The sequence below is a fragment of the Spea bombifrons genome, chromosome 1 (genome assembly GCF_027358695.1).
Source record: "Spea bombifrons isolate aSpeBom1 chromosome 1, aSpeBom1.2.pri, whole genome shotgun sequence".
NCBI classification, from domain to species: domain Eukaryota; kingdom Metazoa; phylum Chordata; class Amphibia; order Anura; family Pelobatidae; genus Spea; species Spea bombifrons.
The window spans coordinates 121,218,004-121,342,552 of record NC_071087.1 but is presented as its reverse complement, the minus strand read 5'-3'; the positions used below and the strand labels follow the sequence as shown (position 1 = coordinate 121,342,552).

General features: G+C 39.5%; 4 protein-coding genes and 1 non-coding gene across 6 annotated transcripts in view; 4 read left to right on the top strand and 1 right to left on the bottom strand.

Annotated features, from left to right (window-relative positions):
• Nucleotides 1-15,171: 15,171 nt before the first annotated feature.
• On the bottom strand, nucleotides 15,172-20,394 carry LOC128474967 (pseudouridylate synthase 1 homolog). The gene is made up of 6 exons (XM_053457415.1): nucleotides 20,288-20,394; nucleotides 19,840-20,075; nucleotides 18,202-18,339; nucleotides 16,944-17,046; nucleotides 15,787-16,478; nucleotides 15,172-15,240 (listed from the first exon to the last, which is right to left on the bottom strand). The coding sequence occupies exons 2-6, from the start codon at nucleotides 20,056-20,058 to the stop codon at nucleotides 15,190-15,192; spliced, it is 1,203 nt and encodes a 400-aa protein (XP_053313390.1). The 5' UTR covers nucleotides 20,059-20,075; nucleotides 20,288-20,394; the 3' UTR covers nucleotides 15,172-15,189.
• Nucleotides 20,395-20,732: 338 nt separating this feature from the next.
• On the top strand, nucleotides 20,733-55,330 carry LOC128501892 (E1A-binding protein p400-like). Of its 2 annotated transcripts, none has more exons than XM_053471545.1 (53): nucleotides 20,733-20,804; nucleotides 23,591-23,714; nucleotides 24,292-25,602; nucleotides 25,963-26,050; nucleotides 26,765-26,866; nucleotides 27,324-27,631; nucleotides 29,117-29,332; nucleotides 29,958-30,143; nucleotides 31,336-31,476; nucleotides 31,651-31,729; nucleotides 32,401-32,444; nucleotides 32,670-32,727; nucleotides 33,282-33,436; nucleotides 33,664-33,841; nucleotides 33,927-34,063; nucleotides 34,240-34,409; nucleotides 35,116-35,290; nucleotides 35,721-35,857; nucleotides 35,987-36,173; nucleotides 36,396-36,562; nucleotides 36,668-36,834; nucleotides 37,239-37,409; nucleotides 37,524-37,688; nucleotides 37,942-38,091; nucleotides 38,438-38,526; nucleotides 39,257-39,546; nucleotides 39,745-39,947; nucleotides 40,820-40,989; nucleotides 41,517-41,713; nucleotides 42,066-42,177; nucleotides 42,399-42,542; nucleotides 42,662-42,820; nucleotides 43,096-43,179; nucleotides 43,610-43,747; nucleotides 44,230-44,274; nucleotides 44,366-44,519; nucleotides 44,676-44,917; nucleotides 45,060-45,233; nucleotides 45,958-46,005; nucleotides 46,208-46,335; nucleotides 46,513-46,569; nucleotides 46,918-46,996; nucleotides 47,120-47,338; nucleotides 47,738-47,783; nucleotides 48,281-48,390; nucleotides 48,712-48,907; nucleotides 49,087-49,238; nucleotides 49,475-49,648; nucleotides 49,738-49,903; nucleotides 50,126-50,253; nucleotides 50,562-50,726; nucleotides 52,520-52,597; nucleotides 53,355-55,330. In XM_053471545.1, the coding sequence occupies exons 3-53, from the start codon at nucleotides 24,331-24,333 to the stop codon at nucleotides 53,631-53,633; spliced, it is 8,679 nt and encodes a 2,892-aa protein (XP_053327520.1). In that variant the 5' UTR covers nucleotides 20,733-20,804; nucleotides 23,591-23,714; nucleotides 24,292-24,330; the 3' UTR covers nucleotides 53,634-55,330. The 2 variants fall into 2 exon arrangements, with proteins under 2 accessions (XP_053327520.1, XP_053327514.1); XM_053471539.1 differs by having other exon boundaries at nucleotides 47,735-47,783.
• On the top strand, nucleotides 41,302-41,431 carry LOC128468508 (small nucleolar RNA SNORA49). The gene has a single exon (XR_008345851.1). It is a non-coding gene; the product is annotated as a small nucleolar RNA SNORA49 (small nucleolar RNA).
• Nucleotides 55,331-62,991: 7,661 nt separating the features above from the next.
• Nucleotides 62,992-116,758, top strand: EP400 (E1A binding protein p400). The gene is made up of 54 exons (XM_053471529.1): nucleotides 62,992-63,209; nucleotides 66,011-67,353; nucleotides 68,783-68,893; nucleotides 73,581-73,665; nucleotides 74,705-74,812; nucleotides 75,802-76,202; nucleotides 76,613-76,891; nucleotides 79,797-79,982; nucleotides 80,132-80,272; nucleotides 80,786-80,864; nucleotides 81,194-81,249; nucleotides 81,415-81,469; nucleotides 82,112-82,195; nucleotides 82,639-82,749; nucleotides 82,850-83,055; nucleotides 83,465-83,642; nucleotides 84,365-84,501; nucleotides 84,689-84,858; nucleotides 85,019-85,193; nucleotides 85,606-85,742; nucleotides 86,543-86,729; nucleotides 88,169-88,335; nucleotides 88,617-88,777; nucleotides 91,098-91,262; nucleotides 91,560-91,727; nucleotides 94,294-94,385; nucleotides 94,575-94,861; nucleotides 95,045-95,247; nucleotides 95,961-96,130; nucleotides 98,062-98,258; nucleotides 98,353-98,464; nucleotides 98,961-99,104; nucleotides 99,422-99,577; nucleotides 99,754-99,837; nucleotides 100,010-100,138; nucleotides 100,723-100,767; nucleotides 100,907-101,060; nucleotides 101,321-101,562; nucleotides 102,431-102,604; nucleotides 102,721-102,768; nucleotides 104,454-104,590; nucleotides 105,492-105,548; nucleotides 105,914-105,992; nucleotides 106,537-106,743; nucleotides 107,398-107,443; nucleotides 108,135-108,244; nucleotides 108,406-108,604; nucleotides 108,931-109,085; nucleotides 109,173-109,412; nucleotides 109,663-109,828; nucleotides 110,253-110,389; nucleotides 110,950-111,111; nucleotides 115,807-115,884; nucleotides 116,067-116,758. The coding sequence occupies exons 2-54, from the start codon at nucleotides 66,028-66,030 to the stop codon at nucleotides 116,340-116,342; spliced, it is 9,159 nt and encodes a 3,052-aa protein (XP_053327504.1). The 5' UTR covers nucleotides 62,992-63,209; nucleotides 66,011-66,027; the 3' UTR covers nucleotides 116,343-116,758.
• A 3,623-nt stretch (nucleotides 116,759-120,381) lies between these two features.
• NOC4L (nucleolar complex associated 4 homolog) overlaps nucleotides 120,382-124,549 on the top strand; it is a 7,766-nt gene continuing 3,598 nt past the window's right edge. Inside the window, exons 1-9 of the mRNA XM_053457403.1 lie at nucleotides 120,382-120,549; nucleotides 121,057-121,177; nucleotides 121,663-121,769; nucleotides 122,093-122,200; nucleotides 122,278-122,427; nucleotides 123,011-123,113; nucleotides 124,174-124,208; nucleotides 124,301-124,351; nucleotides 124,499-124,549. The exon at nucleotides 124,499-124,549 is cut by the window's right edge and continues 61 nt beyond it. Coding sequence (XP_053313378.1) covers nucleotides 120,403-120,549; nucleotides 121,057-121,177; nucleotides 121,663-121,769; nucleotides 122,093-122,200; nucleotides 122,278-122,427; nucleotides 123,011-123,113; nucleotides 124,174-124,208; nucleotides 124,301-124,351; nucleotides 124,499-124,549 — 873 coding nt within the window. The 5' untranslated portion in view covers nucleotides 120,382-120,402. The remainder of the gene's footprint in view (nucleotides 120,550-121,056; nucleotides 121,178-121,662; nucleotides 121,770-122,092; nucleotides 122,201-122,277; nucleotides 122,428-123,010; nucleotides 123,114-124,173; nucleotides 124,209-124,300; nucleotides 124,352-124,498) is intronic.

Below are 124,549 nucleotides of genomic sequence, written 5' to 3'. Positions count from 1 at the left end.
CATTAAACATGGAGATTGCATTAAACATGGATATGGCTTTAAACATGAAGATAGCATTAAACATGGACATAGCATTACACATAGAGATAGCATTAATTATGGACATAACATTACACATGGATATAGGATTCCTGTCACATTACCAAAACTTCATATGACATTTCCATGTTTTTATTCTAATACATGTATTCTATATATTTAAGAGACCTCACTTTGTCTAAAGATATACCTATGAGTTTTTTTAAAAAACATTTTCATTATTATCCTCACACCATCACTCCATCTACCCCTGCAAATTCTGCTCACACTGGCCAAAGTAACTTTCAACTGCCTCCAACTGCTGCGACCTGTACCTTATCAGTCTCCATCGCTGTCCTTAACTGTCATGGAGTATAATGTTAAGCAGTGTTTGTATGTTTTAAGCGGTGTGTATATGTTGGGCTCCCGGCGTGTCTGTGTGCAGGAAATTATTTCAGAGACACTCTAACAGAAAGTCAGTACTATGACATAATAAGACATTGCTGTTTCATCATCATAATAAAGACATTGCTGAAGATAATGCTGCTGCTGTCGCTTATAACTGGTTTCTTTTTTTAACTTTACATTGTATTTGTGTTAAAGAGTCAGAACCCAAATTTTAAGGACAATTTGGAGATGAGGAATAGTTAATACTATACTGGCGAGCCGGTCCCTATATATAATACAAAGCTGCAGATGCTAGTTGTGAACTACAATTCCTATGATTCTCAGCCAGGCAGGTGTCTACCATAATGCTGACTGAGTATCATTGGAGGAGTAGTCAACAACAGCAGAGATGTTTTTTTAATAAAAAAAGGCTAATGTTAGCCTCCCTCCCAGGACCCTTACACACAGCCTTTAGACACACCTGTCCATACACACGCCTCTCCATACACTTGGTAACGCCATATTGTTAGAGGCATTAGTTGGCAGTTTGAAATGCTCCTAGGAGCAATCTAACGGGGCCCCTGACTTTTTATAAAGGCACATTATTAACCGCCTCCTAAGTACTTTTGTTTCACCCGCCAGACACCGCCATAATTGAAAGGCATATAGCCTTTCATTATGGTGACTACAACCGCTCCTAGGAGCGATCATATGGGCCCCTACATTTTTAAAAGAAATTTGGGTGTTGCTAGATGCCTCAATGTCGACATTGCAGCAACACCAGGGTGCGTTTTCGTTGTTCAGCCCGAATGCCAAACATACCAACATGGCGGGATCAATACAAAGACGAAGACACACAACACGAAAAATCTTCGTGTTCGTCTTCGTTTACTTATCTCCCTGGTCCCTTTCCCATCTAGCCTACCTTATCCACGCAGGATTGCAGAGGTTAACTGGAGCAGAAATCCGTAGAAATCCGTTAAATTGGTTGATGCCAGAGAAGGCCCCTCCAGGCGACCAATAGAGTCGCCCGCACAGCTCTTTAACTCTTGACAGCGAACCTATGGATTTCCGCTCCCATTAACCCCTGTGAAGCTGCGTAGATAATGGGAGCGGAAAGACCTTTAACTCTTGGAGTGGGGAGACAGGCCAAGTTCCCCGTCAGGAGTTAAAGGGCCGTGCAAGCGACTCTGTTGGTCGCTTGCAGGGGCCTCCTCTGGCATTAACCAGTTTAACTCCTGGCGGCGAACCTACGGATTTCTGCTCCCGTTAACTCCTGGCGGGGGATCTTGGCCTGAGTCTCCCCACTCCAAGAGTTAAAGTTCCTTATGAGCGACTCTGTTGGTCAGTCGTACGGACATTTAACTCTAGGAGCGGGGAGACCAGTGAAGAGGAACTCTGCAGTCATGGTTTGTGAGAATGCAAAGGTAGGAAGACGAAGTTTCTAAAAGCAAAAACAAGGTGCTGAGCTGTATAGCTATATAGGCAGATAGAAGGAGGCGGTTCTGTCATTTCATTGATCTCTTATCGGTTCATTTTCGTGGGAAACATTTTCTTAGGATTCCAAGAAATTTGTCCGTATTCAACAAAATTCGGCCGACATTTTCGTTTGTCTGCTTACCATGGAAACAAGAAGTTCAATAGGGAATTTGAGACCAATTGATGGAAGAAAGAGGGTCAAAATTAGCTTAGAGTTATAGGATTAAGACTAAGAATAATAGCTCAATAACACTGCTCAAATGGTTAAACTTCAATCTCCTATATGGAAGCTTTATATAAATTTTGGTAAATTAAAAGAGCTCTTAGGTAACTAAAACTAGGCCATATAGATCCAGAGGGACTGATCTCTACCAGAAAAATCGCAAGGAATAAAATTTGCTACTTTTGTATCCTTAAGATCAAATAAGCTTCAAGAAGAACTGTGATAGTCTTTGAAATCCAGCACCTTTCCATAGAATTAACATTAAACTTCACAATGCTTCTGAAGGATCTTGAGTAAAGTAGCCCAGTAGAGTTGGTGTAGACTTCACTGAACAATATTAGAGTTTCGTTCAACTTCTATGATCTCGGAGAAACTCAATGGTTTATCCACTAAAGAGAGAGAGAGAGGCAGGTTTAATCCACAGATTTACTATGCACTTTAAAGGTTCAATCCAAGCAAACTACACTTATAGAGCTTGGGTGGATAAATGAATCAGTTTTCTGGAAAAGAAAAGAAAAAAAGCTCTTTCAACATTTTGTGCAAGAGAAGCTTGTCAGGGCTGACCCATCATCATAGTCAGTGAAGTTGGGGAGTTCAAGCAGCAACATGCCTGCAGTCCATAAAATCCTCCAGCATTAGCGAAGTAACCCTGTAAAGTGCAGTGAATATAGCTGATTTATGTGGCATTCTAGAGCCACAAAAGTCTAATTAATCTGGATCAGAGATTCAATCACAATTTAGAGAATTTACATTCAAGGATACTTGATTTATCTGGTCCTCGGAAAAAAACATGGAAGAGTGGTGAACCTTCCCAGGAGTGGCCATCCAGGAGGTCACAAAAGAAGCCAAACTAACATGTAAAGAACTGCAGGCTTCACTTGCCTCAGTAAAAGTCGGTGTTCACAATTCCACAAAAAGAAGGAGACTGCAAAAATGGCGTCTATCGGAGAATACCAAGGCAAAAACCACTGCTGACCAAAATGAACACAAAGGCTCGTCTTATGTTTGCCAAAGACATCTTGATGACCCCCAAGACTTTTGGAATACTATACTGTGGACTGATTAGTCAAAAGTGACAATTGTTGGGAAGACATGGGTCCTGTTACATCTGACATAAAACTAACACATCATGTCGCAATAAGAACATCGCACCAAGAGTAAAGCACTGTGGTGGTAGTCTGATGGTCTGGGGCTGTTTCAGGATCTGGGTGATTTGTCATAGCTGATGGAACAATACATTTTGCTCCCTAGAAGAAAATCCTGAAGAAGAATGTCTGGCCAACAGGTGAATGGTCTGATCATATTACTAAAGTGTTCCCTCTTATACCTTGTTTTAGGAAGTCTACTGAGTACAGTGGGTTGAGATTTGGGGACATCCAGTGGTCACAGTGCAAAATGCAGGTCATTTTTTATTTAATTCATGTTAAATTGGTACATATTTTTGTCTAAACAAGGAAAAATACACGTGTTTTTACACGTTATGTGTAAAAATGTGTAAAAAACCAAAATATAATTATATTCCGTATATATGGTTAATTTATTTAGTAGAATATTCATATACATAAAAAATATAACAATGCATATACTGTAACTTGTTAAAAATATAGTGGCAATATAAGTGCTCACTACATTGTGTAGAGCTCACTTTCAAGTGAGCATACCGTCTGTTCACCAACACGAATGCCGAGAGATACTGCAAGGTACCAGGATTGCAAGTGAAGTCTTGTAAGCTGGAAAAGGCAGTTATCATACGCAAGAAGGAAGGTCTTAGCCCACGGAAATAATCTGTCAGGGTTCCCCCGTCAGCCCGGACTCTGTATTTATTTAATAGATGTCTTGTCCGTTGCAGCCTCAAGAAGTCACCTGTAAGATCGCAGTACTGTGTTTGCTAACGGCCTTGACCAGCTGCATCTGCTCACCTGCAGCCCTCCCCTTAAATACCTGCTTATTCCTCCATTCTGGGCCTTTGCATTACAGTTTATCTGGCCCTGTTCTACTGCTAGCAGTATTTGGATTAGCCCATTGTGACCTGGCTTCCTTCCGACTTTGTTCTGTGGTTCCTGGTTTAGCTCTTCCAGTGACCGTGTTGACCCAGCTTGCTCTGACTCTCCTCCTGGATTGCGATTTGGCATTAATACCGTCCTTCTGGTTCTGACCCGGCCTGCCAGACTACGTCTGCTCTGCCTGAGGGCTCCATGCCGTGTTTCCAGTACTCTGCCTGAGGACTTCCAGCCATGTTTCAGAGAGCGAGTCCCACCAGTCCAGCTACAGCGTACTATCTTGTGCCCGACTAGGGGCTATCGCGCTGTACATCTGCCTTTGTGCCTGTGACTTGTTTGGTATCTCTGATTGCTCAGCTTAGTAATTGTGGTGTAAATTTTGGTGAACCCTGTTAGTTGTATGAACACTATTATTTCTGCACTTGCATGTGTGTGTGGGGGTCTTCTTAGACCACCTTGAGCTCTCACATGAGACTGTAAATGAGGCAGCCCTACCTAATAATCATATATTTGTCTCCAGTATCATTTTGCTATGCTACTGATGGCCCGTGTAAGTAGATTCATTACATTTGGGTATGCATTTTACCAGACGTTAGCAAGAAACATAGAGGCATCGAAAGGGTCGGCAGATAAGAAGCATTTGGCCCATCTAGTCTGCTCAACCTCTGAATAATTTCCTTAGTCCCTGGCCTTATCTTATACCCATACCTGGGAACTCTCCAACACCTGAATCCTCGGGGTAATGGGACTGGTGTCCTAGTACGCCCCACTTGGGAACGCCCAGTGACATCAGCAGGAACGCCCATTGCTAGTGGGCAGTCCTGGCCGCATCCTGCAAGGGTAGGCTCTAGCTTAGCCTTAGTCAAGACGTGTGAAGGAGACATGCTTGCTAGTTGATTACACCAGTGTAATTATCGTAACCACAGGCCGAGAATAACAGAAACAAAGGGTGTTTATTTAACATGTTTCCCTTTATGCTGCACCCAGTACAATTACAAAACTGCAGCACCACACCCTCTAGTGTCTCACTACTAGAAACACTGTAATGCAATTCACCAATAACGCTCACACTGTAATGCAATTCATTTCACCAGTAAGGCTCCCACTGCTCACAATTCATTTTGCCAATTAAGCTTGCACTCTAGTGTAATACAGATCATCAATAAAGCTTGCACTGTAATGCAACTTAGTTCAACAATAAAGCACATACAACCTAACATCCAAAATATTGCATGACTACCTGCTCTCTTGTATGAAAGACAGGTTTCTTTATTGTCACATGATTTTTTGTAGCCAGGAAATTGCTACATATGTTCATATACACAAATATGCATCAGAGCAAGTAAATCAAACAGTAGATGACAGATCTACAGTATCCTCGCCATAAAATACACACAAACTCTTATTTTATATATAAAAAATTAAAAGTAAATAATGTTTCCTTTAATAATGTTTACTTTTAATTATAGTAAATTACGTTCTATGAGGGTATATCTTCAATTGATTTACTCTGCAGGACATTGAGGATCACATCCTATAAGTGGCAGGAAAGGTCTCACTAATGCAGAATTTAAACATCTTTTATTGAATCTACCTTTAAAATATAACTTGTATTGAATATATTTAACATAGAGTAATCAGGCATGCTCTGTGTGAAGTTTAATTAATACTTTCAATTTGTATTACCTATTATGAATATATTCAATAAAAGTTTGTTTTTTTGTATTTTACAATAGTGTGCTTTTCCCTCCATTTACAGGATTCTCAATGTCCTAATGCTCTGCAGGGTAAACAATGAATAGTCCTTATTGCTTTCTCCTTCAAAATTAGTTTGATAAAAACTGTACTGGAAATTAGTCATCTCTTCACATCAGTGGCACTAGTACACAGGAACCAGGCTATTGCCTCCTTGCTGGGAGAGTTGTTGGCTTTCTTATATTCTTTGGCATCAGCACAGGCATACAAACTCTTACACCACCAACCACTGACTTTATGTCCTCCTTCTTGCGTCCCCAGGTTACTCTCCCAAGAGATGAAAATGGAATGATTTGAGGAATGTGAAGGGTATTTCTAATCCTGTAAGAACAACTATGACAACACTGTTGAAGACAACACTTAGGGTCATTTGGGGCTCCAAGAGATTTGGTCAGATTCGGGCAACATAGTAAACTTCAAAGGGTGTGAGTGCAGAAGGTAGTGGGAATATCGAGCCCAAATAGGGGTAGGGGTGTGTTTATCCTGTTCCACTGTCATCTTGACCTTTCTATATCTAAATCTTGGCTTTTGTAAGATGTGTACGTTCTTACCCAAAAAAAAACAACCATTTTACAGGCACAACAACAGGTCAAACATATACCATAAAGCATTTTATAAATTGTCTAACAAAAAATATAGTCTACCTGTTGGAATGTGGATGCGGCCTTCAGTATGTGGGCAGGACAATAAGACCTATGAAGGAAAGGGTATTGGAGCATCTTGGGAATATAAGGAAGAAAGACGTCAAACACAGTGTCCCCAGACACTGCAATATGTGTCCAAAATACTCAATAGAGTCTTTAAAAATTATAGGGATAGACTGGGTACCTCCAAATTGGAGAGGAGGCAGCACTGTAGAAAATTTGTCCAAACGGGAGACCGAATGGATTTTCAAATTGAAAACCTTAAAAAAAGGTGGTCTCAATATGGAATTAGACATATTCACGTATATGTGAGATTAATAACTTTTTTTTTTTCTTATATACACCATTCTATCCATACTGCCAAACATAATGTACATCTCTGGACGTCTCTTTACTACAGATATACTTACATATTGAACACATTGAACAACAGGACACAGTTTTTAAATATATATGTTTTATTTTATCTTTTCATAAAAATATATACATAAAAGGGCTTTCTACATCCTTAACCCCTTCCGTACCGGGACGTACCTGGTACTTCCTGGTTAACAGTCACCGGTAGACCGGGACGTACCAGGTACGTCTCCTCCAAAAAACGCCCCCACATCACCACAATCGCGGTGATCGTGGAGGCGCTGCTGCTGCCGTCTGCCCAGGACTCCTGGGCAGACAGCACAGCCTGTCTAAGCCCGCCCCCAAGCCTACGATCACTCCCACGGAGTGATTTTGTAGGCAGAAACAGCGATTGCAGAAAAATCTGCAATCGCGGTTTCAGCTGCCACAGGCAGCTTCAGGGAAGAGGGGGGGGTGTTGAATGGGTCCCCACACAAGTGTGGGGACCTGATCCAACACCCCCCTGCTGCCTGATCGCTCCATGAGAGCGTCAGTGCAGCGTTAACCCCTTCAATGCCGCGATCGCGGCATTGAAGGGGTTAATTGCCGTTTTGTAGGGGGCTCTGCTGCTGGTGGTCTGCCTGGAAGCCCAGGCAGACCAGCAACAGCAAAAACGACCCCCCAGAAGTCCTCTGATCAGTCCTGTAGGACTGATCAGAGAGACTCCTCCCCTACAATCTCCAGTCTATTGGAGATTGTGTCCCAGCTGCCAGAGGCAGCTTCAGGGACAGGGAGACAGGGTTCTTTGGTCTCCACATGAGTGTGGAGACCAGCCCCCCCACCCCCCTCCCTTGCTCAGTTAACCCCTACCCCCCCTCTTCCTCAATTAACCCCTTCAATGCTGCGATTGTGTATGACCCCCCAATGCAGCATTGCAGGGGTTAATATTAGTCCCCACAAGCTTGTGGGGACTGAATATCAGTCAATGCTGTGCTTCAATGGAGCATCAGCATTGAAAGAGTTAAAAAAAAATTAAAAAATAATAATAATAAAGAAAAATAAAAAAAAATTAAAAAATAAATAAATAAATAATTAATAAAATAATAATAATAAAAAAAAATAACAGCACTGACCTGAAAGTCCAGGGTGCTTCCAGGTCAAATGCTGGGCTGGGCTGATCAGATCGCTCCTAGCCAATAGGAGTGATCGGATCATTATGGCAGCCCATGGATGACCCTGTTCTACAAAGAGAGAGGGGTCATCTAGGTTAATTATGAAAAAACACAAATTATTAATAAATAAAAAAATCAGAATTATTACCTGATCACTTGTCGGTGACATTTTAAGTCGCTGATTATTGATCGGCCTCCCTGATTGATGTCAGCGGCCTAAACCTGTCACTTACAAGTAATCTGATAAAAAAAATATTTAAAAAATGTAAATGCACATGTTCCAGTTTTGCCCTCATAGCTTCCTCAAAAAATGCATGAACCATGCATGTGAGGCCTTGTTGGAATCAGGGGATCTTGGTGAACAAAATGTGGTGTTTTCTTCCACTGTTGCACGTATGCTGTGCAAGAAATTCAGTGCAACATTGAAATGTATGCGTTAAAAATGCAATCAAATAATTTCCCTGTGAAGTTTGGCAGACATCAGTGAAGAAATGGCTGGCTGAAAACTGTCAAAACTACCCTAGTTGAACACCTTGACTTGTCTACTGTTCATAAATATATACTTTTATGGGGTAATTTACAGTGGGGGGCTTCCAAAATGTCCCAAATGGGATATGGGCCCAGTAAACCAATTTCTGAAAATTCCAAATTTGAAAAGGAAAATGCGCATGTTCCAGTTTTGCCCTCATAGCTTCCTCAAAAAATGCATGAACCATGCAGGTGAGGCCTTGTTGGAACCGGGGGATGTTGGTGAACACAATTTGGTGTTTTGTTCTGCAGTTGCACATATTCTATACAAAATATAATATAAAATCTAAAGCAACATTTCAACATATGCAAAAAAACCAAAAAAAATATAAAAATACCTCAAAATTTGGCAGCAATTGGCGATAAAATCCCTATTTGAAAAGTGTCAAAATGACCCTAGTTGTACACCTTGACTTATCTACTGTTCATAAACATATAATTTTGGGGGGATAATCAGTATCTGTGACAACTATTGCAGTTATTAGACTGCCATGCCAAATTTGAAAAAAATTAAATTTCAAAAACGTGATGCATGCCTTGCAATATTTGCCCTATACTGGTCAAAATAGATAAAAATCCTGGCCATGTTGGGTGGTTTCCAAATCAGGACAACTTAATGAATATATTTGGGATAATTTTTTCCCATTGGTTCAATGTGTGTACAATTTGTATGTATACAAAACTGTAAAAAAATGCTTTTTTTTCATTTTTTCCCCACTTTTTCCAGTTTATTTCAAACAAAACAATGTACTACCCAGCTTAATATGGTTTCAAATGAAAGCCCTACTTGTGCTGAAAAAAACAATATATGATTTGTGTGGGTGCACCAATTGATAAGAGAGAAATTACAGTTGAAGAAAGACATGGCAAAAACACAAAAACGGCTCTGGTCCTTTAGCGACACGTTAGTATCAAAATCCCGGTCCTGAAGGGGTTAATACATTCAGCACATGAAAAAAGGATTCTCTATATACTTAGGTTTTTCCCTATTGAAAAAACTCTTTTTATATTTCATAACTTTTAATATTGTTTTATCTAATAGTTATCTCTATCACTGGGGTATAATGGATCTACATTCTATAGTGGTACCGGGTTTTAGAAATGTTCCTTGAGGATGGAGGACATTCTGTATATTGTCTCTAGTCCTCTGTGTCTTGAGTATATTGCCCCTATAAATAAACAGAATATAATATCTGTATATACCACATATAAAACCACTTAAAACACAGTTCGGCTGTATGATCTTCCTTTACTTACCTCAGATATTATGTTTGTTCGCACGAGGTCTCCTTTATTTATTCGTTTATATCACGATCTAAGGGGGTGACACCCGATGGATATAATGAATGGCACGGTCTTTAAAACAATACTGGTTACCTCCCACTTCCTTCTCCACCATTGAAATGTCGTTTTTTTGATCACCAAAATAATATACAGTATGGGCGGCATCAATAGGCACCTATTACGGATATATTGGATGATCATTGAGTTAAGATATTGATCGGTATACCCGATCGTTTTTAACTAAGACATATAACATATAATTTTTACTTACCAATTGCTTTTGAACCCTATGGAACGTCTGGAGAGGAGGAGACAAACGGGAGGACAGCAAAACGGACGGAATGACGACAACGAACGTGTTGACGTCAGACGCCGGCGGAAAAAGATGGCGCCGCACACAATTTAAAAGGACCCCGCACCGATAATGAAGAAGACTCCTGATGAAGCCACGGAACTGGCGAAACGCGTCGAGGATTTTATAGAGCTCTTCTTACTTTTTTATCTGGACTTTTTACTTATTTTAAGCATCCCTTAGCGGATGATTGTGAATCTTTTATTATTTTGGCTTGTAAGCCTTGAATAAATAGGTTTTAAACTATACTATATAGTGGATGTAGTCTGATTCCAGCATTGGATACAGCTCCACACACACAGACCATCTGAAGCAGTCACAAAAGGAACAGAGAAAAGACATTTGCTGTGTAAGGGTTTCAAAAACCCCTCCCAAAGTGTAAGTGCATTTTGGTATTTTGCGTGGTACAAACGTTGCGTGATAATACACCATTGGGGTCCCTACCTGTCTCTCTGCTTTTTTGCATATTGGTCACACACCCATTTGGAAGACTGGATTGTCTCTTGAAACCTGAATACATGTAAACACTGTAAGTGCATCGCATAGACTTACAGCGATATCACCTGTGTCTAATAGTACACAATTATATTTTTTCTTTTTTTCTTTATTTCATTGTTCATTGAAACCGGTATACACGAGCGGCCCCTAGTGTTCTTAGTTCTTATTTGGAAACACCTGGAGAGTGTTTTGTATGGGCTGCAGCTGAGTATCCGGGAAGGTTACACTATAAAAAAGGGAAGTATTTTTTATTGAATTTTCTTCTCTACACACCCACTTCATACTGGTTTTCATCACTTTTCTTTTTACATATATCTAAAGTAAATCTAGATCTAGAGGGGCGATAAATAATAGTTTTATGCAGCATTCAGACCTTCTGGATGATGTCAGCAGTGACGTGATCCGGAAGGGAATACCTGATCGCGCGATCGGGCATTTAAAACTGTAACAGTTTCCCGGCATTCAGGCCGGAAGCTGTTACAGGAGATCAGACAGCAAAAAGCCAGCAATGCTGTCTTCTGCTGACAGGGGGGAGTCAAGACTGTGTCCCTGCTGCTGAAAGAAGGTACCAGTACGTCCATATGTGTTTCTTGAGATGCGGTTAATGGAAGTACCGGTACAGCTATAAGGGACTGAAGGGGTTAAGGTCCCCCCTTAAATCATAATGCACTTTACTTATAGATATGCCATTTGCCCCCCTGATATGCCACTCTGTATACTTACCAATGCAGCTGCAGCCGCAGCAGGGGCTGTGTGCATCGCGCAGAAGTCCATTGGCTGCCAGAGAGGAGGATCCAGTTCCCTAGCAGCGCTGGGGGACCTGGATCCTAACCCTACCTGCAGCAAGGCTAAATAATAAAAAAAATAAAAACCACCTGCCCGGGCTTTGCGTGATAGGAATTGCGAATCCCTGTGCTAAACCCCGAGTATGGGGGGGGGGTTAGTGCAGCCTATAATCGGACCAATATGGTATATTAAATATTACAGTGATTTAACTAAAAAATAGAAAACTGTTGTGTGCCATAAGTATCTGGTCTTCAGATGATGATCAGTGGGGTCCTAAACGGTATGATTAGAGATAGGGCTGCAACTAACGATTATTTTAATAATCGATTAATCGGCCGATTATTTTTTCGATTAATCGATTAATCGGATAAAAAAAAACAATATGCAAATTTTTCGTTTATTTAAAAGAATTTAATGAACTGGATGTTAAAAAACAACTTAAAATTTACATTAACATTCTTATTTTGTTATGATGTAATAAAAAACAATATTTTCAAAGTACAAGAACCCAAACACAATATTTATGAAACAAAATAACCCCAAACATTCTGAAAAGAGGTGGACTATTACTGTTCAAGAAACTTTGCCCCAGCACTTTGCACTTTGCACCCAGCACTTTGCACCCAGCACTTTGCACCCAGCACTTTGCACCCAGCACTTTGCACCCAGCCCTGGCACTTTGCACCCAGCACTTTGCACCCAGCACTTTGCCCCAGCCCTGGCACTTTGCATCCAGCACTTTGCACCCAGCATTCAGCACTTTGCACTTTGCACCCAGCCCTGGCACTTTGCACCCAGCACTTTGCACCCAGCCCTGGCACTTTGCACCCAGCACTGGCACTTTGCACCCAGCACTTTGCACTGTGCCCCTGCACCCAGTCTCTAACTCTGCCCTGCACCCAGCCCTGCCCCCACATTCTGCCCTGCCCCCACACTCACACTCTGCCCTGCACCCACACTCACACCCTGCCCTGCATCCCCACCCCCACTCTGCCCTGCACCCAGTCTCCCACTCTGCTCTGCACCCACACTCACACCCTGCATCCCCACCCCCACTCTGCCCTGCACCCAGTCTCCTGCCCTGCACCCCCCACCCCCACTCTGCCCTGCACCCCCACCCCCACTCTGCCCTGCACCCACACTCACGAACCGCTCTGTGCGAATGGAGCCACTCGCACAGAGCGAACCGCTCTGTGCGAATGGAGCCACTCGCACAGAGCGAACCGCTCTGTGCGAATGGAGCCACTCGCACAGAGCGAACCGCTCTGTGCGAATGGAGCCACTCGCACAGAGCGAACCGCTCTGTGCGAATGGAGCCACTCGCACAGAGCGAACCGCTCTGTGCGAATGGAGCCACTCGCACAGAGCGAACCGCTCTGTGCGAATGGAGCCACTCGCACAGAGCGAACCGCTCTGTGCGAGTGGAGCCACTCGCACAGAGCGAACCGCTCTGTGCGAGTGGCTCCATTCGCACAGAGCGATTCGCTCTGTGCGAGTGGCTCTGTGCGATCCGTGCACATAGACATGAAGAATACTTACCTCCGGAACGCGTCACATCCGTCACGTAGCTAAAAGAAGGCGGAGACTGCAGAGCGTGTAGCAGAAGCGGGGAACGCTCGCGGAGGTAAGTAAAAGGAGCCGAGTGCTCCAACAACGAATTGATCACTCGATTAATCGATAACGGAAATCGTTATCGATGATTTCCGTTATCGATGATTTCCGTTATCGATGATTTCCGTTATCGATTATTATCGATTTTATCGATTCGTTGTTTCAGCTCTAATTAGAGAACATCGAAGTCTTGTTAGAATTTCCTATTATGTACATTTTGCAAAAAAACAAGCTATCAAAAACACAAAAATTAAATATAAAATAGATAAGCATAAAAATTCTACAAAAAAAAAAATTACACCTTCTAGTATGTTCCCTATAAGTGCTGAGAAAGTATGGAAATTCTATATAAATTAGGTATTTCTGAAATCAGGACACCTGAATTGATAAACTTGGAGGGGATTTTCCATTACTTTACCTAATTTGGTGAGGATTCAGAGGGAAAATTTATAAAAAATTGTGTTTTTCAAATTTTTGCTAGTTTTTACTAAATTTCTCATTCAGCTAATCATCTAACTATGGTATCAAAAGAAAGCTCTATCTCTCCTTGAAAAAACAATATATAGGTTACATGGGTACACTATTCACAGGAAAAGTGAATAATCGCTGAACCGACGAAAATGGCAAAATTGCTCCAGGACTTGAGGTACCCAAAACCCCTGGGACTGAAGGGGTTAAAGCCTCCATTCTGTTATTCGAACTCAATCAGCATAACAGAGTGATCTCCAGCCTTGTCCACGTGAACACTCTCACTGATGTGATGTCAGCTGGTCCTTTTGGGGCAGGGGTGAAATGCAGTGGAAATGTTTTTTTGGGGGATTACCCATTTTCATGGCAAAGAGGAGATACTTTGCAATTGATCACTTTTCATATCACGAGTATATGCAAATTCTGGAGTATATGCAAATTGCCATCATTTAAACTCAGGCAGCCTTCTCAAAACCGTTGGCCACAACTGTACATAACATACATCCACCCCAAAAACAAAACTGCGTATAGTCTTGATATCTACACTCTATAAAGCCTATAGATTCTACCCACACAAAAAGGTTTTCAATTAGGACAGAATCCTCTCGAGACATTTTCCTGACCTCTAAATCTCTGCTACAAGCATATACACGGAGATTGAAGACCTTGGAAGCATCTTGGTTTGAAGACCCCCCCCCCCGCCTGGTGAAAACAAGTGTTCAGATGCATTGAGAATCATGGGTAGAACTAGAAAAGCTAGTGCTGCTTAGTTACTTGAAAGTAAAGTCTCATACTTAAGGGATACCTGCACCCTAATATTTATATAACATGAAGATACAACATAATAATAATAATAAAGTACTAAAGAACTTAAAACTGCTCACGTCTGCTAAAAAAAAAATCATGGAAATGGTAGGGGCATAATTTTATTGGTGAAAAAAAGAAATGCAAGTGTTAAAAGTTTTGATCTTTATTAAAACAACTTCTGTACAGAAAATATGTTCATTCTGGTTTCTATAGCCACTCACTGATGTACATTCTCTTCGCTGTTGAAAGAGGCACAGATTTCAGCTGGGGACGGAGAAAGCATTAGCATCTCCAATTATGTTCAGCATTTAAGTTATGCTACGGAGAAGGATTAAAGTATGCAATATTAGCATACAGACACAGAAAAAAGCCTATTCTCTCATGCACAGTGGTCCTTGTGAGGTATGCCATTTAGGGTCACCAAAATAAAATGAACCCCATAGGCAACAGTGTATGTTGTCTTCATACGGATTGTAATTTTCGCATTCAGTTATTAACATTGAATCCTGTGTGCTACTATTTTTATAGTCTGTCTTGAATTTATATTACAGATGGCTTCCCACACAAACCCTTTGGAAAGCTTTTCTTTCATATGTACATTATGATATTACCTAAAATCAAAAAACACCTTGTACCAAGTGGCTATACTAAATGGAAAAGATGTTTACGGCTTTTAGCAGTATGGTAACTGTTCACAAAAGTTTATCACAAAGGTATATCAGAACAGTACTACTCTGCATTGAGTAAAGTATTTTCATGCAGACCACAGGTTGTCCGGGTTAAAAAAAAAACAAAAAAAAAAACGCATATCTGTGTTTGAGAGCTTATAATGCTTACAGGATCAGTCAGAGCCTTCATCTTCATCACTGGCAACATGTGATACACCTTCAACCTGAAAGAAAACAACCAGTAAATAAAACAGAAGCTTCTTGCCATGTTTAAAAACAAAAAACACTGTCTTTTCTAATAAAGCATGACCAATACCAATTTTACTCTGTGATTCTAAACTAGCAAACGGCAGAAACATAGCAATTAAAGTGACAATACAGAATCAAGTAAACTAGACACTAACAATGTAAGAGGCTTAATGTATCTCCTGCTCCGCAGTGTGCATGCACGCTTACTCAACACCAGCCAGATCCAGCACTCGCACAAGAGCAGGAGGTCTAACAAGTTTACTTACAGAGAGGGTCGTACACAAACGCAACAGCTTCCCATCAGAAGTGAGATAATTTAAACATGCATGGGATAAAGCTATCCTGAATCAAAGACCACAAGGACTGAGTCTCTACATCAGGAAAAATGGGCAGACTAGATGGGCTGCGGTCAAATTATTTGTTTCTATGTTAAAAACGCCCCACAAGCCCACGTGCAGAACGGACTCACACTAATTTCAATGGGGTTGCTTTCTTCAAAAATTTCTGTCATTTAAGATTACCTTGTGGATGTCTGTGTTTTGTTGCGAGGAAGAGGCTTCATAGTCATGGATAGGAAGGGTAGCCATCCAAGTGGACATGGATTTTTCCTGTATTTCTGTCTGTATAATGGTGGGGTAAATGTGCTCTTTCTTAAACGACTCTATTTTATCGTCTTCTTCCACCCAGTCCAAAGATTCATGGAGACCATCGTTGCCAAAACGCCGGTTGTACTTCTCAAAATGAACCTTCTCAAGTACCAGACCAAGACCAGGAGCTTTAGGGATATCCACTTTTTCTTCGCCCCAGCTTCTCTCAATGATGGACACAGGCGCATAGCCCTTTACCACTGCAATAACTAACCCAATCATCTTACGGATCTGGTGCATCATAAAGCTCTGCCCTTTTACTTTGATCACAGCTAGCTCCAAGCCTCCTTGTTGAAAAGGAGGTTCACAGTGCATTTCCATAATGTAACGTTTTGCACTAGGGTCCCGTGGACCTTTTTGAGATGTAAAGTTGTGGAAGTTGTGGGTGCCCTTATAAAGAGCAAGGAGCTCATTCACCTTATCCAGAGTTTCCTGGCTCAGCCGAAAACTCTCCTCTTGTGTCTCATGGTCCTTGTGTGAGAAAGCAAAGGTGGGCAGAGTATAGGAATATGTACGAGCATCACATGTGTTCTTGGAGTTAAATCGTCCTGTTACCCTTTTCAAGCCTTTAAAATAATAAATACAATATATATATATTAGGATGACACAGTGTATTAAATACATGTAAAAAGAGATATACACATATTACTATAATACTATATAGGTTAACATCCTAAGAGATCTACCAATGTTTTCCAGGTGATGGATCAGAGATTGGGAGACTTTATAGGCTGTCTGCTTTTGATTTCTCTTATGTTCCTTTAGGTTGTTGGTGGCATCTAATGGGACATTTTATATAAAAATTTAAATTGGTTGCGCCTTTTCAATGGCTCCAATATTTATTAAGTCCTGAAATAATGCTAACATTATCATCATTCTCTCGTTAGAGCTCTGGGTTCTAATATTTTCCACCAGAGTATCAGATTGCATAGGACCACACAAATACATAGAGTGGCACTGTAAACAAACACAAATTAACTAGTAAGAAAGGGAAAAATTCCAGTGACATATCAGATGTATGATCTACTCACCCAGTATTCGAATATGGGGGGGTAGATTTTGATTAATCATTTCTACTGTGTTGTCTATCAACCAGATCTTCAATGATACGACTTGCCCTGCAGCTGAAACACCCTGGCAGACAAATCAAAATAATTAAGCTGCACTTCTTTATCTCTACGCTGGAATCCTCGGCCATGCAATGGATGCCTCATGTTTTCAATGCATCCATTGAACCAATCAGCAGCCACAGTAAACTTAAAATACATATATTATATATATACATACACACACACACTTATTTATATATAATGTACAAAAGAGCACCAACAGGTTGCAAGCTAATCTATAGTTAGATCAACTGACTAGCGCACTAAAAGAAAAAAAAAAACTGATCACTGCTGTCATGCAAGGGATGATTATTGCACAGCCAGCAGCCAGCAAAAAAAAAAAAAAGAAACTGGCTCATGCTCGCGTTTAGTTTTTCTAGCGCACCCACTTTTGGGGATTACAACTCTTATCAACCTCAGTCAAGCTGACAAGGGTGATGATAGTTGTGGCTTGTGGCCCACATAAGCGGGTGCAGGAAAAAAGCCAGGCATCCTTGTGGAAATATAGAATGTAATCTAAGATGCGTTTGTATAGTGTATTATCGTTAAACACTTTATTATCTGCGTGCCTACCTTGGCCTGTTCTGTGTGTTATTGCATAGTGACATACACACATACATACATACCTATATATACACACACACACAAACCTATGTAATCTAGAGAGGAAGCTGAATACATTTTGGTGAGTTTTTCTGCAGCTGCATGTAATCTTGACGAAAATTAACGTTATGGTTCCCTTTATCAGGAATTGGTCACCAACTGGTTGAATGATAAGTGTGCAAACACGCATTGTGAAATACCCTGGGTTGTTGCCTTTTCTGCCACATAACTTCCAAAAAACCTATGCATCTTGTTTTTTTTTTTTATCCCAAACGCAAGACACTTACATTAATATATTTTGTGGTTTTTTTTTTGTCAGGCATGGTTCACATCAACAGATGCGTCTTGAGAATTAAAACGTTTGAGTGCTTGTTTACGTTAAAGAAGCTCTAAAAACACACCTCTAATGTGGTTTCATTGATTGGACTTCAGGTTTGCCAACTCCTGACTCCAATTAGCTTTTGTTGAAGTGATTAGCCTAGGGGTTCACATACTTTTTCCAAATGCACACTGTGGGTGTTTGAATGATGTATTCAATATGGACAAGAACAATACAATAATGTGTGTGTTCATTTACCTTGTCTGTACGGGCACACCGCTGAAATGACATCTTTTTCATTTCTTCAGCATGGTTTTCAGGGATGCAGCCAGTCAAAACAAGCGCCTGGACAAGTTCGTCCTCAATCGTTTTGAATTGGGAAGATCCAACATTCCTCTGTGGGGCACAATTTAAAAGTCAGTACAGAGCTTCCCGTCAATATTGGTAGGCACGCCAGTCTATATGCTACCTAGCACCTGGTAGGTTTTAGTTTGAAGTTACAAATGAAAACTTTAGTTCCAATTGTAAAATTCTTAATTAATGGTAATTTTGTAACTTTGCGCACACGCACTCAGGTTGATCGTAATTAGCAAGGAACAGCAGTAATAACAAATTAAGCACGGGATTAAGGGGGTTTAGAACAAAATTGATGCCCAGCTACATTTGCCATCTCTTGTAAGAATTTTTTTGGCAATTTATGTGACACTACAGAACGCCTGTGAGCACAAACTGATGCATGACATTTACAGACATGGAAACTAAATCTCAAGTAAAGGCATTTTAAAGGAGCTTCTCACTGTTAACAGACTGCTATAGTTACAGCCAACCTTTAAATCTATAAAAAAAAGAAAAAAAAACTATAAATTATCATGTGCATGCCTTGGATATCCCTGGGCAGCTTCCTATGGAGAGCATTTTATAATGTACCTATGCAGGACTATGGGGGGATGTTTTGGTTTGCTGACAGGTGACCATTAATTATTCCCATTTAATCAGAAAAACTTCCCTGCAAAAGAAATAAAACTTCTGGGGATCTATTTTATTAATGATAATAATGTTCATGCACTGAGTTTGAACAGGAGAACCAAGGTATGAGTTGGTGGAGGTATTTATAGGTTTTGGAGTGTGGGTGTATCTCTGGAGATAGGACCTGGACCCCAGTCATAGAACTGCTCTTCAGACAGACAATGTTGCACCAGCTCCACAAATAAACATTTTTTTTTTTATTATTATTATGTAATACTTCTGGGACATTGTCAAATTAGTTAGGTCACTCAATGGGAAGATATGCCACTGGCATTAGATGTGTCTCTGGATTTGATGTATTGGGGTAGAAGAGTAGGGCATGGGAGTGTTAAGAAGAGTTTCTACAGTGGTTTCATCTTTTTCTATATTCAGCCATCAAACAGCGGCCAGCAAGAGTAATTTATCCAGTTCACCATAAAGGTTTTGCAAGGGAAGTCAGTGATAGAACCACATCACCGCAAAGAGGCTTACTTCGTATTCCTACCTGTTGCACTTGATTCCTTTATCAGGCTCAATGCATAGGGCAAATAACAGTAACAACATACACCCCAGGGTCATCTAATTACAGGAAAGGAGATTATTAAGTTTTATCGGCTACCTCCCTCCCTGCATTGAAGCCCATCTGCTCTCGGTGTCCAGAATCTTGGAGAACATCGTTATGTCCTTATTGACGAGGGAGACGGGTTGGTAGCTGAAGCGTCAGGGAAGGACAGGCTATAGACAGTTTTGATAAACTTAGTTATGCTAAAACACCGTGAAGATGACATAAGTCGTTATATATGCATTTATTAGCTACATTTATTAGCTACATGGGAACCAATGCATTTCTATTTGCAGAGTCTAACCACTTAAAATGGGGCAATTCCTTACCTGCATTCCATAGTAACCTTTTCCTGAATAGGCCAAAAGCAGGACTACCTTCCTTTTAGGAGGCTTTTTACTCTGTTCTTCATTATCAGGTTTAAATCTCTTGGCACTATGCCCATTTTCCTCCACAGCCTCAGGCTCCTCCTGAAGAGCACTTGCTTTCCTGGTTTCTCCAACACTAGGGGTTTGTATAAGTGGCTTATCTTTCTGAGAAGAAGCCATGGAAGCAGAAAGAGTATCTGCGACAGATTAGACAAGAAGGCAGATCAGACACGAATCACGCTGGAGATCAACTTGACAGATGCAAAGTCAACTTGATACAGCTTTCACACATAGAAGCCCTCTTTATGGAACATACATGAAGGATGATAAATAAGATCTTTCGTCAAAGTAAAGGAACGTTATGTTTAAGGAAAGCCCCGCGATATGAATGTCCCATTACTAATCTGACCTGTGCAGGCGCTGAATTGTCAGCGTGAGAACCACCAGCTAATGCTCAGCATCCGGCTTCAACACGTGTGGAAGACAAGAAGAGTCCAGCACTGAACTCTACGGGTCCTGAGCAGGGACAACAGACCTCGCTCAACGTGGGCGGAGCTTGCGTTGTATAGGCGTGTCGGTTTTCACACTGGTCGCTACTGTTTCATTACAGCAGCTGCTGGAAAATCCACAATGCTGAAGTTGTCTTCTTACTCAACCAGCTTCCTATTCGCTGAAGGTAGATTGTTATACGAAGAGCTTCTTATTCTAGCGTCATAAATTTGATGTATATGTATATATGCAAATGATAACATAGTTCAGTCTCCATGCAGCGCCTCTAGTGGTGACTTGTTTAATTGTCTAACCAATATACCGCCTTTCCAGATTGGCCCTCGTCGGCCACTGTAAGTGGGGATCTCCTACGGAACAACTCGCTGCCTTTTGTGAGTCCATAGGGTGGGGGGGACTTTGTCGGTAAAGAAACAGGGGTAAGTAGAAGGGTATCTCTTCGGCTGTCCATGGAAAAGGCGGGGGATTTGGGGAGAGGGATACTGGCCTAGTGCTAATGGACTCAAGAAAGAACTTCCTTGATAGAAAGTAGCAACGTGCCTGCAGCGCTTCCCTTGTGTGCCCGCATGAAGCAGGGGCTCGCAACTTTACAAGGAGCGAGCTGCCAAGTTCTGGGGTCTCGGGAGACGCGTAATCTCTTCCCGTTCCTATTCCGCACCGAATCTGACCATTTAACCCTTCGCCTCCGCAAAAGAAACAACCCCAAATTTATGTTGGGGCCTGTGGGCACTTGCTTCCTTTAAAGAGCGGCCTACCTAAGCTCCCTGGCAACGAATGTGTTAAACTGCGCTGGCTTGCTTAAGACACCAGGGTTAACCAGTGCGGCGCCGGCGGGCTAAAACTTACTTTTTCAGGAAGTTAGTTGTGCAGCGGTAAATATCTATGTCCCGTCCGCCTAATACTAAACATGGTGTAAAAACATGCAAGACGCCTAGGTTAATATGCAGTGATCAATGGCTAATAGATTGCTTTACGTTATAATCATTAGGATAGAATGCAGTTCTGTATTATTTTTTCTGTTTGCGCAGTCTAATTTGATGCTGAGTATATAGGGGCCGATGCTTGATTGATTCTGGAATCTCTTCTAAACTATACTGTTCAGTGTCTTCCAATCTACTGAAAGATCATTCCCTATTGATCTGACTTCCCAGAGGGGAAAAACAAAGCATCTACGTCTAGTTTTCTATTGCTATTTGCTATTGTTTGTCTAGAATGTAATTCAGCAAATCCATGTATTTATTATAATGAATATAAACCATTATTTGATCAGTGATATAAATGTGGCTTAAGTATGACCGTATCCATGCAGACTTTTCTTGTCTCGTAAGACATTTGGTTGTGTGATATATATATATATATATATATATATATATATATATATATATATATATATATATATATATATATATATATATATATATATATATATATATACAATATGCATGGAAGGTTGAAGATGATGTGCATGTTATGATTTTACTCTTCAAATGTCAAATATTGCACAATGTATTGCTTTCATTTGTCAACAAAATCAAGAAAAGAAGGAAATCCAAGATATTAACCTGCAATTGTGCGCAAGTTACTGCGGTACTTCTACCTAAATATCCTCAGCTCATCAGAATGTCTGATCTGATCTCTGGTATATCAGACTGAAAATGACATAGGATATATTTGACTTTAGGTTTGAGGAAGGTAAATGCACGGACCAACTTAGTATACTTTATTCTATGGTGCATCGTGGGATTCTTACTATACTAATGAATACATATGATTGATTGTGCATCTTCAGTAAGGTTAATGTAACAATTATTTAATATGTTTAAATATTAAGTAACTTATAATATGTTTAAATATTAAATAACTTATAACTTATAATTGCAGGTTAATATCTTGGATTTCCTTCTTTTCTTGATTTTGTTGACGTATTAAAGCAATACATTGTACAATATTTGGCAACTCAGATTTTCAAAACTTGTCTGGCTATTGTGGATTCTTTAAAGTTTAAACATTATGTTCCCATGACTTGGTACTTTCTCTTCCCGTTCCCTCTTGTTTTGGACTCGGCTGACAAACTGGTTGTTTTCCTTCCTTTTATTGATACTACGTATATTTAAAAAAAAAAAAAAAAAAAAAAAAGGGAGTTCCCCAACTTTGTTAATGTTGCTCGTATCACTCTTTAGCTGATGAAACTGTAAAAATATGCCATAATTTTATAGCATATTTTTGCTTACAATACTGAAACTGGAAGTATAGTCAAAGCAGAGCGGCGATACAATTAGTGATCTTTTTGTATCATTTTGTGTGTTCATATATAGGCCTTCTTGGTGTGTTTTTTTAAACTACTGTGATGCCAAGAAAAAAGCGCTTCAACACCGTTTCTTGCTTATTAATATTAATGCATTAATATTTCCTGCTTATGTTCTACGTACAGAAGAGTTGAATGAAATTGCATGGGATAACTATGTTAACACATGATTACATTGCGTCTGTGTTTAAGCATCAATAACGGGTCATTTTGCGTTGTGTCCGCATAGTAATACTCGAAATGATAAATTTATTGGAATATGTTTTCTTTGCATCTACTCACGGGTTACATAGCCTATCGTATATGAAAATATAATTAGTGAATACAATGAAATGTTCACTTGGTAAAGTAACTGCTTTGGTTCTCCTCAAGTATGGTTTATATGTAGAAAGAGATAAGCGATATCCCTGATCTGTCCTTTTTTGTTAACATTGGCATTACGGCATATCCCATATGCTTCCATTTCCATTATTATGTTTTACCAACCGTGTTCATATTGTGAACCTCACAAATAAATGTTCTACTATGTATACATTGGTACATATTGTGATCCTGTGATATTGCAAGGAAGCTAGGAGGTGCCTCAGAAATTAAATGGTTTTCTCTGGTTCCTTCGGCTCAGAGAATGAGGGTCTATTCTATAATGCTGTATACTTTCTTGGACCAATGCAACTCTTCGCGTTTTCCTTCTTACTCCATTAAAACCGATCAAGTGGGGAATTTATTAATTATGTGGGGGAAAAAATTATAAAATAATTATAATTAAAAAAAAAAAAAGGTATTTTGTGAAAACTGTGACTGAAAATGTATCCATTAGTTAAAAAAAAAAAGAGGACATCTAATTGATACTGCCATATGGTAAACTGCCACTACATCAAAAGTATTTTATTATTATTCTAGGTCTGGTCTTATACACAGTCTGTGGAATTGGAGCGTTCACACTCTTTGGGAGCAAAATTGGCACTTTCGATATGGGTGGTCTGTAATGGCCACTTACCACGTTGTGCCTACAGGAGGATTAGAGGTAAAAGAGGTCTTTGGCATTATTATAATAGTCCTGTATTTTATGAGTTTAGTAAGAATAATAAATGCCTGTTATAACAACTAAAGGAAGTTATCGTTATTAATTATCAGTCTGAAATGTGACAATACGGGTTTACAATGACGTTTTTCTTTCCTGTGTGGGATATGTTCAGCTCTCATGGTTGCTTTGTATTAGCATGGGCTCTGAAGAAACATTTTCAATGCATTTCGAACCCTTTGGCTCACATTGAGTTAGAATTTATGTTTTGTGTAACAAGCATAATGCTAAAGGGTACTACGGTATTTTTGCTACGGAAAATGCTTAATATGCCCGAATTCCAGTTTTTAATGTGCAAAACTTTTGGATCTGCCTACATATGACAGAGTAATTTAATTATATGGGACAAACATTTACATTATTTATAGAAAATCATTTTGATAATGGTTCAATCTCGTATAAACATTACGGTGTGGAGTGTTAATTTGTTTGTTTTTTTTACTTATTACTGACTGGTCAATTTCCTCTTTTTTTTTCTTTTCTCTTTTCTTTGGCTTTTTCTTAATTTCCTAAATTTTAGGATTGCGTATTGTGTTAATCGTGTTTTGGTGGGGTTATAATGCCCCATGGTAACAGTTCCCAAGATACACAACCCCAGCCCCCCAAGCCCACCTCAGGAAATGATGGGGATCAACAAAGAAGTCAAAAGGCTACTCCTCAATCGCCTGCTCCAACATTTGCACCAGCAGTCAGTTCACCCGGACCTCAGTCACCCGGTTACCAAATACAACAACTAATAATGAGCCGGAATCCAGTGCCTGGTCAGAATGTAAATATCACATTACAGAATGTGGGGCCGGTGGTGGCAGGAAATCAGCAGATAACTCTTACTCCACTGCCTCTCCCTAATCCTGCATCCCCAGGGTTCCAATTCAGCTCCCAAACAAGAAGGTTTGAGCATGGCTCTCCGTCCTATATCCAGGTTACCTCCCCTATATCTCAACAGGTCCAGACCCAAAGCCCTACTCAACCCACCGCTGTGCCAATTCAAGCATTACAAGGTGTTAGGGCAACAACTGCTGGAACCAGTTTGGGAATGTGCAGCCAAAGCCCCACACGTGGATTTGTAGATGCTGGTTTGATTGTTAGGCAGCTCAGTCTTGGTCCTTCCGCTTCCGGACACTTTGTATTTCAGGAGGGAACCGGAATTACCCAGATTGCACAGGGGGCACAAGTACATCTTCCTTCTGGAACTTCCACGCCTATCCAAGCACGTACTCTGTTACACTCCAATTCACAGACTGTTGGCTCTGTACAGTTTGGATCACAGAGCCCCGTGACAACTGGAGCAAGCCACATAACAACTACCAATCTACCCCCACAGATAAGCAGTATTATCCAAGGTCAGTTAATCCAGCAGCAGCAGGTGCTTCATAGCCAACAGCTAGGCAGGACTATCAGCTTTGATAGGACTTCTGGAGGCATGATAGCTGGAGTGGCTGGGACCTCAACATTTGGGATAGCCTCACAACCTGCTCCAACAAGTCCATCGCGAGCAGCTGGACCAGCGCCCTCTAGTCTTCCTCTTGCCTCAATTGTAAAAAAGCAAAGTAAAAAACTTGAGGAGATTCCTCCAGCAACCCAGGAAGATGCTCGAATGAGGAAGCAATGTTTGGATCATCACCATAAAACATTGAAGGCCCTGAAGGAGAACTTCAAAGACTATATGATTGAACTATTCTTTCTACAATACTTTCAAGGGAACATGATGGATTTTTTGGCTTTCAAAAAGAAACCTACTATACAGCTACAGAACTATCTCAGGCAAAATGACTTGGATGCAGAAGTAGAAGAGGAAGAAGGGGACAAGAGCTCTCTTCATCTTACTCAGGTAAGACTGATATTTCTTTGTACTGGAATACATTTCTGTGATGGGCTGGATTTGCACATTATTTGACTCCAGGCATTTGGGAAATATTTTACATCAACTTGAAAAATAATCACTCCATCCCCTTCCCTAAACATTTAAATTTCACTAAATTGTCATAAGTCGGTTTAAGGAAACTTTCAATTATATATACCAGTGCTGAACACTGGGCAAATGAGTTGTTGGGTCCAAAAAGTAAGATGTGACATTTGTGGGCATGCAATTGTTCTTCTTTGAGTTCCACTAACTGACTGCAGTTTTTTTCCTTTAGCATAGCATATCAAATATTTTCCAGCTGTCTAATGGCTGTGCCTTTATTTCTAGACTCAAGATCCTCCTGAAAGTCCAGTGTCAGAGAATACTATTTCCATGGAAACCCAAGCCTCCAGTATGCAAAGGGAAACTCCTATTGGTATTGCTTACTTATTTTTCTTACTTCGTTTATGATAAAACATTGATTAGTGATCCTGAAGGAAAAATATGAACATACAATACCTAGTTTGGTATTGGAGTATTAAACATTCACTTAAAATAATGTCGCATTTTATGTGAGTATGCTGTATTAAAGCAACAAATACCCCAATTATCTAACATTAAGTATAGCTTTGCAGAGCTGCTGATGCTTAAAAGTAAAAACATCCCATGCCTGTGTGGGATCTAAGGATTTGGTTGATGGCGTAGACTTTGTCAGTGAATTTGACTACCTGGAACTCCTTAAAAATGCATATGATGGCTGGAGTGTCCCTTTAAATGTATGATGTTGGACCTTATATATCTGTAAGCAGGTACCATGGTTATCTTGCTTTACATTGTATCTGCATTGGAAAAGGTAGATATATCTTAAATTGAAATATGATCAGTCTTCATCATGAGTGTCCCGATATTCTGATATTTTTAGCAATTGGCAGGTATTATGATTGATATATTGATTTCTGGGAAGCAACACAGAATTGTACTTTTTTTCTTTGTTGCAGTGGTACAAATATATTGATGAGAGATCTTAAAATGCTAACATTTAAAAAGAAAATGGCGCGTTACATATAAATTACCATGAATTTATTGTGATGGGGCATTTAATTACTAGTTTGTGGATGACTTTTTGTCATTTTATTTCTCACTTTCTCAGATGCAGCTCTAAAGCCATTGCAGGATTCAAGCGAATCTACTTCCCATCATCTAAAAGTGACACTTGGAATTCCTCAGACCCCACCAACACAGAGTAAAACTGGTAAGGTTGCTGCAGTTACACTCTGTTTTATAGCACACAATTTGTCAGTCCACAGCAGTTGTATTATAAAGTGAGTGATTCTTACAGAAGTCCCTTGGTATGGTTACGTCTGAGGGCTTCACAAAAGTGCAGTAATATTTACATATGACAAAATGTTCCATGCTGGAGTTTAGGAATGGTTATTAGCATGGCTTAGGTGTGCTTGTGCTGTCCTGGATTAACAATAACATCATTAACATTGATGAAAGGGACTGATGATGCACCCAAAATAGCAGAACTGTGTCAGATGAGTTATACATTTATATAGCTTTATTTACCATGAGGGGGGTGTGGGGGTTCTTCTGATATTCAGTAATGAAATCTTTACCTGTCACAGATGCCACAGTGCCTTCTGGTAGCGGCCTGTGTCACATGTCTTTCGGTGCATTTCTTACTTTGGGCTCCTTCTTTGTTGCAGTTGGCATGCCTTCCTCTGAGACAACAGTGGCTCCTCCAAATCACAGGCAAAGCGACCCCACCAAGGTTTCTACAATGCCTAATTCAACCAGCCTGCATTCTCCGAGCAGAACACAGTCCCAGAAAATGCCCATTACTTTTGTCCCCAACACTTTGCATCCTACGCAGCAGCAGCAGCCACCAGTCACGGACGCTCAAATCAAGGGAAAAACACAAACTTCCAGCATTCCTGTTGCACAATCTGCTCAAAACCAAATGTCTCAGCAGTCTCAGGTCATGATGCTTGACCAGCCTTTAAAACCCCAACAGGTATGTTTGAAATGGTGCAAGACCTTTGTTGTAATGACCCTGTTGACATTCCCATCAGTTCTTAAGGGGTCGACCGTATTTTATGGTCATTACATTATGGAAGGAAACTTAGACTTAACATAACACATATATACATCCACACAATTGTTGCATTAATCCCTTTTATCATAAGTGTACTTTTTTTGTATATATATATATATATATATATATATATATATACCCTTTCTTGATTTTGTCCAGCAATGGTGAAGTTATTGAGACCCCTCAGGGTTGTCATTCCTTCACATCTTATTTTAATAATGACACCTAGGTTAAGTGAACCGCTGTCCCCCTGCTAGAAACCATGCAGTGGGAAGGGGTGCAAAGCTGGCTGTCTAATAGCCATGTCGTAAATTAACCCGCTGGGCATTCATAAACCTCTATTCAAATACATTTCTTTTGAAAGTGAATATGCCCTGTGTTCATTAGACATGCAATAGTCATAATCTAGTGTTAAATGTAATCTAAAAAGATTTTACATAGTACAAGGGCTTTATAAGCACCTTTTTATCTTTATCTTCATATGTTTAGTTAAAGTGCACTATCAAATGGTCATAACTATGCAGCATCAGGGTGCTCTACTAGTTAATCTGCATCTGCAGTAGGTAGGTGGTGGCGTTTAGTTTCATTTACAGTAACAAACGGGAGGGTTGGGGCTGCATCACAGGGTTCTTTTGTTAAGCAGCACTAGTATCTCAATAACATCGTAGATACGGTTTTAAGTGGTAGGAAAAATGGAGGAAAAAAACATATCTGATGTCTGACTGTAAACCAAGTCCACGAGAAGCATTTTCACATCATAATGCTTCTGGGAACTCCATCCTTAAATCAATACATGCTAATTGTTCTAAATATAGCAGGTGATGTCACCAGCTAAGTGGTATAAATGACTGAAGAAGCAACAAGCCAGTGATAGGAAAAAATCTCGTTAAGCAACTGGGGAAATTTACATTTATTACCAAGTTTTATTTCCGAGCATTCCTAGTGGTTAAAAATAAGCAATTGCAATTAAGAACGCTGTCAACAATGCCTTTAACCTTGTACGTATTATAAAATAAAAGTAAATATACAATTTTATATTGGACAGTGTTTAAAATGTCACTTTTAATTGATAAACTGTATTGGCACCAATAGTGATTACACAGTACAACAAGTACTCAAAATCATAAATAAACATCGCTGAATAATTTTGTATCTATGCTATATCATCTATGGGATTAATATTCAGTGTACAGCAAGATAGCTGGTTATAGCAATGTTAAAGAACTCTTTCTCCAGTAATGTAATACATAGTTTATTCTTTACACAAATCAAGTATTTTTCTGTTACAAATATGATGAAATATGTTGAATAGTATTTTTGATTGTCTTGCCTAAAAGTTCAGTGATCACGGTCACATTGTATTGGCCTAGTAGGAAATAGATTGTTACTGTGATTTTGCCACAGGGTTCGGATCCTGCGTCTTTGTATGCTGCTCCTTCGTCACCTGCTACGCCAGCCAGCGCTTCAGACTCTATACCCCCTGCTGTCTCTCCTAAAAGGATATTATCCCCTGGTGCCAGCAGGTCACCTCGCTCTACAGAATCTCAACCTCAGGACAATATGGCACTGATTTCAGAGGATGTCCAACAAGAAGTCCCTGTGCCTAAACCACTAGAGCAGGTAAAACAAATGCAAGTTTTTTGGTTTTTTTTCTTCATGTACATCCATGTTTGTTGTATACATTTGTTTAATACGTTGAGACTGGAATCAGCTGAAACCTTCCCTTGTTATTGGATCATATGTATGTTTACCACATGCATGGAGTTTCTCATAATACTCACCTCCTACTATCTGATGTACTAAAAAAGGCTTAATCACAGAACAGCAATCATACACTGTTATCAATTGAAAGGACAATAGAAAATGCTCCTGTGGTGTACACCTAAAAGTATGTCTGTAACACATATACATTGTTTTAAATAAAAAATCATTTTATATAGGTGTATCTGACATGTAGAACAGGAATAAATAAAAAATGACAAATCTAGTGACCAGTGGCAGGAATTAGAAGTACTTGTTTTATGGAGACACATTACATATTTAATATTCTTGTGACCTTTTAATTATTAAGTGCCACCAAATCACAAAGAGCTGAAATCACGGTAACCCTTTAGTATTTAGCCTTGGGCATAGTTAGTAAGAACAATAAAGCATTAATTGGACTTGGGTTTTTCCAGCAACTGAATGATTTCTTTTCTATAATAAGCTTTTTCAAGGACACAATATACTCCTCTCTGTCCCGCAGGAGAGTCACATCCATCAACGCATCGCAGAGTTAAGGAAGGAAGGTTTATGGTCCCTGAGGAGGCTGCCCAAACTGCAGGAAGCCTCCAGACCAAAATCTCACTGGGATTACCTGCTGGAAGAGATGCAATGGATGGCTGCAGACTTTGCCCAGGAGAGGATGTGGAAAGTTGCCAGTGCTAAGAAGGTATCGTGAGTTAGAATTAGGAGTGCAATTTATATCGGTTTAACCTTCCTGTGCTTAATAAGTTGATGTGGGTGTGCATGTGCATTAGAGTAAGGAAAACAAAATGAACTATATGTTATCAGTACTGGTAACTTTGTTCTTTTGTAGGATGCTAAAGCATAAACTAAATAGTATGTATCACATTTTTACTACAGTTATGTAATGGCAAAGATGCACAAAAAAGATTTTCACTGCAAGTCCGCCATTGATATCTGATTCATTGAGAGGGTGATCCAGATTTAACCCACTGCATGTTGTGATCCACTAAAAGATATCCATAACAGCCGCAAAACACTGACCCACTTCATTCAATGCATCTCACAAGCCTTCTGGCAGCATCTTTGGGGCTAATTTTTGTTTTACAATACCTTACAGAGGCTTAACAGATGAGGGATAAAGCAACAAAATGGCCAGCTTCTTTCTGAAGGGACCAAATATTTGATTTTTTTTTTTAACCCTTTTCAGGCCTATCGACAGCTGGCTTCCTGCCAACTGAATGAGTGTAACGGTGCTCACATAGTCTCTCTTCCTTCCATGAAATGAAAAATAAATAAGGATAGATAATGAAATATAAATAAAATTGATTGGGAGCCCTGTGCTGACGCCATGACATCACTGGTATGAAAATGTATGACAGATCCCCAAAAGGATGTCGAGCCGTACTGCACTTGGAACCATACTAGAACAAAAACAAAAAACATATGCAAAATAGTATTTTTTTTTCTAAACCCCCGACCTGAAAGGGTTAAAGGACTACATCAAAACAGCTTATTTTTTGTATGATTGTACTACTTGTGCAATCATATTTTCCTTTTATTATTCTTGGAGAATTAGTAAACTTGGTGTTTAGGAAAATTTGTTGCGGGTAATATGGAAGAATATATATATTTTGGATTATGTATTAAAAGCAATTCTGATGCAAAGTGAAGCATTCTGTGGAAACATTCCTTTGGCTGCTAAAAAGATTGCATCGGTTGTGTTCTTTTTAATGTCAGAGGGACCTGCCTACCTGTCAGAGAAGGAGTTGACTAGAGGAGATACCTATTATGTGTTCGCATGTAAATGTGTATTACATTTACATGTATGTGTGTCTCCCGTTGTGAGAGATACCATGAGATTTATACCTCTCTAAGCTTTCATTTATTTATTAAAGCTGGTCAGGACCGCTGCACGATATTGGCAGGAGAAACAACAGAATGATGCTAGAGCCAAGAAGGAGAATGAAGAGCGACTGAGACGTATTGCATGGTTTGCAGCTCGAGAAATACAGCATTTTTGGTACAACATTGAACAAGTAAGAGCAACGTATGCAGTGCAATCTCTTTTCCAATAATCTGTCCATTGGTGCAAGAAATGGGAGAAAGTACTGAACTGTGTCCTGAACTGCTGGTTTAAACTGCTTGATTCTAGTAACGTATTTGCAAAGTTGCTTAGCTTGGATTTCAAGTATTCCCTATCTCAATTTTAGGTGGTGGAGATAAAGCTACAGGTGGACTTGCAGACAAAGAGGAAGAAAGTCTTCTGCACCCAGAGAGGAACACTGAAAGGTACCTGTATTCTTATATTTTTTTGTACTAAGCTTTGTGCCTGTCTGTGCCGGTGACCCTCCATCAGTTGTTCGACGTATAACCTGACATTACACAACAGGGGTTATGTACAAAAGTGATTCTAATCCAGTGCCCTATTTTAATTGTGTTTGAGTCAGCGCAGCACCCCAGCTGGCATCTCCCTCCACGCTTCTGTCTTTTGCTGAGTGCCAGGATACAATGTCTTATCCCAGCTCTCATCCTCCTTATGGTACTGATGCAGCCTTATGGAATGCTATGCCGGCTACAAGTGAGATCTCTGGTCTCCCGACTGGCCTTTTGAATAAGCCTTGCAATAGGGCTATCTCACCCTGGAGCCTCTGGCCTAGCACAATAAGAGCACTTTTCATGTATTTTCATTTTTAAATAACTGCCAACCATACCTGGAAACTCTCTGGGTGAAGTTCCGGGTCATCTTGGGGAAAGTCTGGGTTGAAGCACTCCTTGCCCACTTCCCTTCCAAAAATGACGCGTTCCACAAGATCAGCAGGACCTCCTACCCGCATCCGGGGGGGGGCTGCTCAGGGTAGCCGGAGCCAGAGAGCTCCTAGGTATACCCCAACATATCAACCAAAATAAGTTATTGGATAAAACCTCTACATTCCTAATAGTATTCTTTTTTTCTATTTTAGGTGAAGACAAGGCAGAAATATTGGTGAAAGGTGATGAAAGTTCGGTGAGTTGTGATATACTGCTCAAGGATTCAGTAGCATGTATTAACTCCTATATACCGGTATATATGAGAGAGAGTGAGAATTTGTATTTTGCTTCTGACTTATATAAATCAACCTGTCAGAAGAAAGCTGTTGATTAAGCTTTTAATTTTGATTGCCTCCACCTTTTATAGCCACTGTATATTGCATAATTTGTAATAAAATCTGTATTTCTTTTCCCATCATAGGGCCCTTCTAGTTCGCAAACCATCAAAAAAGCAGACACACCTAAAGCTGAAAATGATGGTATGAAAATGTCACTTGCTTAGTTAGATTGAATTTTTTTTTTTCCTGCAATACCTAAAATTAAACTCCACACGCATGTAAATGAGTATTTGTTATCCCTTTGATAAATTCTGTATTCCTGGGAGTAATACATAATGTATCAAAGATAAAAATGCTTAATATGTAAATTACACACTAATTAGAACGAAAATGCATTTTCTATGGCCCCATAGAAGAGGGTTTCAAGATGTTTGTGGTACCTTTTTTATAGTGAAGTTTGGTGAGCGTTTTTTAAATCTGAATTTTTAAAAAGGGAAAAATATTAAAAAGAAATAATCCCAAAATACTTGCTTGGAGCAAAATATATGTGAAGGCCATACAAATGGAGACAGTCATTGTGGAACGATTTTAGATGCGCGTAACCCTGCAAAGTTAACCCAAAACCCCTGAAGTATGATTGCCCTGTGGCTTTGCCTCGAAGTGTAATGTTTTGACAAAGGTGTTTGATTTAGAACTATGAATGTTTGTCTGTTTGTTTCCAGTACGTTTTTGTGATCCTTGTTTTTATATGTTAGATGGTGTACAGAAGCAACTGGTTTTGATTGATTCCCTACTCAACATCGAAGGTGGTGTTAATATGGAACAACGGAAGAACAGCCGAGACATTGCAGAGGTGGCAGCTGCTGCAGAACTCTTACTGCCCAGGGGCAGCTCGCGTATCACATGCACAGTAAGTCGGTCCCCACAGAACTCAAACTATTAACTGTTGATATTTCTTGTGTCCTGAAATAATATGGATTATAAAGATGATGTTTTGTTGTAACTTTAGTTGAAACTTGCTTATATTCTATAAAACGTGTCTGTGCCAATTACAGGTTTCTAAGAAGTAAATGAAAGTTATAAGTTAGTTCCCTAGCTAAAGAAAATATAGACTATTTACGAAAAAATTCTCCACAGGTGAAATCAAGCCCTCCACCCCTCCTTCATGGAAGCCTTCGAGAGTATCAGCAGATTGGGTTAGATTGGTTAGCAAAGCAATTCAAGAAGAACCTTAATGGGATTCTAGCTGATGAAACTGGGCTTGGGAAGAATGTACAGGTTATTGCTCTAATGGCTCATCTTGCCAGCAAAGAAGGTGAAGTATTTATGTATATATATATGTATATTTGCCAAAACATTGAGTTGTTTCAAGATCTAAGACTTCTCATGCTATTTTTCAGGAGTTTGGGGTCCACACTTGATTGTTGTGCGCAGCTGCAAGCTACTTAAGTGGGAGCTGGAGTTCAAACGTTGGTGTCCAGCTCTGAAGCTTCTCCTGTATTTTGGAAGCCAAAGAGAACTCAGGCGAAAGCGACAGGTAGAACAATGTGAAAGTTATTAGTTAAGACAACATGCCATCAAATGAGCTATTGTTGCTGATAAAGAGCCTGTAAGAACGTAATCTTGTGTTGCAACTAAATAGTATTGGGATAATAATTGGTTTTTAACCTGAATTTCACGTGGTGTTTTTCCATATGGTCATTTTACTTACAGAAATGGGATGAGCCAAATTACTTCAATGTCTGCATCACCTCCTACAAGCAGCTGTTCAAAGGCCACAAAGCATTCATGAAGATGAGGTGGAAGTACTTAGTCATGGATGAAGTCCACCAGATCAAAAACATGACCGAGAAACATTGGGAAGCCATCTTTAAGCTCCCAAGGTCTGAAATCAATTTCAGTTTTGAATTTCCACGTATGCAATGTAAAAAATATACATTTTTTGTAGTCACAGTAATTTGTCAGTTACCTGCAACTTTTGTAGGTTTTGTTTGTTTTTTTCTGGTTTTTTTTTAAATTTAATTACTTAAACCACAACTGGATATAAATACTGCATATAATGGGTAATGATTACAACTCATTTTTGTGTGTGTACATATATTATATTTCTGTAGCAGTATCTTATTGCATAAGGCAACTGTGCCAAAAGGTTAATTTTCACGAAAGAAACATCCACACTAAACATAAATGCATAATTAAGTGCTTTTATTTGAAGAAAAAAGCACGCGCTTAGGGGAAAAAAAACAATCCCATCGAAATAAACAGGAGTTCTTTCGGTGATTGCCCATGGGGGTTCGGAGAGTCAGTGCTGGAGCTGACTAGTGGTAAGCATATAGTATGTAAAGGGGCAAATGCATATGGGGGATGCTTGCATTTGCAAGGGAGACACCACAAACCTATCTTACCACATTGTGCATGCGATGGCCGGAGTGCCCCTTTAAGGGCATGCAATAGATTGTGAGTAACTAGAAAATTCACATATTGTATCACCACAATGTAAAATACATAGTAGAATTGACTGTCCATTTGTTTTTAAGCAATGTGCACAGATTTTGTTTACTTATAGAATTACTCATTTACTGTTCACAGCCAGCGGAGACTTCTTCTCAGGGACACCCCTTTGCCACACACATGGAAAGAGTTGTGGACCATGGTACACTTCCTTATTCCAGGCTTGTCCCGGCCATACCTGGATTTCCCCGTGAAAGAAAACCGCGACCAGGACCAAGAATACAAACATACTATTTCTATAAGACTACACAGGGTAAAAATGCTAACCCCACACCCCAGGGGGATACCTTTTTCTCACCGTTTTCCACCAAATTATACTATACATGGTTATACTATACATGGCTCTCCCATCAGCTATATTAGAAAGTGTGAGGCTGAGGATAAATATGAGAAAATTGTATTTTACAGAAAGGGTAGTAGCTACCTGGAATATACTTCCAGTGGAAGTAGTACAGATAAAACTGTAAAGGAATTCAAGGATGGTTGATATGTATAAAGCTGGTCTTAATAACCAATAAGTAACATGCTGAGTAGTTACTTTTTATTCTTTTCTACTGACGCTATGTAGCTGTTCATTATGCGGAGCCAGCTTAGCTCTTCTTGGCTTCATGCGCACATGGGTTGACTCTAGCTCATCACATAGTGTTGTCTTCATTTGCATCACACCCCCTTCCTTTTCGCAGACAGCACAGCCATTTATATTGCGGCGGTCCAAGAGAGATGTAGAAAGACAGCTGACTAAGAAATCTGAACATGTGTTGAAGTGTCAGCTTTCAAACCGTCAGAGGACCTTGTATGAGGATGTTATGATGCAACCCGGGTAAGGAATAATGCCGTTTGATTAGAGAGCGCACTTGAAGCGTCCTACGTAGACATACATAAAAAATAAGTTCACTGGAGTTGTGTGAATCCAAATCATTTAATTGTGGGTTTGTTTGTTTCCCCACAGGACTCAGGATGCTCTGAAAGGAGGTCATTTTGTTAGTGTATTACATGTCTTGATGCAATTGCAGAAAATTTGCAACCATCCTGAATTAGTGGATCCACGTCCTGAGCGTTCCTCATATGTGTGCGAAGCTCTAAAGTATCAGACTGCTTCTCTCATACTAAGAGCACTGGAGTATGATCCCTGGAAGGTGAATGGAAAAAAATGCATCCACTTTCCATTGTTTGTGGTTTTCAGTGTAATTACCACAGCTGAAATTAGTTGAGGTTATTTGTGGCACAACTGCCTTCCGTAATAAGCCCAGAAATGTATTTCTTTTACTTCTTGTTTATGTTCTGATTGTCTTTTTCCGAATGAATATGCATATTCCTTCTCAGATCATCATGGTTTTTCCCTTTTGTTTTTTATTCAGAATGCTGACCTATCTATGTTTGATTTTCTTGGGATGGAAAATAAAATGACACGTTATGAGGCCCAAGTCCTCCCTAAACAAAAAGTGTCCAGGAAACTGATTCAGGAAATCTACAGCTCACCTGATCCTGCTCCTAGGCCCAGCAAGGTCCAATTAAAACCCAGCAGGTAAAGGCTTTTTGGTATTCACAGGACCCTTCCATAAACCACACACCCATCAATTCCTATTCTAGCCTGTCCTGTTACTTATCAGTATTTCCCTTGTGGACTCAGGTTGTTTGAGCCTGTTTTATATGGCCAGAAACCAGAAGGGCGAATGGTCGCTTTCCCAAGTTCTCCAGCAACGCGCACTGTGACCACAACAACATCCACCGGAACACAGCAGGGACAAGTCAAGCGGTCACAAGCCACCACACCTGCTGCACCGCAAGGGACCAAAGGTTTTATTTATTTCTCTACTGGATTTGCATGTAGGATAATATCTCTTTTCAAGGGGAGTTCACCAAAGTGAATATTTTAACTCTCCAACTTCACTTTACACTCTGAAGGGCAAACCCTATAAATCTGCTGATTTTAGGAATAGCGAGCGATCCTGTATAAAGTTGGTGAGGTGACTTAGGAAATCTCCTAACGTTAACAATGCTTTTTTAAAAAAAAAAAACTGTACTTATCACTCTTTCAAACTCAAAGTTTCCAAAGTGGGTATTATCACCAGTGCAGCCAATGATATTTACGTAATAATTGGACCTTCTATGATTTTGATTCATCATTTTTTTTACGTTTATTTTTACAATTAACTCGCATTGTGTGAAGTATTTTGCCTAATTAACATTTCCTTTCACAGTGCCTTCCACCACACAAGTCCAAATAGGAGGTAGCAGACCTCCAGCCACCTTCACCACAGCTGCTCCAGTGAGACAAATGAATCAGCCACATTCCCAGACTCCTCTACATGCGGTCCAGCCGAATGTTCCATCTCAAAGGCTGGTGCTCAGCTCACAGGCTCGGCTTCCAAGTAAGTGCTTTCCCTCATCATTCTCTCTAAGTTCATACCAATAAGAAAGAAAGTTAGCATACCCCCTTGTATAGCTTATGTCATACTCAAGTAAATTGATTTTTCCTCTTACAGGTGGTGAGGTGGTAAAAATAGCCCAGCTGGCAGCTGGTGGTGGAACCCAGGGGCGTATAGCACAGCCTGAGACGCCGGTTACCCTGCAGTTCCAGGGGAACAAATTCACCTTGTCCCAGAGCCAGCTGCGTCAGCTCACGGCAGGACAGCCACTGCAGCTGCAAGGTAATCTCATGTAAAGTGCACCCTTCTGCAACAGCTGTATCTTTACATATATATACATGCGCATGGCTTATTATAAATATGTGATGACCCTGAACTTTGTAGTCAAAACCCACTAGGAAGGATATAGATATATAGATTGATATATATTATACATAAAATGTTAGGAAACCTATATGATTCTTCTTTTATTAGAGCATTGGTTGAGAAGTGATTGCACCTTTTTATTCAGGCATGTGTTTGTTTTCTGTCGCAGGTAACGTTTTGCAGATTGTTTCTGCTCCAGGACAGTACCTTCGCCCACAAGGCTCCATTGTTCTTCCGACCATGCCGCAGGGTACAGCTGCCAATGCAGTGAGAAGCCAACAAGTCGCAGCCCCTAACTCTAGTGCAGCGCCGCCAGCAGGTTTGCAAGTTTTTTTTTTTTGTTTTTGTTTTTTACAGCACCTCGGGTTTTGGTGGAAATTACTAATGTTTGGTGGTATGATTTCTGTGTCACGAGGCCAAAATTAACCTTCGCGCATTAGGGTCATGTCATACTGTCTGTACCAATACTGGAAAACAAAGGTCAGACAGAACAATTGCTTAAAATGCATGTAAATGCAATGTGTTTCCTTGGATCCTGTGTAATTTCATAAAAAAAAAAAAAAGCACAATTTGTTTTCCTATTATATTGCCTGCTTTGCTAATTTCGTGACCTTGTTGCTATGGCGACATAGCTCTTTAACTAGCAATGTGTTTTATTTACACAGCTGCTATGGCAGGGAAGAACACGCAAACTCCCACTGCAGCAGCAGATCAAGGGACAAAACCTGCTTCCAATATGACTGGCACTGCTCAGGTATGTCTAAAATCAAACTAAAATACATGAGCTCTGAAAATATTATTTATTTTCAGGAAACAAATGAGGCAACTTATTTTTGGAGAGAACAATCAGGGAAATTGATGCTGTGAAGTCCTAATCAAGAAAGCATAATTATTGCAGAACATGAGCAGACACCATGGATAGAGATTCTAAATCTACTATAAAGACAGTACATTACTCACATGTGACTGATCTGTATGAACTAGGCAAATTACTTTTTTTAAGCTTTCTTTTTGTGGCATTCCACATTCATAAAACTATCCTAAAATGTTTCTGATTATTAATCATAGATTTTTGTAGCACACTGCTGCAGATGCTCCTTATTATTAGCATAATGCCGCAGATGCTCCTTATCTTTCAGACAGGTTGTAGGTTTACTATTTTTATATAGCGCTGTCATATTCTGCAGAGCTGTACAATGGGTAGACAGGACATAACAAATAGTTCATAACTAAACGAATTGCCTTTCAGAGACAAGAGGTATGGAGGGCCCTGCTCTAACAAGCTTACAATCTAGCACAATGTTTCAAATCATAGGCCAAAGTACCTTGCAGTTTAACTGCTTATAAAATCTTATTTATTAGGTTGTCTTAAAACTAATATCATTTTTCTATATTTTTTATATTAGTAGTAGTATCTTTCATGTAATGTCATTGACCTTTCTTTGCATTTAAATCTTACTGTATTACTGCTTTTTAATATGAAGGAGTCAACAGAAGATAAGCTACGAATTGTGAAGGAACGCCTGGACAGTATTTTTGCCTATAACGAACTACGCTGTGCAAGGGCTCCGTTGTATGGAGCCGATTTGCTATCATTATGCACCCTGAATGCTACTGCTCCTCGAGTTCCAAATGGAAAGAGACACTGGAGCTGGTCTGGTTCTGTGAACTGTCGAGCGTCGTCCTGCTCTCCAGAGGGCTCCAGTGATCCACTGAGACACCTCATCTTATCTCCCAGCCAGCAGAAAGCTGCCTTGGAGTCTCTCGCTAAGAGGTAATTTCATGGGGAATTAATTCTCTATGCAGTATTCAGATCAATTATAAACATTGATTCTTGGCTTGGAATTGTTATTTGCCACAAGACACATTGTAAAAAAAAAAAAAAAAAAAAAAAAAAAAAAAAAATGAAAGGATTTCCCACTTATCACACTATATTCTGTTTGATGTGTAATTTTAATTGCTTTTTTTCCAGATCACTGTGTGTGGTTCCAGCTGCAGTCTCTGCTCCTCCAGCTATGATGGTCCCGCATCCTCCTCCTTCCTACACCCACAATATCAAGCTTTTGAGTCAGAGTCTCAAGGAGCAGGTGGCCCCATCTATCCGGGACCTGCGGGAGAGAACATCCCCTTACTGCGTGCAATTCCCTGATGTACGACTAGTGCAGCTAGATTCGGGTAGGTTCGAAATGGTTATACAGTTTATATGTAGATGATTACCAGAGATAATCCACCGTTTGTAGAAGGAAATAAGGATTCATAAAGGTATACTTAACTCCAGCATCAGAAGTGATTCAAGCTTTTTAAGGGCCCATCTGGAATTCAGTTTCATATATACACTATATGAACAAAAGTATTGGGACAACTGACCATTACATTAGCAGACTTTTATGAAATAGCATTCTAAATACATAGACATTAATATGTAGTTGGTCCCCACTTTGCAGCTATAACAGCTTCCACTCTTCTGGGAAGACTTTCCACAAGATTTTCAGGTGTTTTTGTAAGAAATTTTGCCCATTCATCCAGTAGCAGCATTTGTGAGGTCAGGTACTGATGTTGGACAAGAAGGCCTGGCTCGCAATCTCCGTTCCAGTTCATCTCAAAAGGTGTTGGATGGGGTTAAGGTCAGGGCTCTGCATGGGCCAGTCTAGTTCTTCCACACAAACTCATCTAACCATGTCTAACTATATATATATATATATATATATATATATATATATATATATATATATATATATATATATATATATATATATATATATATATATATATATATATATATATATATATATATATATCTCAGAAATACAGTTTTATGAGGATTCTGTGTTTTATACTTCATATATAATGTGGAAGAGCCAGTGGGGGCCCAGAGCAGCATTTATCTTAGAATCACATCTGTCCAGCACTAAAGTAATTTATACTAAATGTCCAAAGGTTCATTTACCATCTAACATTTAACAATATACCTTATGTTGGTATGTATATAAGACATCACATACTTCTGACTCATCTATATTAATGCTGTCCCTTTTTATGACACACAGGGAAGCTTGAAGCTTTGGTAATCCTCCTCAAGAAACTGAAGTCCGAGGGCCGACGCATTCTCCTTTTCTCCCAGATGCTGCACATGCTGGATATATTGGAGGTCTTCCTGGACTTTCACTCCATTACTTTCCTTCGAATGGATGAGAATGCCAACTCTGACCAATGCCAGGTGTGTACCAGTTTTCTCCCTACTCTAGTATAACTCATATGGTGATAAGTATACACCCCGATGGGCTTATATTGAGAGTGCTGCATTATTTAGGATTGTGTGCTTGCCTGTGGAAATTGGCACTTAAATATTATATTTATGTTATATTTCTGGACTGACCAGTAGCAGCTAGCTGGATAAGTTAGAGTTGTAATTCAAAAAGAACTAATGTAGTGATCTTGCCATGTTGTTAAATAAACCTAAGGTATAAAAATGCTTAATTAGTTGTTTTTTTTACACTGATTTTTACTCTCCCGCCATTTCTGGTGAGTGATTCCTCACACCTTACTCCAGGGTATTGTTTCTTGTACATTCCCTGGCATTACCTGAGGATAAAATAATTGCTCTTATTCTAACCTTGGGAAGCATGTTTTCCCATCAACAGTAATACAGAGCAGACATTTCACTTCTCTATTCACTAACAGCATTTCCTCACCTGTACTGACAAGGTTCATTAATAAGTTTCTTCCTGGTCTCTGTTGTTTCAGGACCTGATAAAGAGTTATAACAGAGACCCACGAATCTTCTGCATGGTGCTCTCCACTCATGTCTATGCTATGTCTGTACCTCACATAGAAGCAGATACAGTGATTTTCTATGACAGTGATTTAAACCCTGTGGTGGATGGAAAAACACAATCTTGGTGTGACCTCATAGGAAGGTCAAAAGATATTCATGTATACAGGTGAGTGTTTTCCCTGTAGCATAAATGTTTTTTTTAAAAAAATGTATTATTGTGTAATAAGCACATCTAAAGTGTTCATTAATATAGATGTCTTATCCATACATCAAGGTCTGCTGCTGGTGTGGAATAAATTTAAATCCTTTCTTCTAGCTAACCAGAATGCTAGCTAATGTATATTAAGGTTTTGTCATCTCAACCTGTTAATTACCTTGTTCATTTAATATGGAAAGTGCTAGATGAATAACGGCCAAGATATAGAAATAGCCTCCTAGTATTTAGTGATTATAGTTTGTAGCATAAATTTGTTGGCAGTACTTTTTCTGGATTGTACTTTTTTTTTTCTTCTATGCAGACTGGTGACTGCAAACTCGGTAGAAGAGAAACTTTTAAGGAACGGCACCAAGGACCTTATCAGAGAAGTAGCTGCTCAGGGTAGTGACTATACCTTGGCTTTCTTAACACAGGTATGTCTCTGCTTGTTCTAGCTGGACGTCCTATAATGTTTACTATGTCATGTATTGTGTGTTGTCTTGAATTTCCTTTCTTAATTCCATGGGAAATTGCCAAATTAAGATTAACTGTGAAAATAATTAAATTTGTAGTAACCATGCCTGAGATACAGCAGGTACAGAGTAACATCCTTTTAATTAATAAAACAATGCTTTACTTTCTTCCATCTTTGTAGCAAACTATCCAGGAATTATTTGAAGTATGTTCTCCTTTGGAAGATTCTGGGTTCCGGGTTAAAGCTGAAGAGTTTGTGCTGCTCTCCCAAGAACCATCCCCTTCTGATACAATAACGGCCAAGACTGCAAAACCATTTGTGGAAGTAAGAAAACAAAATATTTGTCTTTAAAGGACCAGTAATTCGTTGACTGTGTGGTTTAATGGTGATGCTTTTATTTTCTACTCATGTACTGTATACATAAATGTTTATTCTGTTCACAGGCCTTAGGTAGAATAGAGCGTGGGACAGAGGAAGCTGCAGAACATATCCAGGAAGATGGTCCCCAACCTAATGCTGGTATCTGCCCATCAGATGACTGTGAGCTGAATGATAACCTTGAGTCTTCCCATTTACAAGAGCTGGCTGACCTTATGAAGCAGGTAGGGAACATTCTACTATGTAGCAATTAAAGATGGTAAAATAATTAGAAACTATACTGAAATAGTTTCTGAATACTTTATATTCCCATCCAGAACAATTCCAAGATCTCTCTTTCAGAGTTCTTGCTAAATTTTAGCTTTAAAATTTCACCACCCTAAGAAAATAAAGTGAAGTCTGCATACTAATGCAGTGCGTTGGTTATCTGTTGCTTTTGGGCTGCAGATACTTCTGTATGGATCATATCTCAGATAACATTGTCTTTGTCTCTACCCAGCTAACTCCAATAGAGAAGTATGCTCTGCATTATCTGGAACTGTCCCATATCAGAAACAGTGATGTCCACCTGGGGTATATTGAGGTATTTATGACTCTGGATGTAAAATATTGGCGACAATATGTGTGTGTATATATAAAATATTGAGGGATTGTGTTTGTAGCCCTTATACCTTCTATTGAAGGAATTTGTGTAGCGTCTTCTGAAATCCCTAACTGGAAAGTTAAAATTATGCAATTTAATTATGTCAAACCAAACATGTTTCCTATGTATTGTGTTAGCAGAGTAAAAAATAGTGCCCAGTAAGATCAAATTGGTAAATTAGCTGAAAAAAGAAGGTTGCACCCACACGCAACAATAAGAAAGCTGATGGGAAATACATTATGTTTTTTCATTTAATTTGGTCTTATTTGTTTTAAACATTCAATTCCCTGTACTTTCAGACTGTGCAGAATGTTATACAGAGTACAATAGTTGCATTGGTGTGATAACGTTGTGTCTTTTCCTTTTGAAGGAGCAACTGAAGGCAGCTACGCAGCAATGGGACTCACAGCACCTTCGAGGACTTAAAGAACGAGAAAAAAAGATGGAATATGAGACAGAGGAAAATGAAGAGTTACTGACCTATACTCGCGAGGATGCATACAACATGGTAATAGGACTTTAATGATATGTGACTGTGCTGATCAGGAAGCTATCCATTTGTCTTTCATGGCCATCATTCTACAAGCGAAGTTTTCTGCACATTATGAGCTGTAGTGTCAATATGTATTTAGAATATGTCAACTATATGTATGACAGTGCTGCTTGAGGACAGACCTTGGCAAAGTGTGAATAGCGTGTGAGAACCATACTCTGTTCTTGGCTGCGATTTGATAGAAAAATGAATAGTTTGTGCAAGAAGGTGTGAATGTGTAAGCACCTGAGCAAATATGTAGAGCTAAATCTGTGTTAAGAAGTTGTAATAATGAGGTTATGTCTGTCCAACCAAAATGCCTGGGATAGCCCTATATAGTGTTAAGTGATTCACAAAATCTCATAACACTTTGTATTGTACGGTGCTGGTGCAGCCTTGTATAATCACATATTTCCTGAAAGCAACATGAGTTTCACATTCTCTCATTTACATTTTAGGACTTTATTTATGATGGGCCGGATGGGCAGACGGAAATAATGCCGGTGAGACCCATTAGCCTTTAAACGTTTTTATACCTGAATGTTTCACGGGTGATGAGTTGATTTGAGGGATTTTCTCTGTTCCTTTTCCCAGGTCTGGACCCCACCAACCCCACCACAAGATGAAAATGACATTTACATTGATTCTGTTATGTGTTTGATGTATGATACTAGCCCCATACCCGAGTCCAAACTTCCCCCAGTGTATGTCAGAAAGGAGCGAAAACGACACAGGACAGATCCGGCGGGTGAGTTTCGGTGAATTTAGATCATGAATTTGATGTCCGATAAGGATCGTTCAGCCCATTATAAATTCATTGACTGTATTGCAACGCACGCTGTTTTTTTTTTGTTGTTGTTGATCTTCTTGTAGTACTAATTGTGCATTGCTGTTTATATTTTAGCTGCAGGGCGGAAAAAGAAACTACGCCATGGAGAATCTGTGGCACCTCCCCGCTCCCTCTTTGACAGAGCCGCACCTAACCCACTTAAAGTGCGCAAAGAAGGCAAGGAGCAGAAAAAGAACATCCTTCTGAAGCAGCAAACTCAGTTTGCCAAACCTCTACCAACACTGATTAAGCCTGTTATGGAAACTGGTCCTGATAACCCGGAATGGCTGATAAGTGAGGACTGGGCTCTGTTGCAGGTAAACATATTTACCCACACAGTATGGCAGGTTAAGCATCTTTGAATAGCTGTAATTTTATGGTTCCCTTCATAGTTTTGAGTTATTGGTCATCGTTCTTGTCATCAGAATTTGCATAGTGGATGCCATATATTTTTAACAGGCTGTGAAGCAACTCCTGGAGCTACCGCTGAACCTTGCAGTCGTATCGCCGGCTCATACGCCTAACTGGGATCTGGTGAGCGACGTGGTGAACTCTTGTAGCCGGATCTACCGATCGTCCAAGCAGTGTAAAAGTCGTTATGAAAATGTCATTATTCCAAGAGAGGAAGGAAAGGTAAGGCTACCTTGAACATTGACAACCCACCGTACCAGTATCGGAAATGTCCAACAACACACCTCTCAGCTGTGGTGCTACCATCTCGTATCAAACTGTTCTATTTTATCCGAAGATACTTGGATTTAGACAGTAGATCAATGATTTCAGGTTGCTCTTAGAATGTGATTAGGGGCTACATCTATAAGCGCTTATGTGGCGGCAGAAGTAGACTGAATGTTTAAATCCAAATTATTTTTGATCAATGTGTTGCTGTCAGGGTGACCAGAAGCGCTTCAGTTGTGCATAGCAGTTTTGCTTCTATTAAAGTTAGAAATTAATGCAGGTTACCTATGTAAGCTATTGTTCTTTGTATCACTTTGCACCCGTTAGTCACAAACAAGCAGCAGAGTTCCTAAATGAGGCAAGTTAAGCCTTTAGGCAGTTGGGAAGTACGCAATCAGTCTTTTTAAGTGAAGTGCTTATTGTTTTTGCTGAAATAAAGGAAAGCAAAGCAAGCTCTGTTTGCTTCACTGGATCAAGGGGGCAATCACAGAAATAGCTAAATCTATTTTTTTTTTTTTTTAAAAAAAGGCCATATTGCCTCAGCTGCGTAGCAGCTTTACTGGTTGTGAATGGCTTATTAAATATACAGGGCAGTGTATGACACGGTTATATTGCTGCTTTTTATGTAGTTCACTGAAATAGAAACCACAAAATATTAAGCATCTTCTTTCTGTTACAGTTGCTGTATGACGCCAGCCCAAAGAAGAAATCTGAAAACCCTTTTAAGGTATGTGAAACATATGGCCGTTAAAATGAATGCAGATCATGTTTTCGTATAAATAAAGCCAACGTGTAGTATTTACTGTAGCATATGCCTGTTAATTAACGCTTTACTTGTGTGTGTTTGACTGAGACACCAATCAATCATATATAATGTACCAGAGACGCTTTATTCCATAGCGTGCCGCTGACTTGTATTCCCCTTACAGAATAAGCCTCTCCGGACTAGTCAGATTTATACACAAGATGAAGGAATGTCCCATAGCCAGTTATTCACCACCCGCTTCGAACTGATGAAAATGACGGCTGGAAAGCGAAGTCCACCCATCAAACCACTGTAAGTGTAGCTTCAGATCATGACACTCGTATACCAATGTTAACTGTATCCTTTTATCATAACTTAAACTTCCCTGCTTGGGTGTAATTACTCCTCTAGTTTTATTGTGTTCTTTATCTGTCATATGCTGTAAATGTTAGCAGCAAATAATCCATTTTTCGTGACTTTCTTTTACAGTCTTGGCATGAATCCATTCCAGAAGAACCCCAAGCATGCATCGGTTCTAGCTGAAAGGTAAGGAACGCCAGCAAATGTGCAGATTGGGTAATATGGGTTTTAAATGTTGTGGCTTAAAAACGACAGCTTAATTATATTACTGCACAATCAGTATGGATGCGAAAGCCTAATATTAAAATTGTTAATGTTCTGTATATATGAAATGCTTTTCAGTGTGGACTACTATTAGTCATTTTGCATGTTTATTGTGTTTTATACGTGTTTTTTTTTTTTTTTTAATTACGTAGTATTTGGGGTATTTTCAAATTTAATGTTTTGAATTATGATTCCTTTGAAGAAGAATTGTCTTTTTTTTTTTTATTTTTTTTTTTTTTAAACATCCTAACACATTTCCTTAAATTGTAGTGGCATCAACTATGACAAACCCCTGCCCCCTATCCAGGTGGCTTCCCTTCGAGCAGACCGAATCGCCAAGGAAAAGAAGGTGAGCGTAAGGTCCCTGCCTGAGAAACAAAATATGCAGATTCAGTATGACTTGTTTACTTGTTACTAGAATTAGGGAAGAGAGATCGATTGAAGGGGTTTTGTTGGTCTGTTATTCCCAAAGGCTTTGGTTGACCAGGTTCGTGCCCAGCAGCAATCTGGCCCAGTAACCCAGCAACCTCAGCAAAATGGACAACAACCAGCGCAATCAACATCTGTGCAGCCCGCACAAGTTCAGGCCCAGACCCCAGCGGGAACACAGCAGCAGGTCGTGGTACAGCAGCAACCAGCCACCAAGGGGCCCAACATAGTCACAACCACCATGCCCAACCCTCCACTCCTGGTAAGACCTTGTAACTTTGAGGGTGTCAAGGTGATCACAATCTTGTTATTTACAAATAGCTGCGGGGGGCAGCTTTCTCTTCAATCTGCTACTTATTTTATATTAATTTCAGGATTATAAATCAGGATGAGCCATTTACTTGTAGGCATGGCAAATAAATTATTATATTTAAATGTTGGCATTTGCAATACATTTTGAACACAAGGGATACATATAAAGTATTGATAGGGATTGGTGCAACTATTGGAATGTTCATATACGTTTGGGGAATCCACTGTCATCAGATATCTACCTTGGGGTCATAAACTTTGCAGCCTAGTAAGAACCGATATAGGTGCAGCAGACTGAAAACGATTGCAAACATATCCATGGAACTAATAGGAATACCCTTTTTAGCAGACTAACACTATCAAGACTGCAGTGCCTGGGACTAGCATATCTACAGGTAAGTCCATGCAAAAATGCACAGTTCATTACAAAGAAGGGCATTAAATATTTTAAGGGCTTTTTTTGTGTAAACACTTCCATTGTGATTATGTTTGATATAACATGTATTTGCTACCTGTTACTCCCCCCAGCCCCCCCCCCCATCTTTGGGTCAGTAAATGAATCGGCATGGTCAGGCAAGCAGACTGTTGCATGTGTGCATTGGAAGGCCCTCAATATTAGGACCAGGAACTGAAATGAGCTTACAGTCTAGAAGAGGATACTTCCATTCATTGTAATATCTATCTGTCACATGTAATGGCTATATGGCATCAACTATTTCAGTGACTGGATTTGTTTAATTAAAGGCACACTCCAGCCATGATATGCACTTTAATTCACATCATAGCTGCATGGTCCTTTTAATATCTGTAGTGTCCCCCTTGGAAATGCATGTTCCTGTACCACCTGCTTGTTTGTCATATAAAACCACATGCATTTCTTATTTCTTATTAGGGACTGTCAGCGGGAATATGATTGTAAACACGGTGTCCGGGGTGACTCCCGCAACCTTTCAGCCAATTAACAAGCGCCTGGTGTCTCCAGTTGTAACTGGTACAGTTTCAGTAAGTACGATTTAGTTCATCTGTATGGCACGTGGTCCTCTCACACCATGGAGAGGACACATCAAACAAGGCCTAATTATTTTCAGACTAGCATTTCTTGTATAACTTAGATGATGTGCTTTTGAGAGCGAGTCAGTCTGCAATATCATTTTATGGCATATAGTTAAATAGTGACAATAGCTTGTGAGCCAGTGATAAAGAACATAAACTTTCCTTGTCATGCTTTTCTGCATGTTCATTTTAACCAAATTATTGCAATTGGCTTGTAAATGAAGATCAATAGAATATCATCTTAATATTAGTCTTTGCTTTAAAACTCAGACTGCTGGAACAGCTACAACACAAATTGTGCAGCAGAGGACGGCGGGGCCACCAAGTGCACCCACTGAGATCGTCACCATAGCGACCAGTCAAGGGGTCCGTGCGGTTACACCGGTAACTGGAGGGACCGTCGTCTCAACCAATCTTGCTTCTGTCCCAAGCCAGGCCAGAGCAATAGTGACACAGGTGACGACAGGTAAGCTCACATGAACAGGGAGGGTTGCGTTCTGTATGTTGTATGTAATAAAACACATTATTGCAAAGGTAGTATTTGTATGATAACCAAACCAATTGTTAAAGGACACGTAACGTGTTTATTTTAATTTGATTTATTTATACTGTCTTACACGCTTCAATTTTCTCCTTCTCTTCTAGCATCCACTGGTGGGGTTCAGCTGGCGGGTAAAACCATAACCCCAGCCCAGTTCCAGCTGCTCAGGCAACAGACAGCCCAAGTACAGGTTCCTCAGATCCAGGCACAAACACAGTCTCCAGGGCAGTTAAAGGCAGTGACTAAGATCTCATCAGTAAGTGGGCAAGCAACAAATAGTTAAGCTCACTATTCTTGATCAAGGGTGCATTAAATATAATGCTTTAATCCATACTGTAGTAATAGTTGCCAATAGACCTTTCTGTAAATTGTAAGGCTTGTGTAGACAGCAATTCATATATTGGTGTTCTAATTATATATACATATGTATCCTTATGTGAGCATGCGATGACATTAAGGTGATCTTCTCTCACAATGTCATTTACTCTGCAGGAGCACTTACTGAAGTTACAGAAATCGAAGGTTCAAACAGGAGCTCTGACGGGCACCACAGCACAAGTACAGGTCCAGCCGCAGCAAGCTCAGCAACTTGCGACTGTTACAGCATCCCGCGCGGGAGCTGTCCTTGCTGGCACAACAATGACAAATCTTCAAGTGGCTCGGCTGGTAAGCACTTGGTAGAGGCATATGCTGGAGTGTATCCATGTGACAGTGTACTTATAGCATAAAAAAAACGTATTGATATTTCTCTACAGCTGCAAGCTCAAGGACAGATCCAAGCTCAGCCAGGGCAAACTGCACAAGTAGCCCTGGCAAAGCCGCCGGTGGTGTCAGCTGTGGTCTCTTCTGGAGGAGTTACCACTCTGCCAGTTACTGTAGCTGGGATCAGTGTTTCTATCAACCAGCCACAGAAAGTAGCAGGTATAATCTACTGTAATAGATATATAAACCCTTCGACAAAAATGGAAGAGTTTGCATCCATGCATTACAGCTGAAAGTGAATGCTCTTCATCGTTTCCTTGATGTTAAAGACTTTTGTCTTAAGCAGCCGTAAAAACCTAAATATAAACTCCATTTGTTTTCTGCAAACCAATAGCTAATGTAATCATGCTTAGATTTAAGAGTTACTATGTGACCTTTCAGGTGGACAGACGGTTATGGCACAGCCATTGCATGTACAGCCGCTGCTTAAACTGAAACAACATCATACTACCCAGTCTCAACAGCAGCAGAAAACTCTCCAAACCCAGGCTACTCTGGGGCAACAAAAGGTAAGCAGCCTCTGACCCATGGCAATGCCTACTCAAATCTGGAGGTATCATTTACTACTTGCCAACAAAACAGTTTAATTACTAAAGCATTTTTATTAAAAAAAATCTGTAATGTAGATAAGGCTACTTGCCACTTTGTTACCTTCAGTAATAATGTGTAGCCTTGTTATTTACTTTATTTGCTTGTTTATTTATGTGTTGTGAGTTGCTTAAATGAAAATATATGTAATGTTAAACATGTCCCTTGTTTGACTTGCGGCTAAGTTGATCTCTTCCTGCTTTTTCTTCCCTGGGCTTTTAATGCTCAGCCTTACCTTTCCCTTCAGATAACCACACCACAGGTTTCCTCTGCATCTCAGCAGCAAAAGGTCACCTATACCAACCAGCCAGCTATTAAAACACAGTTCTTAACAACATCCTTAAGCCAGGCACAGAAGGCAGCTGCGACTCAGCAAGTGCAAGCTCAGATACAGGTGGGTGTTTTGGAAATGAAGTCCGTAATGTCCTGTAGATTTGGCATCCCTGCCAAAATTATTTTCTGAATAATTCTACACCTGGAAGAGAGTCGATGTTCTTAATTTCTCACCTTCAGCATTTGTCCCTTGTTATGCTGCAAACAGCAATAAGTGGCAGATGTTTAAAAAAGTTTAGATTTCGTATGTGTTGGCCATGTGAGAACACTGGGTGACTAGGCCACGCAAGGTGTGAAGAAGCTGGGCCGACGCTGCAAATGCTAGTTTAGCCAGTCCTTGGGTGACGTCTGGGTCTGTAGCACAGGCTAACGTTGGCATAAGGTGGAAATCCTGTGTATAGTTTGTACAGAGCATGAAACCTTGTATCTGCAGGATAGGGAAGAGTGAAGGAGAAAAGGTAGCGTGATGAATAACCCGTATAAAGACACAATAGGACAGTTGGGAGTGAAAATACAAGGGAGTTATGTAGATTTTCCTCCAAAACATGAAGGAACAAATTTTGTAATAAAAAAAAAACACAAAAATACAGTCAAAAGTAAATACCGTATTGGCTCGAATATAGGCCGCACCCTAAAAGTTTGGTGCTTTTTTAAAGAAAAAGTTTTTTTAATAGACATGCTGCCACTCTGTCCCCCCCTGATATATGCTGCCACCCCCCCCCGAGATATGCTGCCACTCTGTCCTCCCCCCTGAGATATGCTGCCACTGTCCGACCCCCCCCCCCCCCCCCCGACTTACCAGAGCAGACTCCCGTGTGTCTTGCGGGGCCGGCGGGGGACATCTACGCAATACGCGGATACAACTTCCGGTGTTGGCACTTAGCGGATGTGCCGGCACCGGAAGTTGTATACGCGTATTGCATAGATGTCCCCCGCCGGCCCCGCAAGACACCCGGGAGTCTGCTCTGGTAAGTCTTGGGGGCAGAGGTAAAACGCATCGTGCGGACGGTCACCGGACATCTGCATGATGTGGTTTAACAATCTCCCTTGCCGGGACGCCTCCCGTGGGAATTCCCGGCACATCGTGCAGACGTGCCGGCAGCGGAGGCTGTTTACGTGCATCGCTGCTGCCGGTGAACGTCTGTACGATGCGCTTAGACAACCTCCCGTGCCGCCGCGCCCCCCCCCCCGTGGGAAGTGATGGCAGGGGAGGCTGTGTGAGCGTATCAGAGAGTAGGATGCAGGTCCCCTGTGCTTAGGTTATGTGCTTAGTGCTGGCAGCTTTTTCTATTTTTTGCACAAAGCACTAGATATAATTACTTGTTTGCAGGGTGTTTTTGTTTTGTACAAATCACAATTTATAGGTTTATTTGAAGCGCCTTAATTCACTTGTAATTTGGTTATATATACATACCGTGCATTATTGCAGTTGTCGGGTAATCTAAATAATACGGAAACTGTGGCCAGCCACACTGTTTACAGTACCGTGGATACGTTGTTGATTTGGCACTCTAAGATTGTAATTTTCCTTTTATTTTGAAACAAAGGCAATTTCCAGCACGTTTAAATTTTGCAATGAGCATTAAAAAAAAGTAAGGATGGAGCATATTTGTCCAACCTGTATTTAGTATGTCGGCGTTTTTCTAGAGCAACAGCTGAAAAGGCAGTCAGGATGAAAATTCTGTGTACTCACTCAGCATTGCTTGGTACCCTCAAGTAATACATTTATACCCCAAATGTTGTTTACAAAGAGATTTTTGATATGTAAGAATTATCACCCTGTCCAATGTGTCTACTGTACTGCTTTCTTTATTATCTAGTTTGTGTATTTTTATTTTTTTATTTTTTTTGAAGGTTGCAAAACTTCCTCAGGTGGTCCAGCAGCAAGCAACAATAGCAACACTCCAGCAAGTGGTGTCTGCCTCTCAGCAGGTAACAGAAGATATTTGTAAACAGTAATTTCCCCACCCAGTAGTGCTAGGAGTTTCATATATGCAATTTCAACATACTTATTAAGCCTACTCCATGATATCTATGTGATGTTTTAGTATTCCTTCAAGTTTTACTCTGATTTAATGTCTCCTGACAACCTGGGGTTTTTCTCATTGTTTTATGTGTTTTTAAATCATTGCTTTAATCCAAGATACTTTCTTCACTGGGAAGTTATGCATTTTTTTTTTTTAGGATTATTATTAGAAACATTTGGTTGTCATTGCCACAAACGATTTCAAAGTGATTACTAATGTTAGAACAGAAGATAATTTTGCAAACCTTTTTTTCCCCTCTTTCTTTCTTTCTTTCTTTCATTGGGCTATCTCCACTAAAGGGTGGGTTGATGGCAAAGTTGTGGTTTCAACACAATTTAATATTCATTATAGGCATACCCCAGGGAGCTTCTGCTGCATAGAGATTGGCCAGCCCTGTATAATGTATAGTAAATTAATGAGATTTCTTTAGATTCTCCTGACCCTTTGAATTATACATTATGCAGTGCCAGCTCAGCTTCTCTTGCTTGAAGAACCTGCCAATGTTGGTCCTTCATAGTAAATAGTGAGGTGAGAGAGCTAAAACCATAACTCAACTGCAGACTCATCTAGTGGCTCTTCCTTTAATGAATAAACCCCTTTGTTACGTGTTTAACAAACAATAAAAGCCCTTCATCTCCCACACTAATCTTTCTGTGACTTAGGTTCAGCCACAAACTGTCACCTTGACTCAAGCAACGGCTGCAGGACAACAGCAGGTTCAGGTGATACCGGCCGGTTCAGCAGCAGCCCAAGTTGTCCATCAGAAGCTGCTCCAGCAGCAAGTGTTGGCGGCGGCAGCAGCGGCTTCTCCACAGATCCAGGCCCCTGTCGGTCAGAGTCCAGCACAAGCATCGGGCACCCCAGATGCACAAAGTCAGCAGGCGAAGCTGCAAGTCCGACCTCCAACTGTCAGGATCAAAGCTCCCACTAAACCCAGCTGAGACATGTGGATTAAGTTGATAACTGAGACCAAACAATAGTAGTTACAAATGTAATGTCTAGTTCTGTTTCGCGTAACTCATTCTGTACTAGAGGGAACTTTCCACTCTTACATTACCATATTTCAATGATGCTATTACAGACAGTTTACTTCAGGGAATACTGGTTTTATCACCGGTTAGTAAAATATGGGCCCATGATTATCAGACCAGTAAGAAACTGCTTTCAGTAGTTCATGCGATCATGTTCCAGTCCCGTGAAAGTCTTCAAATTCTGACCATTCACCATTATTCCCATACTTACGGAATTGCATTGAATTTCTACAATCTTAAGATTCTTGGTTATAAGGATCATATATTTTCCTTGTCTTCTGTCTCTAGAAGCTGAAAGTTTAGTTAGTAATGGCAAAATATACCTTACAAATATACTCTTTATATATATATATATATATATGGACAAAGATTCACTGTAATTACATTAGCACAAATCAACATTGTATGCAAGAGGACTCTGTGATCATTTTTTTTTTATCTTTCTACATTAAATATATTGGGATTAAGTGTATGCTCATGTACACGTATAATTCACAAATGCAATGATTGAGTTCCATCCTTGGTGATCACAGAGAGGAAAAAGCCATAGTTGGAAAATCAAGTTTCACATCCGTGGCCTTTCTTGGGTGCAGATACTAATGTCAAAGAAACTGCTAGGCACCACCAATGAGGCGGAATTGCTTCAGAATCAGGTTGAAAAGGACAATACAGTGTATACATTGGACATGTTGACTATTTTTATACAGATATGGACATTTCTGCAATTAAACAACTTTTTTTTTTTTAAATAAGAGAAAGACGTAAGTCATTATTAAATATTTTATTGCTGGCATGGGGAAGTAACTCATTGCTCCTGGGAGGTGAAATTTGTGATATTTTCTTTATTTGGTTACCTTTTGCTGTTTTTATGTTTATTGCACAGTTTATTGGATAGTTAATTTTTTACTAAATGTAAATTATGATGTTTTTTATTATTACCAGTAGCAAATGTCACCCTTCTTAGTATTTTTCTTTTGTACAGATCAAATTCCAGTGTGACAATAACCTCTTTTTGACTTATACCTCTGCAGCAGGATTTTTTTCCCCCTTGTTGGACATGTGCATTTTTATCTTCAACCCCAATTGTCCACAGCAAGCTAAAGATAATTAAATGAAATCATAATTGTAGTCAAGTAACAGATGGAGGGTTGCCCAACCTTAATTTGAAAGAAGGCCGGGCAGGATAATTCAATGCAGGTGCTCAGTTTTATTTTAGGGCTTACTGCTTGCACAGTTGCTTCTTTTTGAAGTCACAATCAGGGTTACACAGGACTAATTACAGGGGTATAAGGCTTGACGTCCGATCCAGCTTGCACCCTTCCAAAGATGAGAGATGCAAAACTATAATGTGAACATCACTGTTTTGAAATTATTACTTCATTCTCCTGTCGTAGCTTTTACTTTCTAAGAACAACTTTTTTTCTAAAAATATGGTATGTGTTCATGTGAATTATTTTTGCAATAATGTATGCACATGTATACTGAACTGTAGACTGAACTTTGATGTACACAGAAATACAGTGAATATAGTGCTTTCGTTCTGTTCCATTTGAATTCAGATCAGGTGTCTTTGATCTGTTGATATAGCACATCTGTCTCAACTATAATTCTCAAAATGTTTCTAAAGATGTGCATGCTTACCTACATTAACCCCTTAATGACAGCCCGTACATGTACGGGCTCAAAATGCATTGTTTTCAATGGGTTTAGGGACCGCCCATTGTCCTTAAGGGGTTAATAGTGTCTTTATATTGCTGTAAAATACCTTGAGAAGAAGGAGCAGGTAATTGTTGGGATGATGTCTTTGTCAGAGTATGGCTCAGAATAATCAAAGTTAAAAAAAAAACAAACAAACAAAAAAACCCCACATAGTTTAATATTATTAACGTCCTATAGGATGGGATATCAAGAATAGGCATTCTGAAAAGGGAGCTTGTCGGTCAGGACTACTTGCCAAGCCGTGACAGTGTGGAGGGCGTGGGCATAAAGGGGTTAATAGCACCAGGCCTCTGGATTTACTAACTTCACCCCCTTAACACAGGCATAGGTTACACCAAGTTAACCCCCCAAACCTTGCCTGTATCCCCCCCCAGGTAGTCTGCCACCCTCACGATTTTGATACTGAGATATCCAAATAAAATATCTACGTATATATCTACATCGACCCGCTCTATATCTATATATCCTCTAGAAATTGGGAAATAGCAATTTTGTACCGTGTTATCCTCTTCTAGGTTTGTGGATACCAATACTAGAGCCCAGACAGATTTGGATTGATATTTTATTTTTTAAAAAAATGTTACGCAGTGCCACAATTACAAAAAACAAAACGGGCAAACGGTTATTAAAAACAGTGGGTCTTCAACACAGGACCCTCACTCACAAGTTTCATTAATAAGCAGGCCTGTGGAAACTCCTTAAGTCCAGATGGTTCCTTTCAATGTTGTTCAAATGAGAGTAAATCTTGGAGTTCTCTTTTGAGGTGGCTGCAATGCCACTAAATCTGAGTCTTTTCCAAAGAAAATATCCCCCTGGCCATATGACCAGTTTTATGACACCACCTTTTTTTTTTCTTCTTCTTTTTTTAAATTCACTGAGCTTGATTCCCGTCTTTGATCTAGGAATGGAATTCCTTTAGCTCAGAATCCTTTTCAGCTAGGCCATGAAGCACCAGAGGAGTCCTCTGGGAAGATGACGCTTCCTGCCAGAGCTGATACAGAGGGCATACAAAAAGAAACTGATTTAAATCAACATCAGATTAACCGATTGAATGCTAACACAAACTAACCACCTGTGCTGGATTATTCATCCACTATATCCCACGAGCACGACAGAGCTGTCGCATACGCTACTTTAACCCCTTAAAGACAATAACATACCAAGCACGTCACAGAAAAGCAGTTAAAATACAACCATTTGAAATAGGCATGGGATGTCTAGTTTTCAAAAATATATGGTTTGATGGGGGAAATTGAATTGGCCAGCTTCAAAGATGTCCCAACTAGGACATGTGGGCAGAATGACCAGGTGTTAAAATAAAGAATTGTGCATTACCCAAATGTGGCCTTTTAACCTCCAAATAACTTGACAAATCCATGCATGGGTGGTATCACTGTACCCAGGAGATCAGGTGTTGTTTTGAAGTGATATATACCATATGTCCGAAGTGCAATTAGTGTGAATAAAAAATTAAATTGCTACCACACAGGCTGGAAGAAGAATTAGTGCATGGAAAGTGTTAAAATACCGGTACTCTTTAAATACTCTGGGGTGTCTAGTATTGAAAAATATATGGTTTAATGAGGGTTTAAAGATGTCCCAAATAGGACATGGGGACAGGATTCACAGATTTTGTTTTGAAATAGTGTAATGATACTTGTACTTGCCCTATACCTTGTTTAAAAAAAAAAAAAATTCTAAACTTAGGACAAACATTAGAAACTATTACCTTTTGTAGATGAGTAAAAGATTTTTCAAATATAAGTGAGAAAATGTAACTTTTAGTATTTGTTTTTTTTATAGCAAATAGTAGTTTTTGAAGCAGCCAGTCATTAGCAAGAAAGCAATCACTTTGCAATCACAAGCATTGTTTTGTATGTATGGGTTCAGGGGTTTCTCATTAGACCGCTTTAACTCTCACAGAGTCAGCAGTGGGTATGATTTGTTTTGACGAACATGCACACTGCTGAGCAGGAGATGTTTGATGTAATATATCTCCTGCAAGCAAATAATCAGGTGTGTGTGGGGTGGGGGCGAGGCGTAAAGAGAGAAAATACAAATAGACAATTCTGATGAATCCTCTCTATACATTGGCATGAAAAGAATAAGCAATAGGTGATGACGGGAGTATACTTTTGAAAATACAGCACCTTCTAACCATATAAAACTTAATCCGTGCAACTTTTGTGTACTTGCGTTTTTGGGGGTTCTCTGGGTGGATGCTTTTCTATGTCGGTGCACTTTTCACGCAAGTACTCACAGGTTACAGAAATAAGTATGTATGTCACAAACTTGAACTATTGACAGATGCTGCTGGTTTGGTGGGTTTGTGGCCCTTTTCAATTGTCAGTGGTGTGATGAGTTGTGAGTTTATTTGAGCATTACAAAATGTTGGTGGCAATTGCAGTCTTGTGCAATATTTTGGGCATCACGGTACGTGATTAATAGGTTTCTGTATCCTTTCCCCTAGTTATCCGACTGGTGTTATGTTTTAGTTTTAATAAACAAAACAAAGCAAGAATTCAGTGCATGCCAAGTGAATACCATTCACAAAAAACCACCCCATATCAGGCATAAATATTGGGGATCTGTCACACTATACAGCCATATATTGCTTAGCCCACCACTACGTCAAAGTGCCGCTTTCTGTTTGCATTGTAACCCAAAAGGGACTCTCAAGCAATTTTAAAGCCTTTTTTGGACACAGTTGAAGAGGCACCTTTGTGGCAGGAGAGGGAGCTAAACCCTAAGGTTTGTGCAGCACAAAAAATATACAAACATAGAGTAGCGCACAACATAAAAGGCATAAAAGAACAAATTGCCGGGCTGCTGCTAGAATAATAATGACCAATAAGTACACAAAGCAAGCATGCGCAGAATTCTTGTTTTGTTTTGCGTACCTACCAGCTTTTTCTCAGTAATTTGCAGACATGGCAACAAGCATTTCACACCATTTAAATGTGTAATGGCTAGATATCAATGACTGATAGGTAGGAGTAGCCTAAACATGTGAGTGGTCTCATTGATGGTTATGGCTGTGATTGATGGGTCCAACAACCTGTGGGCGTTTTCCTTCCTTTTTTCACTCTGGCCAAACATGATTTACAAGGGGAAGGTTGAAACTGACAGCATTTTAACTTGTCAGTAGCAGCAGTCAGCCACTGATGAGAGTTGGAGTGTGAGACGGTAACAGCTTAACAGAGGCTGAGATTAATGCTCATTAATTACCTACCATACGGCAAGTTAATCACTAAATTAATATTTTTATTTTATTTTTCTATCATATATTATATATTTGATAAATAAATACTGGTGACAAAACCAGACATAATACCATTGAGAAATTCATTCATGCTCCACGGGTCTGGCTTCCCAGACCCAGTGCTCAACTACTACTGTTACTGCTGCATCTCCTTGACCGTCCTTACTCTGGGGCAACCTTTTATTAAATTTCTATAATATTGTGAAAATTCAATCCTGCTCCAAGGGGCTGCTGCATGTGTCTATTATCTGCCCATGACCTACTCAGGGCTGGTACAAGGATTTCTGTCACCCTAGGTAAAATCTTATTTGCCGCCTGTTTGGCTCTGCTCCTTGTATGCCGCCCATCAAACACATGGCCCATCCCCTGTGTTGACGGTGCCTACATTTTAGGTATAAATCACAGGTCACGCACCCCAAAGGCTAGCCCTGCCACTCACAGTGCAGCACCCAGATTGCACACTATCTTTCTTACTATAGCTACCCTTTCTCACTATTTAGCTCTCTACCCTTTCTCACATCACATACCTTGCTGAGATCCTGTGGTAGGAGTGCGAGGGCTCAGTCTCCCTGCTCTGGGGTGGTGCGCCAGGGGTGGATACAGAGCCTGACTTTGGGACGGGCACTCGCACTAACACACGCACATAGACAATAGCATCAGCGCAACTAGACACTCCGCACAAACACGCACATCCATACACCCACACAAACATACCCAGATATTCAAATTATCACAACCAGACACACACACACATACATACAAACATACCCAAAGACACATGTTCGGACACTAACATACACAGACACATGCATACTAAGATAGCCAAAGACACATATTCACATACTAAAATACCCAGACACACACTAACGTACTTAGAGATACACATGAACATACATAGACAAAAGACACAAGTTCTCACACTAAAATGCTCACATACACTAACATACCCACACACACACATCTACACAAACATACCAGACAAAGACACATGTTCACACACTAACATGCCCTGTTTAGGAGTGAGTCTTCTGAATTAAATTGTATGTTTGGGTTTTGTTATGCGTCATCTACTTTTACATATACCTGACAGTACAAAGTAACATAGATATGAAATACAGACATATACAAATGCATTTGTTTCCTCCAGGCATTTGGGTCTCTTTCTCCCTTTGTCTGAGACTGAGGGCCATTCAGAGCCATCACTTTCAAAAGTCCACTCATCCACATTAAAAGAAATGGAATCCACTATCCACAGTCGGCATCCTGGGAGTGAAGTCTTTCACAGCGATGTAGTGTATCAGCGACACTTCCTCGTTCGGCTTGCTAACTCCTTCGTGACGTGGCGTAGGAACATGATGATGTCACGGCACAACGTGTTTCGCTACAATAGCTTCTTCAAGGTGCAAAAATATTACTCCTTGGATAGAGGTGCCTATTATGGAAAGATCTCCTGAGCAATTATCCTCTGAGCAAGGATTGCTCAAAGACGCCTATGAATTTCCTTTTAAAGTGGGAAGTATATCTTATATTCTCCACGTAGATGCGCGCCACTTTGTTTTGTATTTTCACTATGTTTTTGTGAGACTGTCTCTTTTGTGTGCTGCACTCACCAAATATTTATTGTGTGGTTATACTCATAAACCATTTAAAATAGTGCACTTATCAGCACCCACTGTTATTTGTCAACATCTGCAGCTTTCTCTACTGTTAACTGCACTTCCCATGATGCTCAGCCAGCATCATGGATGTAGTATGTCTGGCTGAGCTTCATGGGAATTCAATTCAATTTGTTGGTATAGATGCAGCAATACCAGGTGCGGTTTTGGAATTACCTTCCGCCTTGTTCCAAAAAAATATAAGCTAATGCAGTCTTCACACAATTTAATATTTCTTTGAAAAATCCTGCAGAACTAGAAAACATTGCCCCCAAGGAAAAGGTTATTGCATCCATTATGTAAAAAATATATAGTATGCCCAAATTGCTATTCCTTCTCACTTATCTCCTGTTTCAATTATCAGTAATCATATGTATTTTCACTCTTGTGGTTCTGCCCTCCGAATGGGAAAGGAGCATCGGTGACCCACAGGCAATATGGATATCAAGAATTTTGTCGCAGGAGGTTTGTTTCGGGAACAAAAACCCCTAGAACAGTCAGGTATTGCTGTGTTACTTACCTATGGCCCAAAGCCCCTGGACCAGCATATCAATGTTAACTTACCTACCTCTCAAGGAAAGTCTGTAATTTTGGCAGATTTTCTAAACAAGCACACTTTACTGCCATTTTTCATTACAAGAATTGTCCCAGATTTTCTTTGATATTATGTGTTACATTTTTTGATCATATCTTGACAAACTCAAAGAACAAATCAATCTTTAGGGAAAGATTATTTGTCACATTTTAATGTTTCAGATCATACAGCTCATTTTAATATAAGACAAAGACAATGTGAGTACATATAAAATGCAGCTTTTAAATGATCATTTCTATCGTTCAAAACCTGTATCACCCATGTGAAAAAGTAATTGCTCCCCTAAATATAATAACCGGTTGTGACACCCTTTGGCTTCATCAAATGTTTAGGATACCTGGCGATGACTCTTTTACATCACCGTGGAGGAACTCTTCTTGGCAGAATTGTTTTTGAGCATGAACTGCCTTTTAAGGTCATGCCACAAAATCTCAATCAGATCCAAGTCAGGACATTGACTAGGTCACTCCAAAACCCTTATTGTGTTTCTTTTGAACCATTCAGAAGTGGACTTGGTTGTTTACTTTGGATCGTTGTCCTGCTGTATAACCCAACTGCTTGAGGTTTAAGTCACAAACTAATAGCTGGACATTCTTCAGGATTTTCTGGTAGTGATCTGAATTCATGGTTACATCAATTATGGTAATTCGCACAAAGCATCCTCAGACAATCACACTAGCACTATTCTCCAATGGATTTCTCTTTCTTATTGTGGGATAGTGAACAGTGACCTTAAGCAAGGTCTGCAGTTCATTATATGCTAGATTGGGTTCTTTTGTGACCTCCAGGATGAGTCGTTGATGTGCTCTTGGAGGAATTTAGTTGGGTCAACCACTCCTGCGAAGGCTCACCACTGTTCCAAGTTTTCAACATTAAGATTATGCCTCTAACTATGGTTCGCTGCAGTCCCAGAGAATTAGATATGGCTCTCTAACCCTTTCTAGACTGATAGATGTCAATGACTTTGTTTCTCATCTGTGCTTGAGTTTCTTTAGATCATGGCACATTGTGCTAATTTTTTAGACTTTTTAACCTACTTCACTTAGCACGACAGATATTTACTTTATGTTTAAATTTAACAGGGCTGGCAGTAATCATGTCTGGATGCATCTAGTGAAATTGAACCCAAGTTTCAATTAAATTTGACAAATTGGTTCATTTAGAAACTAAGGGGGAAATTACTTTTTCACATAGGGCGAGATAGGGTTGAATAGTTTTTTTTCCTTCTTTACATGAAATCATAATTTAAAAACTGCATTTTATGTTTACTGTGGTTATCTTTGTCTAATATTAAAATTGAGTGAAGAAGGAAAAAAAAACTCTGCAAGGCTACCTTGTGTCCCAGTTAATATCACAGAAAAACGTGAGAAATTCCACTTTAAACGAATAGAGGAAACAGACTCGATCTTCGCACAGATGTTTCGATAACTGCTTGTGTCACCAGATGGCGGTTTGGGTGAGGTGGGCAGATGCCCTTGCCTCTCCTTCTGCCCATGTCATGGTTGGCCATGGATGGGGGTACAACAAATTCCTACAAATCAAAGCTTACAACAGCATATGTAACATCTTCTATCATGTTGCCCCAATAATCAACTTCAAGTAAAGCCTTGAATGACCCCTTTTGCTAATCCAGCTGTATCCAATGTTATGATTGAAGTGCAATTGAAGAGAAGTGGATAACAAACATCTTGGGGGTTAAGGTCTGTTCTAATTTTAAGATTTTGGGCTGCTGCCACAAGTTTATTTTTTGTATTTCTTCTAGATGTTCTACATCAGGGTTTCCAGAACTTAAAGGACTGGGTCCTTCATGTGCCCCTGCAGTCTATTTTGGTGAATGTGCTGGTATACTGGGCCATTTTCTTGGAGATGCTCCTTGTGCCGAAGCTAACATTCTGCCGGGTACCAGTGCTAACATAGGTGATTATGTAGAACAGGTTTAAATTTTTTTTATCTCTGACCCTATAAGACGGATCATACAGCTAACATACATAAACCGGCGCCATATACATATAGGTATATTTCAATTTGCTAGGGCGTCATTAATCGCCGTCATCGCTGCAGGATGACCGGCCTCTTTGTAGCAACCATTGACAGTTCCGTCTAGCAGACCTGCGTAGGCTCAGCTGATGCCTTTGTCTAGCTCAGCTTGTTCCACGCATGCGTATACGCTCCTACTGTATTGTCCTATGCAAGCCTCCGTACAGCGCTCTGTTGTCAGTGGAGAGCGGCGGACGGGATCCTGATGGGGTTGACAGGTGAGCTGTTAGGGAGGAAACGGAGGCCAGTACAGTGGAGTGACATGTTCCGGTTCCGACTCCACTGGTCCAGTCCGCTGTCGCTGGTCCTGGCCTTTCCACTGACAATCGGCCTGTCTTTCTTACGTAGCCCGGGGCCTGCACGCCCCCTCCCGGCCTGACATCCTTGGTGTCAGCCCTAGAGCCTGACTGTCACCTGTCAGATGATGCTCCGCTGAGCCTTTTCGCCGTCCTACCTGTCAGTTTTCCCCCGCATTCTCATTAAGGCCCAAAATGCATCCCCTTCGGTGCGGGTGTAATGTTTATAGACCTCGCGGGCTCGCTCCTCTAGCTTGTGAGCCTCCCATCGGTTCTCTGTAGGATGCTCCCATTGCTATTATTACCATTGTCGATATTGGGATTCTTTGTGCAGCTGCTTTATATCCTGTCTCATAGCGTTTACCCTACTCTGGCCACCCCTGCCCAGATGTCAACACTTGGTAGCCTCTAGGTGTTTGGGGGCCCTAAGCAAGCGCATTTAGATGCACCCCTCATATAGAAAACTAAAATAATGAATGTATCATTGCTTCTCTTTTCCCTAACTCCGGTTTATAGGAACATTTTACGTATCGAAACTGATGTTAAACATAAAAATGATTGCTGCTACATAAACATACCAATCCAGTATTAGAAAAAGTGTGTATATATATATAGATATATATATATTTCTAGTAGGTAAGCCCATTGAAGTGTTTATTATTCAGAGATACACAGCATTCTATAAAACATGGCTTGTACACAGATCTGTCTAGTGTTTATTCTTGAAATATATAAATAACAGACAAAAAGTTACTTTACCTGTCAGACTCCACTTTCTCTTATAAGATGCTGCCTTTTTCCCCTAATTAAAAATGTATTTTAATGAAGAAATTGTACGTACATCGGTGTTACTGCACAAAGAAGCAACTAAGTGACTGAAACTGAATCTAATCAATAGCAGTGATAAATAAAAGGGTATTTGTATTGAGAATGTAGCCAGGTGTAGTCCTGTGGCCAATAAAGTAATAATAAATATATATTCATTCTATGTTTCTCTTACATAGAGATACATTTTGGATAAGTCTATAGGGTTTTGTAGTACCTGCTGCTCAGTGCTGTCAGCCTTTCTAATGTATATGTGCCCTGTTTGTAGGTAAGACTTTCAGCCTTTTCTACGTCTGCCGCGTGTCTGTATGTAGAACTATCAAGCTTTTCATTATGATTCCCCTTGTTGGTATGTGAGGCTTTCCTCTGTATCTCTATGCAAGTCTCTCTGTCTTTTATCTGTAGCGGCTTCAGCTATCTGTCTTTTTTTGACTCCCATTGTCACCTCTCAGCTGTTACTGTCCCTGAGGTCTCATCCCTTTCTTCTTAGCTCGTCATGTCAGCCTCCTTGCTTCTCGGTGAACATGTGTGGTACCTTTTTGTCAGTACCGTCTGTGTAACCGTACCAATTGTCCTCACGCAATCTTCTGAATCGGAAGTAGATGTTCCCTACTTCGTATGTTAATTCTCGGGGGTTTTAAAGCTGCTTTTCTTAGTGTGTATTCTCTGATACCTCCTCTGCCATCTCCTTACTTGGCATAAGAATCGGGATAGACTGTCTCCATCTGCTTTGCTTTTTCATTGTGTTCTAAATTAGTATAAGGAAACAAATGTTTATATTGATATTGGTAAAATAAAAATACATTGAAAATGCACTGGTAACAATTTAATTGATATAAATATCAATTAATCATATACTTAATTTTAATTCTGTGTGACTAATGCCATTCCATCCCTGTGAGTTACAGCTAGTTTTAGATTCTTCTGAATGGGTGCTGTCCGTAGCCTAATCTGTTTAGAAGTGTGAGTCTTAGTTCAAGCATCCCTTTTCTCTTTCAGTTTATTTTCATGGCTCTGGGCCATTGGTTATCCTAAATCGTCTCGTTCTGAAGCAAAACTCAACAACTATGCTAAACATTTTTAGATGAACAACCTGTAAACGCACAACTCATTTTTCATTAAGGGAAATTGTTACTTTCTTTAGGATGATGTAGTTGTGTGTGTCGTATGTTTGATCCACATTTGTCTTTGCTTATAGGTGAATGATACTCTCTTAACGAGTCATGTAAATCTTTGTCCTCTTTGTGCAATAAAATTGAATTGCTTGGTTTTAACATTGTGTTGGCAGAAACGTGTGTAGCTGTTGAAGATTAACACTAGCACTGAACCCAGAAATAGTTTCCAGTAGCAATCTTCTGATCTTCTGTGTTGTAAATATATATACTTGTTTCTTAGTTATTGAAATTTCTCTTCTTTTTAAATGGACGATCGTGTCACTTTAACAGACATAAAATACGTAGCCTACCTTAGGTGCTAAACCTTTACTTGTCCAGCAGGCTAGCATCCTGTGGCCCAACATAGCTTTAAACCACAGGCTCCTTGTGTGGCATTTTTGGCTAAAACATAATATCATTGGAACCAGCCCTTTAAGGCTTTATTTTTTTTTTCATTTTAGAAAACATTTTCTATGTTTTGGACAACATTTATTTACATAATTTTTGATGAGCTATTACTTGTTCTGGCTTGTTGACTGGGCTTGTTTCAAATAAAATGGTGCAACATGATTGTTCTAAATACAGCGCTACAATTAGTGATTAGTATATAATTAAATACAGTACCGTTCAAATATATCTCCTCGGGGGCTTTCATGTATTTCAGACAGGTTACAAGTTTGTAAATGCGATACTTTATTTGTGTTATTGTTTTTGTCTCATAAATGTTTTTTTTCTCTCACACAGATTGAAAAACAACAAAAATGCATCATGGAAATGGACCCCCAAACACGCCACGTCAACTCCAGAGGTCCAGGTCTTTTACAGGAAATGAAGGAGAAGAAACACCAATGCAGACAAGTTTATCACAATCCCCTGCTCCCACCTTTGCACCAGCAGTCAGTTCCCCTGGACCTCAGTCACCCGGTTACCAAATACAACAACTCATAATGAGCCGGAATCCAGTGGCTGGTCAGAATGTAAATATCACATTACAGAATGTGGGGCCGGTGGTGGCAGGAAATCAGCAGATAACTCTTACTCCACTGCCTCTCCCTAATCCTGCATCCCCAGGGTTCCAATTCAGCTCCCAAACAAGAAGGTTTGAGCATGGCTCTCCGTCCTATATCCAGGTTACCTCCCCTATATCTCAACAGGTCCAGACCCAAAGCCCTACTCAACCCACCGCTGTGCCAATTCAAGCTTTACAAGGTGTTAGGGCAACAACTGCAGGAACCAGTTTAGGTATGTGCAGCCAAAGCCCCACACGTGGATTTGTTGATGCCAGTGTACTTGTGAGACAGATCAGTTTGAGTCCATCAAATGGTGGACATTTTGTTTTCCAAGAGGGCTCTGGTATTGCACAAATTACACAGGGAACCACAGCACAGGTTCAGATTCCATCAGGGGCTGCCCAAGTAAGTATGAGGGAACGCAGGCTTTCACAGCCTCATTCCCAAACTGGTGGCACTATTCATCATCTGGGACCTCAAAGCCCAGTGGCAAGTGGAGCAAACATGCAGACTCTTACCACTCCCAGTCACATAACAACCACCAATCTACCACCCCAGATAAGCAGTATTATACAAGGTCAACTTATTCAGCAACAACAGGTGCTTCATGGCCAGCAACTTGGAAGAACAATCAGCTTTGATAGAACTTCTGGTGGAATGATAGCAGGGGTGGCTGGAGCTTCAGCTTTTGGGATTACATCACCACCAACTCCAACAAGCCCCTCTCGAGCAACTGGTCATCAAGGACTCTCTAGTCTTCCCCTTGCTCCAACTGTGAGCACAACTGTGAAAAAGCAAAGTAAAAAACTTGAGGAAATTCCACCTGCAACCCCAGAAGATGGTCGAATGAGGAAGCAATGCTTGGAGTATCATCATAAAAACATGAAGGTTCTGAAAGAACACTTCAAAGAATATTTGACTGAGCTGTTTTTTCTACAACATTTTCAAGGAAATATGATGGACTTTCTTGCCTTCAAGAAAAAACCAACCCTGGGACTCCAAGGCTACTTACGGCAGAATGACTTGGACCTAGAGGATGAAGAGGAGGAAGAACAATCTGAGGTCATCAATGATGAGGTATGATAACTATTCTGTTTCTTTACACAGTTGTGAGTCGTGTTTTAGATGCTAATTATAAATAAAAGTAAACAATACCTTGGCAATGGTGATTAATTCAACAGATTGTATTACTTACTGATTTACAGTGTTTGGGAAGGATAATTTTGTGGTTCTTAGGGTGACCCAACCACTCTTATATTCCACTAAGCAATGAATATTTGATCAGATGCTTTCTTTGTTAAAGGGGACATTAGAAAAGCAAACAATTAGCGCCCAACTAAATAAAATGATCCTTGAAATGTGTATGTTGGCAATTGTTGCCATCTTTGTTTATAAGCATTGCTTAGCTGAGCAGCATTATCCTGACAAGTTAGTATATTCTGCAGGCCATTCTGCAGAATACAATACAGATTGACAAATTTTATGTTGGCCATATAGAACCATATATTTCTCCTTCAGGCTACCAGTACTCACTGCTTATAACAATGCCCTGTCTGCTTCTTGAGTTTTGTGTTTCTGCTAACAAACATCTGTTTCCTTTTGTGATGAAAAACGATGAACAGAATTATACTATAAAGCATGGTTTCCCTTTGAGGGTATATCCTATGTTTGTGGATACAGTAATCATTTTAATTTTAACAGAGTTTAAATAAATGTATCATGTTTTATACATTGGTAGCCAGTTCTGTATTATGATTTATTTATGTACGCATGCATATTACACATAAATGCTTCCTGTGAAATGGTTCAAAGACTCGAAACATTTTCCCCGGAATCTATACCGTGTATTAATATTATTTGGAGCCCATTGTTACATTTACAGAGATACCTTTCAGAGGGTAACCAATGTATCTGTAATATTGGGAATAGCCATCTAGGCTAGGACATGAAATTGAGTTTAAGAAGGCCTTTCAAAGTTTCTTCTGCTTTACTTGTATTTCCCTTTCTTGTCGTTCTTTCTTTTTCTTTCTTCACTTCTCTCTTTTTATTCCCTTTCCTCTTCCTGCTAATGCGGTGCTCCTCAGACCTTTCCCTTTTTCCTAGGGTTGTATGGTGAAAAATTTGCTCCCGCATCCATTGCTTACTAAGTGTTGGGGCTCCTTTGAAACCTGTCTGTCATGCCAATTTGCCTTCCTTTATAGGTGGAGCAAGGACTGGCCCATTAACAGCCATTGATTCCAGTCAAAACAAAACCCAGCTGGCATCAAATGTTCTTTCCATGTCCTGGATGAGCTAGGGCATGGTGCTTTACACTCAAAATTATTCTCAAATTACTCGAGCCTCGTACTTGGTCACAATAAATATGCTTAAATAATATTTGGGCACTGAGGCAAAAGACAATTTTGAATGCTAAATTTGAACACGGAATACAATTTAAAAAAAAAAAAAACATACTAAAAGACAAAACAAAAATGATTTTCCCTCTTCTTGAAATATTTCCTCTCAGGTAAAGATTGTGACAGGAAAAGATGGGCAGACTGGTACTCCTGTTGCTATAGCAACCCAGCTTCCTCCCAATGTTTCTGCTGCTTTTTCATCTCAGCAGCAGCCATTCCAGGTACCTTTTTTTGATGGTTCTACAGTGTGGCCCTCATCTCAGATTTACTTTTTTTCTCATCCATTCCAGTTTTAATTTTTTACAAACAGATGTTTTATCTGTATTTTCACATTTTAAAGGCCATCATTTTGTCATGCATCTCCTTCACCCCAAGAGATTCCTTAGTGTGGGATGCACATAAAAAAAAAACATTGTTGAACGCATCAGCAGGCATTTAATGATCGCTTCGTACCTTGATTGTAAGGGGCGATGAAAGCGCTTCCGGATTCTTTAATGCCGTTGGCATCTGAAACTAGAATCTTGCAGCTGATGTGCCACTAAACTCAGGGGTGAAAGGGCGCAAGTGAACGTTCTCAAACCATTGAAACGCATGAGCAAAGTTTTGTGAAATATTCACACCAAGCAGCTTTTGTGATACCTGCATCAGTTTTGTTTTTGTTTTTATTTCCCTATAACTCTTATCCAGCATTACCGTTATGATGAAGAAGAGTATATTGAGGATGTGGTCTACTTACCTACTTTGAGATTGTAGTTAAAACCAGTGCCCTCAAGTAAGGGTTTAGTGAGATGTGCATTTTCTTACAACACTCCAAACATGTTTATTCATTTCTAAATGCATAAAGCGTTGATTTATGAAGAAAGAAATGGATGCAAAATACAAAATAGGGAGAGGTTCACTCATTGCTAGTGTAATCTATTGACCCCTATATAACAGAATACCTTCTAAAGAAAGTAGTTTGTATTTTGTAGTTTTGAATAAGTACTTATATTTTGAAAAACTGTTTCTAGTGTAGCTTTTCTACCTGCATCAGTGAAATTCTTGCTGTCCCGGGCACAGACAGTTCCTTTTTTTTTTAGCAGGAACCAGTATAAAGAATCCCTATGGTTTCTTTGTGTTTTTTTCTGTTTAGAATAAGCTCCCCTACTCTCCTGACCAGGGTCACATTTTTCCAGCTCTTTATATATTCTTTTTTTAGTATTTTTAAAAAAAAGTGGTTATGTGAGGGAAAATCCGTGGGAATATGACTGAGCGCTTCTTAGATATGCGTGCTTCTGTTTGACAAAAACATGTAAGGTATTTTTTTGGAGATTTGAATTTGTAAGTGGAAGTGTCCCCAGTGAAAACTAGCCCTATTTCTATTCCTTTGCTCCCCTTGGTACCATGGCTTGTGTTATGCTTTGGCTTTGTCACATCTGTCTTTGTTGGCTTTCTGTCCTGCCCCGCACCCTCTCTTTTTACCCAACAATTACCTTCTCTGAGTCTTCTATAAGCTACTCTGTGCTACCTCTACCTTTAACATGTTTATAATGTTCTATCTTAAAGAAAAGTTTTCTATCAATCTAGCAAGTAATTTGAAATTTGCAGCACTATTTTTGCATAGAAGATCAAGAGGTTGAAAAAAATGTTAGGGTATACAAAGTGCTATTCAGTGCAGATATTCAGCTGGATCACACCAAGATGAGAACCTGGTTCCATAGGGCAGTCCAGATGTTGCGTTGATTTGCATATGTGCTTGATTCGCATATGTGCATCAAACATGCAATGATGTACATAGGACATCATCCAAATTTTATTTAAAAATAAAATTATGCACTGAAGTAAACGCCATCATATACTAAATATTATATTACTGTATAGGTAAGATGCCCAGTGCTGGACCACAGGGAACTTAGCTTTATTCACAACCTTGTTTTCCTTAGCTGATGGGGAAGAAATAAAAGTGAATAAATACTGTAGATACCAACAGTGCGGTAATATTTTTTAAATGATGATGTTTGCTAACATGATGTTTGTAGTACTTTAGCAATGAAGCTCTTTTTTCTGTGCCACATTTATTCCTCTTTTAAAGAAACTCAATTTCACGTTATGTAAAAAGGTCACTGTTGATTTGTTTAGACAAAATGTTGTGCTTTCATTACTGCCTTGTGTCAGGTAGAAGCACACAACATGGAGATATACTATATGGATAAAAGTATTGGGACAGCTGACCATTCCACCAAAAGAGACTTTTATGACATTGCATTCTAGCCACATAGACATTAATATGAAGCGGTCCCCCCTTTGCAGCTATAACGGCTTCCACTCTTCTGGGAAGGCTTTCCACAAGATTTGGAAGTGTTTCTGTGGGAATGTTTGCCCATTCATTCAGTAAAGCATTTGTGAGGTCAGGCGTTGATGGTGGACGAGAAGGCCTGGCTCGCAATGCTGAAGCATTATGATTTCCCTTCACTGGAAAGCCCCTAAGAAAACAGCCCCATAACATTATCCCTCCTCCACCAAACTTTAGAGTTGGCACAATGCAGGCAGGCAGGTGCCGTTCTCTTGTCATCTGCCAAACCCACACTCACCCAGCAGACTGCCAAGCAGAGAAACACGATTTGTCACTCCACAGAACATGTTTCCACCTCTCCATGCGGCCTCATGCTTTACACCACCCGATCCGCTTGACATTGTTCTTGGTGATGTGAGGATTGCATGCAGCTGCTTGGCGATGGAAAACCATTCCATGAAGCTCATGCCACACATCTGAATAAAGATGTAAGAGGGGATTCGTTAATATTTCTGGTATCTCTGGTGCTGTGGTCTAAGCTTCTCCAAGTTGTGTCACCGTTGCATTGAATGGGCCAGAATCAAATGGCCAGTGTCAAATTAACATCACATTTACTAAATATCAAAATGCATGTTTAGAGAACTTGTAAGTGTCTCCTTATGTCTGCTTTGCAGAGTGCTTCATTGGTTTTGCCAATTCTGGCATGAGGGTACGTTGGCCTGCTTGGCATACTGTAAACTTTTTATAATGTATGATGCAGGGATATGACTCCCTGTGTAGCAAACAGATTTTGAGAATGTGATGGTAATTACTGCCATGAATCTGATACTTGACTTAACAAGGGACGTCACATCAGTTGTCAAGCGTCAAGTTACAATGTTCCTATTTATAGGTCTAGCGTAGGCATGTGTCCCTCATTGTACTTCCTTGTTATTTGGTGGTTAGTTTTTGTTATTGGGAGTTATCCACACATGAATGTGATTGCCAGAGACAATACATGTGACATTTAGGACACTTTTCATGGTACAGGTGATCTTAGTATGTTAACAGTATCTCATGGTATGGGCTTATCACCTAATGCTTCAAAGAACACGTAACAGCAAAGCTCTTGTGTTGATGAGCCCTAGACACCTACATTTCATGTGGAGGTCCAGCAGACTCTGCAGCGCTATTACTACAGAGGGACAGTGCAATTAACAATAACGTTTGTCAAAATACAGTTTAGCGATAAGACATTATAGTATAGAGCTTATGTTCTAAGTGTGTGTTATTCTGATCCAGTCTGAGCAAGAAGTTTGCTGACAAATACCACCCACAAATACACACACAGCTTGATATTATAAATATTTCGTTAAGATCTGTTCCGTTAAAATTGTATTTAGTAAGTTTGCCCCTAAAGTGCTCACTGCTTGGTAGAACCCTCTGTTATTTTGTGCATTAGGGAACAAATTAGCTCATTTTTGACTTCGGGGGGAATTAAATGAATAACTTTTTAAGAACTTAGTACGTTTCCACATCTCTTCCTTGTCATTTGAGAACAAAACACTGATGTCAATAAAGGTAAGAAGCGAAGGTGAATTTTTTTGTTCACATCTTTGATAGTACAAGGTATTTAGGTAGTGAGAGTGGTATAATTAACTTTTTGTAAACATCTTATAGGTCGTTAACACGGAACTGTTCTAATTGGATTATAATACATTATTTAGGACCATAAACTCCGAGGTCATTTGTCTCTGGAAATATTATTTAGATTTTTTGGAGGTGCATAAAGAAAAGTTGCCTGAGCTTTGATTGGCCTGAACCATGTAACTTTTATAATTTAATGAGAAATGTCTGAACAGTTAAAGTGCAGTTACAAGAGTCACCGTTCCATCCCTCGAGGATTAGCAATGTCAGGGCAGGATTAAGTATAATGCAACCTTTCCATGAAATCACATTTCATTGCCATGGATGCATGTTTCACTTTTTTAACCATTTTGTTTTGTTAAACTGGATATTGTCTACTAATTGCTAATGAATGTGTCAGAGGTTCACAAGGATGTAATCCTATTTCCTATTTATGTTTTAGAATCATGTTCTCTTTGAAATAGATAAGGCCATTGTAAAGTACTGAAACTTTCGTTGGCTGTCATTTTGAAGCTATGCTATTAGAATAATATAAGTAGTATATAAGTAATGCAACATATACATTTAAATGCCTTCTGTTAGACTTCTGTTATGCCTTAATGTCTACCTATCTACCTGGTATATTCATGTGCCCAACTATATATTTATTTCAACATCAGGATTGTATTCAGTTTTTAATTGCAATGTGTCTGGGAATGATTCCACTTACACAAAGAAAAACGAATAAAATACTACTAGCAATCCCCTTTTTTTTTTTTATCGTGTACACATTATTTGTATGCTCTATGACAGGATCAAATTAAATTAAAATGAATGCTAAATAATATAAAAATTTTTTTTTACATGGTTCCTATTTTTTCAAAAAGAAATGCTTACCTAGCCACTTAGTTAACAGCTCTCTGTATTCACTATGTACAATGATTTTGAAATATTCGATCAATCATTATGTTAGGTTCCATCTAGAATGCACCATGTTAACAACTGCTCTGTGTTTTTCTTTTCACAATTAGCAAACTCTGACAGGGAGCGGAGTGGTTGCCGCAAACACAATAGACATCGAAGCCTTTAAGAGACAGCAAGCTCTGGCGCAATCAGGTATGTTCCATTTTGGCTCATTTTACACCTACAGTGTATTTTCAAAGCAAAAGAACATAAAGGTCAACCTTGACGAGTTGTGCCAAACTGTGGTTATCTTGTCATTGTTCTTAGACTAGAACTCTAGAGCTAACAATGCTACCACACTGTTGTCCGTAAACTTTTTACATGTTGCTTCCCTGGATGTGTATAGGAGAAGCAGAGCTTCTGCCCAATGCTTAGGGTAACAGGGGCATTTTCCGTTACTTGTGCATCAAGCTCTACTTTGTGGTTTACTAAAAGGAAAAAAGGTACTATAAGGACCACATGTTGTTATTATACAGTATTTATCATATTTGCTCCATTATAAGACAACCCTCCAACATTTGAGTATTAATTTAGGAAAAAAAAGAAAAAGCCTGAATATAAGACTACCCTATAGGATAAAACATTTTACTAGTAAATATTCACATGTAAACTATTTTTTCATATTTAATAAAAACTACGATTGAGAAAAATGCATTTCTTATTTTTATTTCCTTCTATTTGCCTGCCTATGCACATCTGCCCCCAGGCTTGTAACTCTGCACCCCAGATATTCCCTATACCGCCCCATTTATGGCACTCTGCCACCCCAGACATCCCCAGACTTGTCCCCCCCCGTGCTCCAGACTCCCTGGTGTCTAGTGGGGGCAGCCAATGGACATCCATGCGTTGCACCTAGACAACCGCTGCTGCTGTCCGTCACTTCCGCCGGGGCTTCTTTGATGGAGCACCGGAAGGTCATGTCACGCTCAGCGCTCTGTCCACCCGCTGCCAGAGAGGTGGATCCAGTGCTGCGGGTGATCTGGATCTTAGTCGTATAGTCATACCTCTATTTGAGGCTGATTATAAGACGTCCTTGAAAATAAGACGAGGAGTATTTTTCAGAGCATATTCGAACAAATACGGTACTAATTACTGCTGTATTGTGATTGGTCTGAGACATCTTGGTGAGTCAGGTATTAGTGCTTGGTCAAGTACTTCCTGTTTATACGAGAAGTATTTCTAATCACCACAGATCCCAGTAAGAGGCCACGTCTTGATGTTACTCGCCATGGTATGGTCTTCCAACACCCGGGAGTGGCATCCGGTGTACCTCTTCAGCAGCTAATGCCCACTGCTCAAGGTAATGTTTGGAAGTCATATATTTTGCGCATCTTCTATAATAAGAGAGAGTATTTTATTAAATGAGTGTTAGCTAAATGACATAATGTTTAAATTGTGCTTAATGTACACAAAATATGAACATTCCTTCATAACCTGTACAAATTATGGAGTTGTACAATTGTTGTCTGGATGTGCTTTTCCATATGAAATATTACAATAATTTAGCTTTGTTAATATAGATGTATGGTAGTACCTATTTTTAGAATACTTAAAAATGTACATTAGAGAAGTAAAATATCCTGTGCAAGGACTAAGGCAGTATGCAAATAGTGTATTCATACAGTCGTGTGAAAAATAAAGTACACCCTCTTTGAATTCTATGGTTTTACATATCAGGACATTATAACAATCATCTGTTCCCTAGCAGGTTTAAAAATTTGACAAATACTATGTCATCACCATATGACGTATTACACCGTGTCATGATTTTTTCAACAAAAATAAAGCCAAGATGGAGAAGCCATGTGTGAAAAACGAAGTACACCCTTACTGCTTCCATATGAATTAAGATGCTAAGTAGCAGACAGGTGCTGCTCATAAAATGCTCTAGATTAATTGATCATCAGCAAGTGTGACCACCTCTATAAATGCCAGAGTTTTACCAGTTTGTCGGTTTGGAGCATTCAGGTGTGTGTTAACACAGTGCCAAGGAGGAAAGACATCAGCAATGATCTTAGAGAAGCAACTGTTGCTGCCCATCAATCTGTGAAGTAAACTCTATTTTGTTTTTCATGATACACAGTAATCAAGTGTGTACGTGAGATTTCACAAGAATGAGACGTGCAGAAGGGTTTCGTTGTAGAAAAATTATTATTTTCCTTTTGACATAGTAAACCTCACTCCTTGTATTACACTCCTTGTAATAGGGAATAAAAAAATGTGAATAAAATATGACTTTGTACCGTTTTCTGTCTTTCTACTACTCCCTCTCTTTGTTTTGTTTACTAGGAGGGATGCCTCCGACCCCTCAGACTGTGCAGCTGACTGGCCAGAAGCAAAATCAACAACAGTATGACCCATCCAAAGGACCTCCTGTGCAGAATGCTGCCAGCCTCCATACACCGCCTCCTCAACTACCGGGTAGAGTGCCGGCCACTAACATCCCCATCTCTTCGCTGCCGACTGCACTACATCTTGCACAGCAACAGCAGCAGATGACGGAAATTCAAATCCAACCTCAGATTCAAAATCAAGTCAAAACACAGCCTCCTGGAGTGGTTATCCCAGCATCTCCACACAATCAGCTTCCCCCTCAGGTCTCGCAGTCTCAGCCGTCGGCTTTCCACGCGCAGTTGCCCATTGCTGTATCGCAACCACAAGCAGCACTACAGCAACAGGTAGCTAGAATGGTAATGCATTGCCCTACAGCTTACACCATTTCCATTTTTTATTAAAAAATGACCAACCCTGTTTTAAAAATTCTTTAGAACAATTAGCCTCAAAATTTTGTGTTTGCATCACTTCATTCATGGCTATCCTTTTGATGCACACAAATGAAATATACTGAACTTAACGAGTACCTATAGTACCCCTTAGCAAAAAATGCCCATTAAGTTATTCCTGATATAACAAATTGAATACTTGACCCATGAAAAAACATTGAGAAAGTCTATAGTCATTAAATATGCTGGGATCTTTAATTGTGTTAGTACGTTCCACATGTCATTTATTATAATTGTGTTTATGTGGGCAGCATATCATTTCAGGTATCATTACCTGGCTGTGTGAGGTTAATTCATATTTTTGTTTCCATTATTAGACTGTAGCCCTGGTGAGACCGGCAGCAGAGTGTTCACAGCAACGCCTTGCAAGCAGTTCATACACTAACTCTTTTGTGGCTCCAGCAGCCATTTCTACAACCACACCACTTGCGTCGTTTTCCCTACCATCCAACCGTGCTAGCCCTGCCACTAACAAAGCATCATCGTCGGTGGTTTCCAAAGCTGCGGGAACAGGGGGCACTAAAACACAAACTGCAGTACAGAGTGGGTCTGGATCAGAGAACTTGCAGGACAAGGTGGCTGAACAGGTAAAACTGGTAAGAATAGGGATACCTATATAATTAAAAGACCAAAAACAATCCGGACTCCCCGAATACTTCTGGAAAATCTGAATAAAAAGTGGACAACTTGGAATAATCTTACAGTAAATGAATACAATTAACTGAATCGAGTATATCAGACAAATAAATTGTGCAATGTGTAATTGTATGTGTGTCAGCGTGGATGTGTAATTGTATGTGTGTGAGCATCTGTGTGTAAGCGGGTGAGATGGAGTGTGTGTTGAATTAATGTTTACCTGTGTGTTATAGAGTAAGTGTGTGTAATTTGTGTAAGTGTTTTTACATAATAATGTGCCATAGTGTGTGTTAGAAGGGGAGGCAAGGGGCAAAGACCAATTGGAGGCAGCTGTGAAGTTTAGGTGCCCCGGGACAATTTTCACACCAGTGCCCAGTGATTTCTAGTTACCCCCTATTATTATTATTATTATTATTCATAATTATTATAACTAAGTAAAATGTTTTATTTCCTTGAGTAATGTATTCTTGGTTCCTCAGGATTCACCAGATGATGTACAGATGATGATATATTTTAATATATATATATATATATATATATATATATATTATAAATCTATATATCTTTTATCTTGACTTTTCAGCATTTATATTTTTTGATTATTTTTTTTTTAGCAGGTTCAACATTTAATATTAATATTAAACAAAGTAAAACTGCAATAGGTCCAAAGTTCTAATTTTAGTATTGAAAATGTTTTAGATAACTTCGAAATCTTTTAGAATTAGTAACGGAACACGACAAGGATGCCCACTGGCACCCTTATTATATGCTTTATCAATCGAACCTTTGGCACAATCAATAAGGAACTCTAAAGAAATAATCGGGATTAAAATTAGACAAAATGAATATAAAATAACACTTTTCGCTGATGACATTATATTGACTCTTTTAAATCCAGATAAATCTATGAAATATGTTCTGAAATTGATAGAAGAATATGGGAATCTCTCTAACTATAAACTAAATGTTAATAAAACACAGATTATTTGTGCCAATCAGACTAAAGTGCAAGCCATAGCGATGAGATCGTTTATAAATGTCGACTGGGGTATGGACTCACTGGAGTATTTGGGTATAAAGATTAAATATAATCTTAAAGAAATGGTTAGAGATAATTATAACACAATAACAAAGAAAATGGAAGAAAAATTAAATAAATGGAAGGGCCTTGAAATTTCTTGGTTGGGAAGAATTAATGCCTTTAATGCGTATTATTTACCTAAAATAATCTTTGTTTTGAGAGCAATTCCACTGAGAGTCCCTTATCTTATTCTATCTAAAATTCAAAAATTAATTTTAAAATATATTTGGCAAAATAAGCCACCTAGAATATCCTTCAATAATTTGGCTAGACACTCTCAAAAAGGAGGCCTCTCGGTCCCAGATATTAAAGACCTGCATGAAACATGCATGATAATGCACTTATTACTTTTAGACAGACCAGAAAGCGATAAAACCTCATGGTTCATTATAGAAAAAGGAACAACAAACCTCTTACGTTTATCAGATATTATTTGGATGACCCATGAAATAAATAAATATATCAAAAGTGACAATCTAATAATTAAAGATTTAATTATAACGGCTAATAAACTTAAAAAAACTATGAATATGGAAGAAAGTCTTCTCCCTTCAGCCCCAATAGGAACCCTGAGTGTCTATATAAATAACTTAGATTTAACTAAATGGAGATACACAAATATAAAGTGTATATCAGATCTATACGATGCAGAATCTATTAAATCCTGGCCTACCTTAAAAGAGAGAGAAGATTTACCAAATACAGAAATATTTAATTATATCAGAATAAAATACTATCTTCAAACTGTAGAAGTAACAGCCTCTCCAATATATGAAGAATTTCTCAATAAACATTACAAAACTAGATTAATTCATCGAATAGGCATATTAAAAAGAAGTATCGATACTGATGATATTATACCTAATAAAGAGAAATGGGAAAAGGACATAGGCGTAACACTCCCTATAGAAGAATGGTTACATGCTTACACTAAAACTAAGAAATATTCACACTGTTTAGGGATGCATGAACTTTATTACAAAATCATACATAGGTGGTATAGAACTCCGGTCCAAATTTCTAAATATGATAAAAAGTCTTCAAAGCTTTGTTGGAGATGTGAGAAGGAAGATGGTACAATTTACCACATGTGGTGGGAATGTGAAGAGGTGAGATCAATTGTATCAATTCTTTTTAAGATAATCGAAGAGCTGGTTGGCTGTAAAATTAAACCATCTCCTCAAATATTTATTTTTCATATGGGTCTTTCGAATTTAAATAAAACGCAGAGAAATCTGATTGTACAATTAATTTTAGCATGTAAACTCGTCATAGCGAGGAACTGGAAAAAAAAAGGTAAAATTAGCTGGAATGAAATTCATGCTCAAATTCAACATCAATATAAAATGGAAAAAGGCTACTATATGAGTATAGCTAAAAGTAATATACATATTGATATCTGGAAACCATGGATAACCCGCACACAGGTAGAACTAGAAACTGGAAACTGAACAGAAATAATTATAAAAAAATTCAAGAGATACCGAGACGCTATTATTGATTCTTTCCTTACGGATAAACGTATTTATAATATATACATGACCTATTTATGAACGCGTATATATATGTTTATGCACTGTTGTTTGCACTTTTCTTCACTTTTTATGTCTAAGTATGATATTTATTGAGAATTTATGTTTGTATGTCATTGATACGTTTATAATAAAAAAAAAAAAAAAAAAAAAAAAAAAAGAAAATGTTTTAGATTTTGCAGCCCTACTGGTGAAGTTTGTATGATAAGGTACAAGTAACTTTAACTAAGGCTAAGCTTTTAATCTTTACAGGAAAACCATGTACATCAACGCATTGCAGAGTTAAGGAAGGAAGGTTTATGGTCCCTGAGGAGGCTGCCCAAACTGCAGGAAGCCTCCAGACCAAAATCTCACTGGGATTACCTTCTGGAAGAGATGCAATGGATGGCTGCAGACTTTGCCCAGGAGAGGATGTGGAAAGTTGCCAGTGCTAAGAAGGTAAAATTCTAATTGAATAATATACTGTAGTGTTTTTAGTGTTCTATCTCAATTGAATGCATTGGGCATATTCTACTAGTCTGCTAATTTCTGTTACTAATTTGTCAACTAATGTGTTGCATTGTGCATCTTTGTGATTTTCCTCATAGCTGGTTAGAACAGCTGCCCGTCATATTGAAGATAAGAGACTGAATAATGAGCGAGCTAAGATAGAAGAGGAGAACAAACTCAAGCGCATTGCTGCATCTGTTGCTAGAGAAATTGAGTACTTCTGGTCCAATATTGAACAGGTAAGACTTTTTATGCTAAAGTGCAGTTCTTTGTAATTTATCTTGAACTATAACAAACTCGAGGTCAGCAGATGGACCCTTGGTCTGAGACAACCCTGGGAGGGCAGATCTTCAGCCTTTGGTTGAGCCTCCATATACTGTGGCCACAGGACTTGGGGGCTACACTATAAAATCCAAAGTTAAGGATGAAGGGTCAGGGCAGGCTAAGTTTAGTCGAAGTTCAAATATGAAGCCACAAGCTCTTGACATGTGGAGTTCTAGCAAACCAACAAGACAAGCTGATCACCAGATGATATTACGCATCTGATGTCTGGTGCAAAACAACAATGTTTTGACCCGGGAGCTCACATAGAATAATGCACCAAGGCACTGAAAAGACATCTTGTGCATAAGTCCCCACACGAGGATTAGACACTGTGTTTTAGTAGCCTTGCATTAGTAGAACAAATGTCATCTTGTACTTACCCACGCTCTCTCAGGAAAAGAATCCTCATCACATATTCTTTATTACAGGTTGTGGAAATTAAATTACAAATGGAGTTTCAAGAAAAAAGGAGAAAAGCTCTCAATTTAAATGTGGATTTAATCAGAGGTATGATACATTTAAGACACTTGTCTTTCCATGGTGACAACTATTTTACATTTTACATGATTAAAGAATTATTTCTGGGAAGAGTTTGGGAAATTGACAGTGATAGTAATGATGTTTCTTATGCGGTCTTTAGCTTTTCACTTAGTACCATACCACGTCTAACATGTATGTGTGTACAAACCAATACAAGTCCAGGAATAATTGAAACAATGTTTTTTCATACCCTACCCGATATAAGACACAGTTGTACATTTTTCTCTACGTACCCTTCATTTTCTTAATGTATACATTTCATTTGAAGTAACTAACGGTAAAGTTGTTCTCTGCAGGTCCACTTAAGGCAATAGAGGAAGCATGTGTGAAGCATGAACAGGAGACCATTAAGGTAAGATAATCAGTTCCAATAGTTATTGAGATGAAATTGATATGAAATATATTATGGACAGGCGTAAGGACACAAAGTCAAGAAAACAAAGTTAGTAAGGAAACATATAAGTCTATGCAACCTTTCAAACTTTCACAATGTAAAGTTGATTATGTGTCCCAACAGCTTTCACCATCTTGGAGAAAGAGAAAGGCAAGTTCATCCTGGACGGATGGTGAAGGTTAGTTATCATAATAATATTTCCCTTGGAATTCCTCTGTAACACGAAAAAGAAGAAAGTAGTACAAAAACATTTGTTCTAGCCACTGTAATCCTAATTGACAAAACCAAAGCAAATGCTCTTCCTGCTTCCAGAAACATAGTATTTGACGGCAGCTAAGAAGCGTATGGCCTATCTAATCTGTCAGTTTCTCTTGATGTAAAGACTCCTGAATGTATTAGCCTCTATCACTTCTGCTCAGTAAAGTATAATTTCTTTATATTACGTCAAAGCCTCTGACCTTCTAGTTCTAACATTTCTAGTCCCACTTGGCCCATATAAAATATTAAAGTTCAAAAGTAGTGCAGCTTTGTATTTAAAGAATGTATACAATCATATATTCTGTCCTATTCACTCACACAACCCTTTATTGCTCATTGGGTTCTCGGTTTCAAGGAAATCTCACCAGCGGCAAAATAACCCTTGAATATATAAATAACAGCAAAGCTCCATTTCATTTTTGTGAACAGATCTGTCGCATATTTGCAATTTTAATAAATGCACTATTGTATTCCCAAACGCTACAAAACAAATAGTCCTAATAAAAAAATAAATTACCATTTTCAGGTGTATGTTTGTAACATTTTTCTTTTTCATTTGAAGATGAAGAGGATACCATAGCAGAGCAGGAAAGTAAAGAAGGGAATGTTGACCATCAAGCTGAACTGTGCGAATTAGTACGAGAAGGTAATTCTTTTCTTTGTGTAACACCCTTTTGAGTTTGGTTACATTTACTTTACAGCTCCTTGTAATGTTACATATAGGAAGGCATTTGTGGTGTATGCATTGGATTTTTTAGAACCTTTGCAGTTTAGTTACTTTCATGTTAATGATTATATAGAGCATATGTGTACCTGTAATTTTATTGATGAAATGGTGTATTTGTTTATTCAAGATTAATTCAAGTGAGTTTCATATTTGTTGAATGTACCTCTTATCGGTGTCACAGCTTAAAGTCTCAATTTATAACTGCAATAACTAAATAATGCATGCTCAGATTTTCATACAGTAAAATTCTTTATCACCCATAAAATTGACTCAAGCATTCATTAAAAATAAAAATACAATATTCAAGACCAGACTTGTCTTCTTATTGTCTATAAAGATGACACTTTTTGCTATAATTACAGCGGACCTGCCTCTTGATGATTTAGTAAAGAAGTATGAAGGGGCTTATGATGAGAACTTTAATTGGCCACGCACTTTCTCCAATAACGAAGAAGGGAAGCCCACCAGCCAAGGTATGTAAAACAGTTTGAGCGGCCTTAAAACTGTATTTTTTGTCAAGAATCAGAGCATTATTTTATTATATGTAACTTCACATTGCCTTGTCTACTGTAGAGCTGAAAGAGCTAACAGCAGAGCTGGATGCCTCGCAGAAGCCTGTCGTGCTCATTGACTCACTGCTTGTTCCTGACCAGTATAGAATGTCTGATAGACCATTATCTGGTCACATGACCTCCAGGAAACACACCAGGGACATTGGAGATGTGGCAAGAGCTGCTGAACTGATCCTCCCAAGCGGCAGTTCTCGTATAACTCCTACAGTAAGGATGCTAAGCATACATTGTCTCCCATTTTATGGACACGTGGATCTTTGTTCAAGAAACATACATTGTTTATCTCAAGTTAAATATTCACAGAGAAACCAAGCAAATGATTAAGAAAACTCTTAAGAAAACTGAAAAAAATAAATCCAATAAAATTGCTGATATGTGTTATTGCATCATTGAATTGTAAGACATTGGTACAGCACACATACTGTATCTGACCTATGTATCAGCACAATGTTAATCTTTTGGGTGCCAGAGAACAGTAAACAGCGAATATCACTGTACACACTTGGCACTCAAAGAGAACTTGAGAAATTGAAGGAATCCTACGATTATTGGTCATTCTAGTTGTTAACTAAGCATACATTATAGCAGCTCAACACTATCATTTTTTTTTATATAGGTAAAAAGTAGCCCCTCGTCTTTGCTGCGTGGCAGTCTCAGGGATTACCAGCTTGTAGGCCTGGACTGGCTGGAGAAACAGTACATGAAGAACCTTAATGGGATTCTGGCTGATGAGTCTGGACTGGGGAAGAATGTCCAGCTTATTGCTTTCATGGCGCATCTGGCCAGCAATGAAGGTAGGAAAATCGAAGTATTCGTTTCATTCATATTTTTTTTTTTAATCTGCATGACTGAATCAATTGTTGATTTTCTGTTTCTAAAACAGTGTGAGGAATTCGCTAGCACACATGTGTCAACGTATTTGTAACTATTATGGGGATTCATTATATCATTAATTCATTATTACCGTATCCTGTAGTTTCCAAAGTCTAATGATCAAAATATCCCTTATCCTCAGTAGGAAGAGATACTTATTAAACAAAAAGGCACATACAAACTAAAGCTAGATAATCATTGTTTTTCATCTTTGTTGAAAAAATTGAGATGTTGAAATCTATGAAGGTATGGGAACAATAACAAGCTCTTCTCTGGTCTATGGGTGTACGGATTTGTGTATTGTTTTATTTTGCAATTACTGTTGTGTATTTTCAACAAAATACCTTAAATATTTTATTTGACATGCCGTCTCTGACATGTTAACTTAATATGGCATTAGAGGCTGCCAGTAACTTGTGTATATCAAATGGTCCATAGCTTTCTTGTACACCATCAGGTTGTGGTGTCAACAACCACTTAGCATATACATTATAATTCTTATAGCGATTGGTGTCCCTTTAATGTCCATACCTGATCATCAGTTTTTTTTATATGAAGTGGGACCTAATGTGTCACTAATATATTTTCTTATGATGTCTTATTCTAGTAGCACAACTAATACACATAATTGTTTCCTTTTTAGGGAACTGGGGCCCACACCTCATCATAGTTCGCAGCTGTAAGATGCTGAAATGGGAGCTAGAATTTAAACGTTGGTGTCCAGGTTTAAAGCTCCTTTTGTATTTTGGAAAGCAAAGAGAACTCAGGAAAAAAAGACAGGTAGGTTTACGGATATATCTTTTGGATCTGTCAGGTCATTTATTTCAGCATTTTTCCGTTCCGCGCATTGCAGGTGAATCAGGATTGATAAGATGGTGATTGACCTTAAGCAGTGAGTGTTAGGGAGTGTTTGATATTTTTTTGAAAGCACTTTTATAATGCATTTCTTTTACTAATGTGTGTGTAGAAATGGCAGGAGCCCAACTGCTTTCATGTCTGCATCACCTCCTACAAACAACTGTTTAAGGGCCACCAGGCTTTCATGAAGATGAGGTGGAAGTGTCTTGTTATGGATGAAGTTCACCAGATCAAAAACATGACAGAGAAGCACTGGGAAGCCATCTTTAGCCTTCCAAGGTATTCTTTAATCATACTATTCACACTAAGCTATTGCATTTTAGCACATATTGTGTTTATCTGAAAATAGCTGTTTGGTTTTGGAGTTAGTATAGATATCTGGTGATGTGGGAAATTTCTGCTTTGAGGACCTCTTGATAACTGCCTGCTTTATTTTCAGTCAGAATCGGCTGCTCCTCAGAGACACTCCTCTACAGAACACTTGGAGAGATCACTGGACCATGCTGCATTTCCTAGTCCCAGGTCTATCCAGAGACTATATGGATTTCCCAATCAAAGGTAATGGAGAAGAAAGCCAGGAGAACTGCCACAAGATGTTCATAATGTTGCACAGGGTAAGTCCATTTCTTATAATATCCAACAAAGTGGATTACCAGTGAAGTGGATGCGCTGGGTTAATTTTTCAACCAACAGCAACTATGGGAAAGAGGGATTTAAGACTGGGGTAAATTGCATCATGTCTCTCCAGTTACTAGACCGGTTGTCGGAAAGGTTACAGTTATTAAACATCGTATGGAGTGGGGATGCTGGCCTAGTGGTTAGTTTACATAAAATAATCAGATAATATCAACAGATCATAAGAATTCATTGGTGAAAATGATGCTTGCGTACAATTTTTAATTTTGTCTTGTTTTCTGTAACGCATACTGATGGCAACTAAAAAATACAAAGGGGACAATAATTTTCTAGCTCCGAGACATATCATTACTTCTTCGCCCTCATGGTGCCTTATTTTATACCTTTTAGACCGTCCGTCCATTCATCTTAAGGAGATCAAAAAGAGAAGTAGAGAAACAGTTGACCAACAAATATGAGCATGTTTTGAAGTGTCGCCTTTCCAATCGTCAGAAGGCTCTATATGAGGATGTCATTCTACAACCTGAGTAGGTTATTAAAACTTTGCCATCTGTTGTAAACACCGAAGATTCCAATCCACTTGATGTGTGAAATAGATGCTGCAATGTGGAAACATGAAGTGAAATTAGTTTGTGATTGCTCATCAACATAAATCCCTATTTTGTCAGAGAAACAACACGAGAATTGCCGTTTGTATGAGGGTTGTTGCATTGATATATTAATTTGAGCAAATATACATTGTCTTTTACTATTTCAAATAATACTGCTTTTGTGTACACCTTTAGAAAAATGGCCAAACATATGGTCATAAAAACATTTACTGCCTCTTAAGCATTCTATAATCTCTTGGAATATTGTACACCTGACATAAAAAAGTGAGCCAAACCAGTCATTAATCATTACAGTGTAGGATATGGCTCTATTATCTAAATAATAGAAATTTAAAAACGTTAAAAATGTACACTGCTTATCAATAAAATCCATAGTTAGTTAACCATGTTTGTGCCAATGAGAGCTATTTAAAATAACAGAAAGAAAGAAAGAGAAACATTTTCCTTGATTGAAAAAATTGAGGTCTTGGTAGTCTCCTTTTTTTTAAGATCTGGCAAAGTAGCTTGTTTAGTAAACTTGGCAAGATGGTGGCACACATAGATTTGATTTGCTTTGGAGCTGGTGGTTCAAGAGAAAACAAATCTGGCCCTTTTACCATATTTACTTTAATCAGCTGTTAATCAGATGTCATTAAATATTCGGATTGCATTTTGCTTTTCCTCTTTAGTCTTTAGTCCCATTCTTCTCAACCGATTATTAATTTTGTGTTTTGTAGGGCCCAAGATGCTCTGAAAGGAGGGCATTTTGTTAGTGTTCTCCATGTTCTGGTACAGTTACAGAGAATTTGCAACCATCCAGAATTGGTGGATCCACGCACTGAACATTCCTCCTATGTGTGTCAAGCTCTGCAGTATAAAACTGCTTCACTCATACTGAAAGCGCTGGAGTATGATCCCTGGAAGGTAACGCTAATGTATACATTTCAAGAAAACTTTAAACCAACAGACGGTTTTATCTTTTGACTCAATTTTAGTTATATTCTGCTTTTAAGATAATGTTGTTTCTTGAACCTTGTTGTAGTATTTGTTTATGTTGTAGGGATAATTATGATCAAAATATGCAGATCCGATATTTTATCAAAATATGAAAAATGACGGCGCTATTAATAATCGCAGGACCACACCAACAATATAAATATAAAGGGATACCTTATATTTTATCTCTGATCCAAAGTTCTTGCAGATCACACTAAACTGTATAAGTCAAGCTAGAGAAACAAAACAAACAAAAAACAAAGTTTATAATGTATCTATATGATGTGTATGCAATACAAAATATAAAACAGAAAACATTTCAAAACATGTCGGAATACAGGATGACATAGAATACTGTATATCACTGATCGCTTAGCAAATATTGGTTACTGGCTTATGGATTTAACACAAACAATAATGCAACTAGTAAAACATAGCACATTGCATTAACATCCCAGATGTTAATACCACCTGTTACAAACAGCATGTGTTCTTTAATTTTAACTGCTTAAGGACCAGGTTGTTTGTTTTTTTATTTTTTGTACCCTGTGTGACCAATGCTGTTTTAACACTTTTGCGGTGCTCGTGTAGTGGCAATTTTCTCCTCTCCCATTTACTGTACAAGTTATATATTTGTTTTGACCATTAAAATAAACTGATTCGACTTAAAAGTAACTAGTGTTATCTTAAGATACAAGATACACCCAACAAAATATATGTAAGATAAAAGAAAATATAATAGGAAAAGATTGTAACTTATCTTAAAATACCGTATTTACTCAATTATAAGATGACCCCCCCCAATTTGAATATCCTTATAACCCTGATATGCCTTATAACTCCCCTATTTACCACTCTGCCCCCAGATATGCCTTATTCCCCCCTATATGCCCCCGACTTAAGGTCTAATTATAAGAGGAGCTTGGATATAAGACGAGGGGTAATTTTCAGAGCATTTGCTCTGAAAAAAACCTTGTCTTATAATGGAGCAAATACGGTATAATACCTATTTGAGTATCTAGTTTGTAAGCTCGTTTGAGCAGGGCCCTCCTCACCTGTTGTCTGAAAATGTCTGTTATTGTCTGTTATCTGAAAGTCAATTTGTTAAAAAATGTGTACCCTTTAAATTCATCCGGTCTGGCGTAGCTGAGCCATAGTTTTAATTAGTACATACCTGATAAGTCATATCGGTTTACCAAATTTAAAAATATATATATATATATTAGAGAAAACAAGATTTCTCAGACTAACAAAGTGATTATTCTGATTCATACTCTGACTAAAACATAAAAACAGCAACATTGTGTGTATTTGAGTATTCTCTGCCATGCTATAAAAACTGACCATTCTATTCCATTCCATACTAGAATGCAGATCTGTCACGGTTTGACCTGCTAGGGTTGGAAAATAAAATGACAAGTTATGAGGCCCATGTATTGCCTGGACAAAAAGTGACTAGGAAGCTGATTGAAGAGATTTATAGTTCTCCAGATCCGTCTCCGCGCCCCACTCCAGTGAAAATCAAACCCAACAGGTATGTTCTTCAAGTTGTCAATTAGACAGTGGCCCATATATTTAATGTCTCTCTATTTTCGTTTTGGACATCTGTTATAATTACTGAAACTTGTGCAGTATTTTCCTTTCTTGATATATGTGCCTTAAAAACTACACTTTTAATTCACACATCTGAAGTTTGGACAATATGATAGTAAACTACAGAGCAGCTCCTTTCTCCATGTTTTGTTCATTCTATCAATGCTTAGTGTTTATTCTGCACATACACTTACTGGATGGTGTCATTTGCAACTTTTGTAGGTTGTTCCAGCCAGTTCCTTATGGACAAAAACCAGAAGGACGAACTGTAGCCTTTCCAAGTACTCCCACATCACGTGTGATGACTACAACAACAGGCACAGTCAACCAGCAAGGGCAAGCCCGAGGGCGGTCCCCAGTATCTACAACATCTACTCCTCAGGGTAAGGCAGTATTATTGTGTGGGTTGTGTTCTTTTACGAATTCCACCTAATTTATTACGTGCTTCACCAAAGAGGGTACAGATGAGAGGTTCAGTCGTGCAGACATCTACAAAGGTTGAGGTAAGTTTGCCAAGTGAGACAGTGTAAAGTCAGAACAGAAGGGGTCCTACAGCTACAGACTTATAAGACGGGAAAATATAAGGGAGGTGAAGCAGGTCTTAAGCAGGTCTTCAGTGGCTTAGGCACGCCACAAGTTAGCGGTAATTTGGTCACTAGCTATAATCGTGAATATGTAAACCTGTTTTACCTGATAACCTTTTAAGACCATAGATTTTTGTTCTGTATGCTGTCTTTCTACTACCGCTAGTCTTCCCACTGTCTCTGCATGTTTTCATTCACCTTGCAATCTAGTAGAAACATCTGGCCATAATAACATTTCTGCACCATGGTATCTATAGTAAATGTTCTTATTTATCTCACAAGGAAGAAGTGAGATGTGTTCCTGTATTTTTCAAAAGAATTTTTCTCATTAGCATGTCTGATTTGTCTCATTTTGATGACTATTCTTGAGAATATGTAGGAATAAAGGTTATCTTACTTTAGAAAAAGATGCTGAGATTATTTTTTACATGGCAGTATAAATGTTCCCATATTGGAACTGGATAGAGGTAACTACCTTATGCTTCCTCTTAGCTGAGCAAATCATTGTAGGGAAAGGAGCTGGGTGACGTATCCCAGCCTAGGCTGATTAGATGCAGGCCTAGGGCGGCAATCCCCCTGGTACAAAACTAGAGGGCAGATCGTCCTCTCGGGCGATGAAGCCCCCTAGTGTCCTGCCGAACAATGGATCTTTGATCTGCCCAACTGACCTATTTAGGCTAAGGGGGGTGCTGATTTTGCACCCAAAACCATTGAGGGATTCATTTGGTGTCTGCAGTGGTGCATTTACCTTTGGGGCCCCCTATACCTGACCAAGGGCAGCAAATCCAGGAACCTCCACCTCTGTGGTCTGACCCTTTTTCTTAAGAAACAGAGCAACAGGATATGACGTCAACACCCTATTGACCCAGCACGGGATCCTTTGTTTAATCCTTTGCATCTGTGCTGTTTTTTTTGTAATATATGGATATACATTTACACACAATCCTGTACAAATAGGATTTACACAGAATGACAATATATAGGATGTTTTAAATTTTACTAATTTTAGTTAGAGTATTGGCTAAAAAGTGGTGGGATGTTTTGTGAGTTGCTATGGTGACAAGACCACATTTTCAAACTTTGTCTCAGAATAGCTTTTTGTTTGTATATTTATTTGATTTTCTACACGTTGTTGCAGGTTAATAGTGATATTTTTTATTTTTCTAGTCATTGTTTTTGTTTTGTATAGCAGGTGGTAACCTTGCTCTTTCTATGTATGTCCAGGCAGGCATGTAAATATCACAGAACGTTGAGAAGCGATTACAAATCCATAACATTCCCTGCTATCAATGTGTATTAGCTTGCCTGTGAGACCCAGGAGTAGCTGGGGATGTGGAGCCTCAACTAACACAAGGGATCCCCCAGTGAGCATTTCCATACCACCATCAATAACCCAAAGAAATAGCATAAAACCAGCATTCTTCTGGTTTAAAAAGAGCAGTAAACACAATGCTTTATCCGTCTGTAAAAAGAGTTGACATTGGAGGGGGTGTTAGGACTCCCATTTGCCCACATCTCTAATTATGTAAACAACTATTCATTACTTATAGTGAGTTGGTTACACCTGAAGTCTATTTTTTATTTTTGCTATTGATGTTTATTATTTTTTTTAATTAAAAAAATCAGGGTTTACTAGGGTAACACAACTGTTATGTCCTCCCGTATACTCCTGTCTCTGATTACAAGCTATATAGTCAATTCATTATGTAGTATAAGCAACCACCTGCTTACACGTACATGGAAAGAGCAAATTGTAAGTGCGAATTATGTATCTCTTTTCACAGACTGTGGCTGAATGTACTACTTATTTTAATGTAAGTTATTTCTTTACTTTTTGGTGTCGGTTTTGCCAGACTTATGTATTTCTTCAAGACCCTTTTTCACGTTTCTTGAAACAATTCATTAAACTGAGCACAGTTGGACACAATTATGCACTCCTGTGGTTTTTTATGTTAATTACTCTTGATGGGGAATTATATTAATTGTGGAGAACCAAAATCTTCAAACCACTCATTTCGTTTGTTTCTTTGATTGCCAACTTATTCATGCTATTACTGTTACTGAGAAAAGTCTCTGTTATTTCTATATTTGTGATTTTATCATTGTTTACACCCTGCAGGCGCAGATGTGGCTAAAGCTGGTCAGCTGGCTACTTCTGGGGGAGGCCAAGGGAGGACAGCACAACCCAAAACACCGGTTACCCTACAGTTCCAAGGGAATACCTTCACCTTGTCCCAGAGCCAGCTCCGTCAGCTCACGGCAGGACAGCCACTGCAGCTGCAAGGTAATCTCATGCAGGAAAACTATAGGGTAATATGGAGCTGGTCACTTTCCCCATATAGCTGCGCATGCTAAATAATTCCATGATATATTTGTTTACAGGTTAAAATAAGCTATAGAAATATCTGTATAACAGAGGAATAGCATCTTATGTTCCATTTCTCGGGATCTGTTATTATTTCTCTCCATTGAGTTATCTCTGCCCTATTGTTAAGTTCATTTTATTACCTTTTATATAGCAACAGCAATTCCTCTGTATGTATGTCTTCATTAAAATAAACCATTTCCATGCAAAATTCAGGGAGTGTCCTGCAAATCGTGTCAGCTCCCGGGCAGCAGTATCTGCGGACTCCGGGACCAGTTGTAATGCAAACCGTTACCCAAGGAGGGCCCATCCAAAATGTAATAAATGCAATAGGAAACCAGCATCCTACGAACCTTTCTAACGTTCCTGTGGCACCCCATGCAGGTAGGAAGCGGTGAATTCTAGATCAGAATGTGATCATTAAAATGTGTTTATGTAGCGTTTAGTGTTCATATACTAATATACATGATTTATTATTTCTTAGTGACATTTGATGTAGGCCTCTTCATATGCACTTTTGTAATTGTGTTCTGTGTATAAATTGTTTTGCATACTGATCAGTTCTTGGACCTCTAAGTCCCAAGAATAGTTTGTATGGAAATATATCTACCTGAACGTTATAGTTATGCATAGTGACAGAGCCGGCCTTAGGTGTTCTGGCGCCCTGTGCGGACTACTCGTCTGGCGCCCCCCCATCCCAAAAAAAGAAAGGAATCAAAACTTGTAACAAAACCCCAATCACTATATACTACGCCAAACATTGATGTGGTGTAGGCCTACCACTTCATTGTCTGGCTTAGTAGTAGGGATGCACCGAAACGAATTCTAGACTGAAACCGAAAGTGCAGCATTTACCTGGCCAAAACCGAATATGACCCCCCCCACACACACCATAACACATAACAAAACAATTAAATAACAATATTTTTATATATATATATATATATATATATATATATATATATATATATAATTAACAGCAATCACATTCTTATCATGCCCGCAGATTCCAGGATGTACTCGTAGACTACTTGGCATGATAGGAGTATGATTTCCCTATGTACCCCGTCTCACTCCATTCTCCCTATCTACCCCCTCCTAACTATCTACCCTCTCCCTCTTTGAAGTTCACTTACCTTTCAGAAGTCCTGCGGTGAGGGTGCAAGGCCTCTGCCTCCCAGCTCTGCCACTGTATGGAACAGTATAGAGTGATGGGAGTTATGATGTACTTTAGAGCATAATTATATAATGAAAAATACATTGGAAATGGTACAGCATAACACCCATCACTCTCACACCCTTACCAATCCACACATACCAATCCACACGCATACCAATCCACACATATACACCAATCCACACATATACACCAATCCACACACATACACCAATCCACACATATACACCAATCCACACATATATACCAATCCACACACATACACCAATCCACACACATACACCAATCCACACACATACACCAATCCACACATATACACCAATCCACACATATATATCAATCCACTCCACACATATACACCAATCCACACACATACACCAATCCACACATATATACCAATCCACACACATACACCAATCCACACATATACACCAATCCACACATATATACCAATCCACACACATACACCAATCCACACACATACACCAATCCACACATATACACCAATCCACACATATATATCAATCCACTCCACACATATACACCAATCCACACATATACACCAATCCACACATATACACCAATCCACTCCACACATATACCAATCCACATATATACACCAATCCACACACACATACCAATCCACACATATACACCAATCCACACATATACCAATCCACACATATACACCAATCCACACGCATACCAATCCACACACATATATACCAATCCACACGCATACCAATCCACACACGTATACACCAATCCACACATATACACCAATCCACACATATATACCAATCCAGACGCATACCAATCCACACATATATACCAATCCACACATATATACCAATCCACACATATACACCAATCCACACATATACACCAATCCACACATATACACCAAACCACACATATACACCAAACCACACATATATACTAATCCACACATATACCAAACCACACATATATACCAAACCACACATATATACCAAACCACACATATATACCAAACCACACATATATACCAAACCACACATATATACCAAACCACACATATATACTAATCCACACATATACACCAATCCACTCTCACTGTCACTCTATGCTTTCCTACCTTTCCTCTTTCAGTTTCTTTGCCTCCTCTTCGCTCTTCTTCTTAGTTCTTCTGTCTTCTCTTCTTCCGGGTCAGAGGGCACGGAGACCGGTGGGCGCGGCTTCAGTACTGTGCGCCGGGATCTGACAGCAAACCCCGGCGCACAGCAGCTGTTGCCGCGGGGATCACAAGGGAGCGGTATCGGAGGTCTGTTAAAGACCTCCGATACTGCTCCCTTGTGAGCCTGCTCCTCCAGCGGCGGACATTACTGTCCGTCTCTGGAGGGGTGCCGGGTGCCCCCATACTGGCGGCAGCGGACCCCGCGGCGGCAGGGGCGTCGGACCGCGCTGCGGCGGACCCCGCGGCGGCAGTGGCGTCGGACCGCGCTGCGGCGGCGGCGGACCCCGCGGCGGCGCCCCCTGGAGTGTGGCGCCCTGTGCGGTCGCACAGGTCGCACACCCCAAAGGCCGGCCCTGCATAGTGATAACTTGTATATGATTTGTATGACAACTGGAGCCGTAGCTGTATGAATATATAACTGATAAGTGAAGAGTTTTAAAACAATAACCTGAATTGCAACTGATTCATACTTGTCTCGTACTAGAAATAGATTGGAAATATATCCAGTATGAATGGTATCCCGATAGTTTTTAAGTATCTGTAGTATTTTTGTGCAGGAGTACAAGGAAGGAGCATGATGTCCAATTCTGGCAGTGTGGATTGTGCATCAGCTGCAAAGTCTTCACCAGGCTCAGTAACACCGGCTCAGGTACTTACCATCAGTGATTAATTCTTACAAGAGTTTTATTGAGAGGTGTGTACAGACACACACACCCACACCACACCACACCACACCACACACACACACTCCGTAAAGCACATTGGAAAACTTGGGATTTATTTTACTTTCTTTTTTTTCTGTTCATACATACTAATAATAATAATGCATTTTTTCTAGGAAATAGAAGATAAGCAACGTTTGGTGACCGAGCGTCTTAACCGTCTATTTGCTTATAATGAACGGCGCTGTGCGCAGGCCCCCATGTATGGCGCTGACTTGCTATCACTTTGCACCTTGAACACAGAAGCCCCTCAAGCTCTGAGTGGAAAGACACATTGGAGCTGGTCTGGTTCTGTGAACTGCCGAGCGTCGTCCTGCTCTCCAGAGGGCTCCAGTGATCCACTGAGACACCTCATCTTATCTCCCAGCCAGCAGAAAGCTGCCTTGGAGTCTCTCGCTAAAAGGTGTTAAATGGGTTTAAATTAAACATTATTTTAATGTATAGATTATTAGATTGTGCTAGAATTTCTGAATAAGCAAAGTCATTTCAATTATTAGTATACGGTACATTTTTTTATTTAGCTTTAAGTAATCAGTGGAAAACATTTGATATATTTGTGGCTATACATCTGTCTCCATTGTGGCAGGTTACTGTGTGTGGTTCCAGCTGCAGTCTCTGCTCCCCCAGCTATGATGGTCCCGCATCCTCCTCCTTCCTACACCCACAATATCAAGCTTTTGAGTCAGAGTCTGAAGGAGCAGGTGGCCCCATCTATCCGGGACCTGCGGGAGAGAACATCCCCTTACTGCGTGCAATTCCCTGATGTACGACTAGTACAGCTAGATTCGGGTAGGTTGTATATCTGTTGTGTTTATAAAATATGTGATTTGTATTTTAGACCTGTGCTGATATTTCAGGCAAATTTAGAGTACAATGACGTGTTATTTTATATTACACTGCTTCTTTAATATAGAATTATTGTGTACTTGAAAGAAGGTATTAATTCTCATGTTGTGAGTTAGATGAGTGTGAGATGCATTACAGTCTTTGGTTCATACCTTTTACTGGGGCAACAGATAAAAAAAATATAGAGTGGACCTCAGCTATCTCTCCATCAGATGGAATGCATTGCAGCAATTGCATCTCTTCCAATAAAAGGCAGTGTGAGCCAAATTTAGTGAGTCAATGAGCTTGTAAGTATTTACAGTACACACCGCATGTTCATTATTACACACACACACACACACACTCACCAGTACTCCATAGGAGTTTATTGGAAGGGAATGTGTAAACAGAGGAATGAGACAACGTCTTAAGAGCCTGCCCTATGGTGTATCCCCACTTGAAGAAACACAAATTTTAGCTCACATGCCCTTCCAGAGGAAAAATTCCCATCAGCATATCAGTTTAACTTTCCCCCATGGGCCGCCTCAGTGGTGTTCAGTATGTACCCCTCCAGGTACAAGTGAACAAGTAGGTAACTATGAGTATTAATATCTTTTTGTCAGATTAATCAGTTATGTGACACTTTAGACTAACACTGCCTCTTGTGTGACATCCAGGGAAGCTGGAAGCCCTCGTTACCCTACTGAAGAAACTCAGGTCCGAGGGCCGACGTGTTCTACTTTTCTCTCAGATGCTACAAATGCTGGACATACTGGAGATCTTTTTGGACTTGCACTCCCTGACCTTCCTGAGGATCGATGAGAATGCCAGTTATGAGCAATGCCATGTATGCACTGTCTTTTACTTCCAACTTATAGGTACAGAGTAGATAAGGACATGATAGTGTCCACTGAGCATTAAGAACTTGGTTGGCTTACACCAGGGCTTGACAAATTTGTTGTGAATCTAGGCCAGGTAAAAAAGTTAGGAGCCAGGATTTTTTTAAACTAACAGATGGTCAGAAGTGATCCGATCATCATCAGCCCACTTACTAAACTCACAGCATTTGACCTGGAAGCACCCTGGACTTTCAGGTCAGTGCTGTTTTTATTATTATTTTTTTTTAACCCTTTCAATACTGATGTTCCATTGGAGCACAGCATTGACTGATATTTAGTCCCCACAAGCTTGTGGGGACAAATGTTAACCCCTGCAATGCCACGAATGTGTCATACACAATTGTGGCATTGAAGGGGTTAACGCTGCACTGTCGCTCTCATGGAGCGATTGGGCAGCAGGGGAGGGTTGGGGCTGGTGTCCACACTCATGTGGAGACCGAAGAACCCTCTCCCCTGTCCCTGAAGCTGCCTCTGGCAGCTGGGACTCAATTGCTGGTCTATAGACCAGCCATTGCAGGGGGAGTCTCTGATGACTGCTGTAGGCTTCCATGCCTACAGGAATCATCAAAGGGCTTGTGGGGGCTCGTTTTTGCTGTTGCTGGGCTTCCAGGCAGACCACCAGCAGCAGAGCCCCTTACAAAAACGATCAGGCAGCAGGGGGGTGTTGTGTCAGGTCCCCACACTTGTGTGGGGACCCAATCAACACCCAACCTCCTTCCCTGAAGCTGCCCGTGGCAGCTGAAAACACGATTGCTGGTTTTGCAGCAACCACGTTTTCAGCCTACAGGCTCACTCCGTGGGAGGGATCTCGGGCTCGGAGTGGCTGTGCTGTCTGCCCAGACTCCTGGGCAGACAGCAGCAGCGCCCCCGTGTGGTGACTCAGCCTCTTATATCCACATTTTTTTCTGGATGTAAGAGGCTGACAAAACCTAGGCGCCAGGACAAAATTCTCTGTCGCCATGGCGACCTGGCGCCTGGGATTTGTCGAGCCCTGGCTTACACAAACTAATTCTTAAACAATACAACCTCCCATGTGCCATTTCCTTGATGGGGATAACCCAAATAAACTTAGGTATTCAATAGATTGGAGGAGGAACACACAGAGTCCATAAAACCTAACTTTTATTCTGACCTCTTTAGCTTTTGTTTGATCCTTCCGATATAAAAGTTTTGTTAAAGGGACTTGGCCTCTTCCAGTCTATTACATTTATAAGAAAATTAATATGGCAGCATTTAGGAAACTTCACTGTTCTATATGAGTTTCCAGCTTGTATATTAGATTTGTTAGTAAGGGAATTCAGAGAATATTGTGTATTTTACATGCTTTTATTTTACACTGTAGAACAAGGTGAAATAAACAGATAATTTAGTTCAAAAGGTTCATAAATAATACTTTTCATAACCTTTTCTAACACTTTCACAGAATATTTTTGAATTTAAACATTTTTACAAGGCAGATAAAACATTCTTTATAGACTTTATTATTATTATAGACACAGAATCGACTGTAGATAAACATTTTGACCTATCAGGACTGCCATGTTCTGCTGTAAAACCTTATTCAGGCCTTGTCTCGGTCTTATGGCCTGGATATATGTCATGCATGTTTAAATTCTATTACAATCGCTATTACAATTTGACTAGCATTTAATGTAATTACTCACATTAATTGATTTAACACCTCGGAGTCTTAGTTCTAATACTTTCCGAGAGTATTTTTTTGAGCTCTTGGTAATGTTTTTCATGGTCACCATGCTTCAATGTAACTATTATTTCTGCTGTTTATGTGTTTTTGTGTAAGGGCTGGTTATGTTAACACTCCAGTGTACTGACAGTTTTAAGATGCCCGTTTATTTATGTTTGTTCTGGTATCTCCTAGGATCTCATGAAGAGCTTTAACCAAGACTCTCGGATTCTCTGTGCGCTTGTATCTACTCACAGCTGCTCTTTGGGAGTTCCATATGTGGAAGCCGACGCCGTTATTTTCTATGACAGTGATTTAAATCCAGTGATGGATTCCCGAGCCCAGGCATGGTGTGATCGCATTAGTAAAAGTAAAGATATCCACATATATAGGTAACTTTGATTATACACATACAGTTTGTGTCAAGGTAGGCTTATAGCATGTACTATTTCATCAAGTGATACTTTACTACTTTACTACTTTTAGGCTGGTAAGTGGAAACTCCATTGAAGAGAAGCTGTTGAAGAATGGTACAAAGGATTTGATCCGAGAAGTTGCTGCTCAGGGCAATGACTTTTCTATGGCTTTCCTAACACAGGTAAGCTTTTTAACAATATATATGCCCATCTGGCTTTGGTATCTTAGTATTTGAGGGTCCATATCTAGACAAGCAAACATATCGACATCATTATACCATGTTGAATGATGTAGCTGCAAATTGTTATTAATGAATAGCTTTAGAATGACACGTGGAAGTATATTCTTTGTATATGTAAGACTGAAATTAGATCTCGCTTTAAAGCTGTGTTATTTAAGTCTGCCCCAGCATCATAGCATCCATTAGTGGGTAATTCCTGTCTTAACAACTGATAATGTTAAGCTGAGTATGCCTGTTACAATGTAAACAAGTTCAGGCCAGTACAGGTTGGCAACAAAGATAACGTAAGATTAAAGGCAGTATTAAAAAAAACAGTAATGTGGGACCCTTCCAGAGCTCTCCTCCCAATAGCCTCACGCAAAGGTAACTGGTTTTATTATGAAGCATTGTCATGTGATTTAACAGGACAGAAATGTTGTTCTTTTTCCCCCCGCAGCAAACAATACATGAATTGTTTGAGCTTTATTCACCCTTGGAAGACTCTGGATTTGGCGCAAAAGCTGAAGAATTTGTAATGCTTTCTCAAGAACCATCCCCAGCAGAGACAATAGCTACCAAGTTTGCCAAGCCCTTCATAGAGGTGAGCAGCTAAAAGATGCATTAGTGACCTTTTTTGGCAGTGATAATTTTTTTTTTGCATTTAATAGAAATAAGACATTGCTGTAGATTTTAGTTATGCGGCAAGAAAGCAATGTGGCAGAGAAAATTTGTATTATGGTATAACCAATAACAAAATCTAAAACAAGGTTGTCAAACTTTTGGGGGGCTGCATACTGCTGTAAGCCGCATGGGCTTAAAGCATATGGACTGGGGACCAGAAAGCACGAAAGGTCACCAATTTGATAAATGTTCTCAATCGGTATTTTAGTAGCTTGTGATTTATTTTCAATGTTAAAGGCTTTAAAGAGCATTGAGCAGGTGGGAGTTGTGGATCCAGAATCAGTGGCACAAGATATTAAGAGAGAACAAGACAAACAGATGGACATACCAGACAGCACTCAATATGAGGAGGAAACGTCGGACCTGCAAGAGCTGGCTGCGGTGGTGAAGCAGGTAAGTCATTCATAAAATATTGAGTAAAACATAGCTCTGTGTGCTTCATAAATATAATACAGTTTATGTGACCATCCTTTGAAGTAACACAAAATAACAAAATACATTGACAGATTGGTGCTGCAATCTCCATTAGTATTTATGCAATGACCATACTTTTTACCTTCTCTGTTTAGCTTACACCCATTGAGAAGTATGCTTTGAATTACTTAGAAGAGTTCTACACATCAGGCACTGGAGGAACTGAGGAGATTTTAGAGGTTAGAAATGATTGTTAATAGTAAATCTGATCAGTGATATGTTTACTTCAATAGTAGAATTTCCAGAAAACATTGACCCTGGCCAACATCAGTGCACTGCATGTAAGATCTGACAACTAAGTGTAGAAAAACACTCCTTTCACGTAACCCATTTCTTTTTCATCTCTGGCAGACTAAAATGACAAGGAGGAACTGGGAGATTCAACAACTAAAGGAAAAGAAGGAGTGGGAGGAGAAAATGGTATGGGAAGAAACCGAGGAAGAGCTTCTGACCTACATGAGAGAAGATGCTTATAACAAGGTGGCTGATTTAATGGTGTAACATATATTTTTTTTATTGTAGAAAATTTTAGATCTTGAAGCAAGGAATTTGGTGTTGTGTTATAGAACCTTTATTATAGGTGTGTGTATACGTTTATATGATCCCATGCTCCACTGGTCCAGTTGCACATTAAAATACTGTAATATTGGCTATACCATAAAAGAGGTGGATCCCAGGGCAAAGGGTGGAAGGGTGTCCTAAGCCCTTAGTCTATTAGCAGGGTTAATCGTATCAGGTATGTACATGAAGGTTGAGGCTTGGACCATGGTCCAACATTTTCATGTGTTTGCTTTGCCTTACTTTGTGACATCGGAAGGATTTATGTTATGGCTCAGCGAGTGATGCAGATGCACATAGGGTTAATTTGTATTATTTTGATTAATATTATATTTGTTTTGAACATTACATTAATAAAATATACTTTTTTCCTTAAATGTGAAATATACATGTTTTGTCAGTCATTCAACTCATTATGCATACTTTTTGTTAGAAGGCTTAGCACAAATCTGTATTGTGATTATTATGTGTGTATTCTCAAACATATAAATAATTTCTTTCTCTAGGATTTTGTATACGAAGGTCCAGATGGGCAGACAGAAATTATGCCTGTAAGTAACAGTATTTGCATAGATGTATGTGTGAGGTCAAGCAGATTTTTAAGTTCAGCCGTGAAATGTGTAGATGATAAGGAACTGGATTTACACCAAATTGCACATAAATTGTAACACAAAATTTTATGTGGGACAGATATGGACCCCTCCTACTCCACCACAAGATGAGAATGATATCTACATTGATTCAGTAATGTGCCTGATGTATGACACCAATCTCATTCCGGAATCCAAGCTGCCTCCTGTCTATGTGAGAAAAGAACGCAAGCGACACAAAACAGACCCTGTTGGTGAGTAACTCAGGACTCTACAGCACATTGGTATCTTTTGCCTCTCGACATTTCTGCTAAACCATGAGTTTGCAAGTGAATTGTGGGGAGGTCAAAGATTGCATTAGGAAGGGCTAACCCTAGTGAGTTTCTTATGCAGGAACGGCTGATTGGATTGGGCTAGTTCTGCCAGTGAAAGCTCATATGGATTGGCCCTTCGCAATGCATAGTGAAGTTGGTGAGAACAATTATTTAAGGTTTTCAGTAACTGTGTGTTTTAGCTGCAGGTAGAAAGAAGAAGCAGAGACACGGGGAGTCTGTGGTTCCTCCCCGTTCACTCTTTGACAGAGCCACACCTGCCATGCTGAAAGTGAAAAGAGAAGGCAAAGAGCAGAAGAAAAACCTTCTCTTGAAACAACAAACACAGTTTGCAAAACCACTTCCAACCTTGGTCAAACCAGCAGCCGAATCAGGACCGGACAACCCAGAGTGGCTCATCAGTGAGGACTGGGCTCTCCTGCAGGTTAGGAAGCCGTAGATATCCAGCGCTGTTCAAACTTGTGAGCTGTGATTATTTAGTACAGTAATGTGCTGGAATGTGGAGACAGCAAAAGCCTATGTGGTTTGTTATAAAATGAACAGACTCTTTTAAGGTAAATCTGAATAAGATGTCTTTTGAGGGAGGAACATCAGGAAGTTTCGAATTATGAATAAAGGAAGATACGTGTCATAATTTCAATCAGTAAAATCCTACCCTACTCGATTACAGCTATTATACATCAGACAGTTTAAGAAATGGCGGTTAGAAAACATATTTCTTAGGTAAGGTCTAATAATCCTTAACTGCTGGGTTGCAGAAGCTTATGATCATTTACTAATGCACAGGGACATTTTTTAGGCTCATAAGGATGTGTTCTAGCACCAAGGGAAGACATACATTCCGCCTGCAAACGCTCTTAGTGCCCAATATCCTAAGAATAAACACTTTTTTTTAGTACCAGTATTTTCCAACCAAGTTCTCCCTGTATTATACATTTCATTATTTAATACTTCCTGTTATAAGTATTTCCCATGAAAACCCAATATGTATGAGAATTAAGCTTTGAAGTACCTGTGACTGACCATAGTTTGAGAAACACTGCATCATAGGACATATGACCCTTTCTAGCACAAGACCCTTTGCCTATAAAGATAAGATGATGTTGACTGTTGTGATTTAAAACATCTACATCATATATACTTGAAATAAAAAATATTTCAGTGGTGTGTTTATTGAACTAGTGCTATTGCCATTTGTGTGATCAAATAGTAGCAGCCATTCCAGTAAGTATTGGGACAAGTCAACAATTAGAGAATGGTTTTCTTACTCTTCTTTGTATTCTTTACCCTAGGCAGTAAAACATCTCCTGGAGCTCCCTCTGAACCTCACAGTTGTTTCCCCAGCTCACACTGCCAATTGGGATCTGGTGAGCGACGTGGTAAACTCGTGCAGCCGGATCTACCGATCATCAAAGCAGTGTCGCAGTCGATATGAGAGTGTCATCATTCCGAGGGAGGAAGGGAAGGTCAGAAGATCATCCAACATTTATATGCTTTACAAGCACATTCACTTTTTTATATATATATAAAAAAATTGTGCCAATCCTTGTTAATGTTTGATATTTTTGTATTATTTTTATAGCTAATGTTTGAAGCTAACCCTAAGAAGAAGACTAAGAGTATTTATAAGGTTTGTTCTCATTTTTTCTTCTACATTATATATATATATATATATATATATATATATATATATATATATATATATATATATATACATACACATACATATATTCTTAAGATCTAACTTATTCATTTATAATGTTTATGTTGTAATCATTCCTGTCAACATGTCCTTCTGCTACACTAAGATTGATGATTTGTGGTTTTTGTATACACGGGGGAAATGCACTCAACCTTATTTCATGTTTTTCATGCAGGAAAGGTTGCACACAGAAAGTGTCTGGTTTTCCAGTAAATCCAAAAAAATAAAAGGTTCACCCCATTGAGCTTCTCCTGAAAAGAAGGGATTGATTGGCTCTGTGTAATCCATCATGTCATTAGTGATATTTCTCAATGAATTTTATGCCATCTCAACCCTTTCTGGTTAAACTTGCTAGAGTTGGTTATTCACAATGCATAAAGAAGTCAGTGAATTGAAAGTAAACAAACGATTACACTTTGTTTTTTTATTGCACCAAAATAATATACCGTACTCCCATTTATCAAAATAACACAAGTGATGTTTCACCACAAATACATTTTGTTGGAATATCTCCTTTAGGATCGCTCTTAAAACTACTCTCTCGAACACTTTGATGGATTGGCAGCAAATCTCTTAAATTTGTATGCGTGTGGGTTGGATACAGTTGAAAGAATAATGTTATATAATGAAGACTATTGAGCTGTCAGGCAGGCTGGGCACTTTAATACGTGTTTTGGGACACATACATCTCATGTGCTCTAGTTGCTGCATTGAAAGGCATCACAGACAATTGGGACTCGTACATTTAAAAAATGTTTTACTCTGTTGAGCTTTAAACAGAGGCAAGCACGAGTGAAGTTATATTATGATTGGTGAAGATGATTGCCGTGTGCCGCTTCAGGTTGAAGAAAAATATTATTTCAGACGATAACATATGCCATCATATCAAATTTTAAATTAATGGGGGTTAAAGATAAATGACTAGTGCAATATTTAATAACAAGAACAAACTACCAGCGCTCAAATCCAAATCTTATATATATATATATATATATATACAGTAAATAACAATGAGGCAATAGTACTGTAACTTGGCCAGGGCTCTCCATTTAGGGCAAAAAATAATATCATTAACATGAGGTGGCTGGACTTCCAGACAAAGTGAATATCCGTGATAACAAAGATGGTAGGTTTTATATGCCTTACCCAATTACCCTTAATTGGGAATGGAGAATGCTTTCCTGAATTTGTGCATTCTGAATGTCTTGACTGATGATGTTACTAGAGCAGTATTTAGTATGGTGGATATGTGTAAAAGAATGATATATAGTTGTTATTGACAAATCCATTTTTGCTGTGCCCACATCCTGGTCATTGTGCATCATTTTGTGTATCTTGACATGGTAAGGCATGAGGTTCCCATGATTTTCTGGAAAAAATATTATGTTGAATTCTCTGCGGTTAAACATCTGTATATGCTCTCTTCACACCTGTGCAGTTATTGTTGGTGTATATTTGCATTACATATATATATATATATATATATATATATATATAATGTTTTGCATAACACACCTGTTTTGCAGACAACATGACACCATAGGGGAGTCTATGAGAACAGATTTTTTCCTCTTGTTTTCTTGTCGTTGCATAACGTAACCTGTCATTTTCAGACTAAAAACAGCCGTCCTCTGCGAACCAGTCAGATCTATGCCCAGGACGAGGGGGCGACCCACACTCAACTGTACACCAATCACTTTGAGCTGATGAAAATGACGGCAGGAAAGAGGAGCCCACCCATTAAACCACTGTAAGCATACAAGTACATTGCACAATGAGCTAACCTTTAGCTTGTAAAAAGGGGTAGTAAAATAATTTCACAGTATTTCCTCATGACCACAAAGAACGTGTTGGAATTCTTGTGTGTATCTGTTCCTCAAACGCATCTATATACCAAATAAAACTGTGGGCTTCCACGCTAACAGCTCTTAGAAGATTTTTTCCTGGAAAGTAACTGTTGAGGTACAGAATAATCCACCTCCTCTTTCATTCATTCATGCACATAAACATCTAATTTGTTTACACCTTTCAGCTCATGAATTCACAAAATCTAGATCCTTTGCCTAAAATATTTAATAAATAATGATTTGTACAACACAGTTTTCCAGGAAAGCTAAAAAGGAATTAATCCAGTGTTGGATTTTTATTAAAGGAATGACCATGAAGTCAATTTTATAGACAAGACTGCTTCTTTCAGTTGCCCCTCCACCCAGGCATTCCATTTATTCTGGAGTGTTTTTGGGGGTGCATGGTTCAGCTTCTTGAGGGCTTCTTATCGTATGTTGCTGGCTAGTGGGCCATTTTTGGGGATGGGAATTGATCTTGTTCATTTCTGGAAAAAAATGCCTCCTTTTCATCAACTTCCTGAATGAGAACATGGGTAGCTCATAAGTAATGATTTGATGCTCACAGCAAAAGCTCTACCATTAGCAGTTAGCACTACTAACCCTACTTGGGTCTATTCTACATGGACCAGCAACATACTGCCATTGCAATATATCAGAACTAATGACTTTCATTTGATCTTTGAACACACGTTTATATTAAAAGCTCATAAACCTTGTGGTGCTCCTGCTGAAGTCATGGTCAGTTTATTAGAACACAATGTATGTAACACAGCGTGTAACTGGCCATGTTTTTCTTAATTTTAGATTGGGAATGAACCCCTTTCAGAAGAATCCAAAACATGCTGCTGTGCTTGCAGAAAGGTAACAACCACAAATAATCAAACTTCGCATCTTGGATATTTTCACATTACAATGATTGCTCCAACGGCACTGTTATTGCTTGGCAAATTGTGCATCAGTTCTGCCGTATTCCACACGCAGTACATTGAACAGAATTAATTACCTGTTTAGTCTCGTCATTCCATCATGCTTATCAAAGAGAGCTAAAGATCCACGAGATAGGTTTAAAAGGCATCCATATGTTGCCTGATTTATGCTACATCCTTCACACTAATAAATCTGAGTCACAGTGAAATTAAATAGAATCATTATTCTGTTGAAAGCGTTTGAAATGCATTACTCTGCAGAATATATGAGAATGGATAAAGTGCCTTGTCTTTTCACAGCGGCATTAACTACGATAAGCCTCTGCCTCCGATCCAGGTGGCTTCTCTCCGTGCTGAGCGCATTGCCAAAGAAAAAAAGGTATTTTGCTACCTATGAAGGATCATTTGTCTTAACCGTCTGGTGTCGTAATATTGACATATAATAATATATATATTCTGAGAGCCAGCCAGAAATTTTTCTAGCCAGTATCTCCTGTAAATATTAATATAAGATAGCTAAAAAGTAAGTAATGTCAGTTGCCTGTGATTTGTCCATTGCTGGTTGTATATATATTTTGCATACCTTATCTCTGGTTAAAAATGATATTATATATCTTTCTGATAGATCATCAGATATTTTTACACTTTGTGTTTCAGATGTGTATCATTGGGTTATAAGACACATATCCAGCATACATATTAATATTTCCCTTTCTCTGGACACTTTATATTTGCAACAAAACATTGATGATAACAGCCTTAATACCACAGTCACCAATTTTTCTATTTTATTATTATATATCAATTGAAATGGTAAACGTAGGGTCAACATTTGCATTGTGTTTTGTTCAGTGTATTTTTAGGTACTGGCTCTCCATCGCTATACTACCCAAATATATTGATGTTTTATCAATGTCTCGCAGGCTTTAGTAGAGCAGCACCATAGAGCGCAACAGCAAGCTGGCCCTACAGCTGCTCAACAGCCGCAGCCAAACGGGCAGCAGGCACCATCTCCAGCCGTGCAGCCGGGACAGACACAACCTCAACAAGTGGTCCAGCAACAGGTTGTTCAGCAGCCACAGGCAGTGGTTCAAACGGCGGCCACCACTGTGCCAACCACCGCCGTTCTGGTAGGTCATGAGCATGAGATCGTGAGGTCTCAGATCTGAATATGCATATCCAGATTATTTAATATCACTTGAGTCACACTGTGAATTCTGTAACCACAAAGAGAAGTGGCGGTATTCAGTGTTTGTCGCATGTTAAGTGAAAGTCAATTTTTTTAATTACGGTTTTCATATTTCAAAAATCTAATTAATTTGTGTTTAAAATCATAACTGAAGTAAAGTGGATTTAGATTTTTAAAAAATATAATGAACAACACGGCACCCATTGCACTGACACATTTAAAAAAAAATATATATATACTTTCATAAACTGCTAATATTAAGCCTCTTTTATTGAGTGCATGTTGACAGCTCTTAATCCTAGTTCATGACAATATATTCACGTCCCATCTATAATAACAAAATGAGAGAATTTTACTGAAAAAATATGTACGTTTAAGTATTCAGCTGTTGATGTAAAGCGTAACATAGCTAAAAGGATTAAAGGTGTTTGATAAGTTAGGAAAGGTTGGAAAATACTCAAGGAATTGCATATTTTATTGTTAAGGGTACATAGAAAGGTATTCTTAAGAGATATACAGTCCACATACATACATATGTGTTGGTGTGAAGGCATGTATTGATCTAGCAGGATAAATTGTCATATTTTTTAAATAGGCTGGGACCATCAAACCTACGGTTACGGGCGCAAGTATCCAAGCTGGTAAGGGACTGTTTCTAAAATAATAATAGTAGAAAAATGTTCTTTACAAAGACACATGCAATTTCATTCATAGTTCTAAGAATCAGAATGATTTTCAATGAATGAATGCATTTGATCATGTTTTTGCAAGAGGAAAATATTTTTCTGAAAAATGAAGGCGATACTCAGCTGTCATATGTATTAAAGTGCATATGATGGCTGAAGAGTCCCTTTAGTTGCCCTCTGTAGCATGGTATTCATATGGACATTTGCAGATCTGTAAATGTATTCTTGAGATTTAATCGCATAGAGATAAGGCATATACTTTGTCAGAAGCTTTTTTCAGTTTCTGTGGGAATAATCAGCACCGACTTTATTTGTCACGAGACAAGCATTCTCTACAAAAATGGCAGATGTGGCAATATTTGCCATGTTTATAAGAATTATTTCTGAGAAGGGTCTGGGTGATCAACAGTACCAGAAATGGTGTCTCCTATGCTGCATTCAGTTACAAAGATGTTAAATATTAGTTCAGCATTGTAGTTGGAATGGCAGCCTGAACACTGTTTTCAGAAAAGGATGATTGCAACTTCCCACAGGGACCAGAAATGTGATTTTCAGCATAATTCCATGTTTTAACCTATAATAGCATTTGCAATAAGTGATCATAGATTATGTGTAACTATTAACCAACATATTTTTATATTTAAAGCCACTGTCAGTGGAAATGTAATTGTAAACACTGTGGCAGGCGTTCCATCGGCCACGTTCCAACCCATTAACAAGAGGCTGGCTTCTCCTGTCGTACCTGGGACACTGGCTGTAAGTAAATAATACAGTAAATAATAGATTCAGATGTTCTCTGTTGGATGCGGTAGATAGAAACGCAACATTTTTGCTTTGGAAGTCAATATGGCAACATTGCTGTAGTACGTATACTATAAAGCAGAAAGGAGCTCTGATTGTTTTCTGTTCCCAATCAGGCTTCTGCTGGAACCCCACAGGTTGTTCACGCACAGCAGAGGGCAGTGACAGCCTCCGCTACTACAGCAGAAATGGTCACCATTGCAACAAGCCAGGGGGTGCGTGCAGTGACTCCAGTGACCGGAGGGACTGTGGTCTGCAGCAGCATTTCACCTGTCCAGACACAGAGCAGGTCTATAGTCACCCAGGTGACGACAGGTAATCACATTGAAACAGCTGATTATCATACAATACTGTTTCCGCTTTATATGATAACCTTTAATCCAACGTATAAATGTTATTAACTGAATGGTTTCTGAGATATATAAAGATATTGCTTACAGTAACAATAATACAGCATGATTAAAGATACCTAGGCAAAACATTGCCCCCAAAAGGATGTTGAATCAGCAGGAACATTATATGGGTTGCTTCAGTACCATGCAGTAGATTTAATTTTTATATATAAGGAAACATTTAAGAGTGATTTATTTTTATTTTGCCTTTAGTTGAATGGCTAATCATGTGTTCCTTTTCTATTCTAGCCACCACCGCTGGAGTTCAGCTGGCTGGTAAAACCATAACTCCAGCACAGTTCCAGTTGCTCAGACAGCAGCAGGCTGCGCAGGTGCAGGTTCCTCAGATCCAGGCACAAGCACAGTCCCCGGGACAGATAAAACCCGTTGGGAAGATATCCCCAGTGAGTAATAGGGACATGACCTCAACATTGTGAGAAGGGATATCCTGCTTTTCGTATTATACGTATTTGACTGTGTGTCACTTGTAGGAGCAGCTGCTCAAGTTGCAGAAGCAGAAGATGCAGTTGCCACAACAGACAGCTCAGACAGTGGCCCAGCAGCAGCAGCAGCAACCTCAGCAACCATGTCCACAGGCAGCACCTGCCCAGAGTCAGCAGCAGCCACAACAAGCACAGCAGCAAGCACAGCAGCTAACAGCAGTCACTGCACCAAGAACAGGGGCTGTGTTGGCAGGTGCCACTGTTGCAAATCTGCAGGTAGCCCGTCTAGTAAGTCATTATAATTTTATTTTATAATTGTTTTGATCATGAAAATAATATAAATATATTGGAACAATGGTAACTAACAGGTAGCTGTAGAACTTCAACTCCTGCGATGCTTAGTCATAAGGTTGCCTTTTCCTCTTTGCCTGCTTCTTATGCTGGATAGTCACATGATAGTTGTTTCTGTTATGTTGCGTGTAGTTGCAGAAGCAACTTATTTTTACTTACGCTTTTTTATTTTGGTTCACTTCTTCAGCTACAGGCCCAAGGGCAAATCCAAGCCCAGTCAGGGCAAGCAACACAAGTGGCACTGGCAAAACCTCCTGTGGTTTCTGCCGTAGTATCATCAACAGGAGTCACCACCCTCCCTGTAACAGTAGCAGGAATCAGCGTCGCTATTGGCCAACCGCAGAAGGCTGCAGGTATGCTGTTAGTCTTATATATGAGAAGCAAACTATCATCAGTATACAAACAGTCCGGTTCATAATAGTGTGTTAACACAATTTACCTAACTAGTTTGATAGGATAGGCACCTTTGTTATTATTAAGCATTATTCCTGAAACATTGGTTATCTTGGTTATGGTTATCGAAGCTTTGTTTGGCTTAATATACTGTTTTAATCAAGTGCCAAAATGGACACAGATTGTTAATATACAAATGATAACCTACTTATGTGTGTTTGTTTGCTAATAGCATTGTAAAGGCTGCAGCATCAGCATGTGCAATATTGAATTACAGAGAGGGTAATTGATATGGAATAATATGTTCTAGTAGGTGGTCCAAGGAGTGGGGTTATTGTTGGAACTTTCTTTGGTGGTGAGATGTGTCATGTTGTTGTCCAGCAGGTGGGCAAACTGTGGTTGCTCAGCCCTTGAATGTACAGCAGCTTTTGAAGATAAAGCAGCAGCAGCAGCAGCAACAGCAGAAAGCTCTGCAGTCCCAGGGAGCTCCAGGACAGGCCACAGTGCAGCAGCAACAAAAGGTATTTAGCACAGATATCTTAGCCTAACACCTATCTGACAATGGCGTCTCCAGCATATTTAGTGGGGCGGCATGGGGGCAGAGGAAGCAGGGCATCCAGGTTATATCCAGGGCATCCCTTAGGTTTTCAGATGCCTTGTGCTGGCCACCCCATGGGGTGTATGCAGCCTTTTGGACACACAAAATCACAAAACTGCTGCTTTCCATCAAATACCAATCAATTTAGTTTGACTGCTATTATGGCAAGTTAGAAATAAACCATGTCTTCATTTTGAGACAACATTGCTTGTACAATTTGCTGTGTTTGAGGTTTAAAAACCATTTACAAGCGGGTACTTATAGCGAATCCATGTTTTTACCAAGCGTTTCTGGACTTCAGCAACTTGTCTTGAGTTTACTGCTTCCTCTCAAGGGGGAATCAAAACAGGAGAAACTTGCAGTGTAAGAGGTCCTAGTGAGTCTCACTAAAGCAGCTTCAAGTCTAGAAAGAGCTGCATTGACTGTTTTACGCAGAAATTGTTATATTCAAATTAGATATCTTCATGTCTGCTTTGTCCACAGATAGCAGGCCAGCAAGTGACTGTTCAGTCCCAGCAACAGCAGAGCCAACAGCAGAAGGTGACATACACCACCCAGCCAGCCATTAAAACCCAGTTCCTAACCACTCCTATAACCCAGGCCCAGAAGTCCCCTGGAGCCCAACAGATGCAGGCCCAGATTCAGGTACAGGTAACTGGCATCCTTCTGAGTGTAATATAATGGATGGTTAGTTCATATGGGGTTGTAGTGTTCTCTTAGGAGATTAGCCCTGTAAATTATAAGGCCACTGGCAGCAGTATACTTGGTTATTATTCTGCATGTATCCTAATGATAGGCCTGTGAGGTGAGATTGAAAATATGCAGCTCATTTTAACTGCCAATTTTCATGGAAACCCCCCAAAAAATCAGCATGCCGCCGCAATGGTCTGATCCCTGTTTACATGCTTGGATTGGGCATTGTGGTGCGACAGGTGACCCCTCCACAGACCTGTTAACCCCTTCAGGACCGGGATTTTTAAGCTAGGGTGTCGCTAAAGGACCGGAGCCGTTTTTCTGTTTTTGCCATGTCTTTCTTCAACTGTAATTTTTCTCTTATCAAGTGGTGCACCCACACAAATCATATATTGTTTTTTTCAGCACAAGTAGGGCTTTCATTTGAAACCATATTAAGCTGGGTAGTACATTGTTTTATTTGAAATAAACTGGAAAAAGTGGGGAAAAAATAAAAAAAACGCATTTTTTTACAGTTTTGTATACATACAAATTGTACACACATTGAACCAATGGGAAAAAATTATCCCAAATATATTCATTAAGTTGTCCTGATTTGGAAACCACCCAACACGGCCAGGATTTTTATCTATTTTGACCAGTATAGGGGAAAATATTGCAAGGCATGCATTACGTTTTTGAAATGTAATTTTTTTCAAATTTGGCATGGTAGTCTAATAACTGCAATAGTTGTCACAGATACTGATTATCCCCCCAAAATTATATGTTTATGAACAGTAGATAAGTCAAGGTGTACAACTAGGGTCATTTTGACACTTTTCAAACAGGGATTTTATCGCCAATTGCTGCCAAATTTTGAGGTATTTTTATATTTTTTGTTTTTTTTTGCATATGTTGCAATGTTGCTTTAGATTTTATATTATATTTTGTATAGAATATGTGCAACTGCAGAAAAAAACACCAAATTGTGTTCACCAACATCCCCCGGTTCCAACAAGGCCTCACATGCATGGTTCATGCAATTTTTGAGGAAGCTATGAGGGCAAAACTGGAACATGCGCATTTTCTTTTTCACATTTGGAATTTTCAGAAATTGGTTTCCTGGGCCCATATCCCATTTGGGACATTTCGAAGCCCCCCAATGTAAATTACCCCATAAAAGTATATATTTATGAACAGTAGACAAGTCAAGGTGTTCAACTAGGGTAGTTTTGACAGTTTTCAGTTAGCCATTTCTTCACTGATGTCTGCCAAACTTCACAGGGAAATTATTTTATTGCGTTTTTAACGCATACATTTCAATGTTGCACTGAATTTCTTGCACACCATAAGTGCAACAGTGGAAGAAAGCACCACATTTTGTTCACCAACATCCCATGAGTCCAACAAGGCCTCACATGCATGGTTCATGCCTTTTTTGAGGAAGCTATGAGGGCAAAACTGGAACATGTGCATTTACATTTTTTTAAATATTTTTTTTTTATCAGATTACTTGTAAGTGACAGGTTTAGGCCGCTGACATCAATCAGGGAGACCGATCAATAATCAGCGACTTAAAATGTCACCGACAAGTGATCAGGTAATAATTATGATTTTTCAATTTGTGTTTTTTCATAATTACCCTAGATGACCCCTCTCTCTTTGTAGAGCAGGGTCATCCGTGGGCTGCCATAATGATCCGATCACTCCTATTGGCCAGGAGCGATCTGATCAGCCCAGCATTTGACCTGGAAGCACCCTGGACTTTCAGGCCAGTGCTGTTATTTTTTTATTATTATTATTATTTTATTAATTTTTTTAAATTAATTTATTTTTTATTTTTTTTTTATTATTATTATTTTTTACATTTTTTTTAACTCTTTCAATGCTGATGCTCCATTGAAGCACAGCATTGACTGGTATGTAGTCCCCACAAGCTTGTGGGGACTAATATTAACCCTTGCAATGCTGCGATGGGGGTCATACACAATCGCAGCATTGAAGGGGTTAATTGAGGAAGAGGGGGGTAGGGGTTAACTGAGGAAGGGTGAGGGTGGGGGGGCTGGTCTCCACACCCATGTGGAGACCAAAGAACCCTGTCTCCCTGTCCCTGAAGCTGCCTCTGGCAGCTGGGACACAATCTCCAACAGACTGGAGATTGTAGGGGAGGAGTCTCTCTGATCAGTCCTACAGGACTGATCAGAGGACTTCTGGGGGCTCGTTTTTGCTGTTGCTGGTCTGCCTGGGTTCCCAGGCAGACCACCAGCAGCAGAGCCCCCTACAAAACGGGAATTAACCCCTTCAATGCCGCGATTGCGGCATTGAAGGGGTTAACACTGCACTGACGCTCTCATGGAGCGATCAGGCAGCAGGGGGGTGTTGGATCAGGCCCCCACACTTGTGTGGGGACCCATTCAACACCCCCCCCTTCCCTGAAGCTGCCTGTGGCAGCTGAAACCGCGATTGCAGATTTTTCTGCAATCGCTGTTTCTGCCTACAAAATCACTCCGTGGGAGTGATCGTAGGCTTGGGGGCGGGTTTAGAGAGGCTGTGCTGTCTGCCCAGGACTCCTGGGCAGACAGCAGCAGCAGCGCCTCCACGATCACCGCGATCGTGGTGATGTGGGGGCGTTTTTTGGAGGAGACGTACCTGGTACGTCCCGGTCTACCGGTGACCAGTAACCAGGAAGTACCAGGTACGTCCCGGTGCTGAAGGGGTTAAAGCTGTGTTCCAATAAACGTTTAACCCCCGCCAGGGCCTGGGCCAATTTTCTGATTTTTGCTTTAGTTACGATTAGGTGACAAGATAAGATACTTACCGTATTTGCTCGATTATAAGACGACCCCGATTATAAGACGACCCCCCAAAATCAAAATATTAATTTAGGAAAAAAACAAAAAGCCTGAATATAAGACTACCCTATAGGGAAAAAGTTTTACCAGTAAATATTAATTAATGTAAATTATTTTCATGTTTAATAAAAGCTATGATTGAGAAAAATATATTTTTTAAATTTCCTTTTATTTGCCAACCTGCCCCCCCCAGTTATGCCACTCTGCCCCCAGAAATGCTTTATACCCCCCTATTTGCCACTCTGCCCCATGATATGCCTTATACCCCTGTATGCCACTCTGGCATATAGGGGGTTAAAAGGCATATCATGGGGCTGAGTGGCATATAGGGGGGTATAAAGCATTTCTGGAGGTATATAGGCATATCATGGGGCTGGAGGTCCAGAAATGCATTTTAACCCCCTATATGCCACTCAGCCCCATGATATGCCTTTTAACCCAGCATGTACTGGCTGCCTTGGCTTGATAGGAGTGTGATTGCTGTTAGCAGTTTGATATATATATATATATCAAACTGCTAACAGCAATCACACTCCTATCAAGCCAAGGCAGCCAGTACATGCTGGAACCTGGGGATGATAGCAGTGGGATTACAGCCTCCATATGCCATGCTACAACCCCCACCCCCCTTACACATCCATGCTATCACACACACACTCACACTCATTCACAAACATTTAAATACTCATTCATTCCCTTAATCACACACACTTCACACATACTCAAAAACCCTCCCCCACCCCCTCACCTGAACTGCAGATCTCCCACTCGCAGACTTCTGCAGGGGACCGGCTGTAGCAACTTCTCTGGCCCCGCCCTCAGAGGAGGGAGGGGGGAAGATAGAGTTCTGTGAGGACGCTGCAAGCTTCCTGCCCTGCTTCTAACAGAAGAGACGCTGCTCGCGACCGGTAAGCAGCATGGCGCCAGCATTTTTTTGGGGTCTGATTAGAAGACGACCCCGATTATAAGACGAGGGGTATTTTTCAGAGCATTTGCTCTGGAAAAAACCTCGTCTTATAATCGAGCAAATACGGTAGTTTTCAATAAAGTGTTGTATTAAATCATATATATTGGTAAAAATATTAAAAAAATGCAACTTCTTGCCAGATAGTAAAAGTAACTTAAACTGAATAAGTTTCTTTAAAGACCAATGCCCCCTTCGTAAGTTTACCTAATACATGTGGTTGTACATACAGCCCATAAAGTACACAATATTGCTCAGGATAAGCACATATAGCATGGGGTAATCATGCTAAAGACACAAACTGTAGGTAGACAATACATTGGCGCACACCACATTGAGGACTACAACTCCCGTCATATTCATGCTTTCTTAGTGGCATACAACCTTACTGGTTCAGTTGGGCTTGAATTATGGATGCTAGTGCTGTTCTATTCTGTAATGATGTTAGTGTGATATACCGGTCCTCTAAATGTGTGGTCACTTCAGGTCTGCCTGGTCTTGCTTTGGATTACAGTTATTTTGGCTTCAGAAAATCTCTTTTGTCTGCATTGTACTGCTCCTTTAGAAATATTCAATTTTGAATGAAGTACGGTATATATTGTCACAAAAGTGTTAGAAAATTCAAAGCAAATGGTGTCCGTTTCGCATAAAGATATAACAATGAGATAAAAATGGTTCAACAAATGTCTCGGTGTTAAATAATGGAGTCCTGAATAATAGGTATCAACTGATTACAATATACTGTACATCTTGTAATATATATGCCCCCATTTCACTCAAAGGGTGGACACTTAGACAGTTGAGCTTCATTATCTTGGGTTTTTTTTCTCTTGTTTTCTTGTTCATGTAAAGGTGGCAAAGCTCCCCCAGGTGGTCCAACAGCAGGCAGCAGTGGCCAACATTCAGCAGATGGTACCAGCCTCCCAGCAGGTCAGTTTGTTATTATGTAGGGTGCTATGCATTTTGCATATAAAATAATAATCCGTATGGAGCAATATTCTTTTTAATCTATCTTGTTATTTATTATTATCATCTTTTATTCATATAGCGCCAACAATTTACTCTGTTTCATAGCCAATGTTGCTTTATATTGATTGAATTACATTTTCCAGGTTCAGCCTCAAACTGTGACCCTAACTCAGGCAACAACTGCAGGGCAACAGCAGCAGGTTCAGGTGATACCGGCCGGTTCAGCAGCAGCCCAGGTCGTCCAGCAGAAGCTGCTCCAGCAGCAGGTGGCGGCGGCAGCGGCTTCCCCACAGATCCAGGCCCCTGTCGGCCAGAGTTCAGCACAAGCATCGGGCACCCCAGATGCACAAAGTCAGCAGGCGAAGCTGCAAGTCCGACCTCCAACTGTCAGGATCAAAGCTCCCACTAAACCCAGCTAAAAGGGCCATGGGGAAATGTGGGAGTGAAGAAACTTGCATCAGGGCATCCTATACACACTCCTAAAAACTCCTGTTTAACTCTTTTTTTGTTTAGGTCATCAAAAATAATTAAATGTACATGCAGATTTATGAATGTAAAGCAAAAAGAAAGCATGAGAGATGTTTGTGAAGGTACAGTTTCTCTGCACAGGGTCTGTTGCTATATGTAAAAGAACCTAAACAGTTAAGATACAGTTAGTGCCATTTTATATCGTACATCCCTTCACTCCACCTTACTGCTTGTTCCTACCAAACGTATATGAAGAAGATAGGCTCGCAGTTTGGGATGGTACTAGAATGTATTTGAATAACAAGATGAATCAAACATTATTTTACTTTTTTAAATATTAGATATTTTCTTTGTCTTAATGCTTTAAGAAAGCATTGACATCAAACGCTTGTGCACTAATTCATACCAGTCTGTGTTTGCGGTAATATGTTTTTTTTTTTACAATTTTAAATGTGTTTCTGTTTAGTGCAAATGAGCGTTCTTACGATTTTGACTGACTGCTCATTGTGGTCTGTTGAAGGATATTTTATTTTATTTATATGTAGGTTTCCTCGTTTCCCAGTGCCCTCTCTTGTTGGTACGATAATAAGTAATAATATGTAAAAAAAAAACAAAAAAAAAAACAGGCCAATCTTAGGTTCTACAGCTAAACGTCAGCGTAGCGATATATAAATTAAGATCGACACCTGAAGAGCTGCAGGACAGGATGGCCGTCCCGATGTGATGGGGAAACCGTTTGGACTGTATATTTGTATATTTCAAGTTGATGTTCAGTGTATTGACTTATTTTGCACTTTTTATTTTCCTCCCCAAACTGCATTCATGAAAGGTGAACCTTTTGGAAGCATATTTACAATGCAATGGTTTAACCCCTTAAGGACAATGGGCCCATTGAAAACAATGTATTTTGAGCCCGTACATGTACGGGCTTTCTCATTAAGGGGTTAAAAAAGATACAGATACTCAATTATAAGTCCCACCATCCTCATCTCACCAACAGCTGGCTTGGGTGATGGGACCTGGAGTGCTGTGAGATACCCAACTTTTTTTTTTTAGATTGATCAAAATTGATATGAAAATGCTTCCTTGTGCCTGAAAATGCACTTTTTGAGACAGAAAGGAGGAATCACTTATAGATAAGCAAATGTCTAAGCACCTTTTTTCGTTTGATTGCTGATGGTGGGGTTCATCCTTGTCTCTTGTGTTTTAGTTCAGAAAGGTGGTGGTGTAACCTTTTGTGTTTTCCATCGCTGTGTAGAACGTCTGTTGTGAATGTGTTAGATGCAACACAAAAACGAACCTTATAGTGCAATCAACCAGTGCCATGAAGTTCCCCTGGTCAATTTTTACCGTTCAAACCAGAACCTTGCACATATGTACCGTCTCGTGTAGAAGGAAGTAGGTATCTGTGTTAGTTACGTTAGATTATTTAAGTATTGCACATTCAGTTTTAATGGACTTGCAGTTAAACTAACCGCAAAGTTAACAACCTATTTAATTAATAGGCAGGGTCATTATTGTTATGGAAGTGTCTTCAATTCCCATGTATATAATGATATGTTTAATAAAGGGATCTTTTTACTGCATTGAGGAAATGAACACAAAAGAGGTTATTAAAATATGACTGCTAAAGAACTGCAGTTACAGATAAATCCATCCAAGTAATACTTTTTTTTATTTTGTATGTGTGCATGAATGTCAGCCGTGGTTGACCCGTTTCATTTTTTGTGTGTTTGTATTTTTTTGCCAAGATGAAGGATCTTTGTTATATATATATATATATATCTATAAATATATGTGTATAATTTAAAATGATAAAATGACCCCCCCTTGTTTCACTGCAGGTGGGCATGGTTGAGTGGAAGTCCCCTTTGGCAGTGAAAGGGTCAAAGGTCGGCTCCCTTGAACCATACTGTGTTCAACATGTACATAAGCTGCAAAAACTCATTTGTATGTGCTGTAGAACCATAGTGAGTGATGCATGGCACATTGCCAGCGTAATAAAATGTACATTTTTTTTTAAAACAAATATTTATTGTTGTGAGTCTTTTTTGTGCTGTAGCAAAACATGCAGTTTAAAAACAAAACATCATAACGCGAAGACAGAACGGCAGTTTTGATGCCAGATTTAAACGCTGTAACGTGTTGCAGGCATCGTTGGGAGCGAATTGCGGAATATGTCCCTCAGGGCTACAGATTCAAAATATAACAACATTCAGGTAATGTTGTGCCCATGTCATCAAAACAAATGCCACCATGAGAAGAGGATCCAAGCTAGATCTGGGAGAGGTTCAGGAAACCTCCATTATTATTATTATTTCATTTATTTGGCAGGCATGTAAAGAACCGCTGTTGACTCTGTTAAGGCATTTATTCAGAATCTTTAAACCTGTTAATAAAATCTGCTTTGGAATGACCTGAAAGCTTTCCATAGAGCTGCTGGACACATTCCAACTTAAAACCATTCCAATGACACAGACAGGACCCTGCTGGGCTCACAATGAATGATGGCCTCCGGTGGGTATTGACCAGGAGAACTGGAAAGCAAACTGCCAGTACTTTTATATACACAACTGGCACACATTTGTTTCTGCTGGTTGACTCCTTTAGTTTACTTTATCGTGATGAATCTGATTCGAATATTTCAGTCTTAGGAAGAGCGAAGAGAATGGAAAATGGATCAGGACATTAACCCCCCTAAGTAAAGCTGCGATTTTTTGCCGTTTTTTAGCATATCTTTGTTTCCATGCTTAGTGCACCCACACAAATTATATATTGTGTTTTCTCTTAATACCACTCGTTTGAGGTCTCAAGAGGGTCTAGACTTTAAATGATTTTTCTGGCAGAAGTTTGGCATTCTCCTCTATTCTGAAGTAACCTGCGCAGTTACATGAGATCGTTAAGCAGGAAGGTAGCAAAGCTTGTTCCTGATGACAGTGGAAACCCCAGGTTGTCTACCATAGGAAGTACTATTACATTCTGCCACAAAGTGCTTGTTTCCGAGTATGTAATAGTACGTCCTTTGTCATGAAAGGGTTATTTAGATAAGGTTTGTTGACAACTTCTGTTCAATTTGTAAAATTACTTTTCTGTAATCAGCAGCACTGTTGCTCACTTTCTGAAGGAAACTTAAATTGTTCTAATGTACACTATATAGTGTGCATTATACACGGAAACGTTACGTATACATACGATGCAAGGCAACTTCCTATTAATGCACCTGGTTTTGGGACGTCCAACAAACTCATATAGGTGTTATGGTCAGACGTCCACATACTTTTGGTCATAATGAGTGTGAGGATCCCTGGGATAGCTCTTGGGAGGTAACGCACACGAGCACAATTGTGAGCATGCGCAATATGCATTCTCCAGTGTCCCACACACTGCAGAATTAAAGCCGCACTGCAGGATCGTGGTCTCAAATCTTGCTGTCCAGCTGAGCTCAATCCCTGTCCCAAAAAATCCAGCTGCACAGGACACAGGCTTTAGGGAATATTTATTCTTTTTTATTAGCTGGCTACAGGTTAGGTGAGAAATATTATATTAACACACTATTTATTAAAAAGTAAAAGAAGAATCACACAAAAGGTAGCTAAAGATGCTGGTTTGTCTTGGATCTGATTGGGCTATAACCCCAGATCTTTCTTGGAACCTAACAATGCCTCTGCTTTTAATACTAGTACAAAAGCTCCCCCTCATTACCCTTTTCTATCACGTGATGCCTATACAACTGCAAGCAGCGCGTGTATAATCACGCGTGTATAATCACACGTGTACTTCTGTATTCAGAATTGCATTGAAAGCGATCCAACGTGCTTCCGCTCTAAACATTCTGCACGCCTAATTACTCTTCCAAAAGTACTGATTTATACGGATTATATTTCCCGGGCGCGTCTACAACAGCCTTCCTTCCCGGCAACCCCGCCTCACAACAAACCGCAGATCACCAATTGCGCGCATGCGCGTTACGAAGCGGAGGATCAGCGCTGTCCGCGTGACTACGTTAGCAAGATGGCTGCGCACAAGGGAAAGCATGGTGTTAAGCGACGGGATACCCCATTGGGGTCAGCACGGCAGGATTTGGACAACAAGCTTAAATCCGTGCTAGAGAGCCGCGGCAATGCTAACAATGTCTTCGATATCTTGGAGTATCTGGAGGTGAGGTCTGCCAGGCGGTTATCATTTGTTTCGAGCTTTAACTTGCTCTATCCTCTCATAAATCTCCAAATTTACTACATTTAGCTGTTCCTCCTCTAATGCTGCGGATTGCTGCAGCGCAGGGCTGTGTGGAGAGTGGAGAATAATGTAATCTTTTGGTAAACTGAGGATGTAGTTTTGTTACATTAGCGTTACGTTATTGCAAGAGTTTTGGCTACTCTGCATAAACCAGCTAAGGATTTCTCATTGCGGGTAAATTCTGTCATTCTGATTTTACTCGGTTTGCTAATATTTAGATAATTGTGATCATTTGCACTTATAACCCTTAAAATGAATAACTCTAATACCTGTAGTTGCAGCTTTTTGCCAGCTGATTGCGCTACTTTTAAAATTTTGCACCATGAATGCTCTTTATAGCCTAGGATTTTCAGTAAGCTCGGGCACATTTATGCAGTAAGATCTCGCGTTGATGCCTGTTAACATATAGACTCCCTTTGTTTTCGTTAGTCCGACAAGGAAGAAGAAGTTCAAGCTGCAATCCGTACCTGCTCTAAACTCTTTGGTGCTTTGCTGGAAAAGAGGGATCTTCATGTTGGGAGCCTTCCCGCAGAAGACGAAAGCCTGCCTGGTAACTGTCAGCTTCCGCATGTTGATTTTGGACGTTCGCATATGATATCAGAGTCATTGTGTGTCACTGTACATCTAAGAAGATGTTCGTAATGAAAACAGGGTTTTACTCCATATCAGTCACAAACCGGTTAACAGGCATGGGCTGTTTTGGTGTCAAGCTGTTCAAATGCCCCCGTCTGATGTCTATATCCTATGTGTGTCACCTGTTCAGCTAGATGATGAGCTTGCCAGCAGTGCTCTCAAACCTTATATTGGAGCTTGCCATGTTCCATGTGATCCATCTGGTTTGGTTTTTGGCACTACTATAAATAAAGTGTAAATAAAAGATCTGGTGTGATGTGATTCCAGCCAATACCACTTTTCTGATTTGGTACCACAGGGCTTTTAAATGCTTTCACCGCTAAGGTTTCAATGTCACATTCAGAGAAATGATGTCCATTTCTACATCGCTTTGATAGCCCTCCTTTTTTGTGTTCTGTGCAGACACCTTCAGTGCAGAAGACAAGTACAAGATATGGATGAGGCACCGTTACAGAAGCTGTGTGAACTGTCTTGTGGGGCTCATGCACCAATTTTCTTTTCAAGTGCAGGTTAGTTCAGAAAGCAAGAGTGATTGTACTTTTACTGGCATCTGTGTTTGGAATAAATTTATGGTATTATAATAGAAATTAAAAAATAACCTATTTAGTCAGTTAATGATCAAGTAAACTGCAATTTAGTAACATCTGGGAAAAGGCTGTGGTCCTTTTGTACTAAGGATCACTAGGATGTGGATCTGTCCCAATAGAAAGTCCCTTGGGTTCTCTATGTTTGGATTATCTAGATGCTGCTTATCTAACTGATCACTGTTTTGTAAATATATAATTCTGTTATCGCTGCCCTTCCTAACAAGTGGTCTGTTTCCTTGCTGAAGGAGCTGGCACTTTGCACGCTGATGAAGTTTGTTCAGCTGGAAGGAAAGTTCCCTCTGGAAGATGCCAAATGGAAAGCGGCGTCCATCTTTCCCAGAGACCTCTTAAGAGTAAGCAGGAATAAAAGGGGGTGAATACGTGCTAATCGCTTCCATGCTTTCGAGTTTAATATTATTTATTTTGCTAGTATGTGGTAAACGGTCTGCTGCACGAGGAGGCTGATGCCACCAAACTGATCTCCAGATTTCAAGAGTACCTGGAATATGACGACATCCGCTATCACACCATGACTCTGATCAACGACAGCATTGCACGGGTGCACTCAAAATCCAAAGAGGTATTTTAATTAGTTGGGTTTTTTTCTGCTGCAACTCCCAAGCTGTCTTTAGCAGGACATGTACAATGGTTTGCATTGTCTACTACAATTTTACTGCATAGGAATCTATTCACTAAATGGTGAATTTGCTAGAGAGTTGTGTTTTTACCCCATTGAGTTCACTGCTACTGCAACATTATGAACCCCAGTGAGCTTTTGCAACAGGGAGAGAATGTGTTCCTGTAAAATGTCAAGTCAATAAGATTTCCTCACTTATTGAACTATACATTTATATAGGACCAGCTCAGCCCATCTTGCTACAGAAACCTGACAGCATTGGCCCCTCCTAATGAATAGTGAAATTAGGAAATTAAAGCACATCTCTCCCTCTAGTGAATAAGCCATCCTAAGGTTAAGGTGACTCCAGATAATTAGAGGTTAAGTGGTAGTTGTGACAAGAAATGCACATTTTGTGCAATTTATTTATGCAAAAATCACTGAAAATATTTATAGAAATATGCATTAGAAAAAAATCTGCCCTGTTATGTATGGCCCTTTTATTCTGTTGAGTATCCAGTAATTATTTTTTCCTCTCTCTCCTTAGTCTGTGCTCCCAGTTTTCCAAAACAATTTATTTTGCCTGATCTCATCCATTAATATGCCAATGGAGGAGAGCGCATTGTCCAATTTCCTAGTAGCAGAGAAAGGTAAGGGAACAGCAGACATCGCCAATATCCGTAGATTAATTCAGATAAGGATTCCAAAGAAAAGTCCAGACTAAAAATTTAGTGAGTAAAGATTGTGATTATTCATTTTTTGTGTGTTTATAAGAAATGCTATGTAGATTTTATTTCTGCCCGTTCTGTGATAGCATAATCAGGCTGTGGCGTGAGTGATGATAGCTGGGCTCAGCTATTGAACTCCGCTGCCAGGGAAACACACAAGGATTTATGTGCTTAAGATCCACTTCCTGACTGCTTAGAATCATTTACTTAATCCATAAACCAAGCGGAGGCTAAGAGTGAGTTTTCACAATAAGGTTTTACTTGAAACCTGCAAATAAACTATAGTTTAGCAAAGGTTATTTAAAATAAGGCATAGTACACAGAGCATATGCTTGGTGAGCTCCCCCTTCCCAAGGTGTGTATGTATATCTGTGTGTGTGTGTAATATATATATTTATTTATTTTTTTAATCTGTACATGCCATGTGGCTGCTGGAAAACAAGTAATGCAGAACTTGTTGAATAGAAAGTGCCCCGCTTCAGGTGCAGTCTACAATACCGCACATATCAGTCTGAGTCTGGTCACAAGGAGAATCTATTATGCCTAAATTCTGCTCAGGGTGGCGTCCTAATTTGTGGGTTGTAGTTATATATTCAGGGCATTGAAATGTAACCCTGGAATCTTGGCTGATGCCCCTGTTGGCTGTTTATAGCAAGGGAACCTAAAATGCAAGTTGAAAAGATTTGCTCACATTTGAGTTTGACTGCGGAGCCAGCTTCAGGACAAAAAGTCCTGCTCTGATTTGTATCAAAACAAGCAATCCATTCTTCTTGTTTATAGAATAATAGATCAGATGTTCTGTATGATGCTAGAAGGCAGCTTGATGTATGATGCTAATAACATTGAAGCCTGTGGCTTCCCTTTTAAAATTGTGGAATAGGCAAGAAATTGGGCTAAAATAGGAGCTGAATTGAGGATCCATCAAAATGCTAAGTAAATGTCATCTCTTTCAATGTCATTGTTTATCATCTTTCCAATGCAGAAAAGCAGGATGACTGGAAGCTAGCTAAACTAAAGGTAATTCTCCACTTTTTTTTTTTTTTTTTTTTTTGTGGATAACAATGTTGGTGACGGGCATTGGAAACATATATATTTTTTTATTTTTTTAGGAACATAAAAAGGTTTTTGAGAAAGTGTGGATGCACTTCTTGAAGTACAGAGTAAGTGTGCAGACCTCAACCTTGTGATTTTTGTAATATTTTTTTCGAACCAAAATAGCAGCTATTTATACACTGCGACTGTAAAGAAAATGCAGGCATGGGCAGAGTAAAGATTTCTGAAGATGTTTTTCACCCTTGTTTTTTTAGCTTCCAGTTGGTCTTTATAAGAAGGTTCTTATGATCTTGCATGAGTCCATT

What these genes read in the sequence shown, in the direction of transcription:
- LOC128474967 (XM_053457415.1), bottom strand. Translation starts at nt 20,058, where the DNA reads ATGGCTTCTTCTCAGAAAGATAAGCCACTTATACAAACCCCTAGTGTT. An exon ending in GGTGTGCCCGTACAGACAAG is followed by an intron (nt 17,047 to 18,201) that starts GTAAATGAACAC and finishes TTTGTCTGCCAG; the next exon opens with GGTGTTTCAGCTGCAGGGCA. An exon ending in AAAACACAGACATCCACAAG is followed by an intron (nt 15,241 to 15,786) that starts GTAATCTTAAAT and finishes GTTTTCTTTCAG; the next exon opens with GTTGAAGGTGTATCACATGT.
- LOC128501892 (XM_053471539.1), top strand. Translation starts at nt 24,331, where the DNA reads ATGCCCCATGGTAACAGTTCCCAAGATACACAACCCCAGCCCCCCAAG. An exon ending in GCCATCTTTAAGCTCCCAAG is followed by an intron (nt 34,410 to 35,115) that starts GTCTGAAATCAA and finishes TACTGTTCACAG; the next exon opens with CCAGCGGAGACTTCTTCTCA. An exon ending in GCATCGGTTCTAGCTGAAAG is followed by an intron (nt 46,570 to 46,917) that starts GTAAGGAACGCC and finishes CTTAAATTGTAG; the next exon opens with TGGCATCAACTATGACAAAC.
- EP400 (XM_053471529.1), top strand. Translation starts at nt 66,028, where the DNA reads ATGCATCATGGAAATGGACCCCCAAACACGCCACGTCAACTCCAGAGG. An exon ending in TTGCCAAGCCCTTCATAGAG is followed by an intron (nt 99,105 to 99,421) that starts GTGAGCAGCTAA and finishes TCAATGTTAAAG; the next exon opens with GCTTTAAAGAGCATTGAGCA. An exon ending in TGGTACCAGCCTCCCAGCAG is followed by an intron (nt 115,885 to 116,066) that starts GTCAGTTTGTTA and finishes TACATTTTCCAG; the next exon opens with GTTCAGCCTCAAACTGTGAC.